At 39.7% G+C, this 144179-nt stretch overlaps 2 protein-coding genes, 1 long non-coding RNA gene and 2 pseudogenes across 3 annotated transcripts in view; 3 read left to right on the top strand and 2 right to left on the bottom strand.

Moving 5' to 3' along the window:
- Positions 1–18082, top strand: part of ANO4 (anoctamin 4) — a 444323-nt gene extending 426241 nt beyond the window's left edge. Inside the window, exons 28-30 of the mRNA XM_069585151.1 lie at positions 12115–12220; positions 13382–13588; positions 17316–18082. Of these exons, the coding sequence (XP_069441252.1) occupies positions 12115–12220; positions 13382–13573 (298 nt within the window). The 3' untranslated portion in view covers positions 13574–13588; positions 17316–18082. The remainder of the gene's footprint in view (positions 1–12114; positions 12221–13381; positions 13589–17315) is intronic.
- A 3224-nt stretch (positions 18083–21306) lies between these two features.
- Positions 21307–23811, top strand: LOC138436372 (BTB/POZ domain-containing protein KCTD3 pseudogene; annotated as a pseudogene).
- Positions 23812–40089: 16278 nt separating this feature from the next.
- SLC5A8 (solute carrier family 5 member 8) lies at positions 40090–108593 on the bottom strand. Its single transcript, XM_069585152.1, has 15 exons — positions 107863–108593; positions 100932–100997; positions 98685–98736; positions 88289–88356; positions 86913–87067; positions 80658–80798; positions 63903–64032; positions 62099–62187; positions 60882–60994; positions 56895–56962; positions 52159–52245; positions 48714–48919; positions 43472–43575; positions 40864–40943; positions 40090–40600 (listed from the first exon to the last, which is right to left on the bottom strand). Exons 1-15 carry the CDS (start codon positions 108211–108213, stop codon positions 40475–40477), a joined length of 1836 nt encoding a protein of 611 aa, XP_069441253.1. The 5' UTR covers positions 108214–108593; the 3' UTR covers positions 40090–40474.
- LOC138437588 (uncharacterized) lies at positions 66278–105254 on the top strand. Its single transcript, XR_011256032.1, has 2 exons — positions 66278–66451; positions 104270–105254. It is a non-coding gene; the product is annotated as an uncharacterized lncRNA (long non-coding RNA).
- Positions 76886–79545, bottom strand: LOC138435224 (adhesion G protein-coupled receptor A3 pseudogene; annotated as a pseudogene).
- Positions 108594–144179: the final 35586 nt, after the last annotated feature.

A 144179-nucleotide genomic window follows, 5' to 3' on the forward strand; every position in this document is an offset into this window, starting at 1 on the left:
GCAAGCCACTTCAGTATTCTTGCCTTGAGAACCCCATGAACAGCATGAAAAGGCAAAATGATAGGATATCAAAAGAGGAACTCCCCAGGTCATTAGGTGCCCAATACGCTACTGGAGATCAGTGGAGAAGTAACTCCAGAAAGAATGAAGGGATGGAGCCAAAACAAAAACAATACCCAGTTGTACATGTGACTGGTGATAGAAGCAAGATCTGATGCTGTAAAGAACAATATTGCATAGGAACCTGGAATGTCAGGTCCATGAATCACGGCAAATTGGAAGTGGTCAAACAAGAGATGGCAAGGGTGAACGTCAACATTCTAGGAATCAGCGAACTAAAATGGACTGGAATGGGTGAATTTAACTCAGATGACCATTATATCTACTACTGCGGGCAGGAATCCCTCAGAAGAAATGGAGTAGCCATCATGGTCAACAAAAGAGTCCAAAATGCAGTACTTGGATGCAATCTAAAAAACGACAGAATGATCTCTGTTCGTCTCCAAGGCAAACCATTCAAGATCACCGTTATCCAAGTCTATGCCCCAACCAGTAATGCTGAAGAAGCTGAAGGTGAATGGTTTTATGAAGACCTACAAGACCTTTTAGAACACTCAAAAAAGATGTCCTAGCACATAGATCAGCAGAACAGAATCAAGAGCCCAGAAATAAACCCACACAAATATAGCCAATATATGACAAAGGAGTGAAGAATATACAATGGAGAAAGGATAGCTTCTTCCTTTCTGGTGCTGGGAAGATGAGACAGCCTCACGCAGAAAATGAAGCTGGACCACTGTCTTACACCATAAATATTTTGAGTTAAGACTTGAAACCATAAAAGTTCTAAAAGAAAACATAGGCAGTAAGCAACTTGACAACAATTTTGGTGATGATGTCTTAAATCTGACACCAGAAACAAAGCAGCAAAAGCAAAAATATACAAGTGAGAGTATATCAACCTGCAAAGCAAAGGAAATCATCAGCAAAATGAAAAGGCCATCTCCTGGACAGGAGAAAATATCTGCAAATAGTTTTTCTGATTAGAGGCTAATATCTTAAATATATAGAGAACTCATATAATTCAATGGTGAGGGAAAATGTTAATTTTAAATGGGCAAAGGATCTGAACAGACATTTTTCCAAAGAAGGCATAAAGGTAAGTCAAGAGGTACATAAAAAGATACTCAGTGTCACTAATCATCAAGGAAATGGGAGTCAAAACACAATGAAGTAGCACTTCATACCTGTTAGAATGGCTATTATCAAAAAAGCCAAAGAATAACAAATGTTGGCAAGGATGTGAAAAAAAGGGAACCCCCATGCACTGTTGGTGTGAATGTAAATATAGGCAGCCACTATGGCACTAGTATTGGAGAAGGAAATGGCAACCCACTCCAGTATTCTTCCCTGGAGAATTCCATGGACATAGGAGCCTGGCAGACTATATAGTCCATGGGGTTGCAAAGAGTCAGACACAACAGAGCGGCTAACACACACACACCCACACCCACACCCCCACACCCCCACCCACACCCCCACACCCACAGCACTAGTATGGAGGTTCCTCAAAAAGTTAAAAATTGAACTACCGTATGATTCAGCAATTCCACTACTGGGTATTTATCCAAAGGAAACAAATCCCTAATTCAAAAAATAGTCTGCACCCCCATATTTACTGTAGGATTGTTTACAATAGCCAAGACATAGATTTAGAAACAATCTTAAGTGCCTACTGACTGATATACATGTATAAAGAAAATGTGGTGTGTTTATACAATGGAATATTATGCAAACATAAAATAGGAGGAAATCCTATTGTGACAGCATGGATGGATTTTGAGGGTATTATGCCAAAGTTAAATATGTTAGACAGAAAAAGACAAATACCATATAATCTAACATATATAGAATCTAAATAAAATCTGAACTCACAGATTCAGAGATCAGACTGGTAGCTACCAAAGGCTTGGGGTGGCATGGGCCAAATGCATTATAAAGTAAGTTAATTCTTGGGATGTAATGCACAGTATTATGACTATAGTTAATAATATTGTATTATATATTTGAAAATTGCTAAGATGGCCTTAGGTGGTACAATCATTTTAACAACACTGATTCTTCCAATCCAAGAACATGGTGTATGTTCCCATCTCTTGGTGTCATTTTTTACTTCTTTCGTAAGTATCTTATAGTTTTTGGAGTACAGGTCTTTTGCCTCATTAGATAGGTTTATTCCAAGGTATTTTATACTTTTTGATGCAATAATAAATGGGATTGTTTCCTTAATTTTCTTCCTTAATGACTCAAGGCAATCTACAGTTTCAGTGAAATCTCTATCAAATTACCAATGACATTTTTCACACAGCTAGAACAATAACAAATGTTAATTTATATAGAAACACAAAAGACCCTAAATAGCAATAGCAACCTTAAGAAAAACAGAGCTGCAGGAATCAGGCCCCTTGACTTTAGACTATATTACAAAGCAAGAGTAATCAAAACAATATGGTACTGGCACAAAAATAGAAATATAGATAGATGGAACAGAATAGAAAGCCAAAGAAACACTCTACATATTTGCACTCAATTAATCTACAACATCGATAAAGGACAGAAATGGTATGGACCTAACAGAAGCAGAGATATTAAAAAGAGGTGGCAAGAATACACAGAAGAACTGTACAAAAAAGATCTTCATGACTAAGATAATCACAATGGTGTGGTCACTCACCTAGAGTCAGACATCCTGGAATGTGAGGTCAAGTGGGCCTTAAAAGCATCACTACAAACAAAGCTAGTGGAGGTGATGGAATTCCAGTAGACCTATTTCAAATCCTAAAAGATGATGCTGTGAAAGTGCTGCACTCAATATGCCAGCAAATTTGGGAAACTCCGCAGTGGCCACAGGACTGGAAAAGGTCAGTTTTCATTCCAATCCCAAAGAAAGGCAATGCCAAAGAATGCTCAAACTACCACACAATTGCACTCATCTCACATGCTAGTAAAGTAATGCTCAAAATTCTCCAAGCCAGGCTTCAGCAGAACGTGAATCGTGAACTTCCAGATGTTCAAGCTGGTTTTAGAAAAGGCAGAGGAACCAGAGATCAAATTGCCAACATCCGCTGGATCATGGAAAAAGCAAGAGAGTTCCAGAAAAACATCTATTTCTGCTTTATTGACTATGCCAAAGCCTTTGACTGTGTGGATCACAATAAACTGTGGAAAATTCTGAAAGAGATGGGAATACCAGACCACCTAACCTGCCTCTTGAGAAACCTATATGCAGGTCAGGAAGCAACAGAACTGGACATGGAACAACAGATTGGTTCCAAATAGGAAAAGGAGTACGTCAAGGCTGTAGATTGTCACCCTGCTTATTTAACTTATATGCAGAGTACATCATGAGAAATGCTGGTCTGGAAGAAGCACAAGCTGGAATCAAGATTGCCAGGAGAAATATCAATAACCTCAAATATGCAGATGACACCACCCTCATGGCAAAAGTGAAGAGGAACTAAAAAGCCTCTTGATGAAAGTGAAAGAGGAGAGTGAAAAAGTTGGCTTAAAACAACATTCAGAAAACTAAGATCATGGCATCCGGTCCCATCACTTCATGGGAAATAGATAGGGAAACAGTGGAAACAGTGTCAGACTTTATTTTGGGGGGCTCCAAAATCACTGCAGATGGTGATTGCAGCCGTGAAATTAAAAGACGCTTACTCCTTGGAATGCAAGTTATGACCAACTTAGATAGCATATTCAAAAGCAGAGACATTACTTTGCCAACAAAGGTCCGTCTAGTCAAGGCTATGGTTTTTCCAGTAGTCATGTATGGATGTGAGAGTTGGACTGTCAAGAAAGCTGAGCGCCGAAGAATTGATGCTTTTGAACTGTGGTGTTGGAGAAGACTCTTGAGAGTACCTTGGACTGCAAGGAGATCAATCCTGGGAAGGACTGATGCTAAAGCTGAAACTCCAGTACTTTGGCCACCTCATGCAAAGAGTTGACTCACTGGAAAAGACTTTGATGCTGGGAGGGATTGGGGGCAGGAGGAGAAGGGGATGACAGAGGATAAGATGGATGGATGCCATCACTGACTCGATGGACATGAGTTTAAGTGAACTCTGGGAGTTGGTGATGGACAGGAAGGCCTGGTGTGCTGCGATTCATGGGGTCGCAAAGGGTCACACACGACTGAGCGACTGAACTGAACTGAATCTACAACAAAGTGGCAAAAATACACAATGGAGAAAAGACAGTCTCTTCTATAAGTAGTGCTGGGAACACTGAAAAGCTACATGTAAAAGAATGAAATTAGAACATTCTCTAACACCATATACAAAAGTGAACTCAAAATAGATTAAATACCTAAATATAAGACTAGTTACTATAAAACTTGTAGAGGGAAATATGAGACTCTAGTATAATATGAGACCAGGGCTCTCTTTAACATAAATCACAATATCTTTTTGGCTCCATCTTCTACAGTAATGGAAATAGAAACAAGCAAATGGAACCTAATTAAACGTAAAAGCTTTTCTACAGCAAAGGAGGCCATGAACAAAATGAAAAGACAACCTACAGAATGGGAGAAAATACTTGCAAATGATTCTACTGACATGAGTTTTAATATCCAAAATATACAAACAACTTATACAGTGCTACAACAACAACAAAAAAAATCAAAAAATGGACAGAAGATATAGACATTTCTCCAAAAAAAGAGAAATGGCCAAAGGCACATGAAAAAATGCTCAGCATTCTAATTATTAGAGAAATGCAAATCAAAACTAAAAGGAGGTAGTGCCTCACACTGGTCAGAATGGTCATCATCAAAGTGTCTACAAATAACACATGCTGTTGGTTGGAATGTTGGCATGGCCAAGATAGAGAACAGTGTAGATGTTCCTTGAAAAACTAAAAATAGAGTTATCTTATGATCCTGCAATCCCACTCCTGGGCATATATCCAGGGAAAAGCGTAATTCGGAAACATACCTGCACCCCAGTGTTCACTGCAGCACTATTTGCCATAGCCAAGACATAGAAGCAACCTAAATGTCCATCAACAGAGGAATGGATAAAAAAAAGATGTAATATATACAATTGAATATTACTCAACCATGAAAAGAATGAAATAATACCATTTGCAACAACATGGGTGGACCTAGAGCTTATAATACTAAATAAACTATGCCAAACAAAGACAAATATCATATGATACTGCTTATATGTGAAATCTTAAAGAAAGATACAAATAAATTTATGTCCAAAACAAACAGACTCATAGGCATAAAAAACAAACAATGCTTATCAAAGGAGAAAGAGTGAGCAAGGGATAAATTAGGAGGATGAGATTAACATATACACACTATTATATACAAAATAGACAATCAATAAGGACCCACTGTATAGCACAGGGGAGAAGGCAATGGCACCCCACTCCAGTACTCTTGCCTGGAAAATCCCATAGATGGAGGAGCCTGGAAGGCTGCAGTCCATGGAGTCGCTGAGGGTTGGACATGACTGCGCGACTTCACTTTCACTTTTCACTTTCATGCATTGGAGAAGGAAATGGCAACCCACTCCAGTATTCTTGCCTGAAGAATCCCAGGGATGGGGGAGCCTGGTGGGCTGCCGTCTACGGGTCACACAGTCGGACACGACTGAAGTGACTTAGCAGCAGTATAGCACAGGGAACCATATTCAATATTTCATAAAACCGGTAAGAATTATTACAAAATCTGATATTTACATATATGTGTGTGTGTGTGCGCGCACGTGTATTTTCTGAATCTCTGTGCTCTCCATCTGAAACTAACATGATGCTCTACATGTGCTCTACATCTGAAGCTAACATGATATGGTCAATCAACTATACTTCAATTTTTTTAAGTTGCAGGGACTTCTCTAGTGGTCCAGTGGTTGAGAATCTACCATCCAGTACAGGGGATGTGGGTCTGATCCCACTGCAACTAGAGAAAGCCTGTGTGCTGCTATGAAGACCCAGTGCAGCCAAAAATTAATAATATTAAAGTTGCAGAGGAAGTAGATCTTAAAAACTCTCATCACTGGAAAGTAAATAAAAAAATAAAAGCAGAACCCAGAGTGCTGTGCAGAGCACTGCAACAAACTTTTACCCAAAGGGCATTTGCTGAACTAGGTAGACTTAAGCTTTATTTTTCAAAACTTTGATGCTTAGGGAATCTGAAAGAAAAGAGAGAAATTACCAGCTTGTGAATATAAATCTAAACACATACTACATAAGACAACAACAATATTCATACTACAGTCTGCTATGCAGCAATGGCCATGTGCAACAGCACAGATATATCTTAGTAGCACAATGGTGGAAAGAAAAAAGTCTCAGAAGACTACATACAGGATAGCATACTTTCCAGAGAATTCAAAACAAACCGAACTGAACAATATCATTCAGACAAATACATGTTAATGATAAAAATGAAGTTCAGGATAAGGGAAGCAAGGAGATAAGGGAATCAAGGAGATGAGATGAAGAAGCCCAGAGGTAGATAAAAGTTTCCAGTAATGTTTTAATTCTTAGGTTGCATGGAGGATTTACGAGCATTCATTGTGTTATTACAGTATTAAATACATAAACATAAAAATTAGAGAAATAAAGAACATGAATGGGCAAATAAGATTAGTTATAAAAACTAAAAATCATTAGGCCAATTCTCTGCAAAAATAATGTTATAAAGAAATGCAGAGAATGAAGAACAGTCAAGATATTTTTGAAGAATAACAAAGCGGAAATTTACCTTACATTAGACACAGTATAAAATTACAGTAATTATATCAGTGCGTGGTTTAACATCTGAATAGAAAATGGAATAGAATTGAAAACTCAAAACAAGTTATGTAATAAGATTTAATCGCAAAATAAAACATACAGTATGATTCCATTTATATAGAAATTCAAAGCAGATAAAACTAAGCACTGCTATGTTTAGGAACACTTGCATGAGTAGTATAATTATATAGAAAAGTAGAAAATTGCAACAGTTGTCACCTCTTGGGGTGTCTGGCATTGACAGTGAGGCATTTTGAGGCACAGAATTCAAAGTAGATAAAACTAAGCACTGCTGTATTTAGGAACACTTTCCTGAGTAGCATAATTATATAGAAAAATAGAAAATTGCAACAGTTGTCTCCTCTCGGGGTGTCTGGCATTGACAGCAAGACACTGACCACACTGTTTTAACTTGGATGAGTTTCACTTATCATGCTTTTAAACATACATATGTTTTTATTTTCACAGCTCAGAAAAAAATGGGAATGAATTAACTAGTTCTAGAATATACCTGGTGCTAGAAAAATAATGCAAGCCAACCATCCATTTCCTGAGAAATAAAAGCAACTTTAGAGAATACACTGCCTTAAAAGGGAACATCCTGCCTTTCCTATGTGTAAAGTTGAAACCAAGAAACTTAAAGCTTTACTTTCAAAAAGAAAATTCTGACTCACTTGGGAAAATTCCTCCACACATTAACATTACTGGACTGTTTAATGTCTTGGAAGGTACCAGGCTAAAAGATCAGAAAAGTGACACTGATTTATTAGTTTGAGGCTTGGTTTCCTGGCTGTTTCTACAGAAGGGCAAGGAAGTGTTTTCTTTGTATTGATACAAGTGTCAGAGAACATGTAGCCAACCATTTTGCAAAAGAAAGATTAGACTTTGCATCAAAAACAAAGACATGGGACACAAATGACATCTGAGCACAGCCCTCTCCAAAACATCTGTCAAGTGGAAAAAACAAGGAGATTAGGGGTAGGTGCTGGAGCGTGAACTGAGAGCTCCACTTATAGTCATTCACAAGCTCATAGAAGAAAGGAGTGAGTCCAAAATTTTAGAGCAGGGTGACACAGACCCTAAGTTTGTTGAAAGGGAAAGCTCATGTCCAGAGATGCTTTGTGCATCATTTAGTCAGGCAAACCCCAAGCATGGTTCTAATATACTCTCTAGTGCATAATTCTGGAGACAGTTGCAGCCTGCAAAGAAGATGACAAACTCATTACTATCACTGAGTTTTAATTCCCTTAGAGTAGCAAGAAGAAATTTCTAGAGAGAAACTTGACTTTATGGTACAATGGCTTAAGAGAGTCGAAAGCCAGAAATCTGCTGCTTCTGAAAATGAACTTCCTAAGAATTTCACAACTTCTGATTCTTTTTCTTAGAACCTAAGTGGCCATGCAGACATGTTGTGTTCCTCTGGGTTCAGGTTAGCAGAACTCTGTGATCTATCACAAATGGGCATATATGACTCACAGTCTAAATAAATAGATGCACATTCTCAACAATTGAATCCTGCATAGAAATTTTCTAAAATGTTGCCAACTCACCATAGCCATGAGTTTATGTTTTCTAAATATGAAAAAGCATATAGTAAAGAACATATTTTGAAAAAACATAAATTAACATTTAAAACTACCACCTAAAACATTTTGCTTCTCTTGTAGCTCAGTTGGCAAAAAATCTGCCTGCAATGCAGGAGACCTGGATTCAATACCTGAGTTAGGAAGATCCCCTGGAGAAGGCAACCCACCCAGTATTCTTGCACAGAGAATCCCATGGACAGAAGAGCCAGGCAGGCTACAGTCCATGGGGTCACAAGAGTCGGACACAACTTAGCAACTAAACCAACCAACCTAAAATCTTTTAAACATATATATGTTTTTATTTTCACAGTTCAAAAAAGTGGGAATGAATTAACTAGTGCTAGAATATACCAGGTGCTAGCCCGTCAAGTTCCTCTGTCAATGGGATTCTCTAGGCAAGAATACTGGAGTGGGTTGCCATTCCCTTCTTCAGGGGATCTTCCTGACCCAGGGATCAAACCCAGGTCTTCTACACTGCAGGGAGATTCTTTATCATCTAAGCCACCAGAGAAGCCCCAAAACCTTTTATCTTTTGTGAATTTACAAATAGTCATTGTGTTTGATAATCTATTCTCATTGAGTTATGAAAAGTATTTTATTATTCTAATTTTCATACTTATATTTAATGGCTATTTATATTTGACATGTCCCTAATTTATTCAGGTATGCTGAATGAATTCATTTATTTGCTATGAATTTATAGCAGGACTTCAAAGATACATATGGGCTTCCCTGGTGGTCCAGTGGTTAAGAATCTGCCTTGCAATGCAAGGGACATAGGGAATGATCCCTAGTATGAGGAGATCCCACATGCTGCAGAGCAACTAAGCCCATGTGCCACAACTAAGATTGTGCTCTAGAGCCCCTGAGCCACAGCTACTCTGCCTGCCTAGAGCCTGTGCTCCACACCAAGAGAAGCCGCCACCACGAGAAGTCCATGCACTACAAGGAAGAGTAGCCTCCACTCTCTGCAGCTAGAGAGACGCAGCAATGAAGACCCAGAGCAGCCAAAAAGTAAAATAAATAAATCTTTAAAATGATACACCTGAATTGTAGTTTATGGAAATAGTCAAGGGAAATGGTCCACAAAAATCTAGGAAAAGCCATGATTTTCTACTCAGCAAGTTTAGAAGGTATTTGGGGAAGAAGAGATTTGTCAAAATTCTTCAAATGAAAACCCAAACAAGGTCTGAGAAGCTACAAAATAGAGCAGGCAAAACAAAGGGCAAAAGACAAGAGCAGAGAAGAGGCATAAATAGGAAAGAGAAGAGCGGGTCCTGAAAAGAACTTCCTTTCTAGTGAACACTATTGTGGGAAAAGTTTAAGGGGTCAATGAAGGTGACTCTTGAAACAATATAGGCTCACTCCTCTTGTATATACTTTTGTCTAATAATTAAGTTTGTGTATAATAAAAAGCACACTGCTATTTTTCTTCTAGATTGTTGACTTGGACTGTATTTGAAATATGTGTAGCTAAAGACAAAGGAACTACATTTGTTGTCTTAATTGAAGAAAACACAATTCTGGGTTCTTGACTAGCTGTGCTCTGCAAAAGTAAAAGGTTACAATAGTCTATGCAAACTTTTAATCTTCAATCAAATTATTCTTCCTAAAATTCCAGGCATTGTTATTGGACCTATGGCAGTAACAGATTATTTAATCTTACCAAATCCTCACCATCATAGAGAGAAGTTTGAAGGCACTAACAGACTCATTAATTTTTCTGCAGTATAGTGATTTACAGTGTTTTATTATTTTCAGGTGTACAACACAGTGATTCGATATTTTTGTAGATTATCCTCTATTTAAAACATGGGTTATATTTCCTGTGCTGTATATTACATCTTTGTGTCTTATTTATTTTATACCTATTCTTTGTACCTCCTAATCCCCTTCCCCTATCTTGGCCCTCCCCACAGCCCTCTCCCTGTTGGTAACCACTAGTTTGTTATCTGTATCTATGAGTCTGTTTTTGTTACATTTGTTTTATTTCTTATATTGCACATGGTATTTTTCTCTGACTTACTTCACACTAAGCAGATGGATATATATCCAAAGAAAATGAAAACACTAATTAGAAAAGATATATGTAGAAACCAACACAACATTGTAATGCAATTATCCTCCAATTTAACAATTAAAAAAATAGAGACAAAAATATATATGCACCTCAATGTTCACAGTAGTATTATCTACAATAGCCAAAATATAGAATCAACCTAAGCATCCATCAACAGAGGGATATGTGATATGCAATTAAGATAGATACATGTGTACATACACACATACAATGAAATATTACTCAGCCATAAAAAATAATGAAATTTCACCATTTGCTGCAGCATGGAGGGTATAATGCTTAGTGAAGCTGTCAGAGAAAAACAGATTCATTCTTAATTTCAGTAGCAAGTAATCATCAAAAATATCACTTTATTGGCAAAATAATCATAGTACAATACTATTAACACTCCATAGACACTAATAGTAATTAAGATGATTGTACTGATGATTGTAATAGTCACAGCTCATATTTTTGTAGTCTGATACTTTTCAAGGATGCTCTGCATAGGAAGTGTCCTATATACTCATATACAAATTAGTGCCAACCTTAAGTTAAGTACTGTCTTATAAGAAAGTGAAGTCGCTCAGTTGTGTCTGACTCTTTGCGACCCCATGGACTGCAGCCTACCAGGCTCCTCCATCCATGGGATTCTCCAGGCAAGAATAGTGGAGTGGGTTGCCATTTCCTTCTTCAGGGGATCTTCCCGACCCAGAGATCTAACCCAGGTCTCCCGCATTGCAGGCAGACGCTTTGACCTCTGAGCCACCAGGGGAGCCCTGTAGAACCTAGGCAATCATATATTTTTATCCAGACAAAGGAAATCTGGTATGTCTGCACAGCAGACCTGTTGTAATAACCAATATTTCTAGATCTTTTCACATTTCTGAAGCTAATGAAAAGAGCATTCAAAACATATGAAATCACTAAGGCGATGACAGTCACTTCTTAGCTCTCCCACGTAATAGTACTAATGGATAGTAAAGGATAAAGTGTAGTCACAAGGATTTAAGTTCCTAGGATAAGACTTGGCACTTAGTTCATAATATTCATGGAAGTTGATGACTCACAAGTTACAGGTGGAGCATATATTAGGAAGGACTCTAGTGGCAAGTGACAGAAATCCAGTATAAACTGACTTAAACAGAAATCCATTGGTTCAGGTGCCCAGGAGGTTGTTAATGATATTAACATTATTAACAACTAGATTCCAGCCCTCCAGCAGCATCAGCAAGAGACTACCTTAGTGCTGGCTCTGCTTTGTTATGTTGACTGCGTTCTCAAGCAGGCTGGCTTCACACGCATCTGTGATACCCACCAGAAGCTCCAGGCTCTTACTTTCTGCAGACTTAGTAATAATTCACTAAGTGATCATTCTTAGCAGAAGACCTGGTAATGAGTTTCACTGACCAGGTCTGATTCATCTTTTGAGCTGGGTTCAGGGAAGAGGCAAACCCTGCCCAGCCCACAGGGATGATTCCCCAGAGAAGAAGACTCTTTCACCAGAAAAAGAGATGCAAAACCACAGATGTCTAGTGTACAGAAACTCTGTATACTTGTCTCCCATGAATTAGGGTTACATAGTAGGGAGAAGAGATGTGGGAGGCAGGAAAATCATAATTTGGAATGTAAGATTCTCCTGTATGTTTATAGATACCGAGACTACCGTGACCCTCCTCATTCACTGGTGCCCTACGGCTACACACTACAGTTCTGGCACGTCCTAGCAGCCCGACTGGCTTTTATCATTGTGTTTGAGGTAACTTTTCTCACCCAATTCCTTGATTTCCTTTGACCTAATGAAGTAAATAGAAGTAGCAGATGAATATAAGTTACAAAAACTTTCAATGTGATTAAGTATTGTCTAGAAGCAGGATAAGTAATACTGTGCAATCTTTTTCTCGTTTTCTTCTCTTTAATTAAAGTACTTGAATTTTCTGAGAAATATTTGAAAGTCCACTGTTGATTGTTAATAGATAAGTCCGGAATCTTTGGTCCTAAGCTCAATATTCTAGGGCTGTGTTTCTTAAAATTCAGGAAAATTGCCATTTTTCCATCCCCACTCCCAGAGATTCTGATACATCATGCCTGCAGTTTGCTTTTCACAGTCCTCCAAGATGCTTCTGATGTTCAGGGACAGTGTTTAGAAAACACTGAAATGACTGTTAGAAGCAGCAGCCTCTGGTTGTGCATCATCATGATATTACTTATGAACTTATAAAGAATAATCTACCTCGTAGATTATGCCTGTATTACGTGTCAGTAAAATTACATCATCTATTTTCTCCTAGTCTTTAAGAAAATTGTACTAAAAATAGTTTGCATTCCCATAATTGTATCCCAAAATGGAAATTTCATCTCTCATTACATATATTAAAGCCAGATTAATGCAAGTGAAGGCTGCCTCTTGGCTCAGACTAAAAGTTCCTATACAGGCATACCTCAGAGATACTGCAGGTTTGGTGCCAGACCACCACAATAAAGTATTTTGCCATCTATGGAGCCTTTTAAAATATTTTCTTCCAGTTATCATAACAACACCCATTTTGTGGGTGAAGGAGTTGAGGTTCAGAGTGGCTTATCCTCAGGTACGCCATCTTAAGTGCTAGCAGTGGCGCTGGGACTCAGACCTGGCCCTCTGACTCCACGGCGCTTTCTTCTGGCCCTCCTTTGCATTCTCTGGCCATTGCTTCTCCACCTTCTTTCCCGAACCCTCATTTCCTATGTGGTGCCGTCCCACCAGGTTCAGTCCTCGCCTACCCTGCGACTTTCTCTCCTCACACATACCTCCCCTGGCTTCATCCCACTTTCCAGAAACTCCAGAGGCTCCACATCCCTGATCTTGACCAGCTCCCAGAGCTCCTTCAGTTCAGGCTGCACAGTAGACCTGACTCTCCTGTATTCTCCCCTGTGTTTTTAGCACCTCGTGTTTTGTATAAAGCACCTCATTTCATATCTGATCCCAGACCTCCCAAAAGATCTAAGGGATCGAATGAGAAGAGAGAAGTACTTGATTCAGGAGATGATGTATGAAGCAGAACTGGAGCGTCTCCAGAAGGAACGAAAGGAGAGGAAGAAAAATGGAAAAGCACACCACAATGAGTGGCCGTGAGCAGGTCGGTGAGAGGTACGTTCACGGTCTGAAATCTCTCCTTGGCTGGGAGGGGCGCTTTCAACTCCTTGAAACAGAGCTTGCCATTGTTCTCTTGATAGGGATGAAAATAAAGTTAAAGTTAGTTGCACAGTCATGTCCAACTCTTTGTGATCCCATATGGACCATGCCAGCCAGGCTCCTCTGCCCATGGAATTCTCCAGGCACGAGTATTGGAGTGGGTTGCCATTTCCTTCTCCAGGGGATCTTCCTGACCCAGGGATCGAAACCAGGTCTCCTGCATTGCAGGCAGGTTCTTTACCAACTGAGCCACTAGGGAAGCCCAGTAGTAAATAATCCTTTAGAAGCTTCCCAAACCAGCTTGTTTCTTACTTTAATTGCTAATTTAACTGAATCTTCCCTTTGCACACAACTCCTGCAGCTCTTCTCTGCCTCTGGGTCATACTCTGGCCTGGCAGCCAAGATCCTCACAAGTTGGCCTATGTGTCCCCCAAAATAACCTTGCCCCACTACCACATCCACTCCAGTCTGGCTGTTCTCTTTCATCAGAAAGAAGGGGCAGATTACCCTGGGGATATTAAATCACCTTTTCATCTCACCCACAATGGCCTCCCCTCCATCACCCAAGCATCAATTCTTCCCAGGTTGACCCATGTCACGCCACACCTTCTGAAAAGGTTTCCCCAGACTCATCAGCCCACAGAGACTCACTCCTGATAAACACCTCCGGTTACTGCATCAGTACCACATGTATTGACAGATATTGATATTAATTTGTGATTTTCAAACAGTTATTAGGCTTCCCCAGCACAATTTGTAAGCATCTTTAGGAAAGTGCCTATGGATTGTAATCGATTCTTCCAACTGTCAGTGCGGTGTTAAGCACACAGCACCTATTAAATAAATTCACATTTAGGGGCTTCCCTGGCAGTCCAGTGGTTAAAACCTTCACCTGCCAATGCAAGGAATGCAGGTTCCATTCCTTTTCAGGGAGCTAAGATCCCACATAAATTGTGGCCAAAAAAAACCCACAAAAGCAATATTGTAAAAAATTCAATAAAGACTTTATTAATTAAATGTGCATTTTTAAAGGTCAGGTGCGTTACACTTCAGAAAGTTCCATGATGTTCCCACATATCTTATGCAGAAGTTCTTCTGAAACCTTTCTGGCAAGGCAATTACTATCTGGGTGTTCTTGGACAAGTCACTTTGCTTTTCTGGGCTCAATTTCTTCAGTGATAAGATGAGCCCTCAGTTCTGATACTCCATGAAGCTAATGGTGCAGCATTTGTTTTGCCTTCCTTTCTCTCTCCGCTTGTTTGGAGACTAACTTTGAAAATTTGGCCTCCAAAAGAAAAATGAAATAAACAGGAAAAAGTATTTTTTTTAACTTTTCACATAGGTAAAAATATAGCAGATATCTGCAGAAATGTTTGTTGTTAAATTAGTAAAGTTCTGTCAATCCAGATCTGTATTAATAGTCCAGGAGTTCATTGTGAGTCAGGTATGACCGTGGACTTGGGGTGAATGCCCTTAGCCCCAGGCCACCGGATAGTAATGGTATATGGATGCTGATGGTGACCAGAACCGTCCCCAAGAAAAAGAAAGGCAAAATGGCTGTCTGAGGAGGCCTTACAAATAGCTGAGAAAAGAAGAGATGCAAAAGGCAAGGGAGAAAAGGAAAGATATACCCATCAAAATGCAGAGTTCCAAAGAATAGCAAGGAGAGATTAAAAAAATAAAAAAGCCTTCCTCAGTGAACCATGCAGAGAAATAGAGGAAAACAACAGAATGGGGAAGACTAGAGATCTCTTCAAGAAAATTAGAGATACCAAAGGAACATTTCATGCAAAAATGGGCACAGTAAAGGACAGAAATGGTATGAACCTAACAGAAGCAGAAGCTATTAAAAAGGAGTGGCAAGAATACACAGAAGAACTATGCAAAAAAGATCAAGACCCAGATAATCACGATGGTGCGATCACTCACCTAGAGCCAGACGTCCTGGAGTGCAAAGTTAAGTGGGCCTTAGAAAGCATCTCTATGAACAAAGCTAGTGGAGGTGATGGAATTCCAGCTGAGCTATTTCAAATCCTAAAAGATGGGTCTATTAAAGTGCTGCATTCAATATGCCAGCAAATTTGGAAAACTCAGCAGTGGCCACAGGATTGGAAAAGGTGACAGACTTTGTTTTCTTGGGCTCCAAAATCACTGTGGACAGTGACCACAGCCATGATATTAAAAGACGCTTGCTCCTTGGAAGAAAAGCTATGACCAACCTCAACAGCATATTAAAAAGCAGAGACATCACTTTGCCAACAAAGGTCTGTCTAGTTAAGGCTATGGTTTTTCCAGTAGTCATGTATGGATGTGAGAGTTGGACCATAAAGAAAGCTGAGCACTGAAGAACTGATGCTTTTGAACTGTGGTGTTGGAGAAGACTCTTGAGAGTCCCTTGGACTGCAAGGAGATGAAACCAGTCAATCCTAAAGGAAATCAGCCCTGAATATTCATTGGAAGGACTGATGCTGAAGCTCCAATACTTTGGCCACTTGGTGCGAAGAACCGACTCATTAGAAAAGACCATGATGCTGGGAAAGATTGAAGGCAGGAGGAGAAGGGGACGACAGAGGATGAGATGGTTGGATGGCATCACCGACTCAACAGACATGAGTTTGAGCAAGCTCTAGGAGATAGTCAAGGACAAGCCCGGCATGCTGCAGTCCAAGGGGTCACAAAGAGTCGGACACAACTGAGCACCTGAATAACAACAACATAGACGCTGAACACTGGTTCTGCCCTCAATTCCAAAAGTAGCCCTTGACTTCACTAAAGGCAAGAAATGTTTTGCTACTTAGTAATTTTTCCTTTTTCCCCAGGTGTCATTTGGCTATGTGAGTTCAGGAAAATTACATTTTTCTGAGTCTGCTTATTTGGTGGAACTAATATACAGCTCAAATAAGGCAAAATATGTGAGACATGTACAAAACAAAGTGCTCTAGAATACTATACGGGATTTGCACTGTGGCTGAGCACCATGTTCTAGTCCCAGGGATTGCAGATCTGGCTTTTCCATTCTCTGTCTGGCCTGAGTTGGAGCATTCCTGTGGATTCAGTTTCCACACTTGCAAGAAAAAAGGAGTTGGACTAAACAATCCTTTAAGAGCCTATCTGGCTTTAGCCTTCTCGGATTCTATACTTTGCTCCAACCCCCTGGCCCACGCACCATTTTGACCACCTTTTCTCTGGCTCTGGTCAGCTCTCAGAGGAGAAAGGCTGACCATCCAGACATCTTGAGTTGGAGTAGGAGGCAGACATTAGTGAGGAGAACTGCTCCAGGGTCCAGAGACCAAGGTGCTGCTGTGGATTATCCCCACCTCACACCCCAGGACTACTCTGCACTGCAGGGCCCTTCACGCTTGGGAGCTGGGAGTTCCTTCTGGCCACATCATTTGATTTTCTTTCTCCCCAAAGAGGCCATTTCTCAATTTTTCTTAAAAGCATAGTCTTTATCTCTATTTTCCCAACAGTTGGCAGGAAGCCACCTTCCTCCAGACTGTGCCTCCATCTGTTCATCTGTAAAGGGGGCACAGTCATGTTTATACCCTACCTGACTTGGTTCAGGATTATAGATTCCTTGCATATCTTTGATTTCATGCTAACAAGTATAGACCATTGCACATTCTGTCCTTTCAGCCATCATGTCTACTTAGAATCGTAATACTTTCTCCTTTTTTTCCAGATAATCGTTCATTTCCAGGCCTAGGACCTGAATACTTGTTTACTTCTCCCGGCTGTGCAAAAGCACATTCAAGTGAATGACTATAATGCAACCGCAGTGCATGTCGCCGAGGTCGGCAGCAGCAGAGGGGTCAGCACCCTGAAAGGACTGCCTGGGAAACCACGCTGCTGTGAAGTCACATTGCAGCCCAGCACACAAATGCTATCTATCCACAGACCATTCTTGACCAAGCAAGCATGCACATCATGGGCAGTTACATTCTCAAGTTTTTAAAACCAAGGGGAACTTGTATACTGGGCCTGTTTTTCAGCCTGTTTGCTATCTTTTTTGCATTCTAACCCATGTGAATTTTACAGACACTGGGCTAAAAAGGGTATTCGGACACCTGGACACATTCCTAGAATGTCATCATATGGTCCTAATTCTGTGTCATCAAACAACACAAACAAGACCCTGTTTACAACTTTTTCTTTTTTTAATTTCAGATCTTTCTGAGGAGATTATTATATATGACATATCTATAGCTATGTGTATGGCCATAGATGTATTTCTGTGTGTACATATGTATAGTCATATATTCTTACATATGTACATACAAATACAGAGATATATAAAGTACATAGAACTTCCTTAATTGTAAATAGCCAAAAGGTACTGACACGAATGACAGATTTTCACATTTAAATAGTCATCAACGTGAAGCCATGTTTAATGCTTGTATAATGTGATGCAATAAAATTTAAAATAAATTTATGCACATGAAATATTTTTAGCTGGGTCTTCTGAAATTTTGTTGTCCTTTCTTCTCACAGAATAAGAGGAATCATAGAGTGTAATCTTTAAAGAAAGTCTGTCACTCCCAAACACTCCTGAGAAATGACTTCATCCTTCAGAGAGATTGCATTTTTCTTCCTAAGGCCCCTCTTCTACCTTTCTTGATGCTGTCTTCTTAGGGTACCAGGCTGACTAATTAGAAATTACTCAGAAGAGGACAGAAAATGCCACTGACATACTTTGTGGAGGAAATATGGAATACAACCAATGATACATACAATGCTTTTGATTACCCTGCCTGCTAGTATGCTCTGCTAATCCTAGCAAAGGGACTGTCTGGATGGGCCATGAGGGGCAGGTCGAGGAGTGCACTTCTAAGCAATGCTCGTTGTTATAATTACTCTTCTTCCAAAGATTGCAGAACCTGACCTTGAATTATTATATCACCTTGCTTGTGCCAGTCAGGGAAATGGGAGTGCACCTCATCCATCAACACTGTCTCATTCTGGCTGTGGAATCCTGAGCTGATGGGGTCCCAAGATCCTTAAATGTTCCCTTAGATGGGGACAGTTGGTCAGCGTGGCTTTGGGCAGGCTAGAACTTCAGCCATTTAGTAGTTTTATCTTTCTAGTATTCCTTCTGACCTGCTGTTGCTGGGAGTGAAATGCAGTTAACCCTTGAACACCACAGGTTTAAGCTGTGAGGGTTCATTTATAAGCAGATTTTTTTCAATATATATATAATATAGTACTATAATATCTGCTATTGGTTGGATCCATGAACCATGGACATAGCAGGCCATCAGTATAGTTATATCCAGATTTCTGACTGGACAGAGATTGGCGCCCACAGCCTCTGCATTATTCAAAGGTCAACTGTACTAACCCTACCAGAGCCTAAACTAAGGATATGTATGGGAACTGAAAACAAGAGGCCACTGGCAGAGTTTTCAATCATGGTTAAGAAGTCTGAAATATTTCACATGTTGGCCAGAGGAATTTCCATGGAAAGTCTCAAAAGATGAAATATACAGAGATGCTCCAAACAGACAACTTGCTCTACTGACCCAGTCCTGTGGCTTTTGCTTGTTATGCCTAAAGCTCTACCTTGAGCATCATGGCCCAAAAGGTCCCTGCTTTTGACCTAGCCATAACTTCTCTCCTGTTCCTTGGAACAGGAAGAGTGGTGGGGGCAGGGAAAGGAACTGAACAACTTCTTGGGTTTGCAATGGGCCGTGAATATTCAGAACTACACAGAGGACCATGCAACACACTGGTCAGGATAAGGAAGTAACCATCTGGTAAGTACCAGCTTATACCTGGTCTGAGCATAGACTGAACTTCAGACTCTCTGGCCAGAAATATATTTTCCCCCATGGAATTCTGCTTTTGCTATCGCAAGTGCCTCTGGCAATCACAATTCTTGATAATGTTTCTAACATAAAACCTCTTCTCTTTCCTCCTCCCATCTCTCCCTTCATTTTTTTCTACCAGCACAGTGAATATACTTATTCATCTTCCCTGTTTTTGGTAAAGGAAGACATAGTGAACATCTTAAGATGTTTGTAGAGGCAGAAAGGCAAAGAAAGTTGTAGAGGGGAATTTCTGAGGGACTTTGTAAGAAATCAAGTGTTAGGAGTAATAATATAGGTAGTTAGGAGTTAGGACATAAAGACATAGGTAGTTTCTGACTTCCCTGTCCCTCCTGTTAGAAAAAAAACTAACAATTATTTATGGGTAAGACATCACTAAGAAAATCCTAGAACATGCAGGTGGGACTGCCAAGATGCAAATGCTGGCTCTTGCAAGCTCCTACCCCTACCCCATATTGCCCTTCCCCCAGGGCAGCACAGCACCCCATTAAGAGGTCTTCCCCTGAGCCTAGCATTTCTCTATTGGGAAATGAGAGCCTAGAGTGAACCTCTAGCTTCCACAGTGTTGTGGGTCAGTTCTTGGTAGCCCCAGTCTGGTCTCATTCCACGGGAATTGTGGGGAAATCTGTGGGGCTTGATCACTGAAATTATGATTATGATGGAGAAGGCATAGTGGCTTGCAAGAACCAGCATTTGCATCTTGGCAGACCCAAGTTCCTACTTGCAGGGTCCAACTAGTTGTCCCAATCAGAGAATCTGCTCACATGCTGAGCTATGACCAGGGGAACCTATGGGATGCAAGTCTGCCTGATTTGGATCCTCAAATGAAGAGCCTTGCTATCCCGAGAGTCTGGTCTGCCCCACTGCAGCAGAGGAGCTGAGTCATAGCCTAGCCCACTGCTGAGTGCAGTTCCAAGTACCTCCTGACCAGAAAGCCTAGAAGCTACACAGCTCAGGAATACAGAGCTACATAGCTCTGCTTGAGCAGAGACTGGCAGGCTGTTATGATCGTTGCAAAGCAAACTCTGTCAGTACAGGGCCAGGGTTTTGGAAGGACCAAGTCAGATTGAGTCAAAACCACAAAGAATCTTGCCGGGCATGGGTGTGTTCTGGGCTCCATCAAAGCAGGGAAACTAATTCATACACCCATCTATTACTGAGTATAGCATCTGGCCTCTCCTGAGCAGAAAACCTGATCCAGAACAGCTTGGAGCTGACCTTTCCATTTCACCCAGGCAGAGCAGTTAAACCATCCCTTTATCAACTGGTAACTGTACCTCCTGGCCCACCTGGCCAAAATACCTAAAGCTGCATAGCTCAGCAACACTCAAGTAGAGAGTATGGCAGGCAGAGATGATAGGCTGCAAAGCCAAGCCAGGGGCCCTGTTTGGCCAGGGAACTTGGAGAATGGGTTGACTTGAGACAAGAGCACAAAGAGCCTTGCCAGCCTTGGGGATGATTCTCCTGTTCTTCCTGGGCAGGAAACTGATTTGCTGCCCTCCTGTTGCTATACACAGCATTTAGCTTGCCCGGCCAGGAAAGCTAGCCAGAGCAGACTGGAAGCTGTACAGCCCACCCAACCACCTTGCTTACAGTGACGCCTGAACAGAGAACACAGGCTGTGGCTTTTCAGTCTGCAGGGCACAACCAGTGACCTCATCTGGCCATATAATTCAGTGCACATACCTGCCTGATTCAGATCCCCAGACAATGAGTTACACAGGCCCTGGAGCCTGTCCTGCTGCCCTACTGAGGAAAGGAAGCTAATTAATAGTTCTGCCTCCTGTGGAGAATAGCATCCAGTTCCAATTATCTAGTAAGTCTGACAAGAGAACTCAGGCGACCATGGAGCCCATCCTACTGCCCTACCTAGGAAGGGGGCAGAGCCAAAAGTCCTATCTAACCATTCTCAGCCAGAAGTACCACCCCAGACCCCAGCCTGAGCAGTGGACTCATCTGAAAATACACCCTGATGGCAAGTCCCACCTGTCCAAAGATACGACCATCAAACAGATGGTAATATCTGTTGAAGTTTACAGTCTGGAAGTCTCTGTAATTGTGAAAGCTCTCAGTCCTCCTCGCTCTTGCTTACAAAGGACTTTCTCTGGTAAGGTCTCATGGAACCATAAGTAACTGCTTCATGGATGGTTTCATGGTACTGGAGCTGAAGACTAGAATCTGATATCCAAAGAAACCCAAAATGAGCCAACTGGTAAAGAACTTTCTGTGCCAAAGTAAATTTTAAAAGTCTGGAATTAGAGACTTTTTACTAAAATGCACAAATGTCAACATAAGGAATCAAGGATCAAAAAAAAATCAGGTAAATGTGTAAATGTGACACAAAAGGATATAAATTTCCAATAACTGAACCTAAAGGAATGGAGGTACATGAATTGTCAGACAAGGACTTTAGAATGATCCTCCTCAAGAAATCCGGTGATCTATAAGATACAGCAGACAGGTAAACAATCAGGAAATCAGTGACAAACAAAACAAGTTCAACAAATAGAAACCATCAAAAAAGCCAGACAGAAATCCTAGAGGTAAAGATTACAATGATTGAACTCAATCACTAAAAAGTCAAACTGTCACAAACTGTTGAACTCAAAAGTCAACAGACTTGATCTGGCAGAAGACCTAGAAGACAGAACATTTGAAATAATCCAGTCAGAGGAGCAAATATAATAGAAAACAAAGAATGTAAAGAGTGAAAAAAGAATATGTAACTTATAGGACACAATTGAAAGAAACAATATTGGCATTATGGGACTTTCAGAAGAAGAGAAAGGGAAAGAAAGCATATTTGAAGCAATAGTGACTAAAAACTTCCCCAATCTTGGAAAAGAAATGAATGCCCAAATTCATGAGGCCCAAAAGTCCCCACATAAGTGAACCCAAGTAGGGCTACACCAAGACACATTATAATTAAATTGTCCAAGTGAAAGCTAAAAAGAAGTTTGAACACAGTGGAAGAAAAGAGTGGAGCTACAGACAAAAGAACACTCATAACATCAGCAGCTTTTCCCACAGAAGCTTTGAAGGCCAGGAGAGAATGGAATGATATATTCAAAACACTGAAAGAAGAAACTGTCAGCTGAGAATTCTATACCTGGAAGAGCTGCCCTTAAGTAATGGATAAAGACTTTCCCAAACAAACAAAAGCTGAGGGAGTTCATAAGCACTAGGCATGCCTTATAAGAAACGCTAAATGGCATCATTTAGCGTTGTCTTGAATGAACCACATCATTCAAGATACTGTCTCTGGAGGAGACAGAAAGCCATGGAAGCTCTTCCTCTGGAAACAATATAGAGCCTTTTAGAAAGTGAGATGGTCAACAGGTGCTTATCCAGAAAGTTGTTCATTAACAGACTGTAAGATTTGTAAATTTGTAAAACAAGATGTAAGACTCATATACTGGAAAAAGAATCTGTGAAATCCAAGCTGTTAACAATACTGGAATATCCTCATTTACAGTGAGAGAATGCAAGAGCTCCAGTAGGACGGACTCAAGGCCAAGGCGCTACTTATTCAGAGGTCACACAATCGGCCGCATTCAGGTGTGGGGTATGACCACTACCATGGATACGGTTAACAAAAGCGAGCATAAGGATGTAGGCGGTCTAACTGAAGATTGGCTCAAAAGACTGGATCAGTGTGATCTATGCACATCTCACTGCACTACTCCTAAGATCAGTCTGGCAACTTCTGTGGCTCATCACAGCCATCGTTGGATATCAGATTTTAGTCTTCAGCTCCAGTACCATGAAACCATCCATGAAGCAGTTACTTATGGTTCCATGAGACCTTACCAGAGAAAGTCCTTTGTAAGCAAGAGCAAGGAGGACTGAGAGCTTTCACAATTACAGAGACTTCCAGACTGTAGACTTCAACAGAAATATAGAAAGCATTGCCCCTAAAAATAGTAATTTGGGTCCAATACAAGCTGAAGTAAAGCAGGCAACAGGGTAATGGAATGTGTCTAAGAGAAAGTCTCATGGAACAGAAATTTAAAAGTTTGAGAGGCTCAGATAGGGGAGTAGAGATGTATAAAATAGCCAAAGATTTTCTAGAATCCAAGAAAAGGTCATCAGAAGATGAAAATGAAAACAGAGTTATAGAAGAAAGGATTTGAGCGAGGAGGATCCCTTGAAAGAAAGGAAGTTCCCCACCTGGCATCATCACCAAGTATGTCTGATGGAGGAGCTGACTCACCTGGTATTGCGTCCCCATCTCCTACAGAGATCACTCTATCTCCTCAGCACAAAAAAAGTGATTCTTCAGGTCAAGAGTACAGCTTGTGGAAACTCAGCAAAGTGAGTATTTGTTACATTAATTCAGACAAGAGTTAAACTTTACTGGATTTCAATACATTACCTTTTACATCAAAACTTTACAAATTAAGATTGGACTTCATTTTGTATCTTTTTATCAGAAATACCTGGGGTAAGGAGATAAAATAACCATATTTCTTCCAATCATTTGGAATTTTTTTTTAGTTTTACAGGCACATTTACTAGACTATTTGTAAAGCAGGAGTCTATTTCAATGTTAATCTACTTTGTGGACTTTAGAGCATACTATGTCTTAAAAAGATGGTTCCCATGTAGATAAGCATCTCCTTAGAGTGTGGAAACCAACAATTTGCATTCCTAATGTTGATTAAGCAAATTAAAAAATTCCCTTTGGAACTTAGTCTCCCAACCCTTACCGTGATGGCAAAGTGGTTTACCAGGTATTTAATAAGGTGCTATATTTATGAAAAAAACCACATGTAATTCAAAAACACTATTAAATTGCTTGGTGTATCAGTAAGTCCTTTAAGATAATTTTAATTGTGGTCATTTCCTGAGTCTCATTACTGAAATTCTTAAATGTTAGCAAACATCACCAATATTAAATGTCAAAAGTTCATTTAAACGTTCTTTAAAGTTAGAGCAATTGTCTGTGCTTAAACAAACAAAGTAAAAATAATAAAGACAGCTTTGAGTACCCAGAAAGAACACTGTACCAGTTGCTGATCTGCCTTACTTTAGAGCCACCATAGTTTTTTCCTATGTTAATAACCAAGATAATTAAATTAGAATGTAGCCATTTTGTTAAGCTTAAGAGATTGAGGTTCTGAATTTTTGGTTAAAAGTTTTGGCTGCTGCAGAAATGTTATTTTAAATATATTTTGAATTATAAGAACAGAAAAATTGTACTTTTTCCTCATTTAACTAGAATGATTTCCAAGTTTCTGTAAATAATCGTAAATTTAAAGCATTAAGCATTTATTGGTAAATAATGTATATATTCCCATTCTGAGAAATATAAGTGGGTCAAGTCAAAATAAACTCTTTTAAAGTCTAAAACAAAACCCCCAAAAAAAACACTAAAGGGAGTTCTTTATGTGGACACTAATCAGCATTATAAAAACATAAGAAAGTAGCATTAAACTCACTGATAATGTTAAATATAAAGTCAAAGAAAGATTCTATAATATAGTCATGGTGGTCCATAATTTATCTGCAACTCTAGTTTAAAAATTAAAAAACAAATGTAGTAAAAAGAAAGAAAAAAAGAAAATGACCACAATAATCTGTTATTTGATACAAAACATAAAAAACACATAAACTGTAACATCAATAACCTAAAATGTGAGGGGCAAAGTAAAAATATAAAGTTTAGGAGTGCTATCAAAATTAAATCATTATCAATTCAAAATAGGGTGATAAAATTTTTAAATTTTATATTCAAGCCTCATGATAACCACAAAGGAAGAGCCTATAGTAATCACATTCACACCACGATAAAGAGACTCATTTAGCCTTAAAGACACACATACACACAGAAATTGAGATTGAAGATATGGAAAAAGATTTTAGCAAATTAAGGGTTAAAAAATAGGGTCGCTCTATCAGAGAAAATATATATTTTAAATTAAAAATGGTTGTGAGGCAAAAATCATTCATAATAAAAAAAAGGGCTAACCTATCAAGAAGATTTAATGATCATAAATATTTGCACCCAATATCAGAGCATTTAAAAATGTAAACCAAAAACAGAGCTGAAAGAAGAAATATAAACAGCAACATAATTATAGTTGGGGACTTTAATACCCCACTCTCAATAAGACAGATCATCCAGACAGTCAATAAGGAACCAAGAGGTTTGAACAATACTACAGTCCAAACTAACAACACACAGAATACTCTGTCTGAAAACAGCAATGCTCATTCTTCTCAAGTGCATGTGAACATATTCTACGTATATCATTATTTTAGGTCACAAAACAAATCTTTCCAAGTTCAAAGAGATTGAAATCATACCAAGTATCTTATTTGATCACAGTGAGATGAAACTAGAAATCAGTAATTGGAAAGTGAAAACATCACAAATACAGGGAAATTAAACAACACTCTCATGAATAATCAAGGGATCAAAGAAGAAATTAAATGGAAAATAATAAAAATATCTTGAAATGGAAACAGTATACCAAAACTTATATGATTCAGCAAAAGCATTTCTAAGAGGAAAGATTACAGAAATAAATGCCTAGATTAGTAAAGAAGAAAAACCTTAAAACAACCTAACTCTATGCCTACAGGAACTAGAGAAGACCAAACTGAGCCCAAAACTGACGGAAGGAAGGAAGTAAGATTAGAGTAGAAATAAAATATAGAACAGGAGAACAACATAAAAGAGTAACAAACTAAAGAGCCGACTCTTTGAAAGAGAAAATTGAGAAAATGTTAATCAAAGAAAAAATAGGAAATGTCAACAAAATCATAATTGAAAATGAGATATTACAACTGGTACTACAAAAATACAAAGATCATAAGAGACTACCGTGAACAGCTATATGCCAACAAATTAGACAACCTAGAAAAAAAATGGAAAAATTCCTAGAAACATGCAACCTATCAAGACTTCTAGGAAGAGACAGAAAATGTGAACAGACCGAATAGTAAAGAGACTAAATTAGTAATCAAAAGTCTCCTGATGAAGAAAATTCTAGGACCAGATGGCCTCACTGGTGAATTTTACTAGACAGTTAAGTAAGAATTAATGCCAATCTTTATTAAACATTTCCCAAAAGTCAAAGAGTAGAGAACACTCATTTTAGGAAGCCAGCATGGACCCAATGTCAAAGCCAGAGGAGGACACTAAAAGAAAATAAAACTATAGGACAATGTGCCTGATGAATATAATTACAAAAGTCTTCAAGAAAATAGTTTCAAACCAAATTCAGCACAATAAAAGGACCATTCACCATGATCAAGTAGGATTTATCTTTGAACTACAAGGATGGTTCAACTTACACAAATCAATAAATGGGATACATCATATTAATAGAAAGAAATAATTATATGATCATCTTAATAGATACATAAAAAGCACTTAACAAAATTCAACATCCATTCAACAAATTATAAACAGATTTATGTATCAATATAATAAAGTTCATATACAACAAGGCCACAGCTAACATCATACTTAATGATGAAAAGTTAAAAGCTTTTCCTCTGAGATCAGGGAAAGACAAGGGTGCCTGTTATTTCCAATCCCATTCAACATAGTACTAGAAGTCCCAGCTAGAGCAAATAGCAAGAAAATAAATAAATAAATGGCATCAAAATTGGAAAGGAAGAAGTAAAATGGTCTCTATTTACAGATGACATGATTTAATATACAGAAATCTTGAAGACTTCACCAAAAAAAAAAAAAAAACCTGTTATATCTAATCACTGAATTCAGTCAAGGTGCTTGACAAAAAATTAACATACAAAACCCAAAGTTTTTCTATACACTATACAGATTATCTGAAAAGGAAATAAAACAATGCCACTTAAAGTGGCAAGAAAAATAAGATACTTAAAAATAAATTTAACTAAAGAGGTGAAAAACCTCCACACTGAAAATTAGAAGATATTGATGAAAGAAACCAAAGGCAACACAAATAAATGGAATCCTTGTTCAAGGACTAGAAAATTTCATATTGTTTAAATGTCCATATTTAAAGGAACTCCAGTGGCTAAGAATCTGCCTGCGAGTGCAGGGGACACAGGTTCTATCCCTGGTCCAGGAAGATTCCACAAGCTCAAGGCAACGAAGATCACATGCTACAACTACTGAGGCCTTTGCCCCTAAACCCCCTGTTCCACAACGAGAAGCCACTGTGATGAGAAGCCTGAACATGGCAACTAGAGTAGTCCCCACTCACACAACTACAGAAAGCAATGATGACTATTTTTAAAAATCAGCTAAGCCATTTATAGATTTAATGCAATCCCTGTCAAGACATTAATGGCATTTTTTTTACAGAAGTAGAAAAAACAATCTTAACATTTATGTGGAACCACAAAAGACCCTGAATAGGCAAAGAAGTCCTAACAAAAAAGAACATAGAGAGGGGCATCACATTTCCTGATTTCAAGCTATATTATAAAATTATAGCAATATGGCTGGTTCAAGATTGTAATGTAGGAGGTCCCTGAACTCATCTCCTCCAATGTGAAGTCACTCAGTTGTGTCTGACTCTTTGTGACCCCATAGACTGCAGCCTTTCAGGTTCCTCTTTCCATGGGATTTTCTAGGCAATAGTACTGGAGTGAATTGCCATTTCCTTCTCCAGGGGATCTTCCCAACCCAGGCCTCAAACATGCATCTCCCGCATTATAGACAGAGGCTTTACCATCTGAGCCACCAGGGAAGTCCATCTCCTCCAACAGACACACCAAATCTACAGCCAAATATGGAACAATTTCTTCTGGAAAAAACAACAACAATAAAACCTAAAACTAGGTGACCAACTCCTACACATAGGAAAAAGAAGAAGAAAAACCCCACAAAGTGGATAGAGGAGGCTGAGATGCAATCTCACCCATCCCCAGTGTGACAATCTATAATCAGAATTCAAAACCAGGACCTTCTCCCTGAAAAGGAAAGAGTCTCAACCCCACATCAGGTACCACAACTTTTAAGACCTGCACCTGAGGGATGAAATATCCTGCTTTCAAAACCAACAGGACTCACATCCTTAAGAGCATAGCAGAACTTCCCTGGTGGTCCACTGGTTTGGAGTCTGCCTGCTGGTGCAGGGGACAAGGGTTCAATCCCTCGTCCTGGAGAATCCCACATTTCTTGGGAAGATGAGCCTACTCCACAACTGCTGAAGCCCAAGTGCCCTAGGAGCCCGTGCTCTGCAACAAAGGAGTAGCCCGTGCTCGCCACAACTAGAGAAAGCCTGTATGCAGGCGGCAAAGACCCAGTGGAGCCAAAAATAGTTTAAAAAAAAAAAAACAACTTTAAAAAAAAAGAGCATAGCAAACTGATAAATGACTCTGAGAGGGCTCACATGCTCAGACTCACTCGTCCCAGGGACTAACACATAGGCAGCCAATTACAAGGTGCTCAGAAGACACACGGGCTTCCCTGGTGGCTCATCAGTAAACAATCCACCTGCCAATGTAGGACACACAGATTCAATCCCTGGGTCGGCAAGAGACTCCGGAGTAGGGAATGACAGCCCACTCCAGTATTCCTGCCTAGGGAATTCCATGCACAGGGGATCTTGGTGCGCAATAGTCCAAAGGGTAGAAATCAGTCAGACAGGACTTAGTGACTAAACAGAATACATATACAGAGAACAAACTGGTGGCAGCCAGGGGTGGGGGCAGGGAATACGTGATATGGGAAAGTGAAAGTGACGTCGCTCAGTTGTGTCCGACTCTTTGCCACCCCACGGACTGTAGCCTACAGCACTCCTCCGTCCATGGGATTTTCCAGGCAAGAGTACTTACTCAAAAGTCACAAACATCTAGTTATAAATAATTAATTCATGGACATATATTGTACAGCATGGTGACTACACCTAATAATACTGTTCTCTATATTTTTTAAGAGAATAGATCATAAAGTTCTCATCAAAAGAAAATAAACTGATAACTGTGATAAATCTTAACCAGGCATATTAATCATTTATTAATATACACATCACTTACTAATACACACTATATATCAATGTAATATATAGAAATATCTAAGTATTACGTGGCATACATGAAGCCAATGTATATGTCAATCATAGCTCAAGAAAAGTTAAATAAGTATTACTGTCAGGGATATACTGCACAACACGATGGCTATAGTTAACACTGCTGAATGGCATGTTTCAAAATAGATCCCAAGAAGTCTCACAAGGGAAAAAAACTTTTTTTTCTTCTTTTATATTACATGAAATAATGAATGTTAGCCTATATCGATAATCATTTTACAATACATGTAGTCAAATCATTATGCTGTACATCTTAAACTTACACAGCACAGTATGCTAATTATATCTCAATAAAACTGGGAAAAGAAAAAAAAAATCAAGTGTTTATTGGATGAATGTATGCAGAAACAGTATAGCCAACAAAAGACTAGCATATATTTCTGATGAATTCTGTTTCCCAATGTTGGTGGAGAATAATTTTAAATATCACGTATAATGAGTATGCCGTAACTTGAGGAGTTTCTAATATATATAATCTTCTGAGTCCTCATAAGACTAGAATATTGGAAATACACAACTTCAACACTATAATCTTCATTAAAATCTAGACTGTGTGGATATAAAGTTATCCATTAATAGTTAACAGTGGGCATTAATCTTGGAACTGACTAAATTTTATTTTAGCTGATATTTTTAAATGGAAATCTCTCTAGAAATAAATTTCTATATAACTGTTCTATAAAAATACTTTCCATGGGTTCTTAACTAAAGGAAACTGAAATTTATCCTTCTTTTGATGATTTATTACTCTATTACTATTTATTACATTATATTGTCTCATGCATGGTGGAAGAATTAGTTGCTCAGTCACCTCCGACTCTTTGCAACCCCACTCCTCTGTCCATGCAATTCTCCCAGGCAAGAATGCTGGAGTGTGTTGCCGTTCCCTTCTCCAAGGGATCATCCCAACCCAGGGATCGAACCCGGTCTCCTGCATTGCAGGTGGATTCTTTACCATCTGAGCCACTAGGGAAGCACTAGTGTATGGTAGAGGCAGATTAAGAATATAGCAAATACACCTACCAGGCCAGCAGACCCTCTTGGATTCAAAGAGAAGATCTGGTAAAAGTCCTAATTCTACATTCTGTTCCTTCAAACCAGCCCCTTTACCTGTACAATGTTTCTTTATCTTAGTACCAACCTCTCTGCTAGCCAAGATCTCAACTCCCTGAGAAAAGCAGATTTCCTCACTCTTCCCAAAGCATTACTTATACCTTTTTTCAGGCACCATACACCCTGGAAAAACATATTTCCTTTCCTCTTTGCCTTTTCCTATCATCTCTAGTTTTAAGGTCTAGCTTGGACTTCAACTTTTAAGTGTGCCTCTCATCTCGTCCTGTCCACTGGGATTCCTTCCCCCCAGAAGCCTCCTGCTGGAGAATATGCCTTGCTCATTCGGACTCTTTCCAATGTTTTATTCCTCCATCAGTGCATGAAAATCTGTCTTATATCCTCAGATAGCTTGTAAGTGATAAAAAAAAGAAACCCATCTTCACTTTCTCCAGCACCTAACAGTGTATGATGCCTACAGTCAAGTGTTTAGTGTTTACAGGATGCAGTGTTAACTCATTTTCCTGTAAGTAAATTTCAACATGAAAGAGCTAAGTGTAAAACCTCAACTTCACACAATCCATGAAAAATTTAAGCCCACTCTAGTCCAGCTAGTTTCCCGAGATCGCACACAGACTCTCTGGCTTTGAAACAGGCTTGTGACCTGGGATCCTTTGCTGCTATGCTGTAACGCTTACACCTGGATACACCTCTCCTTGAGCAACAGAATACAAAAAAACTGTGTGGGACTAAACATAACCACACGCATGCAGCTGGGGCAAATTCTGGACCCAAAAGATATAAAGAGACAGCCCCCCCCCCCCGCCCCACCCCAGGAAAAAAGACTTTAAAGGTCATCTTTAACTTTCATTAATTCAGACCTCACTCATTAGGATGTTGTGACTATTTAGGAGGGCTGAGATCCAACATGAAAGCAAATCCAGTGAACAGAGGAAATATCCAAACCATTTAAAAAGGAATCAGTTATATACAGCTTATTTGCTAATTACAAATCCAGCTTGTTTTCCCTACTAATTATCAGTACCATCTGTTCCAGTACTTCTCAAACTAACTCTAGCTTGCAATAGAATCACCTGAACCCGCCCACCTTGGTTTTGAATTCAGGAGTTTCAAGGAAGGCCTGTGAATTTCAATTGACACAAGTACCAGGTGGTGTCAATACTCTTGGCTGGGAACCCACACTTAAAACCATTGATCTACTCAATATTTTGCCAAAATTAGAATATACAATGCAAGCTAAACTTTTCAGTTTTATATGACCATATAATGTTTTCGAGAGTATCACCCTGATGGAAAGGCAGACAGGTAGCAACTTCAAACTGTAGTAGTTGTTAATCATATCATTCAATACAAAACACTGCCACTACAGTTTTCTTGCTGAGCAGAGCAATTGGAGTTTCTTAAAGCAGGGGTACCCAACCCGGGGGATCTAATGCCTGATAATCTGAGGTGAAGCTGATGTAATCATGATATAAATAAAACACACAATAAATGTGATGTGCTTGAATCATCCCCAAACCATCCCCCACCCCCAACACCAGTCTGTGGAAAACATGTCTTCCACAAAACGGGTCCCACGTTCCAAAAACGTTGGGGACCACTGTTAAAAGATTGAGTCAGGACCATTCAAAGGTCTGCCACCTTGACTGGCACTTTGTATCTCAGAAGCCTGAGAATAAATCCTCCCAACTCTAACTCCCAGCGCTCACCAATTTAAGAGTGAGCTTACATCAACGTATACAATAAGTAAAATATCAAGATCATGGGCTTTGAATGGGCGTCAGACATAACTAAACTTCATATCCAAGCTGTATGACCTTGGACAAATGATTTAACGTCTCTAAAATGCAGTTACCTTGTGAGTGGACACCGTAATACAAGCCGAGATCCCCTGCACTGAAGGACGTCTCGCGCCAGCCATTGCAAGCTGCTGCTGCAGCCTTGCTCTCAGCTCTTCGGGATGGACTTATAGAAGAGATCACATGGTCCAAGACCACGCCCCTCCCCGCCACCGCCCCAGGTGTGGCTCCCAAAGGCGCTTCTTAATAAACGTTAAGCGCACCAAACTCCATCTCAGATTCTGCATCCCAGGAAACCAAACCTGTGACGCTCATTTAAAAACAAACAAGTGGATGAAAACCCCAACAGGCAGTGATTTTATAGATTCATTCATTCAACAGCATTTATTGGGCCAAAGTGTTTTAGACGCTAAGAATACAGCAGTGAACAAAGATGACCAAGTTTAAGAAAAGAGCTCATGAAAAGCTTTAAGAGGTTGAAATCAATTTTTAGCTATTGCATTGATTGAGCTTCCAAGGTGGATGTAGTGGTAAAGAATCTGCCTGCCAATGCAGGAGACACAAGAGACTCGAGTTCTATCACTGGGTGGAGAGATCCCTTGGAGTAGGAAATGGCAACTGCTCCAGCAGTCTTGCCTGGAAATTTCCATTGACAGAGGACCCTGGTGGGAGTCAGTCAGACACAACTGAGCACAGCATGCATGCATGCATTGTTGACTACTTGCTATTAAAAAAAAAGAGAATATTACTTCCTTCCATCCTCACTCCCCTATCTGCCTAGCTTTTTCGTTTTTTTAATTTAAGCTTATAATATTTCTATTCTGTTCAGAGACCAAAAAATACTTGATTGTCAGTCTCAGTAGGTCTCAGGTGTTTGAGCCTAATTCCCCTATTGGTTTCCTTCTTTTCGTCCGTCCTGTTCTTACACTACCCTAGGTGTGCATGTTGTAGGAAATTGTTAGGCTAAAGTCCTAGTCACCTAGACACTTTATGCAGTCATTTCTGCTTTGTGGTTACAAACCACTGTAGAGTCTCTCTAACACCCCAAGGTCATATGCCTGACCTGTGTAATTATTGGGGTAATTTACACAGCTCAGCTATGTAATCACTGGGGTCCTATGACTCTAAGTTCTAACCAGCAGATGGGGCACAAGTTTTGCTGTTTTTCTCAAATCCCACAAACCTATGGCAGTTTTCTGTGACCACTTCAGTGCTCACTACATAAAGCAGGACACAGGTCCTTCCTCAGAGACTCATTAATATATTGACTCTCATGGCTTCCTCTAAACCCTCCCAGCATCAGAAATCCATTTCTATTCTAGGGGTTTGAGAAGTTAGCTGTTACCTTCCAAGATATTTTGACTCTGTCAACCAAGAGGTTAGATTTTTGACTCAAAAGTCAAGAAGAAATTTATTTTTTTTCTCTGGTATTTGTGGAAGCATCTTTTTTCTAAGCTAAAAACACCAAACGCTTAATTATTTGAATGTGAAAGAAGAGGCAAGTAGTCAATCAAATGCTCCAGGGAGTGGAGAAGATCATTGGTTAAGTTTTCTGAATATCTTCTTTACTTGATCACTTCCCCTGCAGACGGCCTCCTTGAGCCAGCCTCTTACCTCTCTGTTCATGCTAAATTGCTTCAGTCATGTCCAGCTCTTTGCAACCCCATGGGCTGTAGCCCATCAGGCTATTCTGTCCATGGAATTCTCCAAGCAAGAATTCTGGAGTGGCTACCATGCCCTCCTCCAGGGATCTTCCCGACTCAGGGATCAAACCCTTGTATCTTAGGTTTCCTGCATTGGCAGACAGGTTCTTTACCACTAGCGCCACCTAGGAAGTCTCCATCACTCTCTCATACCATTTTTTTCAGTTTTGTCTTTGCCTGGGTATCCTGACTTCCACCCATGCATGACTTTAGCAGGAAGACAAATCTATGTATTTATCTTTCTCCTATTGCTTGTCTGTCCGTCTCCTTCACCTCTCTCCTACCGGTTCTCTGTCTACCTCCACAGCTGGCCCTATTTTAAACTGCAGTGTACTTTTCCTTATTTACTGAAATATCATGTGTCCTACTCTAAGTATGTGAATAGGAGGATTTATGTTCTTCACTTCAAAACTTGAGATATGTTTAGATCTTGTCATTATACTCTGTAATCAAGAGACTTTGAATTACAAGAAAACTCTCCCCGAGCCCACAGAGTGGAAGAAAATGTAAATTTTATCTGATAAGAAACTTGCATCTTGAATGTGCAAGGAACTCTTATAATTCAATAATAAAAAGATATATAAGCCACTGGAAAATGAGCAAAAGGTCTCAATAGACAGGTCTCCACAGAAGATGTACAAATGGCCAATAAACAGAAAAAGATTCTCAATATCGTTAGCTATCAGGGAAACTGCAAATCAAAATCGCAAGATACTATAGCTATAATCAAACATATAGTTAACAGCTGTTCATCAGGATATGGAGAAATTGGAACCCTCACGCATTACTGATAGAAATGTAAAATGACACAACCACTCTGAAAAGAGTCTAGTTGTCCCTCAAATGGTTAAGTATAGGGTTACCATATGACCCAGGAGTTCTCCTGCTAGTATATACTTAAGACAAATGAAAACACGCATCCACACAAAATCTTGCACACAGCATTCAGATTAGTGTTATTCATAATAGCCTAAAAGTAGAAGCAACACAAATGTTTATCAACTAATGTGTGAGTAAATAAAATGTGATATAGCCATACAATGGAATATTGTTAGACCATAAAAATGAATGAAGTACTGATGTATACAACATGCATTAACCTTGAAAATTATGCTATGTGAAAGAAGCCAGTCACAAAAGACCACTGTGGTCACAAAAGGCCACTGTGGTCACAAAAGACATACTGTGGTTTTTAAATTTTCATGTGATTTCATTTATATGAAATTTCCAGAATAGGAAACTCTGTGGAGACCAAAAGGAGATTAATGATCGCTTAAGGCTAACAGTGTTGGGAGAAAATGGGGATGGACTGATCCTTCTGGGTGATTAAAATGTTCTAAGATTTTAGTTGTCCAATTCTGTGACTATAAAAATATGAAAATACAGAAGTTATGAACTAGATTAGAAGAAACAAGGGATGAGAGAAAAAGTGACACCATTCATCTAATAGGAGTTAAGAGTTACGGAATAGAGAAAAGGGGAGATGGGGGGAGATTAAAAGGGAGAACAGCCAAGAAATTTCCAGTATTAAATATGCTACTGTCTATTTTCACATACAGTCTTAATTGCTTAAAATATAAAGTATTCTTCCAGTGACAAAAGTACTACATGTTTATTTGCTTACACATTTATAACCTACACATAGTACATAGGAAGAGTCCTTTGTGTGGTAGGGTGGAAATAACTTTCCATAAAGGCTGATAACATTAATTATATTCAATTTGACATTTAGTCCCTAAGAACAGACACCTGCAGACACCTGTAGAGTTTAATCATCAAGTTGAAATATCAGAAATGCCATCATGTTTTTACATTATAATGTTCAACCTCCTCAAGTTTTTTTTTTACAAACAATGGGCATGTAACTTAAGTGTGAAAGTGAATTTTACAGTTATTAAATTATACAGCAAATTTTCAGTAACTAAAGCGTCATGCAGTTAGTTGACTCTGTATCAACAATCATTATTGGATGAAACTCAAAATTTCCTATAAGGATCAATACAAAAGCTACTTCCTCCATCTCAACCACATCCCTGTCCCATGTTACCTACATTGTGGACAGACACTCATTTTCTATACTTTCTGGAGTTATCATAAATAAAACAAAATTATGAAACTTTCATATTTGTATATTAATATTTCCCTTTCCTAGTGCATGTTAATATTGAAAACCATGTTGCAAAATGAAACTCTTTTAAGAGTTGTTTTCATATTTATTCACAATTCTACAGGCCTTAATATTTTCAAAATGCTGTGAAAAACATATGGTTATTATTCTGCCTCATAATATTCCATATGCTAGAATACTTTATCCTCACCTGTAGATGAGAATAATCAGATAAGTCAAGGCCATTTCCTAAAGGAACATAACCAAGGTGTGTGACTTCAGGATAATAAAGATTTCGACGTTAGCCTCCAGGGGAGGATTTCTTGAACTCAACACTATTGCTATCTGAGGCAGGATCATCTTTTGCTGTGGAGGAGATGGCGGCTCTGTGCATCATAGAACATTCAGCAGCATCTCTGAATTCTATCCACTAGATGCCAGTAGCACCTCCTCACCAGCTGTGACAACCAAAAATATATCCTGATTCTTTCCAAATGTCACCTGAGATGTAAAGTTGCCCCATGGAGAACCACTGGTTTAGAGGGAAATGAATACATAAGCAACTAAATAGATGAATATACATGTATCCTGTTTTACATCCTACATATAAAATTTTCTTTTCTCTATGGAGTGAATGTGATTGGCCTGTAGCATTTTGATTCCTACCTATATTTCAATATTTCTATGGTAGATATCTTTTAGAGAAAGGAACTATCACCACATCATTACACTGAAAATTATTAACAGCTTAACTTTTTTCAAAACTAGCAATAACCTTTGTCTCAACTTTTGATTTCCAATCAATTTCAATTGAAATTTTAAGCACACTATTTGAGTTATTAAAGTGCCAAATGATCTGATACTCATACATATTTTTGTGAGGTAGGTATGTGTTTAGTGTTAAGTTCCATCATTAGAGATTAAGGATAAATTCAAGGTAATACAACTTGTTAGTGGCAAAAAAAAAAAAAGGCAACTTACATGGCTTTTTGCTCCCATTAGCACTTTTATGATTCAAAACAATTAAGAACACTTGATTTTTAAAAATTCATATTATATTAACATTTTACCTTCATTTGGTTTAACTCAAAGATTTAGACAAGATAAATAATGTTTAATACTTAATAGTAATATTACTTTTATTTCTTAAGAATTCCATCTGGTTCTCTCACATTTATAAAAGTAAAATATCTACAATTCCTAATGTCACAAAGACATATTTTGTTAAAACAAAGTAGACAAGAATCGAAGTAGTATCTCTCTCATTAAGAATAAAAAAAGTATATTGCATAACTCCTTGGCAGTCAGATAAGAAAAAATTATTTAAATAACTTAATTTTTATTTCCTAAATTAAAGCAGTCTATACATATGTGCATTTAGAATTATTATATAAATAACAATAGTTCAAATCACACTCACATGAAACAAGATTATATCTTTCTACTCATTAAAAAATTACAGAAAGGTTTACAAAGTTTGATATATGCTTACAAACATGTTGATTAAAAGTAACAACTTTACTTATATAAAATATATGAATATATCATTAATTTAAATGTATAAATCTCTTTGTTTTAGATTGTTATTTCCTATTTTTTTAATTTATTAATGTTTTTAATTGGCAACCTCTAAATGTACACAGCATAGTCACCTAAGTATCAAAAAATAAGCAAAATTATCTAATTATAAAATATTTTAATGTACCTAAATATTTCACACATTATTATTTTAAAACAGTGTGAAGCTAAAAAAAAAAAATCCTTCTAAACAGTATCTAATGTGTGAACTATAGGAAAAAAGTAAGCTATTGATGAAAGCCCATAACCAAAGTCTTAGCTAGAATCGTAGCAAAAGAAACAAAATAAACTTTGAGATTGCTACTTGAAATTTTAAAACATGGAACATAGCATATATTCAGTAATTCCAGAACACTAAAGAAAAATAATAATATTTGTCTATGTAATTTAGCTTTTCAACCAGGTGGATATACTGGAATTCAGTATGTCTAAGCATTGTTGTTTAGTCACTAAGTCATCTGACTATTTGAAATCCCATGGACTGTAGCCTGTCAGACTCTGTCCATGGGATTTTCCAGGCAAGAATACTGGAGTGTTTTGCCATTTCCTTCTCCATGTCTAAGCACGAACATTCAGTCACTTCAGTCATGTCTGGCTTTTTGCGACCCAATGGCATCTGGTCCCAATCACTTCATGGCAAACAGATGGGAAAACAGTGACAGACTTTATTTTGAGGGGCTCCAAAATCACTGCAGATGGTGACTGCAGCCACGAAATTAAAACACGCTTACTCCTTGGAAGAAAAGTTATGACCAACCAAGACAGCATATTAAAAAGCAGAGATATTACTTTGCCAACAAAGGTCTATCTAGTCAAAGCTATGGTTTTTCCAGTAGTCATGTATGGATGTGAGAGTTGGACCATAAAGAAAGCTGAGCGCTGAAGAATTAATGTTTTTGTTTGTTTGTTTGTTTAGTTTTTTAGTTTTTAAATTTTAAAATCTTTAATTCTTACATGCGTTCCCAAACATGAACCCCCCTCCCACCTCCCTCCCCATAACATCTCTCTGGGTCATCCCCATGCACCAGCCCCAAGCATGCTGCATCCTGCGTCAGACATAGACTGGCGATTCAATTCTTACATGATAGTATACTTGTTAGAATGTCGAATTGATGTTTTTGAACTGTGTTGTTGAAGAAGACTCTTGAAAGTCCCTTGGACAACAAGGAGATCCAACCAGTCCATTCTAAAGGAAATCAGTCCTGAATATTCATTGGAAGGACTGATGCTGAAGCTGAAACTCCAATACTTTGGCCGCCTGATGCAAAGAGCTGACTCATTTGAAAAGACGCTGATGCTGGGAAAGATTGAAGACCGGAGGAGAAGGGGATAACAGAGGATGAGATGGTTGGATGGCATCACTGACTCAATGGACATGAGTTTGAGTAAACTCCAGGAGTTGGTGATGGACAGGGAAGCCTGGCGTGTTGCAGTCCATGGGTCACAAAGAGTCAGACACGACTGAACAACTGAACTGAACTGGACTCTAGTCCATCAGGCTCCTCAGTCCATGGGATTCTCCAGGCAAGAATACTAGAGTGTGTTGCCGTTTCCTTTTCCAGGGAATCTTCCAGACTCAGGCATCAAACCCGCATCTCCTGCCTTGCAGGCATATTCTTTACTACTGAGCCAGGTGGCAACCCATGTCTAAGTGTATGTACCTTTAAATTTAAATGATTGCATGTTAGTTGACTTTCAAAAATGCAGCTTAATAGTATTCAGTGGAATCTTCTAATTCCATGGAGCTTAATCATTTTTAATTCTGTGTATGTTCTTAGACCACCAAATCTATAAGTACCTAGTTGACAGTACTCTGGTCATTTTAAGGCTCATGGGAGGGAGTTTATATTTATAGGCTGGGATGCAGTGAACCAGGATCTGGGGTAACAGGATTCACACTGGGTGTCTTAAGACATATGCAAGCAAAAGGCAATAGAGTGAATGGGAAATTATGAATAGGAAGGCAAGCAAGCATGAAATGCACAACAAAACCAAAGTCAATGGGTCAGAAAATTGGAATCCAGATAAGAAGCAGAGTTTTAGAAAGGCAATATAAGCAGCCAGTGGCCAGGAACTATAGATAACAATCAAAAAGGCCTAAGAATAGATGTGTAGTACCAAGAAGGCCTTGATTATTGGGCCTATGTTCTGTCCCAAACAGGATGCTTCTTGATTACCACCCTCCTGAGCAAGAGCCCTGGGCTGATAGGGGTTGATGAGAAGCAAAGATTTAGTTAGCATAGACCCATTATTTCATTGCTCCCTAAAAACAGAGTGGAGGGAGAAAGGTCTTTTTCAATATCAATTACGATTTCAGCAAACTCTAAAACATGCTAGCACCAAATGCATGGGAAATATTTTTAATGATGCCCTAATATAAGAATATTCTTTTAACCATCAAGTACATGTTATATGTATGTATTAGCTTTTCAGCACATATTAGTCACAACTTTCACAACTACAGCTTCACTGAAATAAAAGAGAGTTATAGGGAAATGCTGATGCTGAAATTTTACCTCCAGAGTTGCATCAGTTAATGAGTGTAGAAAGTTAAAAAAAAAAAAAAAGTCAGGGCTTTGCTTAAATAAAATGATCCCCCAAAGTTCCCTCCAAAGTACTCATTATAGACCAAAAAAAAAAAATCTAAAACCTGATTCAAGTATTTTAGAAGACATAAAACTGGCACACTGCTTAAGATCATTTAGCGTCACAGCTGCTTCACAAACGAGTTCCATTGATCTTGCTGCTTTGATCTGTGCCATTCAATTCAAAATGGTTGAAGGCAGGATTATCAGTTCCACCATCTTCTACTGGATGAGATTTATAGCCTAAAACTTGCTTCTTCTAAAAGAAAATGTTAACATGATGATTAGAAAAAAGAAACTGTTCATTCAACTCAATAATTATCGCTACTACTTTTCTTTCTCTAAATCTTATTCACAGTCTACTGAAGCAGAGATAAACAACAGAAATAAATCATTTTAAAGAGGAAGGCAAATACCTTCCTTGTCCATCAGAGTTCCAAGGAAAATCTGAGGACTAACAAGTATTCTATACTGGTGATAAAAGCAGTCTTAAGAATTTAAGGAAAAAGAAAGCCAACTCACTTTCTTAAAAATGTCAAAATTAGATAAAAAGTCCTCTTTGGTTAGTAGGAATCTGCAGTCTATGTTTTGTTTTCTTCCTCCTGGAAAACAGACATTATTTACATCATTAAAAAGATATCTGTAACTACCCAGTGATGGACCATCATACACACATTTAACTTGAGCACATGCACTTTTATGCACTTACAAAATACAAAGAGTCTTTTAAATAGTGCTGGAGACTCAGCCCACCCTTTTTCTTCCTTCAGTCAGTCCCAGATTCTGCAAGCCTCTCACTGGGATCAATATGAGTCTAGTGTTTAAAGATAAATGAGATGGCTCTTGAATGTAAGCCAACTGCCTCATCCAGTATTAGCTAGGGAAGAGTCATCTGGCCCAATACTGGTAGGAAAACTGGTTTAAAAGCATTCTTCATGTTCTATCAATAAAATGTCAAACCATCTACCTCTGCTTCAGACAGCAGAGTCTCCCTTCTTTAATCTGGTAGCTATGAATGTATGAAGAAATATAGGGAACTGTGAATTGTTGGATAAACTATTCAAATGAAAACCAATATGGTTATCAGAATCAAAACATTTAGCAGGGGGGAGGAGCAAAGAGAGTATTATGACACTCCCATTTTTTAAAGAAAAAAATGAGTTGAAAAAGACCAAAAGTCAAATAGTAAAAGATGTTTGTTCCAGATCTGAATGGTTGGGTTACTGGTGAGAAAAGTTTAAAATCTGTCTTAAAATATATCACAACAGATAAGAGAGTAAACGTGCCATGCTGGGAATTTTGCTTAGGAGAATAGCATAGTTCTTTTTGAAAAGAAAGAGAATGGTTTAAACAACTGTTTGCGAGGTAACAGATATCTACAAACTATATTATAAACTTACAATAATTACAGATTGTAATGTCTATAATAATGACAAGTATATAACGTTAATATAACAATCTGTTATATTGTCATTATTAATATAATTTTAATTATAAATGCAAGTACCAAAGAAGTATCAAAGACAGTGCTATCCAGATGCAAAAAAATCAATGAGAAGTGGTAGAATTCTACAAAGTGGACACCATGCTGGTAGATTTGTAGCATAAAGCAGACATCACACATACTTGGATGAAGTATGGGATTTCTAACTGATTATAACACATTTGATAAAGCAATGGAGCTTTCTGCCCCTTGTTTGGCTGCTCTGGATGTGTACATGTGAGGGAACATAGGAAATTAGGGAGCCCAGCTTTTCTCCCCAACTCCACACTACTGCTCAGCTCCAAACCACCACGACTGCTCACCTGGATAAGTGCAATAGCCTCTACCCGCCCTCCTTTCCTTACAGACTACTCTCAAAACTGGATCAGCACGCTCCTTTGAACATTATTGGAAAAGTATTTATAAAAATACCCCGTGTAGTAGACCTAAAAGACATAGAGATGGAAAATAGAGAGAAGAGATAAGAAAATCAGAGGGGCTGTCCAAGTTTAAAACATTTGACTAACAGGAGTTTCCAGAAAGAGAAAATCGAAAATGGCAGGAAATTATAAAAGAAATCATGTAGGAAAGTTCCCTGGAACTGAAGGATATAGGTCTTCAGACCCTCCTGAGGGTTTAGGGCAGGACAGTCATTGTGAAATGGGTCACATGTAAACAGCCAGTGCACGACAGGGCACTGCTATTCTGAACAGCAACGAAACAAGTCAAAGAAAAGTAAGACAGGCTCCAGGAACAACAAAGCTACTCTCAACATAGGATCCTCTACTCACATTATCAACAATTATCAAGCAGATATGCAATGTTTCCAAGATCTCTTGTCCACCTTTTCTCAAGAACATGCTATAGCATATACTCCATTCAGTTAAGGGAGTAAACAAGAATTAGGAGAAATGCGATCCAGGCAGCGGAGCATCCAGCACAGGAAGGAGACAAGGGAATTCACAGAACGAGGGCAAAATGGAGTCCCAGGATAATGGTTCTAAGGCAGTCCCAGAGAGCAGCGTATACCATGTGTATTATTGGTTTGATTTTATTTAAAATGTATTTTTTTAAGCTTACAGACATCTGAAAAAAGCCTTCACACTATGTTTAGATATAAAGACCATAATTAGATATAAAGACTACTCCTTACATGTATACATATCTTCTTTCCAGTTTACAAAGAGCTGGTGCAAGACAATGAGAATATCATGGCACAGGGATATTATAATGGTATTTGTAAAACTCCTAGCATTGTAATAGCTACACACAAGCATTTTATTTTTATCTGACAGCAACCTGTGAGATAGGCAGGTCAATTGCTATTACCCTCATCTTATATGTAAGATAGCTAAGGCTCAGAGTAGCTATGGAGCAGCTATACAGACTTAGAGTTATAAGTTCATGCAGCTGGTAAATGGCATAACAGATTCAAATTGAGATGGGTTTTCTGTTTTCAAGACTAGGCCCTAAAATTTCCCATGAGTAAAATGGAACAAATAATTGAACTAATAGTATTTTACTATTTTATATAGTATAATAACATAAATAGCTATAAAACAGATATAGTAAAAACTAATACAGTGGTAAATACAGCAATACTAAATAGAGCAATGATAATACTAAATAGAGCAATATTAATGTTACCTGTTGATACACTGATAAGCATTCCCACAAATAATGTTACCAAAGTTCCAACAGTGCTGAAGTATAGATATGATAAAGAATACCAGTTATCCATCAGTGGAGTCCTAAGAAAGAACAAAAGCATAACTGTAAGGTTTTATGCATGCTACCAGTAACTAAGAGTATGTATCAATAAGCCTCATGGCAAAGTCAGAATATAATACTTAATCATGTTTCTAATGTCCAAATTTGCTGTCCCAATTTTACCTTATTGGATCAGAAATTAAGTGTGACCTAACCTTTGAGTCTGAGTGAACTCCAGGAGCTGGTGATGTACAGGGAGGCCTGGCATGCTGCGATTCACGGGGTCGCAAAAAGTCAGACACGACTGAGCAACTGAGCTGAACTGAACCTTTGACTGTGTGGATCACAATAAACTATGGAAAATTCTGAAAGAGATGGAAATATCAGACTACCTGCCTCTTGAGAAACCTATATGCAGGTCAGGAAGCAACAGATAGGATTGGACATGGAACAACAGATTGGTTCCAAATAGGAAAAGGAGTACATCAAGGCTGTATGTTGTCACCCTGCTTATTTAACTTATATGAAGAGTACATCATGAGAAATGCTGGGCTGGAAGAAGCACAGGCTGGAATCAAGATTGCTGGGAGAAATATCAATAACCTCAGATATGCAGATGACACCACCCTTATGGCAGAAAGTGAAGAGGAGCTAAAAAGCCTCTTGATAAAAGTGAAAGAGGAGAGTGAAAAAGTTGGCTTAAAGTTCAACATTCAGAAAACAAAGATCATGGCATCTGATCCTATCACTTCATGGCAAATAGATGGGGAAACAGTGGAAACAGTGTCAGACTTTAATTTTGGGGGCTCCAAAATCACTGCAGATGGTGATTGCAGCCATGAAATTAAAAGACGCTTACTCCTTGGAAGGAAAGTTATGACCAACCTAGATAGCATATTCAAAAGCAGAGACATTACTTTGCCAACAAAGGTCCGTCTAGTCAAGGCTATAGTTTTTCCAGTGGTCATGTATGGATGTGAGAGTTGGATTGTGAAGAAAGCTGAGTGCTGAAGAATTGATGCCTTTGAACTGTGGTGTTGGAGAAGACTCTTGAGAGTCCCTTGGACTGCAAGGAGATCCAATCAGTCCATCCTAAAGGAGATCAGTCCTGGGTGTTCATTGGAAGGAGTGATGCTGAGGCTGAAACTCCAATACTTTGGCCACCTCATGAGAAGAGTTGACTCAGTGGAAAAGACTCTGATCCTGGGAGGGATTGGGTGTAGGAGGAGAAGGGGACAACAGAGGATGAGATGGCTGGATGGCATCACCGACTCGATGGACATGAGTTTGAGTGAACTCTGGGAGTTGGTGATGGACAGGGAAGCGTGGCGTGCTGCTATTCATGGAGTCGCAAAGAGTCAGACACGACTGAGCAACTGAACTGAACTGAACTGAACCTTGATCTCATAACACCAATAATGTTTATTATAATACTAATGTCCATGTTTATTCATTCTGTTCATGTTATTCATTCAACTCTGCTTTGTGTCCCAGGCACTGTTCTTGTCATTGAAAAGTCTGCCATTGAAAAGGTGGACAAGGGGGTTCCTGCCCTCAGGAAGTTTACATTCTAAAAGAGATATGTAATGATTAAGTAAACAAATTAATAAACATAATAATTCCCATTTTGATTGTAGAGAAGAAAGCGTTTAAATGAGATATTAATATCAAAATGAGAAATTAATGTCAAAGATACTTCAAAAATTCCACGAATTTTGGAAATTAAATGTCCACTTTTAAATGATGTCTCCTGGCAATCTTGATTCCAGCTTGTGATTCATCCAGCTGGGCATTTTAGGTGTAAAATACAGTGATTCACAATTTTTTAAGGTTATATTCCATTTACAGTTATCATAAAATATTGGCTATACTCACTGTGTTGTATAACATGCCCTTGTAGCTTATTTTATACCTGATAGTTTTTAATCCTTTGCCCCTATATTGCCCCTCCCCACTTCTATGCTTTTTTGTTATCTTCATTATTTTGTCATATTTTTTAGATTCCACATATAAGAGGTATCATACAGTATTTGTGTTTGTCTGACTGATTTCGCTTATATTTCCAGCAATATGGATAGACCTGGAAGGCACATTGTAGTATTTTAAGTATTTTTCCACATATCATGGAGAAGTGACATGACCTGATCTGCTTCTAAAACAACTGCTCTAGGATTCCACATTCAGCTTTGATAGACCCACCATCCAGCCAAAAGTAATATTTGAAAACTTGGAGATGCGACAAAGGCAGGTTTTTGTAGACCTCAGAGAGATCATGGCAATTAGAACTTAAGGGGACGATATCCCAGAAAGAAGGGAAACACAGAGAAGATAATGTGATATATTGGGCCAAAGACAGACAAAATAGAACAGAATAGAAAATCGAAAAACTGACCCACAAAAAATAGTCATTGGGTTTATGTCACAGTTGCCACTGCATGGCAAAATGGTGCAAAAAGACGATATTTTCAATAAATGGTTTTTGGCTAATAGAATATCCATATGGGGAAAAAAAATGAATCTTGATCACTTGAAAACAATTCCAAAGTGAATTACAATTCACAAATGGAAATGGTGCACAAGAAAGCTTTTAAATAAAAAAAATTGGAGGAATATCTTTATGACCTCAAGGTAGGCAAAGATTTCTTACATGGGACTCACAAAAGACTAGCCATATACGAAGAGACTGATAAATTGAACTCAATTAAAATTAATAAATTCTGACCACTAAAAATCATCACTAAGAGAGTAAAAAGGTAAGCTACAGAGTGGGAGAAAAATATTTTCAAAACTTATCTTTTATCTAAAATATATCAAGAAAACTTAAATAAATAAAAACAGAGAACTCAGTTTTAAATAGACCAAAGATTTCAATAAAGTCACAAAAGTTCACAAGAGTAGCTATACAAATGCCCAATTCAGTTCAGTTCAGTCACTCAGTCGTGTCCAACTCTTTGCGACCTCATGAATCGCAGCATGCCAGGCCTCCCTGTCCATCACCAACTCCTGGAGTTCACTCAGACTCACGTCCATCGAGTCAGTGATGACATCCAGCCATCTCACACAAATGCCCAATAGACATGTAAAAAGGTATAAACTTCATTAATCATAAGGGAAATGCAATACTTGACTAAAACTTGACTACCCATCAAGCATTAGGAACTTAAAAAGTAAAAACTGAATCTGAGTAATTGAAACCTAGTATCTAGGCAACGAGAGTATCCTACTTCACCTTTAGCTGTGTGTTCACTCCCCCCGGACTCTAGTCATCCTGAACTGTGCATGATGTCCTAAGACACCGTGTGGCTTCAGGCCTTCCTGATTTGCATATGTTGCCTCCATTCTGCAACATACACTCCTCCTTCCTTTTTTCCCCCGCCTGATCTTGTTCACCGGATTATTTCACCCATGTTACACTCCTCTAAAAAGAATCTTTCACTCAGGAATCATTAGGCTCCTCCTCCTTCTGGTTGTCATGATAGACTGTGAATACTACTTTTCACAGTGTGTCACTTGTTTATTCCCTTGTCCAACTTCCATTTGGGTCATTTTCTGTGACAAGAATAACTTTCCAGACCTTCTCTTCTAGCCAACTTCTGCATTCTTCAAGTATTAGTACATCCCTGAAGTCTGTGCTAATCTACATTTCAGCTTTGCTTATAATCATTCTTGTGGGTACTTAGTTCATGCTCAAAAAATTCTGATTTATTAGCTGAGCTATTTTATAAGTAAGCTAACATAGAACAGTGATTATTTATGGTACCAGGCACCTGGTAAACCTCAGCTAATTTATGTGTTTTGGAAATCCAAATAACGAATCTGCCTTTAAATTAAAAGATACATCTACATAATCAGGACAAACACTAAGAAAAATTGTGAAATGAAAAGTACAACTTCAACATCCTCCAATTTACCCTTAATCACTTCTCCCTTAACTAATTCATCACTTCTCCCTTCTCTCTAATGACTTCCTGAACTCCACCCCATAAATGCATTCATTCTTATCCAGAATATTCCCTGTATTTCTGTGCCCTGATCTCCATAGCATCCCCATCTAGTCAAACCTTCCCCCACACATGCCTCAGGCCCTAGAACTACCTTTTCTCTTTACCCATGCAGATTACCAGCGCTGACTCCCACACAAGTATTCTCATAGCTGAATTCCCTCTGAATCACCAATGATGTTTGTATGTATGGTCACATTCCTTCTCCCAGGAGTGTGTCCCATTTTAAGAGGGAGATGCCATGTCTTGTCTCAAAAGAAATGATTCTCCAGTGGCTTCATTCTAGGCAAGCTGGAACTGGGGCAATACTTTAGGGGAAGTGCCTTCATCTTTGCATTCCTTGAATGCATCCATGGGTTTTGCGCTCTAAAACTGAAGACGTATATACCCACTAAGGGTAGTCTCGCTCTCACATCCACTGTACAGTGTAACAGGGATGTACCAAAAGGTCTGTTGCTGTTTAGTCACTAAGTGAAACTCGCTCAGTCATATCTGACTCTCTGTGATTCCATGGACTATAGCCCACCAGGCTCCTCTGTCCATGGAATTTCCCAGGGAAAAATACTGGAGTGGGTTGCCATTTCTTTCTCCAACCAAAAGTCTACATTATTTCATTAAATCAGATGACATCAGTAGCCAGAAGCTCAAAAATGTACTGCATAACTGAAAACTCTAACAGGAAGATCACAGCTGCAACTCATTGCCAATGCTCTAAAGATTTGGAATATTTAAAACTGAACGAATAGCAATTATCCAATGTATTTCAATGAATTGCAGCTTCTAGTTGGTAAAAGTTATACTTCAAAGGCTATATATGCAATGTGTCTTTTATAACTTTGCTTTTCATTTTAAAGGTTTTTCAGTGGACAAAGACAACTTTTCATTCAAGTGGAACTAATATTTGTCAGCATTTACCCATAGTAGAATTTTTTGTTACTATTCCAGTCTTCTCTGCATCTGTAGGTGAAGCGGAAGTTTTTTATTGAAATTAAGAAATATGGCTTTTTTTTTTTTGCTATTTCTGAACAAAATATAATAGCCAGAAAGCCACATGCACTGTCCTTATTTCAGAATTAGGCAAAATCACAGCACTGCAGGCAAGACAAAGAGCAACAGAGGTTTTCTATCTGTCACATTCATTTTTTTAAAATATGACATTACAAAGCTCAATTCATTACCTTTCAATGTTATGTACTTGAGAAGCACTGGTAGAAAATGGCATTTCTGTGGTTGTCATCCAATTTGTTCCATTGTATGTACTGTTACAGCCATAGGTTTCAAGTCTTAATGGCATCATCCTCTCAGGAAGTGGGGGATAAAGCTGAGCTCCAATTCCGACCCACAGAGAAACGGCAAATCCAGCCAGCAGACCCCCAAGTGCTCCCTGCAAAAAACAGAAGTATCTTTCAAAACAAAGAATAGAGTTTGCTTTGAAATAGAAGTTAACATTAGGAGCTTAAGCTCAACACGGTCCAAGTCAGATTTACCAGCTTCCTTCCTAAAACTCTTCTCCCTTGCAAGCTCCCTGCCTCTCGCCAAGGGCAGCATGGGTCCCAGGTCCCTCAGCCCAGAGCCCTTGTCTCTGGAACCCCCAACCCCTATTTTAATATCTCTATCTTGCCAATCACCAATTCCTCTTCATTTTTCTTTACATATCTCATAGTTCCACGCCTTCCACTCTGTCTCCATGGCCAGCACTCTGTTCTGGTCTCTTCATCTCTTTACACCCAGTGACCACAACAGACAGATATGCAGTTGACTTCAAGCCAACTGTTCCCTCCACTTTTACTTAATTTACAAAAAAAAAAAAAAAAAGGCATGTCATATGAGCAACAGGGGCTTCCCAGGTGGCGCTAGTAGTAAAGAACCTGCCTGCCAATGCAGGAGACCTAAGAGACTCAGGTTCGATTCCTGGGTTGGGAAGATCCCCTAGAGGAGGGAACAGCAACCCACTCCAGTATTCTTGCCTGGAGAATCCCATGGACAGAGGAGCCTGGTGGGGTGCTGTCTCTAGGGTTCCAAAGAGTCAGACAAGACTGAAGTGACTTAGCACACACGCATGCATGAGCAGCAGGCTATGAAGAAGAAAGCATCCACAGAATTTACTCCTTTACTTAGCAACATGCATGATTGTAAATTAGGGGACAAGAGCAAGATGTTTTCACAAATGACTGCAATGGTACATATAACCAATCCAAGTACTTCCAGAGATAAGTGGAAATGTCCTCTCTAAAGACACTTGGTTTCACAGTCTTCGAAAGACTTGGGTTACCCTGCTCCTACTTTTCACCAGCAATCGAACTGTTTTTGATAGTCAGTCAGTCCTTGAATGATTTAAGCCCTAGTTCCAGATGATGCAGTTGGAAGCAAATCTTGCTGGCAAGCCCCTTTCTCTGTGGTGAAGTTCCTCCCCTCACTGTAAGAATAATGATCAGATTATTACAACAGAAACAACAGTATCTTACTTCCTCTGCTAAGGACAAGTTGGACCTAGCCAGCTATAGCATTTCTGGAGGCAACTCATGGTGGCAATAAATGTCAAAAATCAAAAGTCAATCTTCTTTTAATATTTCAGGCACTCAACCAACCACTTGCATTTCATAATGCAAAGAGTCTCATCAAAACTTCAACATTCTGAAGTGGACATGAACTGCCCTCTTTCTTTATGATTCGTATCTACTAAGCTAGCATTTCATATGACACTTCATTGAGAATTATTATTAACAATAATAACAATGATAATAGCCCTAATTTGTATCTGTCTTATCAATTCCTAATGCCTCATGAGGAAAATGGAATAAAGTTCTGCAGTTATTCTCCATCTGTCTGAAACAACCACATATACATTATAAGCTTTTCCTAAACTTCAGCTTTATAGCAGAACTAAATTAGTAGTGTTCCACCTGACTTTCAGAGAAATTATTTCAATTTCATTTATTCTAAACAAAACTTAGTACACCTCAAAGCATAGATATGTCTGTATAGAAAAACAGAGCTATTATTTCTTTCTGAATTCAATTCTAAATTATGATTACCCCTTTGGGAATAGAACCACGTTGTTGGAGCTACATCTTTAAATATCAGGAGAATAGTTTCTGACCAAAGTGGCAAAGAATTTATCTTACTGCTTCTCTTTACTGTACTTTGGCTATTTACAGGTATCCTTGGCTCTCCTGCCCTGAAATCTTTCATATCCAAGGCTGTCAATCTCCTTTAAATCTTAATGATTAATTTTAATGAAGGGTAAAAATTAAATAAAAACAAAATGTTGTTCTTTAGTTCTATAATATAATATTCATAATGTGCATGCTAAGTTGCTTCAGTCATGTCTGACTCTGTGAGACCATAGGGATTGTAGCCTGCCAGTCTCCTCTGTCCTTGGGATTCTCCAGGCAAGAATACTGGAGTGGGTTGTTGTGCCCTCCTCCAGGGGATCTTCCCAATGTAGGGATCAAACCTGCGTCTCTTACATCTCTTGCATTGGAAGCCAGGTTCTTTACCTTGAGCATCACCTGGGAAGCCAATATTCATAATATATTGTATTATATTATATATTGTATTATGTATTATTTCATAATATATATCCTTTAGTTGTGCTTTATTATACTCTTTAATATTATTTTTTTGGCTTCCCCAGTGGCTCAGTGGTAAAGAATCTGCCTGCCAATGCAGGATACACAAGCTCAATCCCTGGGTCAAGAAGATCCCCTGAAGAAGGAAATGGGCTTCAATCAGAGCTCAGTCAGTAAAGAATCTGCCTGCAATGCAGGAGACCTGGGTTCAATTTCTCAGTTGGGAAGATCCCCTGGAGAAGGAAATGGCAACCCACTCCAGTATTCTTGCCTGGAAAATCCCATGGTCAGAGGAGCCTGGCGTGCTACAGTCCATGGGGTCGCAAGAGTAGGACACAACTTAGTGACTAAACTACCACCACCACCACTCCAGTAATCTTGTCTAGAAAACCCCATGGACAGAAGAGCCTGGTAGGTTACAGTGCATGAGGTCACAAAGAGTCAGACACAACATAGTGACTAAACAACAATATTATATTTTAGTTATAATTATGTTTTTATATAATTATGTGATAGTCACAATATCAGAGGAGGCAATGGCACCCCACTCCAGTACTCTTGTCTGGAAAATCCCATGGACGGAGGAGCCTGGTGGGCTGCAGTCCATGGGGTCACTAAGAGTCGGACACGACTGAGTGACTTCACTTTCACTTTTCACTTTCATGCATTGGAGAAGGAAGTAGTAACCCACTCGAGTGTTCTTGCCTGGAGAATCCCAGGGACGGGAGAGCCTGGTGGGCTGCCGTCTATGGGGTTACACAGAGTTGAACACGACTGAAGTGACTTAGCAGCAGCAGCAGCAGCAGCAGCAGCAGCAATCACAATATATATTGTTCTGGCAGTTTCCATTTAGTTTCACACATGCAGGGTCCCAGTGCATAGTACATTCCTTGTGTGTCCCAGCAAAGTCAATACGAATAACTAAAGTCATAAAGATAAGCCACTAATGACAAGTATCAAAGGAACCATAACTTTACAATCAAGAAAAATTGTAGAAATGCTACTGTAGTTGGAAAAGTAGACTTTACATATATTCATCTTTTATACTTACAATTGAGTTGGCAAAGGGAACCAAAATCCCCAAAGCAAACAAGCCCATAAGTGGCCCACCAAGCATGCCAAATATGCTGAGTGCTGCCTACAAAATTAATAAGAAGTCATCAATCAGCAATCGGAAATCCAAAGTTAAAACATTTAAAAGTAATTTCATTGAGACGAAGATTTAAGCTCAAGACTCCTGAAAATCATGGCAGCCTTGCCATTGACAAACATAACTAGAATCTGGAAGCTTCTGCATCTCAGGCTCAGGTTCTATCTGTTCATTAAGTATCCTCAATAAACGAAGCAAACTATAAAGAGGACAGAGAATTATGAGGCAAGAGGGACACTACTCCTCCTAGCATTATTCTTGTAGATATTAATAATCACATCACTCCTTTGTGCTTTGGTAGTCTGAAAATGCTCTGCAAAACAAGATTGTGGTTAAGTACTACTAAGTGACTAGAGATAGCAACAAAACCCAATGCTATCCTTGATTTCCTAAGGATAGAACTAGAATGAGAAATGTGATTTGAAAAAAAAAGATTGATCAAATCACGTAGAAAGTTTTAACCTGATGGGCTAACTGCAACCTTTGCTTTGATGGACAGATGCCAAAATCATGACAGTGAAAAAAGTTTACAGTGTGAAGAATGCAAAAGTGCAAATAGCTGAAACATTCAAGAGATATATGTTCACAATATTCAGACAGCTAATTCTTGAGAGTGAATAGAACCATCAAAGAAGAATCAGGGACCCACTGGTTTATTCACAGAGTAAAAGGGACAGATGGAACAGAATTAATACATTAAAGAAAAAATGTTAGTCAAAAAAAATTTTAGAGGGTATAGACTGCAGCTCTGGGTTAAAAAACAAACAACAACAACAACAAAAATAAAAAGAAAAAGAAAAAGAAAAGAGCTCTACCTAGTGGACTAGGGAAGGAGTGAGGATATGATGACAGAGAAGAACTAGTGTTCAAGGAGAATATGGACTCAGAAAATGGTCCTAAGGAATCATTTCACAATGTCTCTTAAACCAGAGTCCAGTTGGAAGGAAGGTAGACTTCACTGCAAAATACGAAAGGTCACTTGGCACATGTAGTGGTCACTGTGACAGTGTGACCTAGAGCCAGTTCTGGAGATACAGGAATAGTCTCCCCACCAAATACCTGTCTCAGGAAATAAGACCTCGGTTAGAGATGAAGCAAGGAAGAGTGGTCTTAAAGTCATGATGACTCTCCTGGAACCTCATTACCTATACTCAGGCCAGAGTTGGTATATGAAAAAGGGGGGAAAGGGGGAATCAATCATAAGAGCTCTAAATAATAATTCAGACTATGAAGGAAAGCATACTAACAGGAGTTTTGTTGGTTATCGCTTAGGTATACCAGATAAGGTTAGAGTTTCTAGACCTAAATCATTCATTCCTTCATATAATCAGAATAAGAGCACACTATTTTAACAACTGGTATACACTAAGCAACAACCAGCCAGAAAGAAACCAAATCTTAGGCCTGAAGCAGGAGTCTGGAGGACTTGCTATGCCTAGCATTAACCTTCAAGTTTCTGGGTCATGCTGAGGTCCCAGAGTCCCAGAGTCAGACCCAGGTGGCCATGGAAATTTCATGGACCACTTGGGGGTGATCAGATAAGTAGATATTTGTGAACCAATACATAAATAGTTACATTCAACCTGAATGTATAAAATATTTATTTTGTCTTAGGAACTGTACCAGATATTTGGTACAGTATCAAAGAACAATGACATAATCCTCACCTTCATGAAATTATAACCTATTTAGTAAAACAGACACTAAATAAATGACTGCAATAAAGTATTATAATGGGGACGGTAAGAGAAATATGAGGTGCTCTGGGAACATAATAGAGGGGAACTCAAACCTATCCAGGTAACAGAAAGAGCCTTTTTAGAAAATAATGTTTAAGTTGAAACTTGAAGGAAAAATAAGACTTAAACAGTTAAAGAGTGCTAAACGGAAAATCAGAAGGATACAGAAGAACTCAGAACCATCAATGAGAAGATCTATTAATAATTGACACTTGTAGAACATACACTTAACAACAGCAGAGCACACATTCCTTTCAGGTTCCCCTGTAACAGATACCAAAATACTATATCCTGGGCTATAAGACAGACTTCAACAAATTTTAAAGAATTAAAATCATACAGAATGTGTTCAGAATGACCGCCTTGGAATGAAACTAGAAATCAATAGCAGAAAGATAACAGGAAAATCACCAAACACTTAGAAACTAAGTAACATACTTTTAAACAATCCCTGGGTCAAAAGGACATATCAAAGGAAATTTTAAAGTACAAATACAAAATATGAAAAGTTGTGGGACACAGCTAAAAGTGCTGAGAGGGAATATTTTAGCAATTAGTGCATAAATTATAAATAAAATTCTGAAATCAATCATCTAAGGTCCTACCTCAAGAACAAAATCCAAAGTAACCAGAAGGAAGAAAATAATGAAGATAATAACAAAAAGCAATGATTTAAAATAGAAAAATATGGAAAAATCAGTGAAACAAGAAGCTAATTCTTTGAAAATATCAATAAAAATGGACAAACCTCTAGCAAGACTAAAAAACAGATAAAAGATAAAATTACCAATGTGAGGAATAAAACAAGAGCTAACACTACAAACTCTGCAGATATCAAAAGCATAATAAGGGAATACTATGAATAACTTCACAAACACAAATTAGACAACTTAGGTGAAATATACGAAATCCTTGATTCATTTTATAATGCATCCAATATGAAACAGGTAATTTGAATAGCTATAACTACCAAGGAAACTGAATACATAATTTTAAATTCCCCTAAAAAGACACCCTCAAGAGCAGATGGTTTCACTAGAGTATTATACCAAACAGCATTATACCAAACAAAGAATTAACACCAGTTTTGCACAATCTCTTCCAGAAAAAAGGAGAAAATTCTTTCCAGTTTATTTTATGAAGCTGGTATGACCCTAATACCAAATCGAGACAATGACATTACAAAAAAATAATACTACAGATCAGTATCTCTCATGAATATAGATGTAAAAATTCTTAATAAAATATCATCAAATAGAATTCAGCAACATATAAAAATAACTATATGCTATGACCAAGTGAAGTTTATTCCAGAAATGCAAGGCTGGATCAACTCTTGAAAATCAATCAGGATAATATACCATGTCAAAGGACTAAAGAAGAAAATCATATTGTTATATCAAATGATGCCGAAAAATCATCTGACAAAATTCAACACTCATTCATGATAAAAACTCTCAGGAAAATAGAAGTAGAGGGGAATTTCCTTAATGTGGTAAAGGCGATATACAAAACTCCTACAGCTAATGTGCTCAAGAATGAATTACTAAATGTTTTCTTCATTCAGGGGCTTCCCTTGTGGCTCAGCTGGTAAAGAATTTGCCCGCAATGCAGGAGACCTGGGTTCAATCCCTGGATTAGGAAGACCCCCTAGAGAAAGGAAAGCCTACCCACTCCAGTATTCTGGCCTAGAGAATTCCATGGGCTATATAGTCCATGAGGTTGCAAAGAGTAGGACACGACTGGGCAACTTTCACTTTCACTTTCCTCATTCAGACTGGGCAACAAGGCAACAGTGTTCACTCTCCTACATTTATTCAACATGATGTGGAAACTGAAGCCACAGGAATAATATAATAATAATAATAACAAATTGAAGCAATAAGGAAACAAAAGGTACATGTGCAGATTGGAAGAGAAGATATGAAACTGTCCCTATCTGAAGTTGAAGAAAATCCCAGAAACTAATAAGTAAACTCAACAAGGTCATATGATATAGAAATATACAAAGATCAATTGTATCTCTTATACATTAACAAACACATGGACACCAACGTTAAAAACACAGTATCATTTAAATTACTCAAAAAATGAAATACTTAGGTATAAATCTAATTAAATATAAATGGGACTTATAAAAACTTAGGGATGATCTAAATAAATGAAGAGACATACTACATTTATGGATTAAAAGATTCAATGTGGTAAAAATGTGCCCGAGTTGTTATATAGGTTTAAGACAATATTATCAAAATCTAAGCAGGGTTTATATGTAAATATATATATATATATATATATATATATATATATATATGGAGAGAAGATTATTCTAAACTTTATATAGGAAGGCAAAGGAACTAAAATAGCTAAAACAATTTTGAAAAATAACAATAAAATGGAAGGAGTCAGTAAATCTGGATTCAAGATTTATTACAACATGATAGTAATCAAGACTGTGTGATCTTGGCAAATGGTTATACACACAGATCAATGATATAGAACAAAGAAACCAAATACAGACCCATACAACTATGCTCCATTGATTTTTCACATAGGTGCAAAGGCAATCAATGGAGGAAAGATAGTTTTTACAACAAGTAGTATTACAGCAACTGGACATCCACAGGGAAAAGTAACCTAAGTCTCTCACCATTGAGGAGACTGGCTAAAGGATATGTGGAGTCCCTCTGTATTATTTTTTATTATTACATGTAAACCTATGATTTTCTCAAAATAGAAACTTTAATTAAAAAAAATTTTAAAGACTTTAGTCATATCTGTTCCTTAGTATGTCTGTAGATATATAAAGAGGGAAGTCTAGAAGGATGATCACATCAACTTTTTAAAAAAAGAAGAATTTAGTGATTACGACTTAAACCTTTGAGGATTAGCTCTTACCTGCAACAAAGCTCCCATTAGTGAAGCCAGTGCAGCCATGCCAATACACAGGGCTCCAAACAGCACACCTATATGGATGACATAAAAGCCATTGCAAAATCCAGACTGAGAGGATTAGAATTCTCAATAGAAGAAGCTACCACACCTTGATTCAAAGTGTATAATATGACTATAATGAAGAATGGCCACCTACCCCAGAGTCAGGTAAAAAGGCAATGGGCTGTTTTTCTACAGCATCAGCAGTGTGCAAAGAGGAAAGAAAACCCTGATATCATGTCCTAGGATTTATTACATTAGGTTATATAAGTAAAGAATCCCTAAAATTAACTATAGGTATTTTAAAACTAAAAACCATTGTGTTACTAATACTCCATAAACATTTGTTTGTAAAGGAAAGCTCAGGTCTCTTCAGTCTGCCAAAAACAGGACACAGTGTAGCTCTGCTCTGATGGGGTAAGGGAGTGATAAATATCAGAGTCTTCCGACTTTAAGTGTTCATTTCTCCTGGGAAGTGGCAATCCACACCAGAGTATTTTAGGACCTTTAGCTTTCTTATAATCTCCATCAATATTCACAAACCTTTCCTGTTAAACAAAAGCAAAGAAAGGCAACTTGAAGATAAGTATTATATTTTTCCCTTCTACCAAACTCTTTCCCCAAAACTTCTTTATAGAAATTCTCAGGCTATCATTGGTGGTCAGTTTATGGAATTTTTTTTTTGTCTTTTGGCTTTCAGTATTTTCCAGGTTTTCTCTAACTACATATTTTACTTTTGAAATTGCTTTAGGAAAGTTCTGGAAAAAGGAATGGGAACCCACTCCAGTATTCTTGCCTGGGAGATCCCATGAACAGCGGAGCCTCGTAGGCTATAGTCCACGGGGTTGCAAAGAGCTGGACACAACTGAGCAACTAACATACATAAGAAAATTCCACTCCCTATTTTTATTTTAAAAGATTTCCATTCAACAAAACTCACCTGAAATCCATTAATATAATTTCCCACATATAAACTTCAAAATATAAAAAATAAAATGAATGAGAAATTTGTTCATAAAAAAATTAGTGCATTCCTTATGTTATTTCTATCTTACTTACAAAGGCACTCACACCTTCGTTAAGCAAAATGAGTAAATAATCTCATTGTGCCTGAATGGAAAACTTTACTGCAATGATTTTCCATGTCTCTAAATCCTAATATAAATAGTATTTCCAACATACTAAATTCTTCTCTACTTGGTAACTCATGAATGGTCACCATTGTGGGTTTTTTGTACTCAGATTATCAGAAACATTCAAGTTGTTTGCCATATTACATACTTCAACATAATGATTATATTCAACCCTTCAAAACGAATGAAAGCTTCATCTATACTAGTGGAGTCAATTTGTTAGTAATCATCATCAACATCATTCCTTGAGTATCAGCTAGTACCTCTTGTTTTACATGGATTATCTCTAAATCTCACAGTACCTACAAAGTGAATAATTTTTGTTTTCACTTTCCATGTAAAGAAACAGAGGCTCAACTGGGTTTGCTCAAGGCTTTGTTGTTGCCTAGATACTAAGTCATAGCCTACTCTTTTGCAACCCCATGGACTACAGCCTGCCAGGCTCCTCTGTTGCCAAGCTCCTCTGTCCATGGAATTTCCTAGGCAAGAATACTGGAGTGGGTTGCCATTTCCTTCTCCAAGGGATTTTTCCCAAACCCAGTGATTGAACCCACATCTCCTGCACTGCAGGCAAGTTCTTTACCACCAAGCCACCTGGGAAGCCCTTGCTCAAGGCTGTTAGTAAATTAATGAAGCAGTTTGGTGAGGCCAGCAAGTCTGTCTGGCTTCAAAAGCTTCTATTTATTCTACTAAACCACAAAGCTTCAACAATTCCATAATAAGCCCATCTAAATATCCTTTAAGGAAGCATTATCTCATTTTTTAAAAATTATGTTCTAGGATTAAAATCAGGTACATAATAAAATAATTCAATGCTATTTAAATTTAAGGGACACTGACAAATATAAATTAAATATGTATTCCAGGCTACAGTTATGGCAATTACATACAGAATTGTGGTATAAAACAGAATATTATTTACTATTTCTTTGACAGTCTACTAGTGCTATTAAGTTGAGGTTAAAGATTCTTTTATAAAAACAAATTTGTTAGTTATTCATCCTGAAACAAGTATACCCAAATGAAAATGAAGAAGTGCACTAGCTAGGTTTCTCTGAGTCAAATACTGCACCTGGGACATATAGCAATTGAGGTTAAATATCTTTCCATTCAAGAGGCTATTTAACCTCTAAATTGAAAAAGCAAGAGAATTCCAGAAAAACATCTATTTCTGCTTTATTGACTATGCCAAAGCCTTTGACTGTGTGGATCACAATAAACTGCGGACAATTCTGAAAGAGTTGGGAATACCAGACCACCTGACCTGCCTCTTGAGAAACCTATATGCAGGTCAGGAAGCAACAGTTAGAACTGGACATGGTACAACAGACTGGTTCCAAATAGGAAAAGGAGTACGTCAAGGCTGTATATTGTCATCCTGCTTATTTAACTTATATGAAGAGTACATCATGAGAAACGCTGGGCTGGAAGAAGCACAAGCTGGAATCAAGATTGACGGGAGAAATATCAATAACCTCAGATATGCAGATGACACCACTCTTATGGCAGAAAGTGAAGAGGAACTAAAGAGCCTCTTGTTGAAAGTGAAAGAGGAGAGTGAAAAAGTTGGCTTAAAGTTCAACATTCAGAAAACGAAGATCATGGCATCTGGTCCCATCACTTCATGGGAAATAGATAGGGAAACAGTGGAAATAGTGTCAGACTTTATTTTGGCGGGCTCCAAAATCACTGCAGATGGTGATTGCAGCCATGAAATTAAAAGACGCTTACTCCTTGGAAGGAAAGTTATGACCAACCTAGACAGCATATTCAAAAGCAGAGACATTACTTTGCCAACAAAGATCTGTCTAGTCAAGGCTATGGTTTTTCCAGTGGTCATGTATGGATGTGAGAGTTGGATTATGAAGAAAGCTGAGCGCTGAAGAATTGATGCTTTTGAAGTGTGGTGCTGGAGAAGACTCTTGAGAGTCCCTTGGACTGCAAGGAGATCCAACCAGTCCATTCTAAAGGAGATCAGTCCTGAGTGTTCATTGGAAGGACTGATGCTGAAGCTGAAACTCCAATACTTTGGCCACCTCATGCTAAGAGTTGACTCATTGGAAAAAACTCTGATGCTGGAAAGGATTGGGGGCAGGAGGAGAAGGGGACAACAGAGGATGAGATGGCTGGATGGCATCACCGCCTTGATGGACGTGAGTCTGAGTGAACTCTGGGAGTTGGTGATGGACAGGGAGGCGTGGCGTGCTGTGATTCATGGGGTCGCAAAGAGTCAGACACGACTAAGCGACTAAACTGAACTGAACTGAAGATCCTACAATCTATGAATTTGAGAATTCATATCGAATAAAGTTGAGCATTCCTCATACAATTTTATTGACTATCTCCTAGACAGCCTACACACGCAGATAGAACAATCAAGATTGGTTTAAAAGAATCATAACACTCTGTTTCTTTATTGTCAATCCATACACATAAGACTATATATCTTAAACTGTCAGTGCCCTCTTAGGTAATAGAGAAAAAGTGTGACTCTTGGTTCCAAACTAAGGATATCTCTTAAAACTGTGGTTGATGGAAAGGGGTTGAATTTTTAACTGTCGCTAAGAATTCTAACATAGATTTGGGATAGGAAGAAGGTATAAAAGAACGTTAGCCAAATAGGACCCCTGGAAATTGTTCTTTGTGGTCACTGGACAATTGTTTGAAGTATATCCCAAATCTTGATCACAAATATGGCCATGATTGCATTAAGTCACATGCATGCCTACACTCACACTGTTTTCCATGGAAAATAATTTCTGGGATCTCTAAAAATGATGTCCCAGAGTTAAAATGGAATTGTGAAATGAAACCTTACTCATTCCTTGTGAAATCCAAGAGAGAGACTTTTCCGAGAGAGATGGGAAGCGAGGTTTCACTAGGTCTTCCATGGTTACTGCTGCTAAGGCATTAATACTGGAGGACACTGTGCTGTAAAGGGAAATCAAAATTTTAATGTATATGTAAACTTTAATAATACCTTAACTGGGTATAAGAAAAAGAAAACATTGTCACTTCTGAAATATAACCAGATTTCTACTATAGTATTTTTTAAATTATTTACTGAAGTATAGTTGATGTACAATGTTGTGGTAGTTTCTGTCATACAGCAAAGTTATTCAGTATATATATGTATATATTAATATGTATATATGTATATGTATATACATATATATATTCTTTGTCATATTGTTTTCCATTATGGTTTATTATAAGATATTGAGTACAGTTTCCTATGTTATATAGTAGGACTTTGGGGGGTTTTTTAAATCTATTTTACCTACTACATTATTTTTTAATAATTACATCATCCTCTTTCTGGAAGCTGTCATCCAAGAATGATTCAGGCAAATCCATAGGCTTAATAGTTAGAATGGATAATTTAATGTTGCTTCCATTTTACAATTAATCCTTATTATCCATGAAAGAATCTCTTAGATCACGCAGTATTGCTAGATAATGACTTTAAAGCACATTTTTCTTTATGCATAGAAAGGACTATCATGAGTCCTCACTAACATTCACCATAAATATTAATAATATTAATTTGCTGGATCTTCACTAACATATGTTGTACATGATAATAATAAGCATAACACAGGAACAAAGTGCAATGAATAAGCTCAAACACAAAACAAGATTCTTTGGACAGTATATATTATTCAGCCTGTAATAGGAGATTTGTATTCTGAGTTTTCCATTTGACCATGCTTTAGTTACATTCATGTTTTAAACTAAGACTGTAGGTCCTTATTTTTGACCATCAGCAAAATGACTGATTATCATTATTGTGACTATATGGGGTATGTGATGTTTTAGACAGTAGGGACTAAAGATAAAAGCAAAGACTTATGACAACAGACAGCCAACCCTCAGAGAGAAGAGTCAGACTGACAGAAAGGAGACATGGAATAATTACCTATTTAGGGCCATTTGTGCCCATGTCCAGAATTCAACTTTATCCCCCCAAATATCCAATAATAAAAGAAACATCCCAAGAGGGAAAACTTGTATTATTAGAGTCCTAGTTCATACCTTAATGTTCCACTGTAAGCACAGGCCACAAAAAGTCCAGGAAGTCCTGGATAATCTTGCAGAATGTCCAGTACCAAATAAGGCATGAGCTGAAAAATTCCAAAATTTACTCTTGAATACTACTGGCTATGAAATAAAATCAATTAACATCTCGTTTATCTTGTGGTATTCAAGAACTAAAGGAAGATATTCCACACAACTGAAATGTCCAAATATGAAAAATTAAACTCTTTACCTGCTAACATTTAAATAAACGAATAGAATAGTAGTTAAGAGTACAGGCTCTGGATTCAGATACATGTGGCTTTTGTTAGTTAGTTTCTCTGAGCCTCAGTTTCCTCATCTGTAAAAAAGGAATAATAATCCTAACCTCATAGAGTTACTATAAAACTTAACTTAGATCATCTATGTAAGTTCTTAGTATAGAAGACAGAATATAGTAAAGGCTCAGTAATAGGCAGCTGTTCTCATTTTTTGGAATAATAAATCAATTTAAAGGAAATACTTTTACATACCTCTGTGCTTAAGTAAGAAGCATTCACTTAATTTAACTTCACTTGATGACTCAAGTTTATACCTGTGAACTTCAATCACTATTCGGGAGTAAAAATGTAATTAGAGCTGCTTATACAGTTGACACTTGTACGAAATGAGTTTGAACTGTGTGGGTCTGCTTATATGTGGATTTTTTTTTAATATAGAAAAATATACATGTAGAACACCATATGCATGACTTTGTTGAAGTGGATAACCTATCCTTACACAGGTATGATGTGAGTGATATTTAATATGAAAACAACATGTTAGATTTTTTTTTACTGTTTTATTACTGATTTCAAAGAATTGTGTTACTGCACAGTATGTCTCTCTCTAATAACTGCAGAAACTGCAACAACCAATCATTGCCAAGTAAGTGATTTAAAAAAAAAAAACACAACAATGCTTCTAACACTATATTATGAATATGACTATTATACTGTATGCCATCAAGACTTTATAACAATTCATTCATTAGGGTATAGGCTAGGCTAGCATGAAGTAATCATATCAATTACACTAGGTAACAAATAGCTCAGTTGGTAAAGAATCTGCCTGCAATGCAGGAGACCCTGGTTCGATTCCTGGGTTGGGAAGATCCCCTGGAGATGAGAAAGGCTACCCACTCCAGTATTCTGGCCTGGAGAATTCCATGGACTGTTTGTGATTCCATGGGATCACAAAGAGTCAGAGATGACTGAGCAACTTTCACTTTCACAAGTTAAGCAATCATACTGCAGCTTCTTTGTCAACGCATGACCTGCCTTGAAAATGTTCCCAGGTATTTCCATATATTTTTCTATTATTTGTTTACTTATTTATTTTTGGCACCACGTCTTTCTTCGGGCACTTGGGCTTTCTCTAGTTGCCGTGAGAGGGGGCCACTCTCTGACCGCGGTGTGCAGGTTTCTCACTGCAGAGGCTTTCCTTGTTACAGAGCATGGGCTCTAGAGCACGGGCTCCAGTAGTTGTGGCACACAGGCTTAGTTGCTCTGCAGCATATGGGATCATCCCGGGACCAGAGATGGAACCCGTGTCCCCTGCACTGGCAGGCAGATCCTTCACCACTGGACCACCAGGGAAATCTCACCATTCTTCATTCTTGTTATGTCTACTAAAATAAAAATTTTCCAAATGCTTTATAGAAACTAAAAATGAATAATGTGCCTATTTGCTATTACTTTACAAGAACATGAACACTCTCTCCTCCCAGCTAATAAACTTTGGGAACGTCATTACTGCACGTAAGAAAGACATGATACTGGACCTGGTCCGGTGCAGACACTTTCTTGGCTGTCCAAGGATCACAGTCATGGTACCTGGAATAGAGGGCAAGCCCACAAAGCACGGAGCAGACAAGGATCACCCAGAGTCCCACGAGATTGATGTAGAGAGACCTAATAAAGTGTAAACAAACAAGTACATGACACTTTTAATTTCCATCTCAAAGATGAGGAAAATTGTAAAACAGAAGAGACTTTCATGACTATATTCAATAGACATGCATTCTCTTTTGGGTGTCAAAAATGCTACTTCTTTATTCTGGCATAACCTTCTGTTTATGAGGTCAATCAACACTGTATTTGGAAATATTTGGAGTAGATGGGGTTTTGCCACTGAATGAATGTATCCTCCTGGTCAGAGTTCCATGGGCGTTATTAGCTTTATAATGTTGTTTAACTACACTACTTTGGGCTTCCCTGGTGGCTCAGCAGTAAAGAGCCCAGCTGTCAATGCAGGAGATGCAGGTTCCATCCCTGGGTCGGGGAGATCCCCTAGAGAAGGAAATGGCAACCCACTCCAGTATTCTTGCCTGGGAAATACCACAGACAGAGGAGCCTGGTGGGCTACGGTCCATGGGGTTGCAAACGAGTCAGATACGACTTAGCGACTAAAGAACAACTGTAACAAAATTACACTACTTCAGGACCTTTTGTCATGAAATAGAGACTTTAATAGTCAACAGAGCAGGGACTTATTCATTTTCCCTTTGCGTAACATTGTTAGCATCTACATAGCAACTCACCAAAGTTGTTTAAATGTGGCTTGTGATGCCATCCATTAAATAGGAAAGGCAAACCTGCACCCCTAGACAGGTATCTTCCAAAATAATGTTCAGCATTTCAATATACGGCATGTGCTCCAGTAGAATGTAAAGGTTTCTGTAATAGCACTGGAGTCAGTCCTGAGCATAAATCTTAGCTCTACCATATGTGACATTAGGCAAGTAAATTAACCTCTCTGATCCTCAGTTTCTTCAGTTTCTTCACTGACAGCTAGAAATAACAATGCATACCTCACTGAGTTATATGTAAGACTAAATAAAGTGTCTATCATGTAATACAATAGCATGTAATAACCACTTGTTAAATGGAAGTTAGTGATATTACTAGTGTTAATATCATTGAACGCTATGTCTTATCAGGGAAGTCCTATTTTAACAAGCAGTTGATAGCAAATATTTCTCCCACTAAGGTGGCTACGGTTTTTTCCCCCAAGGGTACTATGGTGGACTCCTGGACTGAAGAGAGGTGCCCACCCCACCACCAACTCTTATCTCCTTCCCCAGGGCAGCCTGCACAGAATGATGACTAGATTCAGAGGTTTAAAGGCTGAGTTCCCTCAAGCCAACCTGGAACAGCCTGAAGGGTCATCTCAGCTTGAAAGCTCCCGTTGAGGCCTCTGTTGAGACTGCATTTCAGTCTGCCTTCTCCCTGTGGCCAATCTCCCCTTCCTTCTCTTCGACAGTGGTAATTCCCTAGGAGACTCTGGCATGCTAACCTCCATCTCAAAGTCTGCTTCCAGGAGAACCTAACCTGCAAGCAGTCCCAAACAACAGATTGCTAGTCTTTTCCCTTGATTGACTACAGCCACTGTGTGTTTTGTTACTGCCTAATGAGTAATGGATAACCAACAAGAATCTACCGTATAGCACAGGGAACTCTGCTCAATACTTTGCAAGAAACTAAGTGGTAAAAGAATTTGAAAAATAACAGATACGTGTATATGTATAATTGAGTCATTTTGCTATATTGTCAGGGAATGTTTAACAGGAGGATTCCTACCTGCTCTTTCTCACAAGTCCTTTGTTTCTTTTTAAGTGGAACAGCACGCTGCTCCCAGGAACTGAGGCCATTGTGTGAGACAGGCTTGAATCTCCTTTAGTAAACATTCTCTTTACGACAAGACTGCTTAGTCTCGATCCCCTTCCTTGAGATATGGATTGTCTCCTGACCTTGTGACCATTATTAATCCCTTGTTCCCTTGGTGACAGTTGCTGTACATTTAGTTTTCTGATCTTTTATCATTGTCGAAAGAAACTTCTTGTACCACAGCCTTCATATACTCACAGAGAAATCATTAAAGCACCTTTGCTCCATCAGAGCTTGGGTCCCCATGTCTTTCTTTCTCTCTCTCTCTCTCTCTCTCTCTCTCTCTCTCTCTCTCTCTCTCTCTCTCCTCGGCTGATTCTTTGGAGTGCAGAGACCCGTCTTGCTCACTCTCCTGCCCAGGCTTCTAAGACTCTCTAGAGAAGGCGCCCCATGCCTTCACCCCCCTCTAGAGGGCAGCCGGTGCCTTTGTGAGAGACACAAGTCCTGTGTCAAGGGCTTTATTGGTTTTCTGCGTAAACCAGGAAGTATCAGCCTCTCTCTCTTTCACTTTCTTATCACCGCCTCCTCCGGACCACCAGGTCCTGGTCCATTAAAGGACCCCAACAAGTGGCATCCCAGAACAGGGACTCTTGGGTCCCTGAAGTACATGGCACTTCAGTCGGAGGGACTCGGGACCTATCGAGGTCAGGACATAGTGAGGTTGGTAAGTACTAAGACACGGGTCAAACGGCTGGAAAGCCCCATCATTTCTCTACTTTACTTCACCATTTGTTTAAAGCTCAGGGACTTTTGGTTTTGTGCCAATGAATAGAGGCTTGCTTTCAAACACTGGTTAAATGTAACCCTTGGTTCCCTGATAAAGGCAGTTTTGATTTAGAAAGTTGGCACCAGGTCAAAGAAAATGTTGAATGAGCCGCCAAGCAAGGAAAAAATATTCCAATTGATTTCTGGCCATTTCAAGGTAAGTTCTAGCCCTCCTAATATTCAAACACAGACAGAACACTTATTGCATGTGTATGAATTAGACGATGAAACTTTACAAAAAGCCCAATTAGAACAACATAAAATATTTCAAAATTTTCTTACTAGCCCTGCCCCGGCTGCTCCATATGCTCCTCCTCTGCCAACAGGCACAACTCCAAAAGTCTCTCCTTTGTTGGAACCTAATGAAAGTTATGCTAATTTTTTTTTGCTAGAGTAGAAACTGCTATTTCCAGTACTATAATCAGAGAAGAAACCAAGAAACAGCCAGAGAAATTACTTGCTTATAAGAATGCAAATCAGGAATATCAAAGAGCTATCGCTGCACTTTGTGAGACTGGGACTATTATTGATTATTTGAAGGCTCGTTACAATCTAGGATCAGAAACTCAAAAGATGCAAATGCTAGCTAAAACAATGGCTACTGTTTTTAAAAAGGGAAATGAAGGATGCTTTATATGCAGAGATAAAAACCATTTAAAAGGGGACTGCCCTAAGAAGGCTAATAAAAAACCTCCAAGAATTTGCCCTCACTGCCATAGAGGAATGCATTGGGTCAAAGATTGTAAATTTAAATTTGATATTGATGGAAAACCTATTCCAGGGAACTCAAAACAGGGGACACCCCAGGTCCTCTACAACAAAAACCAGGGGCAAATTCTATCTTTTCCTTCAAACCCTCCACATCCAGCAATGCTACCGTTAATATACCAGCCCTAGATGATTTTTTTCCTTTACCCTAAGCAGTCCCTTCTAGAGTACCCACCGGACTTCTTGGACCCCTGCTCCCATAAACCTTCAATCTTTTATTTGGCCGATCTAGTTTGGCTTCTAAAGGAATTACTGTTCACCCTGGAATAATTGATTCAAATTATTCTGGAGAGATTCAAATTATGATGTCATCTCAGATTCTATGGCAATTCAAAAAGGGGGACAAAATTGCTCAATTACTTCTTTTGCCTTACATTTCTGTTAACTCCTCTAATAATGTATGGACAGGCAGATTCGGCAATCCAGATCAAAAACAATCCTTACGGACATCATTGGTATCTGATTATGCCCGACCAAATATAAATATCAAAATTAATAATAAAAGATTTTCTGGTCTCCTCGACCCTGGATCTAGTATTACTATTATTTCCAAACACTTATGGCCCAAACCCTGGCCTATACAAAAGGTCTTTTGCCAAATCACAGGAATTTCTCAAAGCCAAAGTACAAGAAATTTATCAAAATGTTTAGATCTACCCATGCTGCTGCTGCTCCTGCTAAGTCACTTCAGTCATGTCCGACTCTGTGCGAACCCATAGTCAGCAGCCCATGAGGCTCCCCCATCCCAGGGATTCTCCAGGCAAGAACACTGGAGTGGGTTGCCATTTCCTTCTCCAATGCATGAAAGTGAAAAGTGAAAGTGAAGTCACTCAGTTGTGTCTGACTCTTAGCGACCCCATATCAAGGGCCAAAAGGCCAACCTACAACATTAAGACTTTATGTGATAAATGCACCTCTTAATCTAATAGAAAGAGACTTACTTATGCAATGGCAAACTCAGATATACATTCCACATTTTTCCTAGGGGCCACTGCTCATTTAACAAACAAAGCAATTATTAAAATAACTTGGAAGAATGACGAGCCTATTTGGACAGAGCAATGGCCCCTTATGAAAGATAAATTACAGGCTACTAAAGAACCTATAGACACACAATTAGAATTGAAACATATCAAGGAATCTTACTCTCCTTAGAACTCTCCTATTTTTATTATAAAGAAGAAATCTAACAAATGGTGTCTCTTAACAGACCTTAGAAAAGTTAATGCATCTATGAAACCTATAGATGCATTATAACCAGGGATCCCATCACCTACTACTATTCTTCAAAACTGGCACATTATTATTACTGATTTACAAGACTGCTTTTTAAATATACCTTTACACTCTTTAGACCAGGAGAAATTCACCTTATCTCTCCCTTATCCTAATCACATTGGGCCTCATAAAAGATTTCAATAGACTATGCTACCTCAAGGTATGCTTAATAGTCCTAATATTTGTCAAAATTTTATACCCAAGGCTTTACTTCCTATATGACAGCAGTTCCCTCATGCATGCATCATTAATAATATACTGTAACTACAAAAGAGAAAAATGATATTTTTGACACTGAATGGCCATGATATTCTTTAGACTCCAGAGAAAACTGATTAAAATAAAATCTTTTTTGAAATTGCAAAACTGATTCTTCTTACACATGCAATTAGGGAAAGGTTAACTTGTTAAAATATTTTTTTGGAGCTCCAATTCTGCCTGGGAAACAAAAACAAGTCTATGAAAAAACCTAAAATTAGCTCTTATCATGTCCTTGGGATACACAGCCCACTCTATCTAGGACTCCAGCCAAAAATGAATTGGTGGAATTAAAAAAAACTAAAATAAAAAAATAAAAAATAAAAAGATTTTAAATTTCAAGTGGAAAGCTATGCCTATCTATCTAAAATTATCTATGTCTCAATATATGTCTTTGTTTTTGGATAATATGAAGTTAATAAGCTCTATTTAAATTCAAGTTAACATGAACTGAAAAATATTCAATATTAAATATTCAGTTCAGTTCAGTTCAGTTCAGTCGCTCAGTCATGTCTGACTCTTTGCGACCCCATGAATCGCAGCACACCAGGCCTTCCTGTCCATCACCATCTCCTGGAGTTCACTCAGACTCACGGCCATCGAGTCCGTGATGCCATCCAGCCATCTCATCCTCAGTCGTCCCCTTCTCCTCCTGCTCCCAATCCCTCCCAGCATCAGAGTCTTTTCCAATGAGTCAACTCTTTGCATGAGGTGGCCAAAGAACTGGAGCTTCAGCTTTAGCATCATTCCTTCCAAAGAAATCCCAGGGTTGATCTCCTTCAGAATGGACTGGTTGGATCTCCTTGCAGTCCAAGGGACTCTCAAGAGTCTTCTCCAACACCACAGTTCAAAAGCATCAATTCTTTGGTGCTCAGCCTTCTTCACAGTCCAACTCTCACATCCATACATGACCACAGGAAAAACCATAGCCTTGACTAGACAGACCTTAGTCGGCAAAGTAATGTCTCTGCTTTTGAATATACTATCTAGATTGGTCATAACTTTTCTTCCAAGGAGTAAGCATCTTTTAATTTCATGGTTGCAATCACCATCTGCAGTGATTTTGGAGCCCACAAAAATAAAGTCTGACACTGTTTCTACTGTTTCCCCATCTATTTCCCACGAAGTGATGGGACCAGATGCCATGATCTTCGTTTTCTGAATGTTGAGCTTTAAGCCAACTTTTTCGCTCTCCTCTTAAATAAAATGTTTAATTAAATATAAATATACAATTTAAATATAATTGTTTGCTAATCTAATTAAGACATGTCTTAAATCATCAACATTATGTAATACTTTTATTATGCCTAGGTTTAAGGTAAACTAAATTTGTGAACAAAAAGGTAACTCTTTATATATATATAAATATATAAATGAAATGAAAATTTTTAGATAAACTCTATTAAAAATAATTATATTTTTAATAAAATAATCTATTATTATAATCTGTTATTATAATCTAAAATAATCTCTTAAGACTAGGGTAACTTAAATTTCTAGAGTTGTACTAAACTAAATAATAAAAGTTTATTAAATAACTAGGTCATTTCCAAATGAAATAAGATTTTAAAACATTAATTACTGAACACTAACTTCCTCTTACAAAAAGTTTTTCTTACAGAAAAACTGAAGAGACTTTAAACTATTAATAAATACATAAATATATATATAAATATATATATTATAATATATAATATAATAAATATATTCACCAATCTATAAAAATACTAACATACAAGACACTTCATAGTTGCTAAAGAAAAAAAGATACATGAAATGGCAAATAAAATGATGAATACAAAATATAAACAGGGTTTATGACAAATTAAAGAAAACTTTATGATAAATGGGTTTAACTCATTACCCTGAACTTTCTTCCTCTTCCTTCTTACATGTCTCAATCAATACAAATTCTTCTTTTATAGGGGCCACACCTCTCCAAGGTGAAACTATAGAACATGTTATAACCCACCTGTTAGTTTACTTTGCAATAATGAGAACGCCTAACTCTATAAAAACAGACAATGGCCCTACCTATATTTCTAAACAATTCAAACAATTTTTACATTCATTCCCTATTAAACAGATTACAAACATTCCTTATAATCCACAAACACAAGACATAATTAAACAAACACAGTACACACTGTAACTACAAATAGGAAATTAAATAAAGAAAAATTCACAGGAACACTTTATCTTCCTTATCCAGAGCAGACTTTACTAGATTCTGACACAATATATTTTTTAAGCCTATAACTACTGTTAATATAGCTTTATTTCTATTTCCAGTCTGTAAGATTCTTAAAACAAAATAACATCAACCTCAATGCCTGTTTCACAATACAAAACAAAAACAACATAAAAAGGGCACCATTTGCCAAATTAGTTATTTGTTCCTAAGAATATCAAAAGTGCAAAACATTCACCTTCTTTTCAGGTCTGTCTTGAAAGTATAATCATCTTCCTTGACACACTCAACAGAGAGATTTAACAGCTGCCAGGCTGCATTTCTTTTCCAAGGACAAGGTCAAATATATTTCGATATGAGCAACATATGCGCATCCGAGGTCAGGGGCGGTAGCCTAGAGGAGCTACCCTGCGTCCGAGGCCAGGGGCGGTGACCCTGAGGAGCCACCCCGAGCCCGAAGCCAGGGGCGGCAGTTGGGAGGAGCCACCCACGCCCAAGGCCAGGGCCGGCAGCCAGAGGAGCATCCCGAGGAGCAGTGGCTGCGCAGGCGCAGGAGGGCCTAGAGGCACTATCCCACGCTGAAGGTCAGGAATGGCAGCGGTAAGGAGATACCCCTCGTCCAAGGTAAGGAGCAGCCGGGAAGAGATACCCCACGCCAAGGTAAGAGAAACCCAAGTAAGATGGGAGGGGTTGCAAGAGGGCATCAGAGGGCAGACACACTGAAACCATACTCACAGGAAACTAGTCAATCTAATCATGCTAGGGCCACAGCCTTGTCTAACTCAATGAAACTAAGCCATGCCCATGGGGCCACCCAAGACAGGCAGGTAATGGTGGAGAGGTCTGACAGAATGTGGTCCACTGGAGAAGGGAATGGCAAACCACTTCAGTATTCTTGCCTTGAGAACCCCATGAACAGTATGAAAAGGCAAAATGATAGGATACTGAAAGAGAAACTCCCCAGGTCAGTAGGTGCCCAACATGCTACTGGAGATCAGTGGAGAAATAACTCCAGAAAGAATGAAGGGATGGAGGCAAAGCAAAAACAATACCCAGTTGTGGATGTGACTGGTGATAGAAGCAAGATCCGATGCTGTAAAGAGCAATATTGCATAGGAACCTGGAATGTCAGGTCCATGAATCAAGGAAAATTGGAAGTGGTCAAACAAGAGATGGCAAGGGTGAATGTCGACATTCTAGGAATCAGCAAACTGAAATGGACTGGAATGGGTGAATTTAACTCAGATGACCATTATATCTACTACTGCGGGCACGAATCCCTCAGAAGAAATGGAGTAGCCATCATGGTCAACAAAAGAGTCCAAAATGCAGTACTTGGATGCAGTCTCAAAAATGATAGAATGATCTCTGTTCATCTCCAAGGCAAACCATTCAATATCACAGTTATCCAAGTCTATGCCCCAACCAGTAACGCTGAAGAAACTGAAGTTGAACGGTTTTATGAAGACCTACAAGACCTTTCAGAATTAACACCCAAAAAAGACGTCCTTTTCATTATAGGGGACTGGAATGCAAAAGTAGGAAGTCAAGAAACACCTGGAGTAACAGGCAAATTTGGCCTTGGAATGCGGAATGAAGCAGGGCAAAGACTAATAGAGTTTTGCCAAGAAAATGCACTGGTCATAGCAAATACCCTCTTCCAACAACACAAGAGAAGACTCTACACATGGACATCACCAGATGGTCAACACCAAAATCAGATTGATTATATTCTTTGCAGCCAAAGATGGAGAAGCTCTATACAGACAACAAAAACAAGACCGGGAGCTGACTGTGGCTCAGGTCATGAACTCCTTATTACCAAATTCAGACTCAAATTGAAGAAAGTAGGGAAAACCGCTAGACCATTCAATTATGACCTAAATCAAATCCCTTATGATTATACAGTGGAAGTGAGAAGTAGATTTAAGGGCCTAGATCTGATTGATAGAGTGCCTGATGAACTATGGAATGAGGTTCATGACATTGTACAGGAGACAGGGATCAAGACCATCCCCATGGAAAAGAAATGCAAAAAATCAAAATGGCTGTCTGGGGAGGCCTTACAAATAGCTGTGAAAAGAAGAGAGGCAAAAAGCAAAGGAGAAAAGGAAAGATATAAGCATCTGAATGCAGAGTTCCAAAGAATAGCAAGAAGAGATAAGAAAGCCTTCTTCAGCGATCAATGCAAAGAAATAGAGGAAAACAACAGAATGGGAAAGACTAGAGATCTCTTCAAGAAAATTAGAGATACCAAGGGAACATTTATGCAAAGATGGGCTTGATAAAGGACAGAAATGGTATGGACCTAACAGAAGCAGAAGATATTAAGAAGAGGTGGCAAGAATACATGGAAGAACTGTACAAAAAAGATCTTCACGATCCAGATAATCATGATGATGTGCTCACTAATCTAGAGCCATATATCTTGGAATGTGAAGTCAAGTGGGCCTTAGAAAGCATCACTATGAACAAAGCTAGTGGAGGTGATGGAATTCCAGGTGAGCTGTTTCAAATCCTGAAAGATGATGCTATGAAAGTGCTGCACTCAATATGCCAGCAAATTTGGAAAACTTAGCAGTGGCCACAGGACTGGAAAAGGTCAGTTTTCATTCCAATTCCAAAGAAAGGCAATGCCAAAGAATGCTCAAACTACCGCACAGTTGCACTCATCTCACATGCTAGTAAAGTAATGCTCAAAATTCTCCAAGCCAGGCTTCAGCAATACGTGGACCGTGAACTCCCTGATGTTCATGGTTTTAGAAAAGGCAGAGGAACCAGAGATCAAATTGCGAACATCCGCTGGATCATGGAAAAAGCAAGAGAGTTCCAGAAAAACGTCTATTTCTGCTTTATTGACTATGCCAAAGCCTTTGACTGTGTGGATCACAATAAACTGTGGACAATTCTGAAAGAGATGGGAAGACCAGACCACCTAACCTGCCTCTTGAGAAATCTGTATGCAGGCCAGGAAGCAACAGTTAGAACTGGACATGGAACAACAGACTGGTTCCTAATAGGAAAAGGAGTATGTCAAGGCTGTATATGTCACCCTGCTTATTTAACTTCTATGCAGAGTACATCATGAGAAATGCTGGGCTGGAAGAAGCACAGGCTGGAATCAAGATTGCCGGGAAAAATATCAATCACCTCAGATATGCAGATGACACCACCCTTATGGCAGAAAGTGAAGAGGAGCTAAAAAGCCTCCTGATGAAAGTGAAAGAGGAGAGCGAAAAAGTTGGCTTAAGGCTCAACATTCAGAAAATGAAGATCATGGCATCTGGTCCCATCACTTCGTGGGAAATAGATGAGGAAGCAGTGGAAACAGTGTCAGACTTTATTTTTGGGGGCTCCAAAATCACTGCAGATGGTGATTGCAACCATGAAATTAAAAGATGCTTACTCCTTGGAAGAAAAGTTATGACCAACCTAGATAGCATATTCAAAAGCAGAGACATTACTTTGCCGACTAAGGTCCGTCTAGTCAAGGCTATGGTTTTTCCTGCGGTCATGTATGGATGTGAGAGTTGGACTGTGAAAAAGGCTGAGTGCTGAAGAATTGATGCTTTTGAACTGTGGTGTTGGAGAAGACTCTTGAGAGTCCCTTAGACTGCAGGGAGATCCAACCAGTCCATTCTGAAGGAGATCAACCCTGGGATTTCTTTGGAAGGAATGATGCTAAGGCTGAAGCTCCAGTACTTTGGCCACCTCATGTGAAGAGTTGACTCATTGGAAAAGACTCTGATGCTGGGAGGGATTGAGGGCAGGATGAGAAGGGGACAACAGAGGATGAGATGGCTGGATGGCATCACGGACTCAATGGACATGAGTTTGAGTGAACTCCAGGAGTTGGTGATGGACAGGGAGGCGTGGCGTGCTGCGATTCATGGGGTCGCAAAGAGTCCGACACGACTGAGCGACTGAACTGAACTGAACATTTCATTTATCAAGTTTTTCTGCATCAACTTTCAATAATTTCACTTAGGAAAAAATATTTTAATGTTTGCTCCTAATCCTTTGCCCCAAATAACACAAACCACTTAAAACACGGTCAGATCCCTTTTTTTTTTTAATATATCAGGAAAAATGTATACACTGAATGAAGAGAAAATCAACCCATTAATTCAAAACCACAGCCAAATACCAGTCCCAAACAGATTTCTAGATGTTTTTTTCCCTTTTGGACTGGAATATTTCCTAAGAATGTTTTCATCATTATCGCTTTCCTTTCTTTCTATAACTATTGTTAATATAGTTTCATTTTTAAAAATTTTTAAACTTACTGCAAGGAGATATTTTGACAAAAGCAGAATAGCATTTTGAAACGTTAAAGGACACCTCCCTTCCTTTGCCCATTTGATATTGAGACAGGTTAACTAATCTATGGAAATCTAAGAAACTAATCTTACAGGGAAAGAGACATGCTTCTATTTCTCCAGATGGATCCAATGATAACTTCCTCTTCAGAAGATTCAACCTAAGGGGCCCCCCAATGTTCAGACTAGAAACGATACAACAAAAACCTCAGGAGGAAGGAATTCCAACACAAGCCATGGCGACTTTAAAAATTTCCAAAAAACACCTCACTCAACGTCATCGACCTTATGATCTCCCTACTTGGGGACAGATAAAAACCCTTACTAATCAAACTGAAAATCTGATTTCTCAACAGGGAATGCCTCGGAATCCTGAAAATATTTTTCATTGCTATGCTTGCTTTGCTTGCTTTTGCTTCCCCTGCTCAGGGTGACTTGATCGATCACACTTAATGGACTTATGTACCTAACACCCGTTTTTATTGTAGGTTATAGAATGGACAGATATAGGAGCAATCGTATCCACTAATGACTCAACACATATGCCCCCTCCTTGGAACTTGGAGGGGCCCTCTCATCCTGAAAAAGAAGAAAAACTAATTAATATCTCTCTAGGTTATGAAGTCCTTCCTTTGTATATGGGCCCAAGGAATTATGCATAAATGTTATCCGACAAACTTAGGCTTTCGCCCTGCCTCTAAAAGAGGACTTTCGGACACTGCTTGGATTATTTACTACTCTTTCTTTGTCCATGAACCATGTTTATACTACTGAAACTTTAGGGAAAGAGTTAAGGAAAGAACAAAGAACACTATGCAAAGGGTTTACTAACAAGAACTTTAAATATATTCTTTCACTGGGACAAATTTCAGGCCAAATCAGGAAAACTGATGTTTATGGCTAATCATATGCTAAAGCTGAAACTCCAATACTTTGGCCACCTTATGCGAAGAGTTGACTCATTGGAAAAGACTCTGATGCTGGGAGGGATTGGGGGCAGGAGGAGAAGGGGACAACAGAGGATGAGATGGCTGGATGGCATCACCGACTCGAGGGACATGAGTTTGAGTAAACTCCGGGAGTTGGTGATGGACAGGGAGGCCTGGCGTGCTGCGATTCATGGGGTTGCAAAGAGTCAGACACGACTGAGCGACTGAACTGAACTGAATCATACAATTGTTGACTGGGGACCCCATAGTATATGGTTATCTAACTGCTCAAATGATATTAACAACACTGTGTGTGATTATGTTACTCAAATAACATAGAAGGTTACTAATACTACAATGGAACATGACCGTGACAGAGGACTTCTTGGGCGACTTGACAGTGGAATGGCACCCCCCATCCTCGAATCGTCCTCGATAAACAGATTGGGCCTAAACAGTGAGACATCTGGAAACTAGCTGCAAGCACCGAGGAACTTAGGACTTGGACTGGACATTTCACAGGGACCAATCGTAGTCATAGAAACTATTTCTTTCATTATAATCAATCATATTTTATACCAGCCTGTGTTCTATGTAAAGAGGTGCCCTTTACTTCTGTTTTTATGATGGCGGCTTGGGTGCACATTTGTTCGAAATGGAACTTCTAAAGGCGCCACATGCATTTTAATATCGTTGTCCATTGAATGTTCTGTCAGACTACCATTGAGCTGAGGCGTGGCATTCAAAGGTAGGGAACTGGTGTGGCACTGGGCCGCAGCAGCCTGAAAGTTGGTTAATTTGCAGCCCTGGGAGGAGTTTTTGAAGCTCAAAGCACTCTTGTTTGTGCATGAAGATTCTGCGCTGCTGTTGGTGCACTTGGGAGCCTCCCCACTCGGCCCGCTGGAGCTGGGGGGCTGCATGTTGACCTGGACTGAATAGGCGCTCCGTCCTGGGCAGCAAGTCATGATCCATGTGAGCCGGACATCCTCCCTGTTGACACAATGGTGAACCACGATGAATGCACTGAGGCTCAAACACGTGGCTCCAAAAAAGAAGCTAAAAACCAAGTCCAAAGGGTAATACAAAGAAACAGCCAAGGCCCCAAACATCCACAGGGCGACATACAAGAGCAAGGCAAGGCTGGCCCCCAGAAGCTGAGCATGGAAAGTGTGTTTGTTTTCCAGAGCTGATGTGGAGATCAGGGACAGAGACATGGAGTCCTGATGACTGACTTCTCCGTTTTCATTGGCTGCCAGCTGCTGCTGCTCCTCGGTGGGCTCCTTCAGCTCATATTTGCGCTCAGGGTGTCTTTTCAACTGAATAAATATGCTGAGAAAGTACATACAGTTTATGAAAGTGATGAAGCTGGCGGCCCATAGAAGGCTCCCAAGGAGGGTTGCCACACCTTCCAGCAATAGGGTGCATTGGGCCGACTGCTGTAATTCTTGATGTTTGCTGCTGCACTAATGCCACAAACTATGATGGGTATACCACCACCGATCAGGTAGAACCTGAGCATTGGTCTTGGTGGAGGGGGCAGCTCCTCAGGGTCCTGGCATTTTTCAGCTTTTTTATTTGTAGATGTTCCGAGCTGTCACTCCTCCCCCCGCCCCCCCACCCCCATAGTACTGTAGCAAGAGTGGAATAATGAAGAATTATTCCAACTGCTTGGCAGATGCTGGCATTTCTAGTTTGACTTATTCCTCCCACAAAGACCACACAGGTCAGAAAAATATGAAAGCACAAATTCACAAGCATGTGCCAGCCTTTGAGACTGATTCTAATCAAACTGTGATGGTATATGGAACTGACGAAGACCGCTAGGAGGCATAAGAGAAGAACGACAGCAGTAGTGTAGACCACAGGCTGCCTGGGTATAGAATTCGGATCCCGTCAGATCCATTAAAACTGCATAGTTACTAAGGGAGTAGCACTGAATGGTAGTGATATTTTCATCCGAATAGAGTATATGGCATCCATCTGACTTCCAACCTCTTTGTCCATTCAGCAAATCGAAATCCCACTGGGCAGCCACAGCATCTGCTCCATGCGCAGTTCGACGCAGCGTCACATTAACGGGGATGTGGCGGGTATCAATGTTCTCACCATAGGGTGACCGTGAGGTTCGGCAGCGTGTCCGGGGGCAGGACCTGCGCAAGCTCCAGGCTACTGCACACCGCCTTGCCCTCGGCGGCGCCCGCCGCCCTCCCGGCCCCTTGGGGCCGCCCGTCGTGCTTGCAGCCCGCGGGCAGCGCCACGGCCCCGCCGCCCAGCAGCGCCAGCGGCAGCAGCAGAAGGGGCGGCGGCAGGCGGCCCCGCGGGCGCCCGGGCCGTCCCATGCTGCGGGCCGGGCGGCCGGCCGGGACCTGCGGGCCGAGCGACGCAGCGCTGGCCTAGCGGGCCGCCCCGGTGCCCCGGCGGACTGGAGCGAAGCGCGGGCCCCGCGGCGCCGGGAGTCTCGTGGTGGCAGGAGGACAAGCCCTCCTCGGCGCCGACATGCTCCTTTGTCCGCAGCTGCCACGCTTTGCCGTCGGGGAGCCGCGGCGTCACGGCCGCGTGGGTCCCAGCGCCGCTCTACGGCCGGGCGGGAGCGCCGCTGCTTCCTCCACCTCCTCCTCCCATCACGTATTTTTAATATTCTCCTTTAATACAAATAGAATTGCTACTCCTCCTACTGCAATCACCTTGTTACTGTTAGAGTTTTAAAACTTCAAAAAGCCTGAAAGCCAACTCACCCTTATTTATCAGTATTAAGAATGCTGGTCACCAAGTTTATCTGAGGCCTCCTGAGAAGAAACCAGCCACTGCTCACTCTCTGCCTAAGCCAAGATGGGCTGGAGACTCCTCGGACCATGCTGTCCTTCTGACTTCTGTACATGCATGTGCTAAGTCACTTCAGTAGTGTCTGACTCTTTGCCGCCCCATGGACGGTAGCCCATCAGGCTCCTCTGTCTACAAGATTTCCCAGGCCAGCATACTGGAGTGGGTTGCCGTCTCCTACTCAAGGGGATCTCCCCGACCCAGGGAGAGAGCCTGCATCTTTTATGTCTCCTGCTTTGGCAGGCAGGTTCTTTACCACTAGTGCCACCTGGGAAGCCCTCCAGAGGGCTCATGATAAGAGGCTGGAAGCCAACCTGTGTGCTTTGGGCAAATCACTCTTCCCACCTGGAATGCTCTCCCATTCTTCTCCACCGGCCCACACGTGGTCTTCCTTCAGGACCTGCCTGCTCAACAGGAATCTCTTATTCATCCCTGCCTTCACATCCCAGGATTTGAGGTGGAAAAGGGAATTCACATTTACTGGATCCCTACCACATGCATGACAAACACAGTATTTTATAATTCCTCCACAAGATGTGTGATATGCTCATTGTATAAGTTTAGAAACTGAAGTTCAGAGAGTCTAAGGAACTCACCCATTACTCAAGTAGCAGGTGTTAGAACCAGGTTATGAACCCATAACTGTGTCTGAATATAAAATGAAACAACACATCTGGCAGTACAACGCTCTAGAGCATTTCCTCTACTGTCACATTGTTTCAGGGAACTGTTATACCTCTAGTGTTATTCCATGTTTCACATAGCGGCATATATTTTCCCAATTTGATGCTATGTTCCTTCATGATTGTTGTTCAGTTGCTAAGTCATGTCCGACTCTTTGCAACCCCACAGACTGCAGTCCACCAGGCTTCCCTGTCCTTCACTATCTTCCAGAGTTTGCTCAAACTCAGGTCCATTGTGTCGATGATGTCATCCAAACATCTTATCCTCTGTCCTTTATGATAAGAGCCGCATATTTATAATTTTTATTCCTTATATTTCCTTGTACAAGCAAATACAAAATAAATGCCTATTTATTTGATAAGGTTTGTTTTAATTAATAATTGATATAAATTTTCTTTTCGCTGCATCATGTGGCATGTGGGATCTTATTTCCCCAACCAGGGATCAAACCCTCACCACTTGCTGTGGAAACAGAGTCTTAACCATTGGACCACCAGGAGCACAGCACCACCCATCAGGAGAAAACTGAATTAAAGATTTTCTGAGTGTGGCCCTGTCCCCAAGAGCAAGACCCAGTCTTCCCCACAGCCAGTCCCTCCATCAGGAAGCTTTCACAAGCCTCTTATCCTAATCCATCAGAAGGCAGACAAAAGAAACAGAGGTCCTTGATATAAATATTTTAAAATATGATTCAAAACATACAGTACCACTTTGTTCTATGTGATCCTTTTGTAAGTATATCATTTATCTCTTAGAATTTCATGATACAAAAGACAAACTCCAGCAAAGCTTGACTTCTGAGCACCCATAAAGACAATTGATAGTTATTCATGATTCATATACCATAGTTTAGCTTACAGTTTTGCCTGGAACCTGCTTTTACAGGAAATATATCTCTGCACTTGGGACTGGTTCACACCATAGATGCTGGTCCACGTGAAGGTCCCTCCTATAATAATTGTCCAGAATGTGTGTCTTTGCAAAGGGTTAGGATTAAAGCTAAATGAAAACAAACAGAAAACAAATTTGAACTCTCAGTAAACTATTACAGAAATCTTTCTAGAGTGTTTTGGAAGCAAGCTATGTATACTTACATAAATATAAACAAATATATATACACACAAATATGTACAGATTGATTAAGTAATATAAAAGGTAGAAATATTTCTAACAAGTTCAGTGAAATAAAAAAATCAATACTTTCAGAGATTTGGAAATTCTGGATAGGACTGGAGGCAAACTGAATGTTTCAATCATTGTAAACATTTATAGAAACTGTTCTCTCATGGCCACAGGGAATTATTTAAACAAGTCTGCCATGTTGTAATCAGAGAAGAGCATGAAGGCTGAAGAAAGAGAGAGCAAGTAATTCCTAGGTACACTAGAGCAACAGATATGGTACTGAAATAAACATAATATTGACACACTTCATGTGTATAATTCCTCTCCCGGAACATTTATAGTCCCAGTTCTACTTTATATTCAAGCTGAAGAATTCAATTAATGCAGTTTAAAGGTTTTCATGTTTAAAACTACCATGTCATTATAATCATGTTCTTAAAATGTTGTGTGCACAAACTACATACTCACAGTTGAAAGTCACATTACGGCACTTAAACAAAACACGATTACAAAGAAAGCTCAACTTCCACATTCGATACATCTTTTAATTCTTCTTACTGTATCATCTTGGAAGGAATAAGCCTGTTCATCTCTGATACACAATATAAGCTTGAAAATTTTCTGCAAAATTAGCTTTAATGGAAACATTCTGCATTTCTGAAATTCTGCAATTTCACTTCAAAATTTATATTTAAGATCATTTGGGTAAAGTGCTACAATTTTATGTGTTTTCAGCATTCTAATGGAAAGATGAGAGCCTCTATTCCATTCTCTAATAGTTAATATCAAAAGCTAAGAGTTTCAAGGGTGTTGGCCCTTTCTCCCATAAAGTGGCTACTATACTAACTAATAAACGTCAAGAGCTAAAGGGTTCTGTGAGTTACTGGAAGAAAGTAAGACAAGATTTAAAACACCCAATTTAGTGGGTTTTTGGTTTTCGCAATACAGAATACATATGCCAACTATAGACCGTATGGAAAATATCAATACAAAAATCCTTCTCTTCGTTTATCCTACCCAGAGCAGATTTATTGCCTACCATCATATTCTCAAAATATATTTTAATAACAAGGGGTATACAATAAGACTTTTCATTATTCCTTAATTGTTAGAAACATTGTAAGGGTCATAAAAATATCTAATCGTTTACTTTTTGGAATCTCTTACTGGTTATAAGTTATTATTTCAATGCAGCGATGTGTTTACCCTTTGTATAAACTGACAGTTATTTTGCAGAAAAATTGATTGACTCCATACCCTTTCCCCTCAACCTAGCTGACTAGGAAGAGATTTGGAAGTAATCCAGGTTTACCGAGTGGCCACTGGTTGTTTCTGCCTCTTGGTGTCTATCCCCCGCTCTTCTACCTACTCCAGTATTTTTGCCTGGAGAATCCCACGGACACAGGAGACTGGTGAGCTACAGTCCATGGAGTCACAAGGAGTTGGACATGACTGAGAAATTAACACTTCTAGTAACAGCAACCCAGATTTGCCTTGGGAAAATAACCATCTCTCCATTGAATAGTCTAAATGATGGTCAATTAAAATGTTCTACTCTGTCCTAGCTAACGGATGGAATCAAGCCTAAGCTAGGCCAACTAGAGGCTCTATTTTCCTTAAAAATATTGAGAACTGTTGGAGTTGATTCACTGTAACTCATTCTTGCAAATTACGACATTGACCCTGTTCAATTTCTAACTTTATTTTCAAAAACTAACACCTTCTTTCAGATAACCAGAAGAGAGCCACAAGTGTAAAGTGATTTTCTTTCCTCTTGCCAGTGATTTCAGCTTGCTTATTGCAGTTCAGTTCAGTCGATCAGTCGTGTCCGACTCTTTGTGACCCCATGAATCGCAGCACACCAGGCCTCCCTGTCCATCACCAACTCCCGGAGTTCACTCAGACTCACGTCCATCGAGTCCGTGATGCCATCCAGCCATCTCATCCTCTGTCGTCCCCTTCTTCTCCTGCCCCCAATCCCTCCCAGCATCAGAGTCTTTTCCAATGAGTCAACTCTTCGCATGAGGTGGCCAAAGTACTGGAGCTTCAGCTTTAGCATCATTCCTTCCAAAAAAATCCCAGGGTTGATCTCCTTCAACTGGATGGATCTCCCTGCAGTCCAAGGCCTCTCAATAGTCTTCTCCAACACCACAGTTCAAAAGCATCAATTCTTCAGCACTCAGCCTTCTTCACAGTCCAACTCTCACATCCATACATGACCACAGGAAAAACCATAGCCTTGACTAGACGGACCTTAGTCGGCAAAGTAATGTCTCTGCTTTCGAATATACTATCTAGGTTGGTCATAACTTTTCTTCCAAGGAGTAAGCATCTTTTAATTTCATGGCTGCAATCACCATCTGCAGTGATTTTGGAGCCCCCAAAAATAAAGTCTGACACTGTTTCTACTGTTTCCCCCTCTATTTCCCATGAAGTGATGGGACCGGATGCCATGATCTTCATTTTCTGAATGTTGAGCTTTAAGCCAACTTGTTCACTCTCCTCTTTCACTTTCATCAAGAGGCTTTTTAGCTCCTCTTCACTTTCTGCCATAAGGGTGGTGTCATCTGCATATCTGAGGTTATTGATATTTCTCCCGGCAATCTTGATTCCAGCTTGTGTTTCTTCCAGTCCAGCGTTTCTCATGATGTACTCTGCATAGAAGTTAAATAAGCAGGGTGACAATATACAGCCTTGACGTACTCCTTTTCCTATTTGGAACCAGTCTGTTGTTCCATGTCCAGTTCTAACTGTTGCTTCCTGGCCTGCATACAGATTTCTCAAGAGGCAGGTTAGGTGGTCTGGTCTTCCCATCTCTTTCAGAATTGTCCACAGTTTATTGTGATCCACACAGTCAAAGGCTTTGGCATAGTCAATAAAGCAGAAATAGATGTTTTTCTGGAACTCTTTTGCTTTTTCCATGAACCAGTGGACGTTGGCAATTTGATCTCTGCTTCCTCTGCCTTTTCTAAAACCATGAACATCAGGGAGTTCACGGTCCACGTATTGCTGAAGCCTGGCTTGGAGAATTTTGAGCATTACTTTACTAGCATGTGAGATGAGTGCAACTGTGCGGTAGTTTGAGCATTCTTTGGCATTGCCTTTCTTTGGAATTGGAATGAAAACTGACCTTTTCCAGTCCTGTGGCCACTGCTGAGTTTTCCAAATTTGCTGGCATATTGAGTGCAGCACTTTCATAACATCATCTTTCAGGATTTGAAACAGCTCAACTGGAATTCCATCACCTCCACTAGCTTTGTTCATAGTGATGCTTTCTAAGGCCCACTTGACTTCACATTCCAAGATGTCTGGCTCTAGATTAGTGAGCACATCATCATGATTATCTGGGTCATGAAGACCTTTTTTGTACAGTTCTTCCATGTATTCTTGCCACCTCTTCTTAATATCTTCTGCTTCTGTTAGGTCTATACCATTTCTGTCCTTTATCGAGCCCATCTTTGCATGAAATGTTCCCTTGGTATCTCTAATTTTCTTGAAGAGATTTCTAGTCTTTCCCATTCTGTTGTTTTCCTCTATTTCTTTGCATTGATCGCTGAAGACGGCCTTCTTATCTCTTCTTGCTATTCTTTGGAACTCTGCATTCAGATGCTTATATCTTTCCTTTTCTCCTTTGCTTTTCACCTCTCTTCTTTCCACAGCATTTGTAAGGCCTCCCCAGACAGCCATTTTGCTTTTTTCTATTTTTTTCCCTGGGGATGGTCTTGATCCCTGTCTCCTGTACAATGTCATGAACCTCATTCCATAGTTCATCAGGCACTCTGTCTATCAGATCTAGGCCCTTAAATCACAAACCTCATTCCATAGTTCATCAGGCACTCTGTCTATCAGATCTAGGCCCTTAAATCTATTTCTCACTTCCACTGTATAATCATAAGGGATTTGATTTAGGTCATAATTGAATGGTCTAGCAGTTTTCCCTACTTTCTTCAATTTGAGTCTAAATTTGGTAATAAGGAGTTCATGATCTGAGCCACAGTCAGCTCCCGGTCTTGTTTTTGTTGACTGTATAGAGCTTCTCCATCTTTGGCTGCAAAGAATATAATCAATCTGATTTTGGTGTTGACCATCTGGTGATGTCCATGTGTAGAGTCTTCTCTTGTGTTGTTGGAAGAGGGTGTTTGCTATGACCAGTGCATTTTCTTGGCAAAACTCTATTAGTCTTTGCCCTGCTTCATTCTGCATTCCAAGGCCAAATTTGCCTGTTACTCCAGGTGTTTCTTGACTTCCTACTTTTGCATTCTAGTCCCCTATAATGAAAAGGACACCTTTTTTTGGGTGTTAGTTCTAAAAGGTCTTGTATTTAGGTCTTCATAAAACCGTTCAACTTCAGTTTCTTCAGCGTTACTGGTTGGGGCATAGACTTGGATAACTGTGATATTGAATGGTTTGCCTTGGAGATGAACAGAGATCATTCTGTCGTTTTTGAAACTGCATCCAAGTATGGCATTTCGGACTCTTTTATTAACCATGATGACTACTCCATTTCTTCTGAGGGATTCGTGCCCGCAGTAGTAGATATAATGGTCATCTGAGTTAAATTCACCCATTCCAGTCCATTTCAGTTTGCTGATTCCTAGAATGTCGACATTCACCCTTGCCATCTCTTGTTTGACCACTTCCAATTTTCCTTGATTCATGGACCTGACATTCCAGGTTCCTATGCAATATTGCTCTTTACAGCATCGGATCTTGCTTCTATCACCAGTCACATCCACAACTGGGTATTGTTTTTGCTTTGCCTCCATCCCTCCATTCTTTCTGGAGTTATTTCTCCACTGATCTCCAGTAGCATATTGGGCACCTAATGACCTGGGGAGTTCCTCTTTTGGTATCCTATCATTTTGCATTTTCATACTGTTCATGGGGTTCTCAAGGCAAGAATACTGAAGTGGCTTGCCATTCCTTTCTCCAGTGGACCACATTCTGTCAGACCTCTCCACCATAATCCACCCGTCTTGGGTTGCCCCACAGGCATGGCTTGGTTCCACTGAGTTAGACAAGGCTGTGGTCCTAGTGTGATTAGATTGACTAGTTTTCTGTGAGTATGGTTTCAGTGTGTCTGCCATCTGATGCTCTCTTGAAACACCTACCATCTTACTTGGGTTTCTCTTACCTTGGGCGTGGGGTATCTCTTCACGGCTGCTCCAGCAAAGACAGCCGCTGCTCCTTACCTTGGACAAAGGCTGCTTAAAAAGAAAACTAGCTGGTTCATGTCAAAATGAGCCCCCCTGCACATTGAACATGATGTATAAGGAAGACACTATCAATCCAAAAGATAAAGTGTTTCAAATAGTCTTTTAAATTGTATGATATATTTGTGATGAAATATCTAGTTTCTCCATTAGCATTCTTTAAGAAAGTTGAATAGTTGTTGAAGACATTATATCTTATGTAATGCTGATACCTGAGGCATTGGCCATAACTTCTGTAGTCAATATTCTAGAAATAAGATTTAATATTATATAATGTACATTAAATAATATTCACATATAAAATACACATATAATAATATACTATATATTTACAGGGCCATATTAAAAGAGCAATTCTCTAGGCTGCTTGAAACAAAGAATTGTCAAAATGGAATCACTATCTTTCAGTGCTTTTCTCTTAAAAGGTTTCCTTTCCTTACCTCTCCACTTTATCTTCCCTTCTCTCCCTTCCCCTACCTTTCAACCTATCTCAGATTTTAATTTCTGGAAGAAAATACTTTTTTGCTATCAATCCCTTCTCAGGAGGAAGCACCATCCTCAGCACCGAGTAACTAAATACCACCTGACTGCTTCCACCCTTAAAGTGAAAACTCCTTACACATTTATGTGCCAGCTTCAAATTTTTGTACCATGACCTTAATGGTTAGTTTGTTTTCTAATGTAAATTTATTATTTCAGCCAAGAGACTTTTTACAGAAAAAAAAAAAGGAATGTTCTATTAACCAAGAAGTAAATACTTAACCAAAAAGCAACTTACTTCCAGAAGTTTAATCTTCCTCCATTGGAGGCATCATTTATAATAGTGCTGATTCCACCTTGAATCAATGCAGCCTTTATAATCACAGATGTAAAGCCAGCCACCATGATTCCAACTTGAAAAACATCCGTCCAAATAACTGCTTTAAGACCACCCTTTGAGGAAAAAGTACATTAGGATTAATGCTTCTACCAGACATTATTAAGCACTTACACGCTTATACACTCTTCTGGTCAAAGATAAGGAAAACACAAATCTTGGCCACAAAGTGCACCCAAGGGAGATAATCAGGAAGGTAGTACTTAGATCAAACTTTCAAATATAAATGGAATCCAAAATGAAAGGTTCTCCCAGCAGAGAAAACAGCATGGGCAAAAAGCCTGTGCTTAGTCACTCAGTCATGTCTGATTCTTTGTAACCCTGTGGACTGTAGCCTGCTAGGCTCCTAGAATTCAAAATACATGGCATGCTTAGTGTGTCCAGATATATATTTTGGAGCAAAGTGGAGTGGTGTGGGGATATTGTTAGGAAGAAAACTTGGAGTCAAATTGCAGTATCATAGATTTTATCCTATAGGCAGGACTGATAGTCAAACCGTATGCACAAAGAAGGCATGCATGTATGCTCTGAGGGGATCCAATTCTTTGTGATCCCCTGGACTGTCGCCCACCAGGCTCCCCCATCCATAGGATCTGCCATGCAAGAATACTGGAGTGGGTTGCCATTTCCTACTCCAGTGGATCATCCCATCCCAAGGGATCAAACCCACCTCTCCTACATCTTTTGTATTGGCAAGTGGATTAGCACAAAGAAGGACATACCAGTTAGTGAAAAAATAAAATTGTTTTGTACTAGTCACTGCCCAAGGGTACCCCTCCAGAGCCTGACCGAGTCCCTCTTTGTAGACCTTGTCTTCCACATCATCGAGCAACCAAAGTATTAAGACTTAGAGTATCACAGGTTATACAAGACGTGCACCACTGCTAAGGATCAGCATCAGTGATAATATCAGTGCCCATGCCATACTGGTTCTTACATATTTTGACTGTCACATCTGCCTAAAGGCAATGGGAAATTATCTCAGGTTACTAAGCTAGGGAATACTGTGAGCATAGCTATAATAACATGACAAAAATATGAGCAAATTATGAAACGATACTGGGGACCACTGCATGGTTCAAATGAAGAAAAAAATATCAGTTATGATCAATGTTTTACAAAGGATCAAATTTTACCCTGGACTGAATATTCCTTATAAAAAATAAGTTATTTGGGGAAGGAAATATAAACCCAGACTGCAGCATGCATTGATTGAAACTTTTAATTTTGCAAAGCAAGTGTATAAGGTAAAAGGAGAAATAAGGTTCTTGACATACCATAGTGCAGTAGAATGTGCAGACCACACCAGTAGCCACTACTACACCCCACAGATCAAATCCCGTGACTGTAGAAGAAAAGAAAACGCATGTTTGACTGTGAAATATATACCAGTACTTCTCAAAATATCATCAGCAGGAGGCTATATCACTTATTGGGCACCTTCCTCTATACCCTCTTACCCTAAACTAGACCCAAATCTCAAAAAATGCACCAAAACAAATAGAGTTCAAAATTTATTTCATGAGTTAAATAGACCTGGAGTCTATCCTCAGACACTATACAGGATCCAACATTGGCTAAATCAAATACGTGAAAAAGCATTGATATTATAATTAAGGTGAGAAACTGCTTGATATCGGGAGGTGGTTACCTAGACTGAATGGGGTCATAGGATATTTGTTGTCATGGTTCAAATGAACACATTTTTAGTCCTTGAAAGACAAGCTGTCCATGTTATTAAAATGGGACCAAGAAAGAGAAAAGCTTGTATCATTTGTTACCATTTATTTAAGAAGTAGAGGGGCAAAACTTCCCTGGTGGCTCAGTAGATAAGAATCTGTCTGCCAGTGCAGGAGACATGGGTTTGATCCCTGATCCAGGAAGATCCCACATGCCTTGGGGCATCTAAGCCCACGTGTCACAGCTGCTGAGTCTGTGCTCTAGAGCCTGGGAGCTATAACTAGAGCCCACATGCTGTAACTACTGAAGTGTCATTACTGATTCCATCACCATGGGGTCATTTAATGTTCCACGGTCCTCTGTACTTCTTGTGAACTAGATCTAGAAGCATTCTCAGACTTCAACTTTTTGCAGTAATAAGCTGCAGCTATTAATGTGTCATTAATTAATTCATTCAAATTTTAAAAAAAGAAGCAGTGGGTCAAATTATATTTTTTAATGGAAGGATAACAACTCTATGCCCACAGATTTGAAAGAAAATTTTACAAAAGATATCTGATAAGGGATTGTTCTCCATATCATACAAAATGCTTAAAACTCAACAGTAAAAGAAAAAAACAAAACTGATTCTAAACCATACCAAGACCTTAACATATACCTCACAAAACATATATAGATGACAAATAAGCATATGAAAAGATGCTCCACATCATATGTCATCAAGGAAATGCAAATTAAAACAATGAGATACTACTATACACTTGTTAGAATAGTCAGAATTTGGAACATTGACATCACATGCTGGCAAGGACATGGAGCAACATACGTCTTTCATGCATTGCAGGTAAGAATGCAAAATGGCAAGAGCCATTTCAGAAGGCAGTTTGGTGGATTCCTACAAAACTAAACATCTTCTTGTAATATAATTCAGCAATTGCGTCCTTTGGTATTTACTCAAAAGAGTTGAAAACTGCATTACGAAATAGTCTCCAAAAAGTTTAAATAAAGTCTGAGAATGGTTCTAGATATACTTCACAAGTAATACAGAGGACTAGGGAACATTAAATGACCCCATGCTAATGCAATCAATAAAACCAAGAGCCTGGAAAATTAACGAGCTGAAATTTTGACATTTATAGAACATTGTCCCCAACACAATGAACATTCTGTACAAAAATATATGGAATGTCCAGGAACAGAGACCATATCCTGGGCTGTAAGACAAATCTTAATACATTTCAAAGAATTAAAATCATAGTAGTTCTCTGACCAAACCGGCATTAATTTAGAAACCAATAACAAAAAGGTATGTTTGAAAATCACCAAATATTTGAAAATTATGTAACATACTTCTAAATAACCTGTGGGTAAAAGAAATCATAAGAGAAATTGGAAAATAGCTTAAACTGAATGATTAAAAAAACTACATGGTATCAAAACCTGGGGGATGCAAATGAAGCAGTACTTACAATAGAATTTATAGCTTTAAATATTATTTTAGAAAATAAGAAAGATTTAAAGTCAATGGTCTAAGTTTCTACCTTAAAAACCTAAAAAATTTAAGCCCAAAGTTAAGTAGAAGAAACAGTAAACATAATTAATGAAATAGAAAGCAAATACATAAAATCAACAAAGCCAGAAACTAGTTCTTAGAAAAAATTTAAAATATCAATAAAAAGACTAGCCAGATACATCAAGGAAAAAAGGACAAAAAATATATCAATATTAGGAACAATTAGAAGGGACATCACTATAAATTCTGTAAACATTAAAAGGATAACAAAAGGATATTTTAAACAACTTTATGCCAATGACTTGGCAAATTAGATAAAATGAATTAAAGTCCTAAAAAAGACAGTTGACTAAAACTGACTGAATAAAAACTAGAAAATCCAAATGACTATATTTATTACAGAAACTGTATCCATAAACTAAAACTTTTCTACAAAAATAAGTATCAGGCTCAGATGCCCTCACTGTGAATTTTTTCAAGCATTTAAGAAATAAATACACAGTCTTATACCTCTTTCAGAAAATAGAAGAAGAAACACTTTCTGAACCATACAGTCAGTATAATTAGTACAAAAACCCTGACGAAGACATTTAAGGAAAAGTAAATTTCATGCCAATACTCCTCATAAGCTGCAAAAATCCTTTACAAAATACTGGCAAATCAGATTCATCAATATATTAAAAGGTTAATACATTATGACCAAGTAAATTTTACCCCAAGAAGGAAAATTGGTTTAACATTTGAAAAATCAATATAATTTCCTACATTAACAGTGAATGAAGACAGAGAAGTAAAAGGCATACAGACAGAGAACAAAGTAGTAAAACTGTTTCTGTTCATCAGTCAGGATTCAGTCTCTCAGTCTTACTCTTTGTGACCCCATGGACTGCAGCACACCAGGCCTCCCTGTCCATCATCAACTCCCAGAGCCTACTCAAACTCATGTCCATCACATCAGTGATGCCATCCAACCATCTCATCCTCTGTTATCCCCTTCTGCTCCCACCTTCAGTCTTCCCAGCATCAATTCTTTGGTGCTCAGCTTTCTTTATAGTCCAACTCTCACATCCATACATGACTACTGGAAAACCATAGCTTTGACTAGACAGACCTTTGTTGGCAAAGTAATGTCTCTGCTTTTTAATATGCTGTCTAGTTTGGTCCGAGTTTTTCATCCAAGGAGCAAGCGTGTTTTAATTTCATGGCTGCAGTCACCATCTGTAGTGATTCTGGAGCCCAAAAAAGTCTCTAACTGTTTCCATTGTTTCTCTACTGTGGGCAAGAATCCCTTAGAAGAAATGGAGTAGCCATCATAGTCAGCAAAAGAGTCCAAAATGCAGTATTTGGATGTAATCCCCAAAACGACAGAATGATCTGTTTGTTTCCAAGGCAAACCATTCAATATCACAGTAATCTAAGCCTGTGTCCTGACCGGTAATGCTGAAGAAACTGACGTTGAACAGTTCTACGAAAACCTACAAGAGCTTCTAGAATTAACACCCCAAAAAAGATGTCCTTTTCATTATATGGGACTGGAATGCAAAAGTAGGGAGCCAAGAGATACCTGAAGTAACAGGCAAATTTGGCCTTGAAGTACAAAACAAAGCAGGTCAAAGGCTAACAGAGTTTAGCCAAGGGAATGCACTGGTCATAGCAAACACCCTCTTCCAACAACACAAGAGAAGACTCTACACATGGACATCACCAGATGGTCAATACTGAAACCAGATTGATTATATTCTTTGTTTCTATTCAGAAACAACATGAAAACCACAAAGAATTTTCCAAAAGTCTACTTGAATTAGTAAGTATGTTTAGCAAGTTCTCAGGATAGAAGATCAACATATAGAAGGCAATTGTATTTTTCCATACTTGCAAATGATGAAAAGACATTACTGAGAGAAATTTTAAAAGGCCTGGGTAAATGGATAAATAGGCCAAGTAATGGATAGATAGACCATGTAAATGACAGGTCAAGTCTTTTGCCCACTTTTCGTTAGGTTGTTTGTCTTTTTTCCATTGATTTTGTTATTCTATGAGCCAGTAAGCTCAACATCAACAGTTATTAAGAAAATACAAAATAAAACCACAGTAAGATAATAGATGGTACAACTAGAATGGCTATAATTAAAAAGACAAATACAAAATGTTGGCAAGGACATGAAACCACTGAAACTCTTATAGGTTGTGGGATGGACATGTAGAATGATACAACAACTTAGCAAAGCTATTTGGTAGTTTCTCTTAAATTCTGTACATGTTACTACCCTGTGGGTTTGAACATGTGGATCAGAACAGGTGTATATTTAACTTTATACTGCTTCCAGGTATTCATCCACTAAAAATGAAAACATGTCAAAAAGCAAAACCTGTATAAGAATGCTCTTAGCAGCTTTCATCAAACCTGTACAAGAATGTTCTTAGCAGCTTTCATTTAAAATAGCCTAAAACTGGAACAACCCAACATCCATCAACAAGAGAATGGATAAACAGATTTTGGTAGATGCATATGATAAAATACTAGCAATAAAAAGGAATGAATTACTGATACATGTACCAACATGAAAGAATACCTCAAAAACATTTTATTGAGCAAAAGAAACCAGATATAAAAAAGTCACAATATGATTCCACTTATACAAAATCTAACAGGGAAAGTAATTTACGGTAATAGAAGCTCGCTGCTTGGAATAGAGAGGGGAACTCATTAGAAAGAAACACAAAAAATTTCTGGGAAATGAAGATAAAAATATTCTATATCTTGAGTTAAATGGTTGTCACAAGTACACAAAATTGTCAAAAGTCAACCAACTGTGTGTTTAGGTTCTGCTCATTTTATTGTATATACACCATGTCACAATAAAATATGGCTGTCAATTTTAAAAAGCAAGAAAGAAAACCTTAAGAAACAACTGAACTAATTACAGATATATCAACTTATCTGAATCCTGATTCTAATAAACACTGAGAAAACATCAGGGATCTCTGAACACTGACCTCATCTTGGCGATTGTTGTTTTTTAGTCATTAAGACATGTCCGACTCTTTTGCACCCCTGTGGACTGTAGCCTATGAGGCTTCTCTGTCCATAGCATTTCCCAGGCAATAATACTGGAATGGGTTGTCATTTCTTTCTCCAGAGGAATCTTCCCGACCCAGGGATCGAATCTGCGTCTCCTGCATTAGCAGGTGAATTCTTTATCACTGAGCATTATTGATGATAGGCACCCCACTCCAGTACTCTTGTCTGGAAAATCCCATGGATGGAGGAGCCTGGTAGGCTGCAGTCCATGGGGTCACTAAGAGTCGGACACAACTGAGCGACTTCACTTTCACTTTTCACTTTCATTCTTTGGAGAAGGAAATGGCAACCCACTCCAGTATTCTTGCCTAGAGAATCCCAGGGACGGGGGAGCCTGGTGGGCTGCCATCTATGGGGTCGCACAGAGCTGGACACAACTGAAGCGACTTAGCAGCAGCAGCAAGCAATTAGTGTTAATGTTTTAGAAACGATGGAAGTTACAATTGTATTTTAAAAACACACCTTGGTACAAACTGTCAGTTACAGAATATATAAACCATGAGACTGCAGTATACAGCATGGTTAATAATACTGTCTTGCATATTTTAAATGTTGCTAAGAAAGTAAATCTTAAAAGCTCTCATCATAAGAAAAAGATTTTATAACTATGAGCAGTGCATATCCCAAAAAGTAATTTTACATTCAAGGTGAGGAAAGAGGCATCAGAAAATTGACTGCTCAGATGTGGTCACTGTTAACATAATGATGTGTATTGTCTTCTACATATATTTAGACCTCATGCTATTGTCATAATATTTAACTAAGTGGAATTGTAGGTTTTTTCTCGATCATTTTGCTTTTGTATATGTAGGAATCTAGTTCCTATTATCATGACTGGGCCTTTAGGAATAAATATGATAATAATAAATCAACCAAATAACCTCCAGGGTAGCTTTTCAAAATTCTCTTCTAATTCTTCCTGTTCATCTCAAATCATCTCTAACACTATATGCATTTTCTAGACATTTATAAAAAATAAGCTGAAAATCTGAAGGGTAATGATATTTTACATAATTTTATTCTACCTCATGCTTTTATCACAGAAGCAGTGTTCACTGTTAAATAAAAATTTCTTTATTTGCTGATAGCTATGTTTCTACCTGCTATCACATTTTCAATGCGCCTTTTAAATCCAGGATATCTGAATGTAAATTCTCTAACATGTCACTGGATATGATCTTGTTTCTTTTGTAAGCACAGTCCTTCAAACTATAGGCTAGAAATGTCATTTTATTTTAGACAATTTTCTCCACAGGCCTAGAGAAAAACTTGATTCTATAAAAGCTATTTAGTCAAAGGCTTTTTCTTAAAAACAAAAACAAAAAACAAGTTTGAAGAGCCAAATAACTTACTTGGTCCTTATAAAGTTAATGGAAAGATAATTGAATATGTGATGCAAGCTCTAAAGGAAATCAGCCCTGAATATTTATTGGAAGGACTGATGCTGAAGCTGAAGCTCCAATACCTTAGCCACCTGATATGAAGAAATGATTGGGAAAGACCCTGATACTGGGAAAGACTGTGGGCAGGAGGAGAAGGGGGTAGCAGAGGATGCGATGGTTAAGTAGCATTACTGACTCAATGGCCATGAGTTTGAGCAAACTCCAGGAAAAATTGAAGGACAGGGAAGCCTGGTGTATTGCAGTCCATAGGGTTGTAAAGAACTGAACATGATTTAGCTACTGAAGAACAACAACTGCCATGAATTTTAAAAAATCCTTCTTGAATCTCAATCCTATGCGTTAATGGTATTTGAATATTTTAAAAAGAGAGAGAGAGATGCTGCTTGGCCAGGTGTATCTATACCTTAGTGCTATCTTTACATTCCCAGAATTTGGCTTTTCACTTTGTAGATTTAGAAATGCAAAGATGAATGGGTTATAGGGGAGAAAGTCATGCTGACTGGTAAACTATAAGCATTGCTATAAAACAGCATTAAAGTTTACTAATATACAATGAGAAATAGGGGTCATAAGCAGACTTGTTGTAATTGTTAGTTCATGATCACATAATTTCCTATTGATTAGCATGTCAATGTGGGAAGCCAAATTCTGATCAAAAGGTAACTTGGTGAGCTTAGTATCTGAAAAGGAAGCATTAATCTCATAATTATGAAGGGTTGAACCATTAATCTGTTCAGTGTCCTTTGTTTCATTACCTTGGATCTTTTACAGGTGCCTCTATACCAAACTCAGTCTTTATTCTGAAGAGTACACATTATAGCTGAAAAAAGTGAAAGTGTTAGTCACTCAGGGGTGTCTGACTCTTTGTGACTCCATGGACTGTAGCCTGCCAGGTTTCTCAGTCCATGGAATTCTCCAAGCAAGAATACTGGCATAGGTTGCCATTTCCCACTCTAGGATGGAACCCAGAGATCAAACCCAGGTCTCCTGCTTTGCAGGTGGATCCTTTGCCATCTGAGCCGCCAGGGAAGCAAGTACAATCCTATAACGTCCCTTAAAATCCACCCTCCCACATTTAGGAATTGTGGATATTTGCACATTATATCCAATTCATGTATTGCATTTAACAGGGCTTCCCTGGTGGCTCAGCAGTAAAGAATCTGCCTGCCAATGCAGGACACCTGGGTTTGATCTCTGGGTCAGGAAGACTCCCTAGAGAAAGAAATGGCAGCCCTCTGCCCATGGGAATTCCCAGGCAAGAATACTGGAGACTGTTGCCTGGCAGGCTACAGTCCAAGGGGTTGCAAAAGTGTTGGACACGACTTAGCAACAAAACCACCACCACCATGATGATGTATGTTAACTAGACCTATTGTGGTGATCATTGTAATATACAAATACTGAATCATTACAGTAAGCCTGCAACTAATAAAATGTTATATGTCAATTATACCTCAATGAAAAAAAGTATGTAAAAGACATATGGAATTCAGATGAAATGATAAAATATCTCAGATTTTCAGCAAAATAAACTAGTGATGGAAATAGGGAGTGAAATAAATCAAGAGTCGATAATTATTAGTGTAGAGTTAATGGTATGTTAGCGTTCAGTACACTATTCTATTTTAGCATATGATTGAAGTTTTCTGTAATTAAAAAAAAAAGATTAAAAAGATTTCACGTAGAGAACGTTAAGTTCCAATTCAGCTAAAAATGTTTCTATGGAGCATCTGTTGCATACCAAGTACTCTCTCTCTGTCTGTGTTTACTGCTTTGTTACAGTAAAATGCATGTATGCTCAGTTGCTTTAGTCAGGTCCAGCTCTGTGACCCTACAGACTGTAGCCCATTGGGCTCCTCTATTCGTGGGATTCTCCAGGCAAGAATACTGGAGTGGGTTGCCATGCCCTCCTCCAAGGGATCTTCCTGATCCAGGGATTGAACTGGCATCTCCTGTGTCTTCGGCATTGCAGGCGATTCTTTACCCACTGGGCCACGTGGGAATCCCATGGTAAAATACATGGCTGATATTAAAGTGGTCAAAATGCAATGCCTCGAATCCTAATTTACTTCCAGGGAGTGGCTCAATAAACTGATAAGAACAGTCCTTGAAGCACTGAAAGTAGGGCTTTCTTATTCCCAGAACTGCACTTTAAAACTCTAAAGCCAACATTTCAGTTATACTTAACTCCAATAGGTAACTTATGAAGTTTATAGCTCAGCTCTTTACATATGAAGTGATTCATTCACGATGTTGGTAATATTTACAAGAAACATGCCAGACATTCAGAATTCAATCACATTATATAATGGATATCATCTTTGCAATGATATTGCTGTGCTTTATAAATACAGATGACAACTATTATCTATGTATCATGAAATCAAGAAATTAGAATCTGCAGTTAGAAGGAGTTTTCCCTTCTTTTCTTGTTTTCTTTGGGGCTTTCCATTTTATATTAATTTGAGGAACTGCATCACATTCTTCCCATCACAGACTCCACTTGTCCATTTTAGAAGGAAGTTTCAGAGATAAATTTGCTTCTAACTGATAAGAATTTAAAGTATGTAGTTTCCCTGAAGCCTTTTGAGAGTATGACTAATTCACTTCTTTGCCTCAATAAACAATCCCAGTTTCACAGCTATTATCTTCCCAAATCTAGAGAGTAACTTGTTGATCCATAAAATTGTCACGTATTTATTTATAAGGCTACTATAGCCATCTGTCCTTTGGTCACCAGGAGCAATCTAATATTTCAAATCACACAGACCTCTTTTTCTTGTATTTTGGATCACATTCAAAGTGGGGAGAAAAAAAATTTCTCCTCCTGCCCAATTTCACAATGGGACCAAGCCTGAGCTGAATAACGCAGAAGCCTGTTGGAGATAACTTCTTCCAAGGAGTAAGCGTCTTTTCCAAAATTAAAAGCAGAGACATTACTTTGCCAACAAAGGTCTGTCTAGTCAAAGCTGGTTTTTCCAGTAGTCATATATGGATGTGAGAGGTGGACTATAAAGAAAGCTGAGCACCAAAGAATTGGTGCTTTTGAACTGTGGTGTTGGAGAAGACTCTTGAGAGTCCCTCGGACTGCAAGGAGATCCAACCAGTCCATCCTAAAGGAGATCAGTCCTGAATATTCATTGGAAGGACTGATGCAAAAGCTGAAACTCCAATAGTTTGGCCACCTGATGCGAAGAACTGACTCATTTGAAAAGACCCTGATGCTGGGACCGATTGAAGGCAGGAAGAAAAGGGGTCGGCAGAGGACAAGATGGTTGGATGGCAGCAGAAGACTGATTCAATGGACATGAGTTTAAGTAAACTCCGGGAGTTGGTGATGAACAGGGAGGCCTGGTGTGCTGCAGTCCATGGGGTTACAAAGAGTCGGACACAACTGAGCGACTGAACCGAACTGAACTGAACTGTTGGAGATGGGCTCCAGGTTACAAAAACAAAGGCAGCAAGTGCAGTCCATTCATGATTTAGACTACAGGGGGCGTTCATTCTGAAGGAGTGGAGAATGGCTGGTTGGCACATCCCAGAGAAACACAGCCCAGTGAAGCCTGTTGTAGTTGTTTAGTCACTAAGTCATGTCTGACGCTTGCAACCCCATGGATGGTAGCCTGCCAGGCTCCTCTGTCCATGGGATTCTCCCAGCAAGAATACTGAAGTCAGTTGCCATTTCCTTCTCCAGGGGATCTTTCTGACCCAGGGATTGAACCCTTATCTCCTGCATTGGCAGGCATGTTCTTTATCACTCAGTCACCAGGGAAGCCCTCAGTGTTCTAACCTTCTACTAATTTACAGACCTTTCTGAGCTATGATTCGGGAACCCAGAGAAGCTGCTAGTGTAGACACTGAACCCACCAGATCTGCTTCAAGCTGATGCAGGCTACTGGAAGCATTCCTCCACCTCCCCATCTCCCCAAAGAGAAAATAAAGTCTGTTAAAAGTGAACCTCCAAGTGTGAGTGACATATTAACTCCAAAACGTACCTTGATTCAAAGCCAGGGCAGGGGCATAAATAACAATTCCAGTATACAGAATCTAGAGGAAAAAAGAAAATGAATAAATAGTATGAATTACAAAATGAAATATTGATATTTTTCCATAAATTTACTTAAGAATTAAAAAACATAGTTTTAATATACTTTAACAAAATTCGTTTGCAACTTGAAAACGTTATTTAAGTGAAGTTGACTCTCCTTTTCTATTTGGGGTATGGTCATAGGTTACGAAAACCTTTTATGACCAATTTTATGTAAAAATGTGGACTTTTCATGCAGTGCTTAGTGCAGATAGCCACTAATCCATCAGTTCAACTCTGAAACCAACTTTCCTAGATCTGGGACAATTTGGAAGAAAGAAAGGGCACAGATGTGAAAGGGCGATGCTCGCTCATATGCTTTCAAACTTTTGTCAATCACTAAAGATGTAAGTGGTAAAGCAGTGAACATTTTGGAAACTTGTTTGCAAAAGTTGGCATGACCACTAATTAAACAAAAGTGTAAATTTGCCCTAAAATTTCCTGAGGGCCAACAAAAGTTCTACTCTACCTTTTTAATATTATTATTTTTCATTCATATACTTAACAAATATCTGTTAATCTGGGGTACTACAGTAAGATAAATATGTTCTCTTTCTCAAAATATCATTTTCATTGCATCTGATCTTTCAAATACATAAAGGCTAATTCTATGATTATGCTATAAAACATACTATGAAAAAACCATATTATTCAGTATTTGAATGTTTGATTAAATTGCATGAGTAGGTCTACAGAAGTAAGTCCTTCAAACAGTGGATGCTAAAGCTCCCCTCCCTTTGCAGGAATGCACTAGCTTTCCAGTCATTATATTGTCCAAGTTAAAGATTTGAAAATGTGACCCAGCCATCTTCTTAACATTTGTCCCCTCTCTTACATTTCTGTCGGCACTTCTAATGATGATCCAAAGAGGGACTGAACTCCATGGTGGAATGCAAGCTACTAGCCTCAGCTCTGGGTCAGAATCTCTACCAGACCCCAGAGGGCTCTTTTCTTTCATACTCCAAGTGTTAAGGGCAAATACAATTTAAGCTACATAGCTAGCAAAGATATAAAATGAAGCTAAGTTAAATAATTTACAAAGGCACTCTGTCTTGCTGTCGCAAAAGCTTGGGTAGCTTTTGACTGGAGAAATGGAATTATAAATAGGGATGAGATTGAAAACTCCTTCCTCGACCTCCATTATCAAACTCATTCATGAAAGACTTAGCTGCCAAAAGGGAGATAGGTCTAAATTATGTGACAATGATCGTGACAAGATGATGTGTGGGAAGCAATCTCTGTCACTGATGACTTGGCAAATCTTTGATTTCCATTTGCGCCAATCAGTAAATCTATACTTGCATATTTTTGAAGTATTGGATTGTGAGGGGGTTTGTTGGTTTTTTTGTGACCCCGTGGACTGTAGCCCACCAGGCTCCTCTGTCCATGGGATTTCCTAGGCAAGAATACTGGAGTGTGCTGCCATTTCCTTCCCCAGGGAATCTTCCCAACTCAGGGACTGAACCTGAGTCTCATGCTTGGCAGGCAGACTCTACCACTGAGCAACCTGGGAAGCCCATTGGATTGTGCACTTGGCTTTAAAAACTCCTCCTGAGTGCATGATGTTGTTGCTTTATACTCAGTGAGTATATCAATTCGGTTTTACAGTTCAATCTCTGAAAGAGTGCATTGATTCATTTTTTTAAAGTATGCTTTCAAAGAAAATTATTTTCAAATTTTTTCTTCCTATGTCAGCTAATATTTTCTACTAAATCTATTACTTAACACACTGTAAAAATACTATGAAATATACAACTTCTTTTCCCTTTATTATAATTCCTACTATCAGCTAGTACAGTTCCTTCAAATATCTTTGTCATCTAAGCCATGCCCTTACTGTCACTTTGGTAGGGACAGAGGGAGACATAAGAGGAAAAAGCATATTTTCCTAACCATAACTGTTGCTTGTTCAATATAATATTCAGTGTTCACTTAATTCACTGTTTTCTCAGGAAATAATGCATTTGCTGAGACAAGGTTTAATGATCTTAAGGATTAATGCTATGTGGTGACAGGTGTTTTTCCTTTTGTGTTCCCTCCTATGTTCAACCTCTTTTCTTTCACATATTTATCAAAGACTCTTGACCCAGGTGCCTTGTTTAAAAAACACTGTAGATGAAAAGAAGATAAAATAAATGAACTGATGGCTACTTACTGTTTGAACAATGAAGAGGACTGTTCCACAGAGACGAACACATTTGTTAAATCGAAGTTCTAAATACTGTTTCCAAAAAAAGGAAAAATGGTTAATATATAAAACTTCTGGACATTTTTTAAAAACCAGCAGCTTGAGAAGTAAAAGAGCTAAAACTTAAAAGAAACTTCATAGCTAATTTTTATCCTGCATTTCTATTTCACTATTAATAGTTTAATTTAAATTATTTAAATGTTGTTATTTAAATTAATATTTTATCTTTAAAATTATTTATTTTTTAATTGAAGGATAATTGCTTTACATAATTTTGTTGTTTTCTGTCAAATTTCAACACGAATCAGCCATAGGTGTACATATGTTACCGGTGTACATATGTACAGCCATAGGTGTACAAATTATTTAACTTAGTATTTTAAGTTACATATAGCAAAACTGACCCTTGTTTTAGAGTACAGTTCAAAATTTTTTTGTTTGCTTGTTTGTCTGCTTTTGGCCACGCTGTGTGGCAATGTGGGATCTTAGATCCCCGATCAGGGATGCAACCTGTGTCCCCTACACTGGGCATGCAGAATCTTAACCACTCGACTGCTAGGTTAAGTCGCAGTTCAATGGTTTTAACACAGAACAGTTTCATCACCCCCAGAAAAGTCCTTCATGTTGCTCCTTTGTAGTCAAATCCTCTTTGCATCCCTAAACCTTGGCAATCACTGATCCAGTCTCCATCCCTACAAGTTTTGCCTTTTGCAGAATGTCATACCAATGCAATTATTTTCTGCATTTTTAGAATAAACAAAGTGTGGTCCTCCCCTTTCTCTTGGCACCTACCCAATAAATTTCCCTTGATACACTTAAGGAATCAACCCTTTCCCACTTTAGGCAACTGTGGCAGAACTGTCAATCAAGGTGCCTTGCCTGGGCTAAAAGGCAGTCACATGACCTATGTTCAGCCAGTCAGTTTCTCTTCTCAACAGGTGACTCTTAGAGGCAAGATATAAAGACAGAAAATGACTGAAGCAGAAAGCAGACTGATCCTGACAGCGTGGCCTGAAGAGGCTGCCCTGGCTTCTGTTCCTTTTCATAGTCTGTTTGCTCAGCCTTTCCTCCTGTTCTGTGAGCTATGCCCATATCCTTACAATAAAAATTTTTTTAATTAAAATTTATTTATTTTAATTGGAGGCTATTTACTTTACAATATTGTATTGGTTCTGCCACACATCAACATGAATCTGCCAGAGCCGTACACATGTTCCGCATCCTGAACCCTCCTCCCACCTCCCTCCCCATACCATCTCTCCGGGTCATCCCAGTGCCTAAGTCCATTTTTCTATTCAGAGCCAACCTTGACATCTGCAATAGCTTATAATATAGAGGCATACCTCGTTTTATAGCACTTCTTTTTATTGTTCTTCACAGACACTGCATTTTTTACAAATGGAAAATTTCTGGCAACCTTCCAAGAAGCAAGTCTATTGGTATCATTTTTCCAACAGGACTTCATGTCTCTGTTTCACACTTTGGTAATTCTCCCAATATTTCAAGCTTTTTCATTATTGTTATGTTTGTTACAGTGATCTTTGATGTTGCTATTGCAAACGCTTACAACTCACTGAAGGCTCAGAAGGCAGTTAGCATTTTTTAGCAATCATGTATTTTTTAATTATGGTATGTACATTGTTTTTTAGACAAAGAGCTATTGTACGCTCAATAGACTAAGTGAGCGAGTGAAGTCACTCAGTCGTGTCCGACTCTTTGTGACCCCATGGACGGTAGCCTACCAGGCTCCTCTTTCCATAGGATTTTCCAGGCAAGAGTACTGGAGTGGGTTGCCATTTCCTTCTCCAGGAGATCTTCCCAACCCAGGGATCGAACCCAGGTCTCCCACATTGTAGGCAGACGCTTTACCATCTGAGCCGCCAGGGAAGAGCCCAAGGCATAGTGTGAACACAACTTTTATGTGCACTGAGAAAGAAAAAAACATGCAACTAGCTTTACTACAATATTCACTTTATCGTGGTGGTCTGGAACCAAACCTGCCATATCTCTGAGGTAGGTCAGTAGTGTGCCTATCTCCTATGTTATATATAATAATGTGTCACAGAGTTAGAATCCCAGGACTTTAGAGCTGGAAGGAAGCTGGGGTACCTGGTTTAGTCACTAAGTCGTGTCCAACTCTTGTGACCCCAAGGACTTAGCCCGCCAGGCTCCTCTGTCCATGGGATTCTCCAGGCAAGAATACTGGAGTGGGTTGCCATTTCCTCTCCAGGTGATATTCCCAACCTGGGCATTAAACCCAGGTCACTTGCACTGCAAGCAGATTCTTTACTCACTGAGCTATGAGGGAGGAAGCTGGGGTCCAAGACATTCTTTAACTTGAATAGTGTTACTATAATATACAGAGAATTTTAAAGCTAACAGTAGTCTTTTCAAATACAGAAGAAAAAAGAAGGAAAGAAAAACTGATATTAGGTAAATATCAGAGGAAAAGACACTAGATATTTTTGCTTCATAATTATGGATAACATTTATAATGTATTTGCTGCATGTCTTGTCTATAGCCCAGGATGGCAGCCTCTCAGATAGCTCTGAGGAACTGTTCCAAAGAGTTAAGGGAGGAGCCAGGATATAGAGGAGTATTTACTAGGGGCAAGGGAAGAATATGTAGTTAACATCAAAAGATTATTGCTAATCACAAAAAAGCAGATATCTCAAGTTAATGATTTTAGCCCTTTTCTGTGTATGGAAAGATGCAAGAGTCTGAGCTTCCTGAAATCCTTCCTTCATATACATCTTAGCTATTTCGGGCCAGGATCCTATTTATCTCCACTCTCTCACGGTGCACCATGGATAGCAGCTGCAGTGGCTGATGGCTTTGTGGCCACAATATTCTTTGTTTACTGCAATGGCAGAGACATTCTTTGTCCACCTCAGCTACTGGGCTGCTAAAGAAATACTTAAAGACCAAGTCACTGATTTGTAGGCTCAGAGAGTAGCTCTAGGATTTCTTGACAAAACTACAGAGTAACAGGAGGCATCTGTGTAACCAAGCAGGACCCTATGGGACCTTCCCAGGACAGATTCCTGCCCCCATGTCCTCACACTGCCTCTTGTTTATTGAAAAGCTGTAGACTCCCAGGCCTCCCTGAGTTACAAAAGTCTGGCCCAACAATTAATGATTGAAAAGCTGTTGAATACATAGTGACAAAACTAGCAGTTGGGCCAGAAGAACTGGTAACAATTTAAACAGTAAATCAGCCATATAGCACTCACAGAACCTTTAGTTCCTTCCGGAAGTACCAAGATAACAGTATCTGATGTGCATTTTCCCAATTGCTTTACAGATGCTAAAACCTCCACCAAATGGAAGAAGCTAATTAACTGATGCCCCCAGAACCACTGGAGCCTGAGGACTGATAATGTTTACCCCTGTAACACTGCCTGGTTACCTCACTATAAACCTATCAGACTATTGTGCCGAAGTTTATCACATAGTTGGCAACTCCCCTTCCTCACCTTGCCTTTAAAAATGCTTCCCTAAAACCCATCAGGGAGTCTGAGTTTTTGATAATCAGCTGCCCCAGACTAATAATAAAAGCTGTAGTTTCTTTCATCACAACCCAGAGTCAGTAAATCGGCGTTCCTGTGTATGGGCAAGTGGACCCAAGTTTGGTTTGATATCACCTATTGTCAGTCAAGATCTCTCATGGTTCTTGGTACTTGGAATGATTTAGGGACACTAAGATTCCTATTGAATTTTGTTTTTAAAAAAGAGAGAGAGAGAGTAAGGGCAATGTAGTTTAAACACTTAGATTTTGTTGAATCCAGAAAGATCCTAAAGAAATGGGGAATGCAGTTGGGCTCCTGCACGATATTTTTTTCTATGGGTCTGGAAGTTGTTAAACACCTCTCAGGACTATACCCTGAAAGCAGTGATAGACATCACAAATGTTTCTAAACAGCCTGTTGTATTCTGTGTGTGTGTGTGTGTGTGTTAGTCGCTCAGTTGTGTCCAACTCTTTGCAATCCCATGGACTGTAGCCCACCAGGCAACTCTGTCCATGGAATTCTTTAGGCAAGAATACTGGAGTTGGCTGCCATTCCCTTCTCCAGGGCATCTTCCTGACCCAGGGATGGAACCCGGGTCTCGTGCATTGCAGGCTATTCTTTTCCATCTAAGCCACCAGGGAAGCCCCACTGTATTGCATCATAGCTAACGAATGGAAGCTAGGGAGAAATTTTATACTTGTATAAGAATGCCAGGGTTCTCAATGCTGGACCTCTTATTCTGCATAGTTGACTCCAGCTGTCAGCATAAAACAAACAAAATACACCACACGAAAGAGTTTTCCATGACCAACTGCAGGGACATAGCACGAAACCTAACTTCTCTGTCCCCAGCGGCCTGGCATCCACTAGTCATGGACACCCCCTGTGTGCCCACAGGCCCTTGTGTCCTACACCACATCCCTTTCGCCTTAGCCCTTCTAAGCTCCGCTTGGGGTTGTAACACTCACAGGAGCCTTCAGAGGCAGCCAGCAGTGCACCACTGCAGAGCCTCTCAGCATGAACCCACTTTGTTTCAGGCTCTTTTGTGTAACTTAGTTTACTCCAGTTCTCTTTGTTTACAAAATGAGGCTGTCACAATATAAGGATTATTTTGAGTATTGAGACAGAAAACGTATGTAAAACAGGCAGCCCAGTACCCAGCCTGTACTGAGCATTTGGCAAATGTTAGCTTTTTACCATTTCTAGCTGGAGCCTTGCTAACTTAGCCTCCACCACTGCGGATGTGTGGGAAATGTGTTTCTGGTTGAGTTAATGTTGCTGCCCTGGAGAGGTACGGGTCAGTGACTATGAGAGGAGCAGTCATCTATGGTGACTGAAATCCTCATGCCAGGTTCTTCAAACCCCTTCTGGGTTTTGGAGTTGTTTAACTACAGATCAGAGCTCACAGACTCAAAATGCCTGAAGATCTCATCAGGTAAAGTACATAAGTCAATCAACCAGGCATTCATATATTAACCAGCTTGAAATATTCCTCATATCCACTAAGAAATATGTTCTCTGACATCCCCCTCCAAACAAGAACTCCCTCACACCTTTCTATCTTCTCTTTTGCATGTTTGATAAAGACTTAAATGCAGATAGATTTTTCTATCATAAGAAAGTAACCATGCAGATATAGCGAAGAGGCCTCAATACAGAAATTAATTGCGAATTAGAGCAGTGGCTATAAACTGAAGTTCCTGTCACCACAGGGAATGTGAGCCCTGAGTCACTAGTCTTTTAAGTTTCAAAAGAAGCCAGAATCTGGAATTTTGCTTGACTTCTCATCATCATCATTAAATGCTAAATTAACTTCCCCCTTGTGGCTCAGCTGGTAAAGAATCCACCTGCAATGTGGGAGACCTGGGTTCAATCCCTGGGTTGGGAAGATCCCCTGGAGAAGGGAAAGGCTACCCACTCCAGTATTCTGGCCTGGAGAATTCCATGGCCTGTATAGCCCATGTGGTAGCAAAGAGTCAGACATAACTGAGCAAGCTTCACTTCACTTCACTTTTTTCAAGGCATTCTAAGGATCAGCAACAACCAAAAAGACTTAAGACTGAGTTTGGCCTGGGGCAATCAGTTTGTCACTTTTGAGCAAAACAAACTGTATCCTGCTCACTTCTGGGGTGATGACTAAACACTCTCAAATACAATGACCAGAGTGCAAAGAAGGCAACACCACCCCAGGGGCACCTCGCCCTGAATGACATCACTGGAGCCCAGGCAGTTTGTCACCAACACTTGTTGTGCCATTAAGGCCCTTCCCCAGCACCAGTCGAAGCAGCCTCACTGAGTGGCTGGATCAGGGCAAACATTCCGTAAACTCAAGGACAAGGTGGCTGCTGAGAGGCTCAGCATCCTCTGGAATCAAACACTTCTCCCATGGAGCTCAGGGAACTAGGCCCGACCCCTGCCCTGAACTTTTATTCTCCCCGGACACTCCCATTCAACAGCTCTTTAAACTAAACCAAACATTCACACTACCTTGCAAAGCCCTTTCTGGCAGACAGCTTAAGAGAATCTACAATCAATCAGTGGACCTGTGCAATTGGAAAGCCAGTTTCCTGAATCATCTTTCCACAGATGGAGAAGGCAGAGCTGATGAGGAACCTTGTGGCCAAATTTTCCTAGTGATCCCAGTGGAACCACCTCTACCATCATCACCCCAATATTTAGGGTCAACATTTATTCAGCACTTACCCTGTGCCAGACACTATTCTAAACGCTGTCCTTGCATCATCTCCTCTAATCCTCCCAACAACCAGATGAGGTAGGTGGTATAATTATTTCCATTTTGAGATTAAGAAAGAGGCACAATTGGTTAAATGTCAGTACAGGTTCTCCTGTGAGTAAGTGGAGAATCCCGTCTCAAATGCAGGTGCTGGGACAAGAAATTTAGAATCTCAACCATTTGGGTGCCTGCCCCTGGGCTGAAGGCAGGGGAGAGTACACACACTTTCCTGCTATCCTGGAAAAGTAAATGAAGTCCGAGGACCTGGAATAAGGGGATTTACTTCAAGGAGGGGGAGCTGAGACTTGAAAAACGTACCCTCTCCCAGGATAAGCTTAAAAATCTTTCCCCCTTGACTTGGAATCAAATATGTTAAAGCAGAAATCACCTCAGTGAACACTAGCCGAAAATAACTCCGTTTACTTCAGAAGCCTCTCTTTTCCTTCAAGCTCATGAAAGTTAAGTCCTAAGATTTTTTTTCCCCTCCTTTACAGAACACCTCTTCCGGAAAGGGGAAGGCAGCAGAAGTGATGGATGTGAACGGGGAGAGATTTCGACGTGGTGGTTAGTCTGCCCCCAGGAAAACTCCTCCAGGAGTCTGAAAAGTCCTCCTCTCCCCTCATCACCTCTCCCCGTGACCCCCTCACCCTTTACCTCGTAGGTGCTGGTAATGCCCAGTTTGTAGAACACGGGGAGGAAGACCTCCGCACTGAGGACCACCACGAGGAAGTAGGTGATGGCAAAGATGCTGAATATGGCTCCAAAACGGTAGACCTCCGACGGGGTGCCCAGGACGGTGACGGCCGACATGAAGCTTGCGGTGAGGGACAACGCCACGGGCACGGCGGTCATCCTGCGGCCGCCCATCAAGAAGTCCTTGGAAGTCTGCTGGCCGCCGCCCGCGAAGGCGTAGTAGATGCCGATGACGGCCGAGATGAGCAGCATCCCAGCGAACACTACGTAGTCCCACACCACGAAGGCGCCGAGGTCCCGCGGTGCGCCCATGGCCGCGCGGTCGCCGGGGTCCTGCGCGCAAACTGGCGGCCCCGCGGCGCGCAGCCCGAGCCGGAGCTTTTCTGCGTGCCGGGCACTCACTTATTCCCCAGTCGCACGCAGCGGGTGTGGCGCCCTGCGGGGATGAGAGGCGTCTGGCAGGTGTCTGTCCGTCCGCCCCCCAGCGCCCAGCTCGGCCTCTGCGCCCACGGCAGCCAGCAGAACCCTCCGAAACGAGATTTCTGGGACACCCCACCCACGCGGCGCTGAGCTCTCACTGGGCTCCAGACCAAGGTGGCTCGCCCTGCGCCGCGGACACCCGGGCAGGTGAGAACTGGAGCTTCCAGCCGCCTCTGGAGAACCTTCAAGGAGCGCTCAGCGAAATTTTTATCAAGTGGCACCCGAGGGGACGCACTATTTAAATGAGCAGGTGACCGATCGCGGAGTGTGGGTCGAAGGGTAACTGTCACGCCTTTAAGCTTTCCGGCTCAACAGACCGGGTCCTTACGGGAAGGTACAGCTGGAGTTTTTAGGCTGATTTATTTGATAAATTGATGGGTGATTTCTGTGACAGCGCAGTGAGCTGAGGCCCCAGTTCTTAGAGAGGTAAGCAGCTATGAAGGAGAGGAACAAATCTGTGCTATTGGTTGCCTGTGTTTTTATTCAATGAACAATTTTCATCCCTAGCAGTTTCTCCTAGTAATGATAGTCGCTGTAATATATATGTGTGTGTGTACATGTGTATGCTCAGTTGCTCAGTGGTGTCCGACTCTTTGCAGTTCCATGGACTATTGCAGGACAGACTCCTCTGTCCATGGAATTTTCCAGGCAAGAAGACTGGAGTGGGTTGCCAATTCCTACTCCGGGGGATCGTCTTGAACCAGGAATTGAACTCACGTTTCTTGTGTCTCCTGCACTGGCAGGTGGATTAATAATACCTACAATTTAATGAGTCTTACAGTGTGACATGTAACATGCTTGGCACTTTGTACATTAACTAGTGTAATTCTTACCATTACCCTTCATATAGAAATCATCTCCACTTATCAAATAAGGAAACTGGCTAAAACACTTGCCCAAGAAAATGGTGGAGATTGAGATTTTTAATCCAGGTCTGATACAGAATTTGTTCTCTTAATCACAATACTATACCTTGTAGAGTTCAAATATAGACACTTGTTAAATGTAGGCACAATTATATACACTTAAATGAAGACACTTGAAAGCATGTGGAAGACAAGATCATTTTCAGTATTAGCACTCAGTATTTTAAGTGGCTTGCCTTGAAATATTACTAACAACATGAGTCATGCTTGTAAAGCAATGTGATTCCTAAATTCTTCTTCTAAAATAGGCCCTCTAGCCAAATATGCCCTGGCATAGGTCTATTTCAAGCCATCCTTGTTTATTTTCTTAAATGCTTATAATTTACCTGTTGACTCTTGGTAGACAATCCACAGAATGCATTTAGACCAGCCTGGCATGTGATGAAAGCTATGTCACTTCTTTTGTAAACTGGCATTATTTGCATAAGGCTACTCTGGTGGCTCAGTGGTAAAGAATCTGCCTGCCAGTGCAGGAGACTCAGGTTCAATCCCTGGGTCAGGAAGATCCCCTGGAGAAGAAAGTGGCAACCCACTCCAGTATTCTTGCCTTAGAAATCCCACGGGCAGAGGAGCCTGGAAGGCTACAGTCCTTGGGGTGGCAAAGCAATCAGATGTGACTTGGTGACTAAACAACAACATTCATCTGCATAACACTCTTGAAAGGAAATAAAGAAGGAAATAGAAGATAAATCCAAGTAATTCCATTATTTAAACAACTATATGGTTTGAAATTAATTCCTGTATGAAATTTACTATATTTCAGAGACAGCATTTTTCTTCTGCTGTCACTGCCTGGTGCTCAAACTCTCAGCATAAAATTGCATCATAAAAGTTATAGCATCCCCTGAATCTGGGGTTCTTCCATCTCTATACAAATTACAGTGCTTTACTTCACTGTGCAGTGCCAGTGTACTCTACTCCATTTGTGTCCTGTCAAAGGATTGAGTGAGATTATATGTTCTCTGGAGGTGTTGGCCTCTGACTGTATAGAGAAAGGGATTTTGGTGGAAAACACTCACACAACAGAGGATGGGCTGCCCAGTTCTCTGAAGGGGATAGATGTTATGACATTGAACCCAGCATAGTGTTGTAAGTGGAAAAAGAGGTCTTCCCACTTACTTTTTTTTAAAATTGGAGGCTAATTACTTTACAGTATTGTGGTGGTGGTTTTTGTCATACAATGACATGAGTCAGCCATGGGTGTACATGTGTCCCCCATCCTGAACCCCCCTCCCACCTCCCTCTCCATCCCATCCATCAGGGTTGTCCCAGTGCACCAGCTTTGAATGCCCTGTTTCATGCATTGAACTTGGACTGGTGATCTATTTCACATATGATAATATACATGTTTCAATGCTATTCTCTCAAATCACCCCACCCTCACCTTCTCCCACAGAGTCCAAAAGTCTGTTCTTTATATCTGTGTCTCTTTTGCTGTCTCACATATAGGGTCATCATTACCATCTTTCTAAATTCCATATATATGTGTTAGTATACTGCAATGGTGTTTTTTTTTTTCTGACTTACTTCATTCTGTATAAGAGGTTCCAGTTTCATCCATCTTGTTAGAACTGATTCAAATGTATTATTTTTAATAGCTGAGTAATATTCCATTGTATATTTGTACCACAGCTTTCTTATCCATTCTTCTGCCAATGGACATCTAGGTTGCTTCCATGTCCTAGCTATTGTAAACAGTGTTGCGATGAACATTGGGGTACATGTGTCTCTTTCAATTCTGGTTTCCTCAGTGTGTATGCCCAGCAATGGGATTGCTGAGTCATATGGCAGTTCTATTTCCAATTTTTTAAGGAATCTCCACTGTTCTCCATAGTGGCTGAACTAGTTTGCACTCCTACCAACAGTGTAAAAGGGTTCCCTTTTCTCTGCACCCTCTCCAGCATTTATTGTTTGTAGACTTTTTGATAGCAGCCATTCTGACTGGCATGAGATGGTACCTCATTGTGGTTTTGATATGCATTTCTCTGATAATGAGAGATGTTGAACATCTTTTCATGTGTTTGTTAGCCATCTATATGTCTTCTTTGGAGAAATATCTGTTTAGTTCTTTGGCCCATTTTTTGATTGGGTTGTTTATTTTTCTGGAATTGAGCTGCATGAGCTGCTTGTATATTTTTGAGATTAATTCTCTGTTAGTTGCTTCATTTGCTATTATTTTCTCCCATTCTGAAGGCTGTCTTTTCATCTTGCTTATAGTTTCCTTCATTGTGCAAAAGCTTTTAAGCTTAATTAGGCCCCATTTGTTTATTTTTGCTATTATTTCCATTACTCTGGGAGGTGGGTCATAGGGGACCTGCTGTGGTTTATGTCAGATATTGTTTTGCATATGTTTTCCTCTAGGAACTTTATAGTTTCTGATCTTACATTTAGATCTTTAATCCATTTTGAGTTTATTTTTGTGTAGGTGTGAAAGTGTTCTAGTTTCATTCTTTTACAAGTGGTTGACCAGTTTTCCCAGCACCACTTGTTAAAGAGATTGTCTTTTCTCCGTTGTATATTCTTGCCTCCTTTGTCAAAGATAAGGTGTCCATAGGTGTGTGGATTTATCTCTGGGCTCTGTATTTTGTTCCATTGATCTATAGTTCTGTCTTTGTGCCAGTACCATACTGTCTTGATGACTGTAGCTTTGTAGTATAGTCTGAAGTCAGGCAGGTTGATTCCTCCAGTTCCATTCTTCTTTCTCAGGATTGCTTTGGCTATTCAAGGTGTTTTGTATTTCCATACAAATTGTGAAATTATTCATTCTAGTTCTGTGAAAAATACCATTGGTAGCTTGATAGGGATTACAGTGAATCTATAATGGACCACGATGTATGTTTTTTGTTCAGTTAAAAGCGACCTCCTAGTAATTCATCCTACATTATCTGCCCCTTGACCAGCTCTCAGGCATCTTCTGCTGCCACTTCTTTCCCCTTTTACTCTGCTCCCAGCCACGTCACCTTCTCAGCGCTCCTGGAATAGGCCATGCCTGTTTCTGCCTCAGAGCCTTCGCTTGTGTTGCGTCCTCTGCCTTGGACGCTCTTCCTCCAGATATCACCATGCCTCTGACCTTCACTTCATTCAGGTGTCTGCTCAGATGTTGTCTCCGCCAAAAGCCTTCCCTGACCACTCCATCTGTCATTCTCTGCTCTCTTACTTTGGGTTTGTTTTGTTTTGCTTTTTTTCATACACAAAACAGCCTGACATAGTTCTTTGTTTATCTGGCTTATAGTCTGTCTCCTCCCACTGGAACAGAAGCCCCATCATGGCAGGGAATTTCTTTGTTCACCATTATACTCCCTGAGTATAGAACCTGATGCATAATAGTTATTTTAAAAAATATTTGTTGGGATTTCCCTGGTGATCTAGTGGTTAAGACTCCATGTTCCCAATGCAGGGGACCAAGATTTGATCCCTGGTCAGGGAACTAGATCTCACATACTGCAACTAAGACCTGGTACAGACAAATTAATTGATTGATTTTAAAATGAATTAAAAATTAAAAAATATTTGTTGAACTTGTGAATAGACAAAGGAAGGAATTATTAGGAAATACTTTCAAATAAATTGGCTCAGTCTTGGTTTCTAATGCTGCAAATTTCATTTTTTTCTGTGTTTCATAGGCATTTTGAAGGAAAAAAATGAGAGAAACTACAGTAGGAACTACTTGTTATTTTAAAGCTACCTTTAGAACTGACGCAGTTTAATTTATCATTATGTTCTCTTTACTCATTGTATCAGTTAATACTGCATTTGGCTGAGAATGACAGGAACCAAAATAACAATGCTTTAAACAAGATAAATGTCTCTCTTTCACATTTAAAGATGTTCACAGACAAGTAGCAAGAACTGGGATCAGTTGGAGAGGGGTGAGTCTACATGAAATGATTTGGGATCCAAACTCCTCTCCTACAGTTCTACCATACTCAGATTTGGTTTCCATTTCATGGAGAAGAAGGAAAGGACTGCTTAGGTACATCCACATCTTTCAAGGACATTTCTCATCAATTTTAAGTGACAGTTTCATTTATATCCCATTGAATAGAACTTAGTCACATGGTCACATCTAATTGCCAGGGAGACTGGGAAATGAAGTTTTCACACCAAGGGGCCATGTGCCAAACTAAATTTGGGGGTCCTACTTCTAAAGAAGAAGAGAAGAATAGACATTGGGAGATCACCAGCAGTCTCTGCCACATCTGACTTGAGCACCAAAACAGACTTCTTTCTCAGATACCAGTTTCCCAGGAAGTTTTACTATTTCCCCATGGGTTATCCTTAGCTGACAAAGTTAGACATCCTCAGGTTTAAAAACACAAATCAACTGCACCAATGACTGGTTCCCAGTTTACCCTTCTCTACGTAAAGTTGTCAGTCTCTGGTTTTTCCTTTTGTTTTGACAAACAGCTGTTCTCTCCTCAAGAACCCAATCAGAAGACCCATAACACTAGGGCCACATAGAAGCAGCGAAGTGGCTGAGTCAGAACGGGAGACACAGAACACTGTGGTGCCAGTTCATAGTGGGCTACCCTTTACTCATTTGCCTATAGCCCTTGAAGAAAGCATTTCTCCTGTGCATTTTGACATGCGATTGGCTGCTTTAAAAATCAGTGTACATTGATTTTAGGAACGCAGTACATAGGATGGAGTAAAGTCAAAGTTCATTAAAATTAGGTACAGGCACTATCCCAATTGTTTTGGGACTACATTTTTTTAAGGAAGAGTCATGGCTGGAGTAGGAAACATTTCCCGTGATACAGGAAATTTTGCAGTGACATCTGCTGTAATGTGAATATATCTGTGTCAGATGCTTGGTGAAGGAAGGACAAGATTTCAAGCTCATGGAAGTTCTTAATACAAGGCTAGGATAAAGATCGGTTTGGGAACAAATGATATTTAAAATTGTTAACAAGTCAGCAGTTAAGAAAGTTACATGGGCTACCATCAAGCTTAAAACATCACTGACTTGACCTAAAAGTTATTTTAGTTTATAAACCAGATCTCTTACTAAATAAGATAAATGATATTAGCTATAAGATACAAGTTCTCACTTCTTTTGTTTATCTCCAGAACTTTCCTACTGAGTTCACTTTTACCCCCTAATTAGTGTATTTATAAACATGTAAAAACATATAATAAGCTTCTTTATGCAGTGCCTTATAAATGCATAATTATTCATTTTAGAAGTGTATTTACATTTAATATTTTGTGAAAAATAGCAACTCAACCCACAATAGGTATATATTACACCTTTTCCCCAGTCCTATTTATGATGTGTTTTTAAAATTTGGCAAAATAACTTTTTTCCCAGAAAAGTAAATAGTGGCCCTGAAAATTGGTGGCCTGCTACATCTGAAGGTCCTAGATACAGATATTGAGGAGAGGGTCAACAGAGCCAAACAGGTTCCCTTTGGGTGAAATAATATTTGCTATTCGTTTACTCACCTCACAGTGCTGGGAAATGTTAATTTACCACTTATTCTGAAAGAAGGAAATAAGAAATTCACATTGAAAATTACAGCTTTGCATGACTAGCTGCTTCATATCTTTTTGTCTTCTGTAGAAACACAGGAGTTTTTCTGAATGGCCTTTTAAATTTTTTTTAAGGAGAGTGGCTAGGGAGGTCACTGAGAACAGACTGACACTTACTGGTAATTGTACTCAAGTGGAAAAAGAACCCTAGAATGTGCTGACATGTGCCACAGCTCATAAGAGGATCAGAGCTGCTCAAAGAGCTCAAACTTTCACAAGAAGACCACTATCCCCACTCATCTTGGCACATCCCAGTCCAAAGTTTTCTCTCCCCTGTGTGGTTCCTTTTCTGTATAAATACCCTCACCCCACCTCCTCCTAGGTGAGATGGATGATAAAGAGTCTCACCTGTCATTAAATGGGGACTGAATTGTCAACATTTTTCATGAATGTTTTACTACTATTTGCCCACTCTCTCCTGGCCTGGAGCTCTTTCCGCGTGTTTGCACTGCATTTTTGGCCTTCATACTGACATGGTATTGTGGTTTAATCAAGGCTGTTTTAACCAAGGCTGTTGATGCAGGATAATCTCATGGATTCCGTACATCCCAAAGCAGGAATGGGAAAGCCACTCTACACACCTGCTTCATTTCCCCCTCTCTCCCGTTGGGTTTTCTCTGAATTGCCACAGCTATGTGATCAGAAATGTTGAAGCCTATGCTTATATGCCCTTAATTCACTAACTAGCAGAGACCAATTAGCACCTTTGAACTTTAATTCTAAATCCCATGCAGAGGAAATCTTATTGGTGCAACTTGGGTCCCATGTCTCTGGACCATTAGTCCTATCAGCAGTGACCAGAAGGGCAGGGTTCCCCCTGTGGCTGCACAGATTCACCCTGAAAGTGGGAAAGGGGACTAGTTTCCCATGTGGAAGGGTGGAGAGCTGGCAAGATGCTCTGAAAGGGACCTCCTCTACCAAACATCTGTGCCATTCTGTTATCCCCTGTGAGAGTGAAATAAACTCCTTGGAAAAAAGGAATGGGCTTGCTCATCATCATGAATCCCCAGAATCCAGTACTGTCTGTTGCCTTAAAAAAAATTCTAAACATGCTGTGGTATTGACCTACTTTACCATGCCTATTGGCATCAAGAATTTCCTAAGATTTTTTTAAAATTTTATTTTACTTTACAATACTGTATTGGTTTTGCCATACATCAACATGAATCCACCATGGGTGTACACGTGTTTCCAATCCTGAACCCCCCTCCCACCTCCCTCCCCATACCATCTCTCTAGGTCATCCCAGTGTACCAGCCCCAAGCATCCAGTATCCTGCATCGAACCTAGACTGGCGATTCATTTCTTATATGATATTATACATGTTTCAATACTATTCTCCCAAATCATCCCACCCTCTCCCCCTCCCACAGAGTCCAAAAGACTATTCTATACATCTGTGTCTCTTTTGCTGTCTTGCATACAGGGTTATTGTTACCATCTTTCTAAATTCCATATATATGTGTTTGTATACTGTATTGGTGTTTTTCTTTCTGGCTTACTTCACTCTGTATAATCGGCTCCAGTTTCATCCACCTCATTAGAACTGATTCAAATGTATTCTTTTTAATAGCTGAGTAATATTCCATTGTATATTTGTACCACAGCTTTCTTATCCATTCGTCTGCTGATGGACATCTAGGTTGCTTCCATGTCCTGGTTATTATAAAAAGTGCTGCGATGAACACTGGGGTACACGTGTCTCTTTCAATTCTGTTTTCCTCGGTGTATATGCCCAGCAGTGGGATTGCTGAGTCATAAGGCAGTTCTATTTCCAGTTTTTTAAGGAATCTCCACACTGTTCTCCATAGTGGCTGTACTAGTTTGCATTCCCACCAACAGTGTAAGAGGGTTCTATTTTCTCCACACCCTCTCCAGCATTTATTGCTTGTAGACTTTTGGATCGCAGCCATTCTGACTGGTGTGAAATGGTACCTCATTGTGGTTTTGATTTGCATTTCTTTGATAATGAGTGATGTTGAGCATGTTTTCATGTGTTTGTTAGCCATCTGTATGTCTTCTTTAGAGAAATCTCTATTTAGTTCTTTGGCCCATTTTTTGATTGGAAGTGAATTTTGGAAACCTGAGAGTGATCTCATTGGATCTTGAATTTAGACTTATGCTTTCTTATCAGGAAAAAAAGTCTCTTTCCTCTAATTTTTGAGAGGAAATTTAAAGAAAAATATACTCCAGTTCTAATACCCTGCTGCTGCTGCTGCTGCTGCTAAGTCACTTTAGTTGTGTCCGACTCTATGCGACCCCATAGACAGCAGCCCACCAGGCTCCCCCGCCCCTAGGATTCCCCAGACAAGAACACTGGAGTGGGTTGCCATTTCCTTCTCCAATGCATGAAAGTGAAAAGTGAAAGTGAAGTCGCTCAGTTGTGTCCGACTCTTCATGACTGCAGCCTACAGGCTCCTCCATCCATGGGATTTTCCAGGCAAGAGTACTGGAGTGGGTTGCCATTGCCTTATCCATCTAATACCCTACTGTCTGCTTATTCTTTACCTTGAAATCACAATCCCAGTTGCTATGGAGTCCTAAAATATCCTTGTAACATGGCAAAGGAAGATAAGAGTATAAGAATTCCTACAGAGCACTTTCTTAATGACCTTTCAACTAGGAACACTGAGTACAGTTAGAAATTTAAGGCAGTACAAGAGTCAGTGCTATCAACTGAAAAAAATGCCCAATCTAGAAGTTGAGGATTATGTTTTACTTGGCGGACACACTGAGGAATTAAGCTCAGGAGACAGCCTCTCAGATAGCTCTGAGGGATTGTTCTGAAGAGGTAAGGGAGGAACCAGGATATATAGGAGTCTTGGCAACAAAAACTAGGTAGCTGGAACATCAAAAGATTACTGTTACTTAAAGAAAAAAAACAGATATCTCAAGTTAATGAATTTAGTGCTTTTTTTGGAGGGAAGATGAAAGAGTCTGGGCTCACTGAAATCATTCCTTTGATATGCACCTTAACTGTCTAGGACCAGTATCCTGTTTTCTCTGTCCTGAATCCACTCAGGGTACACAGCTGGAGGTGGCTGCAGTGGCTGACAGCAATAGCATCCTTTGTCTACTGAAATGGCCAGTGACAGTCCTCGGCCCACAGAGTCACCACAAGGGCTGAGTTGGGCGAAGTGTAGATGACTCAGTACTACCCTCACACATCTTCTTTTCTTTTCTCTTACCTGAGTCTCGCTCCGACCAACTCAATGTAATCAATTCTGCATTGAGTACTAGGTACTTTATTAAGCAATGGGTCAACAGCTCAATAAATTTAGCAGGAGGAGTTTCATCTGATGCCCTGGTGTGTTTCCTGTTAGGTAATGAAGGCTATGAAACTCCTCATGTTTCTCCTTTTAGCAGAACTGCTATAGCAGCTCAGTAAGGCCAACCTTCGTGCTATCACAGCCCACATCCGTAGCCGGGTTTTCTGGCACACACATTTCCCTTCTTTTGTTGCTTGGCTTTTGTTTTTCTCCCCCTATTTCAATCTTTTTTGCCTATGTATCTTTTTTTTCCTTTTAAACTTTTTATTTTATATTGGAGTATAGCTGATTAACAATGTTGTGATAGTTTCGGGTAGACTGCAAAAGGACTTAGCCATACATATACATGTATCCATTCTCCCCCAGACTCCTTTCCCATCCAGGCTGCCACATAACATTTAGCAGAGTTCCCTGTGCTACACAGTAGGTCCTTGTTGGTTATCTATTTTAAATACAGCAGTTAGTACATCCCAGACTCCCTAACTATCTCTTCCTCCCATTCTTCCTCCTACGTATCTTTTATTGCAAACAATCTCAGCTCCTCTTTTGGATATAGAAAGTTAAACACAAAGAAGGAATGATGTCCAGAAAAATATGTTGATTGCACATATTCCACTACTTCCTGGAACAGCACTAAAATGACATCAAACGAATTAAAAAAGAAAGAGAAGGTGGGAAGATATGGCTGCCAATAAAAGGTTTAGTATAATTTTGGAAGAATGCAAGTGGTAATTGACTTGGGTTTCAGCTTTCTTCACCTGTTAAATACCTTAAGGGAAAGAAGCCAACAAGAACAAAACCTATTGTAGCACAGTACCCCCCAGGAAGAGTCAGAAACCAGAAGCGCCGTATACTTATAAAGTAAATTGTTCAGTTGCTGAGTTACCTCTGACTCGTTGTGACCCCACGGACTGCAGCAGACCAGGCTTCCCTGTTCGTCACTGTCTCTTGGAGTTTGCTTAAACTCACTCCATGTCCACCTAAAGGTAAGGGTAGGAGGTAAAATGAAAAGCCAGAAGGCTTTTCTGGGCAGCCAGGCAATTTGCCTCTCTATTTTTCTTGCCAAAAATGAAAATCACCCTTTCTGAAAAGGTTAAACTACCGAAACTCTGGCTGAGGAACCCATCACTGCTAAGGCCTGGAGTGAGATATTTCCCTAGAAAATAGGGCTTAGAGACCCATTTGTCTACTGAATGAGGAGACCCTGCCCCAGCCTTTCAACACTTGGATCCCACTGTTACCAGATTTTTCTACTCTCTCAGGCAAGACCGGAGGATTCCTTTCTGAGGAAACCAACCAGCTCAAGAGAACACTGGGATCTAGGAGTTCTATACAAAGACAGGACCCTGAACATCCCTGGAGGTGCACTGGATAGGAATCTGCCTGCCAATGCAGGGGACACATGTTCGATCCCTGGTCCAGGAAGATCCTACATGCTGCAGAGCACCTAAGCCCATGTGCCACAACTACTGAGCCCTCGCTCTAGAGCTTACGAGCTGCAACTAATGAAGCCCGTGCACCTAGAACTTGTGCTCCACTACAAGAGAAGCCACCTCAATGAGAAGCCCTTGGACCAAAACGAAGAGTTGCCCCTACTTGCTGCAACTAGAGAAAGCCCACTTGCAGCTACAAAGACCCAGAGCAGCGAAAACCAATTAATTAACTAATTAAAGAAAAAGAACCCTCACCTGATCACCCTAAAGTGAGACCCTCTCCTCAACAAGCCCAGCCTTCACACAGTTTCCAACTAGCTTGCGGTGCCTCTCTGTTTAACTGAGTGGACCTCCAGGGATCACTCTCCACTTGGAAAAAACCTTTCATGCAAAAGACAGAAACCAGAAGAAATGGGGAAAGAAACATTAAGAAAAACAGTGTCACTGAAAAAAAACTAAGGAAAGCCTTAAAAACGAACACACGCACAAAAAAATACTGGAGTTATTTCCTGAGAAAACAAGGAAAATTCCACATTTATGAAATGTGAAGAGTTTGCTGTTAAAATTTCACATTTAGGGAATAAGATGGAGCTTCTGGAAATTAAAGTAGAAGAACAGACATGAACAATTTGTGGAAGAATTAGAAGATAAAGTTGAGGACAAAAATACAGACAGATGCAAAAAAAGCTAAAAGAAAAGAAGTTTATAAGTTCAATTCTTGAAGTCTAAAACACAAACTATAGGAATTCAAGAGAAAGAATGGAGAAAACGAAACTTACAAAGGAAAATTTCTAAAAATCTTAAGAACATGATTCTTCAGGGTGAAAGTTCTCAACAAGTATGTAGAAAGCTGCTGCTGCTACTGCTGCTAAGTCGCTTCAGTCGTGTCCGACTCTGTGTGATCCCATAGACGGCAGCCCACCAGGCTCCCCCGTCCCTGGGATTCTCCAGGTAAGAACATTGGAATGGGTTGTCATTTCCTTCTCCAATGCATGAAAGTGAAAGTGAAGTCCCTTAGTCGTGTCGGACTCTTCGCGACCCCATGGACTACAGCCTACCAGGCTCCTCTGTCCATGGGATTTTCCAGGCAAGAGGACTGGAATGGGTTGCCATTGCCTTCTCCAGTGTAGAAAGCTAGAGGGCAATAAAATAATGCCTTCACAGTTCTTTTAGGAAAAACTACAACTGAAAATTCTATAGGAAATCGAACTATCATACCAAGTGTGAGAGGAGTATAAAGATGTTTTCAAATAGACAAGGCATCAAAAGTGCTGTTCCCACACCATTTCTCATGAAGCTTCTGGAGAATGTGCTCCATGAAAAAAGGGAGAAAATGCAGAAAGTTATGACAGGAAACAGCAAATCCACGAGTACAAATAAGCAGCTAGTTCAGATGGGAGCAGGTCAGAAGGCTCCATGTGGAACAACTTCAAGAAGCAACGATGGAGCATTGTCTTATAGATTTGACCTTCATGAGAAAGAAGTTTCAGTGATCCTTTCAAAAAGCATGGTGATGAGGACTTCCTTGATGGTTCAGAGGTTAAGAATTGACCTTGCAATACAGGGGATGTGGGTACAATCCCTGGTCAGGGAACTAAGATGCCACACGCTGCAGGGCAACTGAGCCCAAGTGCCAGTCACAACTACTGAGCCTGCGCACTGCAACGAAAGATGCTGCTTAACACAAGGAAGATCTTGAGGGCTGGAACTAAGACCCAATGCAGCCAAATAAGTTTAAAAATATTTTTTAAGACTTAAAAAGAATGGTGATATAGTGATGCAAGTACAGGGAAAAGGAAGCATAATAGTTCCCACTCTATATGCTAGGTTTGCACAGTCACCAAACTGGCAAAAACTAAAGTCAAATAATACCAAGTGTTGGCAAGAATGTGTAGCACTAGGAACTTGCATATAACATTGGTAGAAGCACTTTGGCAAATGATGGGTAGTATAAAGATGAAGATACCCATGCACTGTGACTCAGAATGTTTACTCCCTGCAGCTTGAAACTTGGGTATATGTGCACCAAGTTGTGTGTACGAGAATGTCCCAGAAATGAGACTTACTGCAAAACTGGAAACAACCCAAAAGCACACCGTCAGAGACACAGATAAATATCTGGGGGCATACTCAGCCAATCCAGATGGTTGTGAACCGTGCCATGACTGAATTTTATTGGGTTGAGTAAAAGAAGCTAAACAGTACAGAATACACACTTTTCACTCCACTTACATAAAAATTTCAAAACAGAGCATATTAAACTGTGTTGTTTCACAATGCAGACATGGGTAGTAAAGCAATAAAGAAAAAGAAGGAAGTTGTAATAACAAAAGGTGGTATAGTGTTGCCTCTGGGGAGAGGTAGCTAGTTGTCACGAGGAGGGGATACCTGGAGGGCTTTTAGGGCGCTATCAATGTGTTATTTCTTGACTTGAGTATTGGTTAATGATTGCTCACTTTATAATTATTCGCTAAGCTCTATGCAAATATTTTACAATTTAAAAGAAAACTACTTTTCAAACAGCAAGGCAGATTGAACGATATATTTACTTTTGGTTCCTTCCCAAACCTCACTAAACCCACTCCAGTATTCTTGCCTGGAGAATCCCCATGGACAGAGGAGTGCAGCAGGCTACAGTCCATGGGGTCACACAGGGCCGGACATGACAGAAAATAAGCACAAACCTCACTAAAATCAACTGTAGTGGAATAAAAACAGCATAAATCATAAAAGAGAGAGTGAAAGAACTAAGATAAAATTTTGGAAGCTAGAAAGCAGATGCATTAAGTAGAAACCTACTTAGAAAATGAGAGGAAGCTGAAATTCTAGCCAGTGGTAGAGAAGGCCCAGAAGTAGGTTTATTTGTACCTCAGAAGCCCCTAGAAGGATCAGGATTTGGAAGTAGCAATAGTTCTTAAAGAGGGAGAAGCGGAAGAAGAGGGGTCCAGAAATGTATACATAAAGAAATTTTATCCCAATTCCTCAACCTCCCACCCCTAGCAAAGCTGAGCAACTGTCTCTCTACCATCCCAGCAGAAAACTGAAGTTTCACTCACAGAAGAGGTTAAACCAGAGAGACTGTGGACAGAGGCCCCTGGGGACAACTGAGACTGGGCTTCTACACAGAAGACTGAGAGACTGACAGAGTGTATTCATACTCGCGAAAAGAGACCACCGCCACCCCGCTGCCTTCCCCTAGTCATCTCATTCCCGGACTTCCCCCAGAGCATAAATCTCCACCAGTATGTCTCAATACATCATGCAATCACTGTGGACTTACTGCTTTCCAGACCTGCTGCACACTTGTTGCCCTGGGATCTCAGTTTATCATACTCCAAGAAATTTGCCAGTCTTTACCCTGTTGATCTCTTATTACTTGAATCTCAAGTTTCTTTCTTCATATATTCCCTTGTCTGGGCTGTGCATACCACCCAGAAGCTTCCTGAGAAAGAGTCCACAGGAAGTAATTCTTTCGAGATTTCACATGTCTGAAAAAGCCTTTCTTCTCCCTCATACTTGATGAATCAATGGATGGAGGCTTGGCAACTATCAGGCTTTTCCATGAGGTGTTCCACCTGGACACCATCAGCTTCTACAACCCTGCCTCCCACACTGGCCTCCCTCACAACAGCCTTCTTGCCATTCTTTGAGCACATCCAGCAAGCTCTGCGAAAGGGCCTTTGCACTTACTATTTCCTTTTCAGCATGGCCTTTTCCTAGATGGTCGCATAGCCTAGATAGGCTCACTCTCTCATGTCATTCACAGCTGTGCTGGAAGGTCACCTCTGACCAACTTGACCTTTCTCTCTCTGATTATTCTGTATAAGATGTGACCCTCCTCACCCCATCTCTGCTCCTCATCATTCCCTATCCCCTTTTATCTGGAAATCACACACACACACACACACACACACACACACACACGTTTACCCCCCTGCGGCTGATCACTACCTGCCATTGTACTGGTTGGTCCCTGGAGAGAACCGTGTTGCAGGGGTAGGTGGTATTTCAAGAAACAGACTTGTCCATGGTAATACTTCCCTGAATGCACCCAATCTTGTCTGATTTCTAAAGCTAAGCAGGGTCAGGCCTGGTTAGTACTTGGAAGGGATGAAATAGACTCAATCAGTTTTATTTAATACCACCATTTCAGCTATAAGTCATTCTTGACATTCAGGAGGATGGATTTGGATTTCTGGGATTTAGGAAGCTTCTGAGTACATTCAGCACAAGCACCCATGTGTCATCCTTGCAGTTCTGAAATTGATACAGGATGCCCTAAGTTTCTCCTTTTAAAGGACTCATGGAAGTATTCATCTCGTGCATCATTTCATCCATATTTTTAGTCTTCACTGCTCATCTTTTTTTTTTTTTTTGCAGTAAACATATAATTACATACACTCTGGGTATCACAGGTGTGTGTGTGTGTGTGTGTGTGTGTGTGTGTGTGTGTTTACTCAGTCAGGTCTGACACTTTGTGACCCCATGGACTGTAGCCGGCCAGGCTTCTCTGTCCATGGGATTTTCCAGGCAAGAATACTGGAATGGGTTGCCATTTCCTCCTCCAGGGGAATCTTCCTGACCCAGGGATAGAAACCACATCTCCTGCCTCTCCTGCATTGGCAGGCAGATTCTTTACCACTGCACCACCTGGGAAGCCCATCACAGATGTAAGTCCTATGATAATTATTTACTTATGAGATAACTGTGTCTGTTTTGATGGGTTTGATATTGTTTTTAACAAAGGGAACACTCAAGAAAAAATGTTTTGCTTACTGAAATTAATGTTAGTTACATTTTCAGCCTATGAAAATTCACTCCACAAGGACCCTTTTCCAGGAACAAATTATCATTAGTTGGGGAATATCGTACATTACTTATGTATATGTTCTATGTCCATCCCACTAGGGTGTTAGTTCTGTGGGGCAGGGACATTGTTTTATATGGAACAGTACCTGGTACGTGTAGGCATTTAATAAAGAAATATGAATGGACATATGAATTACTGAAATTGTAAAAAATGTCTTTTGTTTCAAAAAATCTGAAACACATATGGTAATGATTATGGTAATATTAAAAATATGAAAATAAAGATATGTAGGAAAAAGGTATACAAAAACAATAATAGCTATTGGAAAGTTATAATTATGGGCAGTTGGGGGAAGGGGCTAAAATTTCCCAGTTTTCTAAACTGCTTCATTGTTTTATTTTTTTAAAAAGATGGGGCTGGGATTCTCTGTTGAAAGCACACTGAACCAGAAGTCCAGAGATCTAGACTCCAATAGTACTGACTACACTGTGTGATTTTAAGTAAGTCACTGAGTTTCTCTGTGCCCCTGTTTCTTCTTTGGGAAATGGACACTCAGAATTTCTCAGTTCCAAAATTCTGACTCTCCTTTCTGTCAACATTAGTCACTTCCACTCCTTCACTCTGTCCTGAGGGTGTGCTTCACTCTGGACCTGAAGGATAAAAAGTCCTAGAAAGTCAGTGTGGTGCGTGTGTGCACGTGTGTACACACGTGTGCACGTTCAGTCATGTCCAACTTTTGGGACCCCATAGAGTGTACCCCGCCAGGCTCCTCCGTCCATGGGATTTCCTAGGCAAGAATACTGGAGTTAGCAGCCATTTCCGACGCCAAGGGAATCTTTTCAAGCCAAGGATCGAACCCCTGTCTCCTGCATCTCCTGCACTGGCAGGCAGATTCTTTACCACTGAGCCACCTGACAGAATGTCAGTAGTCCGATCTAAATAGGTGAAATAGTTTTCAGAACCAGCAGTCTTTATCATCATTATTTTCTTTAATGTAATAGTTTCTGTTGTACCTGCCCAGTTTCTGGCAGTGATGGTATGGCCTGTTCTCCCAATTCTATCCTCCCTGAGTTCCAGGAACATGTCAGGAAGTCCTGCATCCAGTTGGTGGCTGGTGGGAAGGAGAAGCACAGCACATTCCATGGCATTAGGCTCCTGACTTTCTGGTTTGGGTGGAATGATGGGTTGGCTCTCGATTGGCATAGACTTCTCTGCTTTCCTTACACATGGTTTTTGCTTCCCTGGAAACACTAGCAAATTGTGGGTGGGGTAAGCTAGCTTTCATGGCCCATCTGATGGGGGAATCCTTGGGTCTAGAAGGCCAACCTTGAAAACTCTGTATGTGACAGGCTGTATTTACTTTAAATGGAGTCATTTTGAATGCCTGTGAGATCCATGCCTCATAAGATGAATTAGTCAGGGTGGTACTTGGAGAATTCTTATCTAGTGAGTAAGTCTTTACACCATGAGGCAGTGATATGAGACCCAGTAGACTCTCAGTTTCAAAATCTTTACTCATAAGAAACAATTTCTTAGTTCATTTACATCTCTGCTTGTAACACATAATAAGGGGACAAACAGGATTGCATGGTAAGTATGTCACTCTGTTTGCATAAAGTCAGGAAATAACCCAGTTTTTTAGCACAGGATGCTTCTTAAGATGATGTTGAGACAGTGTGATTAGCTGAACCATTTCTAGGATTAAATGAGATAACACATGAAAAGAGCTTAAAGCAGTTCCTAACATATAGTAAGTGCTCAATACTTAGCTTTCATCATTTTTGTTTGTTTTATTATCACATTCAAATACATTTGTGGCTCTTTGAATATTGTTGAGGGCAGAAATTCACCTCCATCCCCAACCATTGTAGGAAAATTATAAAGTGCACAAAAGGAAAAAAGGCAGCTCTCAGAATGGGGGGAAATATTTGCAAATGAAGCAGCTGACAAAAAATTAATCTCCAAAATATACAGACAGTTTATGCAGTTCAATATCAAAGAAACAAATGGCCCAATCCAAAAAATAGGCAGAAAACCTAACCAGACATTTCTCCACAGAAGACACACAGGTGGACAACAAACACCTGAAAAGATGCTCAACATTACTATTTATTAATGTTAGAGAAGTGCAAATCAAAACTACAGTGCTGCGTCACCTCACTCTGATCAGAATGGCCATCATCAAAAATCTACAAACAAATTCTGAAGAAGGCATGGAGAAAAGGGAACCCTTTTACACTGTTGGTGGGAGTGTCAACTGAAAGAACCACTATGGAAAACAGTACGGAGGTTCCTTAAAAAACTAAACCTAGAACTACCATATGATCCAGCAGTCCCACTCCTGGGCATATACCCAGAGAAAACCATAACTCAAAAAAGATACATGCCCTTCAATGTTCATAGCAGCACTATTTACAATAGCCAGGACATGGAAGCAACCTAAATGTAATGGAGAAGGGAAAGAGTGTGTCCCTACATTGCAAGAGCCCTGTTTAGTGACTCTGTGAGTATCCCCTCTGCTCCTTTCTTCTCCTCAGGGCAGCTGCCGGGATCAGGTGATATGTTGCAACTTTCTCTGACCAATGAGTGCTTGATGCCCAAAAATAACTGGCTCCTGGGGGGATGCCTGGCACAGCACAAACATGAGAAATGCTTTCAGCTCAGCCCTAGCTGCTCTTCAAATTTTAGCAGTTGGGATTTTGCTAGCCAAGTGGAAAGTACCTGCAACCCAACCTAAACCCAAGTCTATACTGAGTAGACTAAGAGCTTTTTCTTTTCCCCAGAAATTTGATATCTGATTGAACAATTCTGGAAGTCTGCAAAGTCCTATTAAGCTGAATCTATTGTCAGCCTCATTTATTTTCCCATGGCATCATGTGTGCCTAACCTGCAAAAAGCCCTCCCCCTTAAGTGTCATCGCAAGTCACTTTACTTCCTTTAAAAGAGCAAGAAGAAAAAAAAAAAGGAAAGAGGTTTGAGTTCCCCAGCTCATTCTCATATCCAAAAAGGGCTGTTAGGCCTCAAAAGTTCAGTCCCACATTCATTTCTAGGAAAACTGAATTTGATGGACCTAGATGTTTTTCAGTAGTCATGTAAGGATGTGAGAGTTGGACTATAAAGAAAGCTGAGTGCTGAAGAATTGATGCTTTTGAACTGTGGTGTTGGAGAAGACTCTTGAGAGTTCCTTGGACTGCAAGGAGATCCAACCAGTCCATCCTAAAGGAAATCAGTCCTGAATATTCACTGGAAGGACTGATGTTGAAGCTGAAACTCCAGTACTTTTGCCACCTGATATGAAGAACTGACTCATTTGAAAAGACCCTGATGCTGGGAAAGATTGAAGGCAGGAGGAGAAGGGGATAAGAGAGGATGAGATGGTTGGGTGGCATCACTGACTCAATGGACATGAGTTTGAGTGAACTCCAGGAGTTTGTGATGGACAGGGAGGCCTGGCGTGCTCCCTGCTGTGACCATGGGGTCACAAAGAGTCAAGACATGACTGAGCAACTGAATTGAACTGAACTGAGAACATCAGCTTTGTTAGGTTGGCACTTTGCATTCCTGTATGAGGTAATAGCCATTCACTCCCAACAGGAAGCAGGAAAGAACTGAACAAGGCGACAAGGTGGTAGAAGTCAGGCTGTATCTGGAACCTCCAAAGGCAGAGCTCATGCCACGTGGGTTGGGTTTGAAATGTAGAAAGGCCTGTCTTTATGAACAGGTTATGTTCTTAAAGTCTTATTTATTTATGGGACTTGTTTGGAACTGAGAATATATTCCACACCCTGCCCCCAGTCATCTCCTCCTTTTGTTTTATCATTATTAAAAATTTTTGACATTAGTTTAGTTTTAGGAGAGGTCCTTGATTTTATGAAAGCTTTTATTTTATTAAACTAATATGTGTATATGGGCTTCCCTGGTGGCTCAGGGGTAAAGAATTCACTTGCCAATGCAGGAGATGCAGGTTTGATCCCTAGGTCAGGAAGATCCTCTGGAGGAGGAAATGGGAACCCACTCCAGTATTCTTGCCTGGGAAATCCCATGGACAGAGAAGCCGGGTGGGCTACAGTCCATGGAGTTGCAGAAAGTTGGACACATCTGAGCAACTAAGCAGAGACAAAAAGAGAGAGTATGTGTATGTGGGTGAAAATGTCAATCATATTACAAACTTTTTCAACAAACCATCAATACTCCCTCCCAAGTGTCCTCACCCCTAATTCTCATCATATTACAAAGTTTTGCAACAAACCATCAATACTCCCTCCCAAGTGTCCTCACCCCTAATTCTCACTCTCCAGAAAAACCACTTTATATTTTTTTAGCTGTTTCTTTTAGTATTGACCTCCAGATTTCTACTTTCTAATGCTCTAAAGTTTAAGTATGTTCTATCACCTTCCTGCCAGGGAAACTGAAGATTTAGCACCCATATGAAACCCCTCTTTCCCCACCTTTACACACATATACACACACTGCATGTCCCCAATTTTCCTAATATAACTATACCATGATTTGTGTTAGGGAAAATTCAGTATGTATTATGTATAAATATTATTCACAGCCAAGTCACATAGAGTACTAAGAAGAAATTGACTTTCTTATATAACCTGTTGCTTTTCTTAGAGTTAATTATCTCCTCCTCTCTTCTTTTTCTTTTTTTTTTTAACCTCTTAGCGATTCTTTCATCTTTAACGTCTCAGTTACTTTCTATCCTTAGGCCAAGACTCAGATTTGCAAAAGCAGTAACAATTCTCAACTTTCTTCCAACTTTAGACATCGCGTTTTGTAATTAGTAAGATATAACTGTTGAAAAACAATAATTGGCTAACCAAAGAAAGTCCACATTTTTATTTGTTTATTTTTTTAGGGAAATTACTTTTTTAAAAGTTATTTATTTTTATTTTACTTTACAATACCGTGTTGGTTTTGCCATACATTGACATGAATCTGCCCCAAGACATTGCCTTTTGATAGAATAAGAAAAGACTCCTTGCTTTTCCTGCTTTCTGGCCACATTCTTCTACTGATTTCTTTCTACAGAAAAGTAACTTTTCATTTTTAAAAATAAAACTGGAAACTACTGCAAGCACAAAGAAAAAATGATTAAAAGAAAACTCATGTTGAGTGTAGAAGGCATACTGTGTCAGGAAACACTGACTATATAATAATAAGCGTTATTAAAATACTTGATACAAAACACCTGACCGTATGCCTCATACACAGCCTTAGCCCTCTCATTTCTATAAGCCATTTGCGTGCTTGGGTTCTTAATGACAAGTTGCCATCACTAGATGATGGGTAAACAAAAGTATGAGGCACTGGGGTGCTCCCTGAGAAATCCTCATACTTCTTCACCACTGAAGTCAGAGGAAACAAAGTTAAGACCAGGAACTAGTCAGAGTTAAGGCCAGTCTCTTGGTGGGGAATTCCCTTTTCATTTGTTGCTATGGTCATGAAACTTTTCTGTTTGTTTTATTCATTGTTCCTTATGATACTTTAATAAAACTAGCTGATCTGCCCTAACTGTTCGAGTTATATACATTATATATGTAAAGCTTTTTACATGCCAATCAGATCTCACTAAAGTGGTTTCTTTAAAGAAAAACAGTTGATTTGACTTATTAAATAAGCATAGGCTGATTTTAGAGAGGTTGCAAGGAAGTGGTCTGTTTACCAATGTAAGAAATTGGTGGGCTTCTCTAGTGGCTCAGACAGTAAAGAATCTGCCTGCAATGCATGAGACCCGTCTTCAATCCCTGGGTCCAGAAGATCCCCTGGAGAAGGAAATGGCTACCCACTCCAGTATTCTGGCCTGGAGAAGTCTATGGATAGAGGAGCCTGGCAGGCATGAGGTCGCAGAGAGTAGGATAGGACTGAACAACTAACACACTAATGAAATCCACAGATTAAAGATTCATATTCAGCTACTGAAAATTTTATGTATTTGGCTTTATAAGTCCTGTATTGGTTTTATCGTTTGTATTTAACTTGATAAAGTCTTTTGCTGTCTTTTGGAAACAGCTGTACAAATAAGAACATTTCTCAAGAGAAAGAATTGATTCCCTGATGCTGTAACTTTCTACATTAAAAATGTCAATCATTTGTGATACTTTTTGGTCACTCCTGGTAGAGAGTAAATCTCAAATTCTGTGTCATATTCTCGGTTATTTGCTGAAGTTCAGACTATAAAGAACTATGTAGTCTGCCAAGGACTACATACATGTCCTCCAAGTATGGTAGTTACTCCACAAAAGTACTGGTGTACTATAGGCACTGCATCATCTTGTTATTTTCATAACAGGATTATGACATGATAGGAATTATTCCTGACATGGCAGGAATTATTTCACAGCTTTTCCAGAAGAGATTACTATGGCTCAGAGAGAGTGGGTAATTTGCTACTAAAAAGCACCAGACAAAAGGCCATTGCACTAAATGGATGCTTTTTTCTTTAGGCCAAGCTGACTTTGGAAAAGAAAATTTAAGTAAACAACATTTTAAATTTTCTTCTCTTCTCAATTTGAGGGTTAAAAAAATAACCCTCCAAAATATAAGGTGAACACAATATTTTACTGAAATGGTGCCTGACGGACTCTAGTCCATAAGGTCACAAAGAGCCAGACACAACTGAGCAACTGAGCACACGTGCAACATCCCAAGACATATTTGTTGGCTACTGGATTCTACACAGAAACAAAAAACTCAAGGATCTTTCAAAAGTTACCTAAATATCAACCCAAATTGATGCCTAGTATTGATGAGAAGTCACCTAAACTTGTGGCCCCTCAAATAGCACTGTGATATGATAAAACATCACTGAATTAAGTTTGCAAAGGTTTCTTAAATAGGATATTAAAACCATTAAGCACAAAAGTTTTTAAAAAATCAATGTTAGGTTATATTAAAATTGATAATACTTCATCAAAACACATAAATAAGAATGAAAAAGCAATTATAAAGCTGGAGAAGATAACTGATCAGATCTAGAATATATAAAGAACTTCTATAAATCAATAAGAAAAGACACTTAATAGAACAGAGGCCAAAATACTCTAAAAATATATATACAAATGGCTAAAAAATATTTTAAAGTATTCTTCTTCATAAGTCACCAGAAAATTACAAATTAAAAGCCATAGTGTAACATTACTACTCACCCATCAGGAATGCTAAAATGAAAAAGATGGAAAATACCAAGGTTCGGCAAGGATATACAGCAACCAGAATCCACATACAACACTGTTGGGAGTATAAACTGGTGCAATCCTTTGGAAAACTGTTGTACCAAACAAAAGAATGGAGGCAATCCCTAAGATGCAGTAATTCTATTCCTATGTATACACACAAGATAAATGCATCCATGTGTTCACCAAAAGACAGGCACTAGCATGTTTGTAGCTGCACTCTAAACTGTTGTCATTTAGTCACTGAGTTGTGTCCAACTCTTTTGTGAGCCCCATGAATTGTAGCCCATCAGGCTCCTCTGTCCATGGGATTTCCCAGGCAAGAATACTGGAGTGTATTGCCAGTTCCTTCTCCAGGGCATCTTCCCAATCCAGGAATTGAATCTGCATCTCTGAGTCACTAGGGAAGCCCCAGCACTCTAAATAGCAGCCCTCGAATGGCAATTTCCCAAACACCCTCAAACAGCAGAATGGATAAACACATTGTGGTATTTCACACAGTGAAGTTAAATGCAGAAATGTGAATGAGTGATTTATGACTATGACAACAATACGGATGAATCTTAACTACAATGTTGAGGGACTTCGCTGGTGGTCTGGTGGCTAAGACTCTGTGCTCTCAATGCAGGCAGCCCAGATTCAATCCCTGGTCAGGGAACTAGATCCCACATGCCACAACTAAGAGTTCACATGTTGAAACAAAGACCCAATGCAGCCAAGTAAATAAATATCTTTACAAAAGAAGAAAAACAATGTTGGCCAAAGAACCAAACAGGAAAGACAACAGGTAGTGTTGTTCCCTTAATATAAAATGTTAAAATAGGTGAAACTAATCAATGTTGCTAGCAGATCAGGACAATGGTTGTCCCTGACAGTGTGTTCAGTCACTTAATTATGTCCAACTCTTTTGCAACCCCATGGACTATAGCCTACCAGGCTCCTCTGTCCATGGGATCTTCTTGGAAAGATTACCAGAGTGGGTTGCCATTTCTTTCTCCAAGGGATATTCCAGACCCAGAAATTGAACTCAAGACTTCCAGAAATCAAATGGAAGGATGGGCCCTAGTAGCTTGAGGACAAAGTCACTTTGTCCTCACTGGCTGACACTTTCACTATCACATATACTATGTGGCAGTGACTCACTGCTTCTACTGTGGTCAGGATTGTACTCAGGGATGTCCAAAGGCACATGAAAGATGGATGCTTCCCCTAGTAGTCCTAGCTTGGGAAACATTCCAGGAGAGCTATTCTGTTACACTCTGCATGGCATCAGGGAAAAGGACAAATCAAACTAAGGTCTTGGTGATCAGTTCAATTCAGTCTCTCAGTCGTGTCCGACTGTTTGCAACCCCATGAAGGGCAGCACCCCAGGCCTCCCTGTCCATCACCAACTCCTGGAGTTTACCCAAACTCATGTCCATTGAGTCAGAGATGCCATCCAACAATCTCATCCTCTGTCGTCCCCTTCTCCTCCTGCCCTCAATCTTTCCCAGCACCAAGGTCTTTTAAAATGAGTCACTAAGTCATGTCCAACTCTTTGTGACCCCATGGAAGCATACCAGGCTTCCCTAACCTTCACTATCTCCCACAGTTTGCTCAAAATTATGTACACTGAGTTGGTGACACCATCCAACCATCTCATCCTCTATTGTCCCCTTCTCCTCCTGCCCTCAATCTTTCCTAGTATCAGGGTCTTTTCCAATGAATTAGCTCTTTGCATCAGGTGGCCAAAGTATTGGAGTTTCAGCTTCAACATCAGACCTTCCAATGAACACCCAGGACTGATCTCCTTTAGGATGGACTGGTTGGACTGCCTTGCAGTCCAAGGGACTCTCAAGAGTCTTCTCCAACATCACAGTTCAAAAGTATCAATTCTTTGGCTCTCAGCTTTCCTTATAGTCCAACTCTCACATCCATACATGATGACTGGAAAAGCCATAGCCTTGACTGGATGGACTTTTGTTGACTAAGTAATGTCTCCGCTTTTTAATATGCTGTCTAGGTTGATCATAACTTTCCTTCAAAGGATAAGCGTCTTAATTTCATGGCTGCAATCGCCATCTGCAGTGATTTTGGAGCCCCCAAAAATAAAGTCTGACACTGTTTCCACTGTTTCCCCATCTATTTGCTATGAAGTGATGGGACCAGATGCCATGATCTTCGTTTTCTGAATGTTGAGCTTTAAGCCAACTTTTCACTCTCCTCTTTCACTTTCATCAAGAGGCTCTTTAGTTCTTCACTTTCTGCCATAAGGGTGGTGTCATCTGCATATCTGAGGTTATTGATATTTCTCCCGGCAATCTCGATTCCAGCTTGTGTTTCTTCCAGTCCAGCGTTTCTCATGATGTACTCTGCATAGAAGTTAAATAAGCAGGGTGACAATATACAGCCTTGATGGACTCCTTTCCTGATTTGGAACCAGTCTGTTGTTCCATGTCCAGTTCTAACTGTTACGTCCTGACCTGCATACAGGTTTCTCAAGAGGCAAGTCAGGTGGTCTGGTATTCCCATCTCTTTCACAATTTTCCAGTTTATTGTGATGCACACAGTCAAAGGCTTTGGCATAGTCAATAAAGCAGAAATAGATGTTTTTCTGGAACTCTCTTGCTTTTTTGATGATCCAGTGAGTGCTGGCAATTTGGTCTCTGGTTCCTCTGCCTTTTCTAAAACCAGCTTGAACATCTGGAAGTTCATGGTTCACGTATTGCAGAAGCCTGGCTTGGAGAATTTTGAGCATTACTTTACTAGCACGTGAGATGAGTGCAATTGTGCGGTAGTTTGAGCATTCTTTGGCATTGCCTTTCTTTGGGATTGGAATGAAAACTGACCTTTTCCAGTCCTGTGGCCACTGCTGAGTTTTCCAAATTTGCTGGCATGTTGAGTGCATCACTTTCACAGCATCATCTTTTAGGATTTGAAATAGCTCAACTGGAATTCCATCACCTCCACTAGCTTTGTTCGTAGTGATACTTCCTAAGGCCCACTTGACTTCACATTCCAGGATGTCTGGCTCTAGATGAGTGATCACGCCATTGTGATTATCTGGGTCATGAAGATCTTTTTTGTACAGTTCTTCTGTGTATTCTTGCCACCTCTTCTTATTATCTTCTGCTTCCATACCATTTCTGTCCTTTATTGTGCCCATCTTTGCATAAATTTTCCCTTGCTATCTCTAATTTTCTTGAAGAGATCTCTAGTCTTTCCAATTCTATTGTTTTCCTCTATTTCTTTGCATTGAACACTGAAGAAGGCTTTCTTATCCCTCCTTGCTATTCTTTGGAACTCTGCATTCAAATGGGTATATCTTTCCTTTTCTCCTTTGCTTTTCACTTCTCTTCTTTTCATAGCTATTTGTAAGGCCTCCTCAAACAGCCATTTTCCTTTTTTGCATTTCTTTTTCTTGGGGATGGTCTTTATCCCTGTCTCCTGTACAATGTCACAAACCTCCATCCATAGTTCATCAAGCACTCTATCAGATCTAGTCCCTTAAATCTATTTCTCAGTTCCATTGTATAATCATAAGGGATTTGATTTAGGTCATAAGTCAATGGTTTTCCCCACTTTCTTCAATTTAAGTCTGAATTTGGAGATCATGATCTGAGCCACAGTCAGCTCCCTGCCTTGTTTTTGCTGACTGTATAGAGCTTCTCCATCTTTGGCTTCAAAGAATATAATCAATCTGATTTCAATGTTGACCATCTGGTGATGTCCATGTGTAGAGTCTTCTTTTGTGTTGTTGGAAGAGGGTGTTTGCTATGACTAGTGCATTCTCTTGGAAGAATTCTATTAGCCTTTGCCCTTCTTCATTCTGTACACCAAGGCCAAATTTGCCTGTTACTCCAGGTGTTTCTTGAGTTCCTACTTTTGTATTCCAGTCTCCTATAATGAAAAGGACATCTTTTTTCGGTTTTAGCTCTAAAAGGTCTTGCAGGTCTTTGTAGAACTGTCTAACTTCAGCTTCTTCAGCATTTCTGGTCAGGGCATAGACTTGGATTACCATGATATTGAATGGTTTGCTTTCGAAAGGAACAGAGATCATTCTGTCATTTTTAAGACTGTATCCAAGTACTGCATTTTGGACACTTTTGTTGACTATGATGGCTACTTCATTTCTTCTAAGGGATTCCTGTCCACACTAGTAGATATAATAGTCATCTGAGTTAAATTCCCCCATTCCAGTCCACCTTAGTTCTCTGATTCCTAGAATGTTGACATTCATTCTTGCCATCTCCTATTTGACCACTTCCAATTTGCCTTGATTCATGGACCTAACATTCCAGTTTCCTATGCAATATTGCTGTTTACAGCATCGGACCCTGCTTCTATCACCAGTCACATCCTCAACTGGGTGTTGTTTTTGCTTTTGCTCTATCCCTTCATTCTTTCTGGAGTTATTTCTCCACTGATCTCCAGTAGCATATTGGTGATAAGGACCTAAAAATCAACCTGAAATGCCATCAGGTCTACCCTTGGTGTATCTCCACCGGAGGGATGAGTAAGATGCCTGCATCTGTAAGAGACAGACTAGTCTGACCAGGGAAGGAAAGCTTCAGTGGAAAGTGTGTCTACACCTCCATCTAGAGCAGGGAGGGATGCCTCTAGTGTAAGGAAGCCACGGCTGTGGATGCTGGTTTTTTTTTCTTTTATAGATGGGAGCTAGCAGTTCCAGAATCATTCCTTTACAATGTTGTTTTTTTGTTTTTTTTGTTTTTTTTACAATGTATTTTTCAAAAACTAGGACAAGTTTGATCCCCGGAGTTTAAAAAGACATGCCTGATATTCCTCTGTGATACTGAATGGCCACAGTATCCTTTGGAAGACAAGGAATGCTGGCCAGTTGTAGGATCTTACTTACAATACTGTTTTACAACTAGACCATTTCCGTAGAAAACAAGAGAAATGGGTATAAGTGACATATATGTTGCTCTTTATCTCTCTGCAGACATGCTAGAACTTATGTCCTAAGGGTGCAGATTTGGGTGTGAAGCCATCAGCTGCCTCCTATCCACTTACTTTGCCCCTGTATCTGGGGCTCCCAACTGAACAGGCTGAGAATCAGGGCACCCTTCCAGGAGGAGTTACCTCAGTCTAGGTAGAAATTCAAACAGTCCCAATTGTGGTCAAGACTATTAAGAAGATCCCAACGGTACACAGAAGACTTTACAGGACTAACTTTACTTTATGACCTTGCTTGGAGAGATGTATGTCTTGGGACAGACACCGACTCCTGACTCAAGAGCTTGAGTTTTGGGGGAAGCTACTACTTTTGGAGATGAATGGCTTGAACATGAGATAAGGGGAAAGAGGGAACATGAAATAGCTCTCCTCCCTACTAGGAGGCAAGCAGTTCCCATATCAGAACCACTTCGCTAGAAGTAATCTTGAAGGACTCAAGCAAGTGCGTGCTGAGACTTTAGACTATACTAAGTTGGCTGATATAGAACAGAGAGAGAAGAAAGTGCAGAGGAGGAATGATCTTAAAAGATAGATTTCTTACTCATTCAGCTCCAGATATCTGCCTCAAGTTATAACAACAGGCGTTCAGACCAAATCAGTCTTTAGAAAAACTGTTGCCGCTGGTTCAGATGGTATATTGTGGTAGAGAATATGAGGATGAAAATAGGCAAAAAAAGAACCAGACAAAAGACTAAAGGCCCTACAATAGCTGTTAGATCCATTCTGAAACAGCCTGAGGAAAAATGCCCAGAGGGACCCAGGTGAAAATGGAAGGACTTGTTATTACTGTAGAAAGCAGGGGTATCTCAAGCGGGATTGCCCTCAGGCTTCTAAGCCACCCAAGGCTCCATGTCTCATCTGCAAAGGACCATACTGGAAGAGACTGCCCTCTGAGGTTTAGGCCCCAGGGGTCAGATTCTCAAGACAATCCAGACCGAAGGTGCCCAGGGGTCCCCATCCTAATTACACCTGAGGAACCCAAGGTATTAATAACTGTGAGGGGCCAATAAGTCCATTTTCTTTTGCACACTGGGGCAACTTTTTGCTCACTGAAGCCCCTAATTCACTTTCCTCCTGATCCACTACTGTAATGGGACTGTCAGGATGAGCCAAACGCTATTATTTCAGTCATCCTTTAAGCTGCAGCTAGGACTCTGTGCTGTTTTTCTCACGGGTTTCTAATTGTGCCAGAGTCTCCCTCACCCTTTCTGGGGAAGGATATACTGAGAAAAGTCCAGGCTTCTGTTTTCATGAATATGGAACCTGCTCTTTTTAATTGAACAAAATGTAAATCCTAAGGTGTGGGCTGATGGAAAAACTGTGGGTCGAGCACAAAATGCTACTCCTGTCGTTATCAAGCTCAATGATCCTCACCTATTTCCACATCAAAAGCAGTACCCACTAAAGCCTGAGGTTAAGGAAGAGTTAAAACCCATCATTGAAAATTTAAAGGAACAAGGGCTATTAATTCTAATAGTCCATGCAACACTCCTATTTTGGGTGTAAAAAAAAGTCAAATGATAAATAGAGACTTGTTCAAGATATATGAATAATAAGTACCTAATCCTTATACTTTATTATCTGAAATTCCTAAAGGAGCCAAATATTTTTCAGTCATTGATTTGAAGGATACTTTCTAGAGTTAAACCTATCATAAATCATACTCTACCTATGACTTTAAGAAAATTGAGAAGATTCTTGGGCATTACTGGCCACTGCCATATTTGGATTCCAGGTTATGGGGAACTTGCCCAGCCTTTATATAAACTTATAACTGTGACTCAGCAGGCCCAAACCGACAAGCTGGTTTGGTCCCCAGAGACTCAAAAGGCTTTTGAAGCTCTTCAAACTGCTCTCCTGTAGGCTTCACCTTTGAGCTTGCCCACAGGATCAGAGTTCAGTTTGTTACTGAAAAAAGGCTATGGCCACATTGTTTGAGGGTAATTGCTACTATTGTTTTGCTAATGCCTAAAGCTCACAAGTTTACTAGTGGGCAAAATCTTACTGTACTGACTTCTCATGATGTAAGAGGGATCTTAAACTCTAAAGTTCAGAGCACCAATGCTCCATCTTTAAATCTACTGTAACTCCAGAGGTGTCAAAAGTTCTAGGAATAGAATATCATTTACACTGCTCCTTGAGACCCCAATCTTCAGGAAAGATTCAAAAGGCTAGTGACATTATTAAAAGATATCTGTGTAAGCTAACTCAGGAAACAAGACAGTTGGTTTAAAGTTTTACCCATAGCTTTAATGAGAGCTCGAACTGTTCTTAAGAAGAAAGGACTGTCTCTATGGCAGACTGTATTTGTGCACAGATAATACTTTGGCCACCTGATGCAAAGAACTGACTCATTGGAAAAGACTCTGATGCTGGGAAAGATTGAAGGTGGGAGGAGAAGGGGAAGACAGAGGATGAGATGGTTGGATGGCATCACGAACTCAATGGACATGAGTTTGAGTAAGCTCTGGGAGGTGGTTATGGACAGAGAAGCCTGGCATACTGCAGTCCATGGCGTCTCAGAGTCGGACACAACTGAGTGACTGAACTGACTGACATTGTCATAGATCCTGAAGCCTTAAAATTAACTATGTGACTCGGCTTTCAGCTGTTCAACCTCCTCATCAATTGAAGGCTTTGCGTGGTGGGTTTCTCTGCTTCAAGGAAAGGACTTTCTTCAGCTCTGAAAATACCTTCACCAACAACAATCATGTGTGACACCTCTTCTTGATCTGATTATGTTATGCTCAAGTCGCGAAATCTCCCAATGACCACCAGTGAGCCAATATCCAATGCAAAAGCAAGAGAGTTTTTATCACCAAGCTCGAGCTGGGGCTCCCACCGTTACCGATGCAGCGGCTATAGGGAGGAGCCCTGGGTTTTGGATTACATTGCTTATATAGGGAGTGTTCATGAAAAAAAAAGAATTTCTAGGTAGGGGGACGTCTGATTGGTCACTTTCTTTCAAAGAGTTGTGTGTTGGTTTCTGATTGGTCCCTATTACCTAGGAGGACCACAAGTTCCTGAACGTTAAGTCAGGAGATTCTGGTCTGGGGTCTGATTGGCTCGTGGGTGGTGGGGTGTTCAGTTCAGTTCAGTCCCTCAGTCGTGTCCAACTCTTTGCAACCCCATGAATCGAAGCACGCCAGGCCTCCCTGTTCATCACCATCTCCCAGAGTTCACTCAGACCCATGTCCATCGAGTCCATGATGCCATCCAGCCATCTCATCCTCGGTCGTCCCCTTCTCCTCCTGCCCCCAATCCCTCCCAGCATCAGAGTTTTTTCCAATGAATCAACTCTTCTCATGAGGTGGCCAAAGTACTGGAGTTTCAGCTTTAGCATCATTTCTTCCAAAGATCTCCTCCAGAATGGACTGGTTGGATCTCCTTGCAGTCCAAGGGACTCGCAGAGTCTTCTTCAACACCACAGTTCAAAAGCATCAATTCTTCGGCGCTCAGCCTTCTTCACAGTCCAACTCTCACATCCATACATGACCACAGGAAAAACCATAGCCTTGACTAGACGGGCCTTAGTTAGCAAAGTAATGTCTCTGCTTTTGAATATGCTATCTAGGTTGGTCATAACTTTTCTTCCAAGGAGTAAGCGTCTTTTAATTTCATGGCTGCAGTCACCATCTGCAGTGATTCTGGAGCCCCCCAAAATAAAGTCTGACACTGTTTCCACTGTTTCCCCATCTATTTCCCATGAAGTGATGGGACCGGATACCATGATCTTCGTTTTCTGAATGTTGAGCTTTAGGCCAACTTTTTCGCTCTTCTCTTTCACTTTCATCAAGAGGCTTTTGAGTTCCTCTTCACTTTCTGCCATAAGGGTGGTGTCATCTGCATATCTGAGGTTATTGATATTTCTCCCTGCAATCTTGATTCCAGCTTGTGTTTCTTCCAGTCCAGCGTTTCTCATGATGTACTCTGCATAGAAGTTAAATAAGCAGGATGACAATATACAGCCTTGACGTACTCCTTTTCCTATTTGGAACCAGTCTGTTGTTCCATGTCCAGTTCTCACTGTTGCTTCCTGACCTGCATATAGATTTCTCAAGAGGCAGGTTAGGTGGTCTGGTCTTCCCATCTCTTTCAGAATTGTCCACAGTTTATTGTGATCCACACAGTCAAAGGCTTTGGCATAGTCAATAAAGCAGAAATAGATGTTTTTCTGGAACTCTCTTGCTTTTTCCATGATCCAGCGGATGTTGGCAATTTGATCTCTGCTTCCTCTGCCTTTTCTAAAACCAGCTTGAACGTCAGGAAGTTCATGGTTCACATATTGCTGAAGCCTGGCTTGGAGAATTTTGAGCATTACTTTACTAGCACGTGAGATGAGTGCAATTGTGCGGTAGTTTGAGCATTCTTTTGCATTGCCTTTCTTTGGAATTGGAATGAAAACTGACCTTTTCCAGTCCTGTGGCCACTGCTGAGTTTTCCAAATTTGCTCGCATGTTGAGTGCAGCACTTTCACAGCATCATCTTTCAGGATTTGAAACAGCTCAATTGGAATTCCATCACCTCCACTAACTTTGTTCATAGTGATGCTTTCTAAGGCCCACTTGACTTCACATTCCAAGATATCTGGTTCTAGATTAGTGATCACATCATCATGACTATCGGGGTCGTGAAGATCTTTTTTGTACAGTTCTTCTGTGTATTCTTGCCACCTCTTCTTAATATCTTCTGCTTCTGTTAGGTCCATACCATTTCTGTCCTTTATTGAGCTCATCTTTGCATGAAATGTTCCCTTGGTATCTCTAATTTTCTTGAAGAGATCTCTAGTCTTTCCCAATCTGTTGTTTTCCTCTATTTCTTTGCATCGATTGCTGAAGAAGGCTTTCTTATCTTTTCTTCCCGGAATCTTACAAAATGGAGTTTTTCTGTTAACAAAATGGAGTAGCTTAGGTTCTTCAATGACATCTACAGTCCTAAGATGGACTGGTATAACATATTGTACCTTAACTATGGACATAATGTGAATTAATTTTGATAATGTTCTAACTTGATTTAATGACTATTTTGCCTTACATCTGTAACTGTATAAATGAGTTTGTTTCTAACTGTCTGAAAGCTTTTAAGTTACAAATGGTTGTCCAGGCTCCTACGAGTACCACAGCTTTTTCCAACTATTACTTGGGGCCCCTGGATCAGAGACCCTCATTATTAGGGTTAGGAAAATATGTTGCCTCAACAATTTAGGGACAGTGCCCCATCACAGCAGGAAGTAGTTACAGAATGAGAGAGACGCCCCTTTTCCCTTGGCAGCCATATTCTCCTGAAAGAAAAGGGGGGAATGAAAGTCAGTTCCTAGGCAGATTGATAAGAAGTCTGGTGTCACCAAGGAGGAGAAAGGGGTTTGGAGTTCTCAAGGAGGAGGAAATGACAAAAGGGTTTTTTTTTTTTTTTTTTCTCTCTCTCTTCTCTTCTCTACATTTTTTAGTCTTAGTCTTATGTTTTGTTTTTTTTTTCTTTAAGCCTGAAACTGATGACTACACAACAAACAACTCAGTTCAAACTTTGTACTAAGGATTATATAACAGCAATGTATCTTGCTTGAGGGCAGTTTCTCCTTCCTGAAAATCTGACTAATCCTGTTATCTTAAAATGCATATTATAGGAGTGGGTCTGGTAAAATCTTTGTATTGTTAGTTCTTATCCTGTCATCTTAAAATTGTAAGGGTGGGTCTAGTAAAATTTTTACAACCTTGAGACATTCTTTTGATTTATTGTAATAACCAATTTAGTGAAGTGAAGTGAAGTCACTCAGTCGTGTCCGACTCTTTGTGACCCCATAGACTGCAGCCTGTCAGGCTCCTCTGTCCATAGGACTTTCTAGGCAATAGTACTGGAGTGGATTGCCATTTCCTTCTCCAGGGGATCTTCCCAACCCAGGGCTCGAACCTGGGTCTCCCTCATTGTAGACAGAGGCTTTACCATCTGAACCACCAGGGAAGTTTTAAAAAGTATATAATTTCCCTGCTAAGACTAGTAAGCAGGGCACTCTCCATCCCCCTTCTGATGTCTATGTCAGAAGCTTTCTCTGTTCCTTTTTCACTTTAATAAAACTCTGCTACACACACACACACAAGTGAGTTGATTTAAATATCAATACAAGTACAGGTGATACAAAAAGATGGCAAATACTGTGAATTTATAGCAAATCTGCAGAATAACTAAACTTTGAGAATCACTGACCTAATATATTTAAAGTATTACAAGACATAAACAGTTCCAAGAAGGATGTTTCCAGTTAGTTCATCTTAATTCTAAATCCTGACTAAAGATCTAAGAAGTGTAGGGAGGGTGAATGCTAAGCCAATCTGCTCCCTCCTCTGATTCCACTTTCTCTCTCCCTCCCCATTCAACTTCGAGCTGCTCTTAATGCCAAAATGTCACTGTAAGAAGACAGAGGAATTCTGTTTTAGGTTGTGCTGTCGATTCAGTTGTGTCTGACTCTTTGCAACTCCATGGACTATAGCCCACCAGGCTCCTCTGTCCATGGGATTCTCCAGACAAAAATACTGGGGTGGGTTTCCATTCCCTCCTCCAGGGAATCTTCTCAACCCAGGGATTGAAGCTGTGTCTCTTACATCTCCTGCATTGGCAGGCAAGTTCATTACCACTAGTGCCACCTGGGAAGCCAAGTGAAAATAAGATGAATGTAACCATTTTAATTAAAAAATAACAGTTTCACCAAACCCATAGAGGTATTCAATTTACACTTCTGAAAATATCTTCAGGTTCAAAAGACTATAACAATAAGTTAATTAGCTCTGCGCTTATATGATAAGAAATATAAAACCAAATATTGGATATAGAAATAATGAGATGGTCTTCAACTCAGACCAAAGTGCAAACTAAAGAATGTCACTTGCCATCTGGTTTTTAAAAGAATTGAAGTCACTCGCCCTGCAGTTGCTGATTTTTAAGGCATCCTGAGAAGAGTTCAGGCAAGGATCAGGAATGAGACTCAGGAATGTGCTTTGGGAAAAATAGAATAGTCTTCAGATACTCAGATATTTTCAGGAGAAAATTCTATGAATCCAATTTCTTGCATCTTCTCATTCCTAGAAAGGCACTAAAATCATCTGCTCCTTGTGACTAGCAGCAACCTTCTTGTGACTGGCAGCAACCTTCCAATAAGATTGATGCTTGTTTGCACAGACCTCCCCCTGCCCCTTGGCCAAACCACGTCTATATACTGACCTCCCCCTCTCCACTCCTCTTTGTGCGGCAGTTCTCAGAGCTACCAGAAAGGCTATCTCTTGGACTATAGTCCACAGTAAGCCCCAAATAGAACTGAACTCACAGCTGTCATGTACATTTTTTTTTTCCGGTTGACAAAGGTCAATGTAATTTTTAAATGATGTGAGCTTTGGCAAAGATTAAACAGATAGATAGACAGATAGACATGGGCTCACTATATATATATATATATATATATATTCATTTCATTTAGTAACATGAGATAACGAACTACGCTAACAGATAAATAAAGGCATCCATGGCCCCTGACCTTGCAGACCTTAGTCAAGTTCAGGTTCCCCAAAAGCCAACATATATAAACTTCCTGGCACAGAGCAAGTGCTAAATAAATGTTAGTTTTCTTACCACTCTCCCCTTTCCACCTTCTCATCCTTAATGTGAAGTGAAAGGGCCTCATGAATTTCTCTTTAAATAAAATG

Source organism: Ovis canadensis, chromosome 3, assembly GCF_042477335.2.
Source record: "Ovis canadensis isolate MfBH-ARS-UI-01 breed Bighorn chromosome 3, ARS-UI_OviCan_v2, whole genome shotgun sequence".
Classification (NCBI taxonomy): Eukaryota; Metazoa; Chordata; class Mammalia; order Artiodactyla; family Bovidae; genus Ovis; species Ovis canadensis.

Bases quoted from the DNA above. Each gene is read 5' to 3' on its own strand.
- SLC5A8 (XM_069585152.1), bottom strand. From the start codon at position 108,213: ATGGGCGCACCGCGGGACCTCGGCGCCTTCGTGGTGTGGGACTACGTA. The intron at 100,998-107,862 runs GTAAAGGGTGAG...TTTTGGAAACAG, and splicing joins GCATTACCAGCACCTACGAG to TATTTAGAACTTCGATTTAA. The intron at 64,033-80,657 runs GTAAGCTAAACT...ACACTTTATTAG, and splicing joins AGCAGGTTCCAGGCAAAACT to GTCTCTCTACATCAATCTCG.